General features: G+C 45.6%; 1 protein-coding gene across 3 annotated transcripts; it reads right to left on the reverse strand.

The window, feature by feature from the left end:
* Positions 1-27,050: 27,050 nt before the first annotated feature.
* Positions 27,051-120,857, reverse strand: TBX5 (T-box transcription factor 5). 3 transcript variants are annotated; one of them, XM_053368445.1, is made up of 9 exons: positions 120,623-120,857; positions 66,291-66,469; positions 61,708-61,802; positions 54,766-54,885; positions 53,125-53,272; positions 43,046-43,198; positions 41,962-42,053; positions 37,342-37,568; positions 27,051-28,125 (listed from the first exon to the last, which is right to left on the reverse strand). In XM_053368445.1, exons 2-9 carry the CDS (start codon positions 66,435-66,437, stop codon positions 27,539-27,541), a joined length of 1,569 nt encoding a protein of 522 aa, XP_053224420.1. In that variant the 5' UTR covers positions 66,438-66,469; positions 120,623-120,857; the 3' UTR covers positions 27,051-27,538. The 3 variants fall into 3 exon arrangements, with proteins under 3 accessions (XP_053224420.1, XP_053224419.1, XP_053224417.1); XM_053368444.1 differs by lacking the exon at positions 120,623-120,857 and adding an exon at positions 74,711-75,119; XM_053368442.1 differs by lacking the exon at positions 120,623-120,857 and adding an exon at positions 70,716-71,350.
* Between the last annotated feature and the right edge of the window lie 1,039 nt (positions 120,858-121,896).

Genomic DNA, 121,896 nt, shown 5'->3' on the forward strand with positions numbered 1-121,896 from the left:
ATGTGTTTTCAAAGCCATTTGTTCATTCAGAGAGTGGAGGAGAATTCTGGTTAGGAAAACACTCAAATGGTTCTCTCTGAAATGAAGGGAAACATTGGCCAGAGCTGAAGGGAATACCTTCCAATGTTTTTGGACTTCAGACGGCTTGAATCTCATCCTTCATAAATGAGAAAGAAAGGCGGAAAGTGAGGAAGCAACAAGGGAAATGAATGAAAGTTGCTCTGATATGAATGATGTCACAAACAGGAGCAACTCTCTATCCCAAGAAGAGCTTCCTGGCCAGGCTGGCTCTAGGTTTGAGGAGACTCTTGGCCCTAGACCCACCCCCCAAATGGGCCTTTTCAGTGGTGGCTCCTCACAGAATCTCATCCCCAGGAAAGATCACCAGGCACCATTGTTACATACCTGCAGGTGTCAGGCAAACACTTTCTTTTTTAATCAGACCTTAGGATTTTAACTATTGATGGCCTTTTAATAGGTTGTTGTATTTTAGTGTTCTGTTGGAAGCCGCCCAGAGTGGCTGGGGAAACCCAGCCAGATGGGCAGGGTAAAAATAATATTATATTATTATTATTATTATTATTATTATTATTATTATTATTAGGTGTGTGGGATGTTATAATGCAAGTTTTTGGCTTTGGAGAGGGGAGTTGCTGGTTTTAATGTATGTACAGTCAAACCTTGGTTCCCAAACGGCTTAGTTGCTGAACAAATCAGCTCCTGAACGCCACAAACCTGGAAGTAAGTGTTCTGGTTTGCGAACGTTGTTCAGAAGCTGAACATCCAATGCAGCTTCTGCTTGAGTGCAGGAAGCTCCGGCAGCCAATTGGAAGCTGAGCCTTGGTTTTTGAACAGTTTCGGGAGTCGAAAGGACTCCCAGAATGGATTCAGTTCGAGAACCAAAGTACCACTGTATGTGTTTGTGTTTTGCTTAAAATATGGTAAGTTGCTTTAAGTTGCCATGGCAAAACAGCGGCTACGAAATTAGAATGGTGGTGATGGTGATGGTGTCAGGGTTGGCTACAATCATCCGTTTGAGGTGAGTCTGGACATTATGACCCCAGAGTTCAGCAGCAGTCAGGACTCGGAGTGAGAAGCTAAAAAGCCAGCCCAGGTGAAGAGCAGTTGGGAGCTAGGAAACAACAGAGGCAGAACAACATGAGCCCTCAGAAGGAACTCCCATATTTGGAGGGCTTCTGCCAATCAACGTAAATACTGAGCTAGATGGAAGCAATGGCCTGATTCTGTATAAGGCAGTCTCCTGTGATTGGGGAATCTCTGTAGCTCCATAACAGAGCATCTTCTTTGCTTGAAGAAGGTCCCAAATTCAATCCCCGGCATCTCTGAGAAGGGATGGGAACATCCCCTGCCTGAAATGCTGAAGAGCTGCTGCCAGTCAGTGTAGACAGTGTTGTTGTTGTTTAGTAGTCGTTTAGTCGTGTCCGACTCTTCGTGACCCCCTGGACCAGAGCACGCCAGGCACTCCTGTCTTCCACTGCCTCCCGCAGTTTGGTCAAACTCATGCTGGTAGCTTCGAGAACACTGTCCAACCATCTCGTCCTCTGTCGTCCCCTTCTCCTCATGCCCTCCATCTTTCCCAACATCAGGGTCTTTTCCAGAGAGTCTTCTCTTCTCTATTGATAGATTTTTTATTAAATTTTTCCATAATATCTCCAATCATACAATTTTCCAAATCACATATTTTGACTTATTGAACCTCCCTCAACTCCTCTGACAATCATCCGTAGTTAAATTTCTATCTTCACATTCCTTAATTATAGTATCGCCTTTAAGTAAAATTTTTCTGTCCTCATTTACATTCTTGCCATATTCCTTATTTTTTTCACAAAGCTTCTTTAAAACACACTAGCATTGTTTGTTCCTCACATACAGTCTTCAAATATTCTCTGAATTTTCCCCAGTCCTCTAGAAACTTATAGTCTCTTTGAAGTCTGATTTTTCCTGTTAATTTGTCCAGTTCTGCATAGTCTGTTAGTTTTGTTCTCCATTCTTCCAAAGTCGGTAGTTCTTCTTGTTTCCATTTTTGGGCCATCAATATTCTCGCTGCTGTTATTGCGTACTGAAAGAGTTTACAGTCCCTCTTATTTATTTCATTTTTAGTTATTCCCAGTAAGAAGGTTTCTGGTTTCTTTACAAAGCTATATTTCAGCATTTTCTTTAACTCATTATATATCATTTCCCAGAACCCCTTCACTTTCTTACACTCCCACCACATATGAATAAATGTAACCCTCTTTCTCTTTACATTTCCAACATTTGTTACAGGTTTTGTACATTTTTGCCAATTTAACTGGTGTCATATACCATCTGTATACCATTTTCATAACATTTTCTTTTAACGTAGTACATGCTGTAAACTTCAGATTTTCATTCCATATTTTTTGCCAATCTTCCATATCTATACTATACCCTAAATCTCTGGCCCAGTGAATCATTACCGCTTTGACTTCCTCATCCATCGTGTGCCATTCCAGTAAAATTTTATACATTTTTGAGATTATCTTACAATCATTATTAACAATTTCTGTTTGAAATTTCGAATCTTTTTCTTTATACCCTTTTTCTTTCACATCCTTTTTAAACATATCACTTATCTGATAATAGTGCAGCCAGTCAAATACATGTTCTTTTACTTGCTCATATGGTTTCAATCTCCATTTCTCTCCTTCTTTCACCACCAAATCTCCGTAAGTAATCCAATTACTCCTCATGTTAATTTTCTTGACTCCAATAACCTCTAGTGGGGATAGCCAATGTGGAACCCCCATTTCTAATAAATTTTTGTATCTGTCCCATACTTCAATTAACGATTTCCGGAAGAAATCCCATGATACATTGTCAAATGCCTTTTCGGCATCTACAAACATTAACATTGCTCGTCTCTCATTCCTGGCTGTCAGATATTCCAAAATATTTATTATATTCCTCACATTATCTCTCATCTGTCTGCCAGGAAGGAAACCCGCTTGGTCCTCATGAATGATTTCTTGTAAAACCTTTTTTAATCTCTTTGCCATTATTCCTGCAAAGATTTTATAGTCCGTATTTAATAAAGAAATCGGTCTGTAGTTCTTTACTTGTGTTGGATCCGCGTCCTCTTTTGGAATAAAAGTTATAAATGCGTCTTTCCATGTCTCAGGAATCTCTCTCTCTTTTAAGATATTATTCATTACTTCTTTTAATGGTGTCGTCAGGGTTAATCTCAACTCTTTGTAGTACCTTGCTGTAAAGCCGTCTGGTCCTGGGGCTTTCCCGTTTTTCAGTTCTGTTATTACCTCCTTAATCTCCTTGATGTCAATCGGGGTGTTCAGCCTCTCTGTTGCTTCTGTCGGGATCTTTTGCACCTCTTTCTCTTTTAAATATCTTTCTATTTTCCTCATGCTGTTCTTTTCTTTGTTAAATCCAAATTTGATCAATTCTAGACATCGACTGATTTGGTTCTGAATAAAATGTAAATTGTTTTTCCAATGGGTATTGTCAGGGAACTGCCATCTGAGACTAAGGAGGTGAAAGGGCTCATGGAGGGTGAGAGAGACCATTCAGCGGAGGAGGGGACCAGCAGGGGGAGAAGTGGAGTTCCAAGGGAAAGTGAGTCGGAGGGAGGGCTCAGAGACACTTCAAGCGGGAGCAGCGGGGAGATTTCAGGACCTCCTGTAGGGACACCCACTCCTCGGCGGAAGCTGTCACGCCGAGAGTCCAGAAGACGCGTTTCCGTTAAGGAGATTTTATGCTGGAAGAAGTTCCGTAAACGCCCACTGTCCGATTCAACGAGCGATTGATGGAGTCATGTTTAAGGAGCTCCATCACAGACAGAGGTTTGGGGACTTAGCCAAACTCTGAGGGATTAGGATTTTACGCACAAGCAGCTCATCATCCCATCACAGCAATCGGACAGTCCCTGAAAGCAGCTTGTGCAGAGAGGCATCATGAGTAACCCAGCCGGAGCCGGAGGAGCAGCAGGAGCTGGAGAGGGTCCAAGCCTGGAAGAAAGGTACAGAGTGTTGGAACTCCAGCTAGCAATGCAAACGGCGAGGCTAGAAGAAAGGAGGGCGCAGGATGCAGAAAAGGCAAAAGGCGCTACACTAGCAAGAAAGATGCCAGGAATGGTGCAGAAGTTTGGGGGGGACCCCAGGAACTACCAAGCCTTTAGGACAGAGATGCAGTATGCTCTTGAACTGCAGTTTAATGACTTTCCCGACGAGGCATCGAGAGTGGCGTTTGTGATTGGCCATCTCGAAGGAGGGGCGAGAGATTGGGTCAGACCCCTGATGGCAGGGAATAGTGACATGCTGAAGGACGCGAGGAAGTTTTTTCGCGCCATGGATTTGATGTTTTCCAGCGAGATTGAACAGGGGCTGGTGCGCAGACAATTGATGGCGTGCAAACAGGGGAGCCGATCGGTTCGTGAGTACTGGACTGAGTTTACAATGTTGATACATAGATTGGGGTGGGACCTTTCGGCGGAACCCATTCAAATGCTCTTTGAAGAGGGGCTTTCTTCGGCGGTGAAAGATGAACTTTCCCGGGCGCCCAGGGCGGAGTCTATGGACCAGCTGACCAAATCAGCGCTGACCATTGGAGCACGCCAGGAGGCAAGAGCCTTGGAGAAGCGGGAGGGGAAAGGAGAGCGTTGGAGGGATTTCCGCATTCCAGAGATTCCAGAACCAAGTTTCCCGCCAGGAGAGCCGATGGAAGTTGGAACAGCGCGCGCGCGCGCAGTTTCAAATCCCAGTGAAGGGAGGAAGAAGGAGGGAAAGAGCGCCAAGAAATGTTATCTCTGCCAGCAGCCAGGTCACTTTGCCAGAGTCTGCCCGCAAAGAAAGGAATGGCAAGGGATGGCTGGAGCTGTTGGGGGGAAGGAGGAGGAAGTCCAGGAGCCAGTAAAAGCCAACGCCTGTCTGCCTCTGTCAGGGCACTGCAGACAGGCCAAGGAGCAGTAAAAGTGCCCACTCCGGAACCTCCAAGACCAGCCCTAGTAATAGAGGTGTTGCTAGAGCTGGCAAACGGATACCCACTAAAGACTAAGGCGCTGCTGGACTCAGGCAGCTCCTGTAATTTTATGAGCAAGGAGTTTGCAGCTGAACACCAGATACAGACACTCCCTTTAAGCAACCCCCTGCAGGTCACCACGATCGATGGGAGGGAGCTGCTGGGAGGAGAAGTCAGCCTACAAACCGTCCCAATGGTTATGAGGGTGGCCAGGCACACTGAGAGGATAGCGTTCAATGTAGCCACCCTGGGAGGGGCTCCAGTCATTTTGGGAATGAGCTGGCTAGCGTTGCATGACCCGCTAGTGGGCTGGCATCAGAGAGTGGTCTCCTTTGGGTCAGCACATTGTCTGGAACACTGCAGAGAGGGAAAGGTGCCAGAAGGGGCAAAAGCCTCTCTAGCAGGGACAGAAGTGGCGGACAAAGGGAAGGTGCCCAAACAATACGCTGACCTGAGCAAGGTCTTCAGTGAAAGGGAAGCAGATAAATTACCACCGCACAGAGACTTTGACTGCCAAATTAATCTGGTCCCTGGGGCCCAGCTCCCCGTGGGCAAGCTGTACGCCATGTCAGACAGGGAAATGCAGGAGTTAAGGGAGTTTATTGATAAAAACCTGAAGAGGGGCTTCATCAGAGAGTCCAGAGCGGTGGGGGGGAGCCCAGTGTTTTTTGTGGACAAAAAAAACACGGATAAACCGAGATTGGTCGTGGACTACCGGGCCCTAAATGCCGTGTCAGAACCAGTGACTTTCCCCATGCCCAGGATTGATGACATTTTGACCAGGGTGAGGAAGGGAAAGATATTCACGAAACTGGACCTGAGAGGAGCGTACAACCTGATACGAATAAAGAAGGGGGATGAATGGAAAACCACCATGTTCACCCCTTTGGGGGCGTTTGAATATCTCGTTATGCCATTCGGATTACAATCAGGCTCCGCCTGTTTTCAATCGCTCATGAACCACGTACTGGGACCTTTGCTCTACAAGAATTGCGTGGCCTTCCTCGATGACGTGCTGATATATTCAGAGAATGAGGAGCAGCATGTAAAGGATGTCAGGGAAGTGCTGAGCCAGCTGCAAGCAAACCAGTTGTGGGTGAAATTGGAGAAGTGTCAGTTCCACACCAAGGAGGTGGAATTCCTGGGGTACCGCTTATCAGACAAGGGATTAGCCATGGATCCAGGGAAGGTCCAGGCGGTGCTGGAATGGAAGACACCGAAAACGAAAAAAGATGTGCAAAGGTTCTTAGGGTTTGGGAACTTTTACCGTAAATTCATCAAGAACTTTGCCCACTTAACGGCTCCCATCACGGACTGTCTAAGCAGCAAGAAGAAATTCGTTTGGACGGCGGAGGCGGAGCATGCTTTTGAGGAATTGAAAAGGGCATTCGCTTCGGAAGAACAGCTCCTGCATGTGGATTTACAAAAACCCATGAGAGTGGAAACTGATGCCTCAGACCGGGCGGTGGGGGCGGTGCTGCTTCAGCCAGGGAGCAATAAGTCGGAATGGAGACCGTGTGCCTTCTTTTCGCGTAAGCTGAACAAATCCGAGAGGAACTACACGGTATATGACCGAGAACTACTCGCCATTCACGAAGCGTTCCGGAGATGGAGACACTTACTAATTGGCGCACAACATAAGGTGCAAGTGTGTACGGACCACAAGAATTTGGAGTATTGGAGAACGGCACGGGTGCTCAACCAACGACAAGTGAGATGGGCCCAGGAGTTCTCCAGATTCCATTTTGAAATTTGCTATGTGCCAGGTCCAGAAAACATCAGAGCGGACGCTCTCTCTCGCAAACCTGAATATTTGGAGGGGGAGGGAGCGCCGGAAGAGAGACATATTATCCCAGAGGACCACTGGGTGTGTGGTGCGGCCTGGGTGGGGCAAAGAGAACTGGTAGAGGGAACGGTAAATGATGAGTACGCCCAGGACAAGCTCAGAGGTCTAAGGAGAGAGGGAGAAGACCCCGGGGGTTTTGAAGAAAGAAACGGGGCATTGTATTACAGAGGGGCGCTATATATACCCGAAGGGGAATTGAGGGGGAGAGTACTCAAACAGCTGCACGACAATCCCACAGCGGGGCATTTTGGGCAACACAAGACCATGTGGTTGGTGACCAGGGAGTTTTGGTGGCCCAAGGTGAGGGAGGATGTACGGGAGTATGTGAGAAGGTGTGACCAATGCCAGAGAGCCAAAGGAGAAAGGCGGGCACCAGCGGGGTTATTAGAACCGTTACCCACACCAGAACGACCGTGGGAGGCGGTGTCGATAGATTTTATGACTGATCTGCCCAAATCCCAGAGGAAAACCGCCATACTAGTCGTAGTAGACCTGTTAACTAAGATGGGTCACTTTGTAGCTTGCTCACATGCAGTCACGGCGGAAGAAACAGCGAAATTGTTTGTAGAACATATTTTCAGACTGCATGGCGCCCCCTTGAGGGTGGTTTCCGACAGAGGGAAACAGTTCACGTCCAGATTCTGGAGGAAACTTATGAGCTTATTGCACGTAGAGGTCAACTTTTCGACTGCCAGGCACCCTGAGACCAATGGGCAGGCGGAGAGAGCAAACGGTATTCTCCAACAATACCTGAGGTGTTATGTCAATGACAGAGAGAACGATTGGGTCGAAAAGTTGGCACTAGCGGAATTTGCTTACAATAATGCTGAGAATGTGTCCACCGGGATGAGCCCCTTTTTGGCTAATTATGGGTGCCACCCCAGGGCGTTTCCAGGGGAAGGAGGGGAAAGATGGAGTGTTCCGGCCGCGGAACTTTTCGTAGAAGAAATGGAAGCGATCCATCGTCAACTCCAACTCAACTTAGAAAGGGCCAAGGAAGAATATAAGAGGCAGGCAGACAAGAGCAGAAGGGAAGGTGAAACAATTAGGGTGGGGAGTCGGGTCTGGCTATCAACCCAAGGGTTGCCGTTCAAGGGGGGTTGCAAGAAATTGAGACCCAAAAGATTGGGACCATTTGAGGTCATCCAACAGGTCAACCCAGTGGCGTTCAGACTCCGGTTACCGAACCACATGAAACTGCACCCAGTATTCCACAGGTCATTACTGTCACCATACAGGGGGGAAGGTGAAGGGGTATCCACACGGGGGCCAGCCATAGAAGAAAGGGAAAGCCGCAACCATGTGGCGGAAATCATCGACTCCAGGTGGAAGGGTAATCAGGTGGAGTATTTGGTCGCGTGGGAAGGGGAACCGGAGTCGGAAAACACCTGGGTGAAGGCAGAGGAGGTCCGTGACGAGATCTTGATCGAAACGTTTCACCAAAGGTTCCCCAGGAAACCTCAGCCAGTAGCGAGGTTTCGGAGGGAGTACTTTGGCACCACCGACGATGAGGAGGAACTGGAGGGATTCAGGGAATCGGAGTTGGAAGGAGGAACAGACTCCGATGAGGAGGAGTACTTGGAAACCGGAGACAGCAAAAGGTGGAGGGAAGTGTTCGAAACTTCGGAAGATGAGGGAGGTTCCTTCAGGGGTTTTGCTCCCTCGCCTCCCGCAGAGGAGGGGAGGGAAGGGGGTGAAGGGGGCCCTGGAGGGGAGGTGGATGTCAGGGAACTGCCATCTGAGACTAAGGAGGTGAAAGGGCTCATGGAGGGTGAGAGAGACCATTCAGCGGAGGAGGGGACCAGCAGGGGGAGAAGTGGAGTTCCAAGGGAAAGTGAGTCGGAGGGAGGGCTCAGAGACACTTCAAGCGGGAGCAGCGGGGAGATTTCAGGACCTCCTGTAGGGACACCCACTCCTCGGCGGAAGCTGTCACGCCGAGAGTCCAGAAGACGCGTTTCCGTTAAGGAGCTTTTATGCTGGAAGAAGTTCCGTAAACGCCCACTGTCCGATTCAACGAGCGATTGATGGAGTCATGTTTAAGGAGCTCCATCACAGACAGAGGTTTGGGGACTTAGCCAAACTCTGAGGGATTAGGATTTTACGCACAAGCAGCTCATCATCCCATCACAGGTATCTTAGCCTCCAAATGTCTATTAAATTACAATTTTTTACCATTTCAAAAAATGTTTTGGGTAGTTTACCTTCTTTCGTTCCACTGTCTCTCCGTCTATCCATTTCTGTTGAAACTACCCCATTCATATCTCCCATCACAATTATCTTTTGGTCCACATATTCCAACAATTTTTCTTCCAAACTTTTGTAAAAATCAGTTTTATTTCCATTAGGTGCGAAGATCCCGACAATTATTAATTTTTCACCTTGCCAATTAATTTGAACAGCAATAATTCTTCCTTCTTCATCCTTAAAAAATTGCTGGGCTTCAATTTTACTTTTTATATACAGAATCACTCCTCTTTTCTTTTCTTTGTCTGAAGATATAAATTCGTTTCCAAGTCTTTTGTTAATCAGAATTTTCCTGTGCCTTTTTGCCACATGTGTCTCCTGCAGACAGATTATATCTAAGTTTTTTTTCTTTAGAAATTGTTCCACCTTATTCCGTTTTTTTTTTGTCGTTCAGTCCATTAATGTTCCAATTCCATATTTTTAACACCATATTGTTTCCAATTAATAAAAATGATAATAATTTTTCCTCTAATTTATTTTATTATAATCTTTCCTCTTCTTCCTCTTCTTCTTCTTCTTCTTCTTCTTCTTCTTCTTCTTCTTCGTCAGGCTTTTCTCCAATTTTCATCTTCTCCCCCAAATCCTTCACTCCTTTAACATCCACTCCTCCTGTTGCTCCTTTGACTTCTTCTTCTTCCTCTGTTAGTAATTCTTTATATTTTCTCTGGAATTTGCCTATCTCTTCCGGGCTGGTCAGTCTGTGCCTCTTATTTTTGTAAATAAAAGAGATCCCTTCCGGGAACTCCCATTTGAATTCTATATTGTTCTTTTTGAGAATTTGCACCTGTGGCTTGTAGGGGTCTCTCCATTTTAACAATCTAATTGGAATATCTTTAAAGATGATTATGTAACTGCCATCTATAGATAATCTTTTTTCTCTATTTTTTTGAAGTACCAAATTTCTCATGTCTCTATCCTTAAAAGTTATAAGACAGTCCCCTGGAAATTTTCTTGCCTTAGTCGTTCTCACTTTCATTCTGAAAGCATTCTGTACTGTACTTGCCACCTCCTCTACTTGTAACTCCAACCATTGTGCCAATTCTGTTACTAATTTTTGTCTGATATTCTCACCTTGGCTTTCTGGTACCCCCCTCAGCCTTAAGTTGACTTCCCGTTGCCGAAGTTCATTCATGGAGATCGCATCCCACATTTCTTCTTGTGATTTATTGGTTTCCAAGAGACCTACCCTGATTTTGTCATCTTCACATTTCAATTCCTTCATTTCCAATTTCGTCCTTTTCATTCCTTCCTCTAACGCATGAGTTCTTTTGGATACCTCTTTAATTTGCCCTTTCAGTTCATTTACTGTTTCATCTATTTTCTTGTCCATTTTCCCAATCTTTGAGTCCACCTGTTCTATTTTTGTTTCCAAATTCTTCTCACTTTGTCTGATCTCTGCGAACATTTTTAATATTTCAGTTCTGAAATCTGATTCTTGCTTAGACTCCTTTCTTTCTGCCGGAGTCCCCCCATCCCCACCTTTCTTTGGTGGATGAGACATTTTGTACAAATATGTTAGTAGTGCACCAATTAAATATAAAACCTATTTCAATATTAGAATCACCAATCCCAAAAAAAGAAAATATAAATCAGTTTTGCAAATATTTTACAAAGCTCAGAGCAAATTCCAATCAATTAAGTTCACTAAAGTTCAGTATATTTGGTTCTGATGTATTTATAATAAATCGTTTTGAATAAAGTTCCAATATCTTCATCTTGTTGCCACCAATTAGGCTAATCCACCGAATAGGATAATCCGAAAGCCCCCCAAAAAAGAAACCAAAATTCAAATTGTAATCCCTCCAGGGGTATCCAAAGTTTAAGTTGAAATCAGATGCTTAGATCAATTCTTAAATCTTCATGCCTCCATTTAGGCTATTCCTTATAGGGTCGTTTGTAAAGTATTTTTTTAGAACCACTCTTAGTCTTCTTGCCCTCAATTGGGCTAAATTCCACAGAGATTCAGACCAGCAAAAGGTTCCAAAAGAAATTCAGGCAGACCAGAGTTCATCCCCCAAAAGTAAAAATCCAACCTTCAAAAATGACAGGCCGGCCCAGGGAGTCCAGCAAACACCAGAAAAACAAGTTGTAATTTCTCCCCCATCCACCAGGAGTCCACCATCCGGCAAAAAGGAAAAAAAAGAAAAAAGTCTGCCCAGCTTTTGTTTTAACTTTCCAAAAACAATGGCAATAGTGGCATGTCCATAAAAATTATTTAGAGTTATTTAAGGTTGTCTAAAGTTATTTAAGGTTACGTAAAATCAAAATCCCGAAGGAAAAAGATAGCACAAAAGACGCACCTTCTTCCCCCTTCCTCTTCCAAAGCACACAAAGACAATGAGCAATGGAGTCTAAACAATGAAACAATGGAATCTTCCGTTGCGCAGAACTTTCAAAGTGAAACTAGATTTCCCTTCTTTCCCACCGTCACAAAGAGGACTAAAAGTAACAAAATATTATCCCTTTGCTCCCCTCTACTTTCCTCTTTTGCCAGTTATTTTGTATCTTCAAGTGTAATCAGAGAAAGTTAGAGAGAAGAGAGAAACTTTAGCTGCTAGCGTCACTCACGTTTTCCTCTGCTTTGTTTAGATCTCTGTGTCCGCGATGATTTCAGATAAGAATTGAGCTCTTTTTGACTTCCTTTTGTTCGAATCTTTCCTTAAATGACATCCAGATTACTTTTGTCCTTTTTTGAGCTCGAATTTCCTTTTTTTTAGAATCCAGCGCTTCTCCTACAGGCTCGGGGCTTCGCTTTTTCGGAGATAGCTATGGCTTCCCTCAGCCCGCTTCTCCCCCCGCCATACTCTTTGCTCCAAACTGGAGTTACCTGACGGCCGGGAGGTCCGTGTTTTGGCTCCGCAGGAACCAGTGTATCTGAACACCCTCCAGATACTTTTCAGGGGACCACGGCACCCTGTGGAACCCCTATTTTCTCCGAAAAGCTCGGGATTCTCCGCTGGGAAGAAATCCCCGCCTGAGTCGGAGTCGCGCTGAACCGGAAGTCCCTGCTTGGTCAAACTCATGCTGGTAGCTTCGAGAACACTGTCCAACCATCTCATCCTCTGTCGTCCCCTTCTCCTCGTGCCCTCCATCTTTCCCAACATCAGGGTCTTTTCCAGAGAGTCTTCTCTTCTCATGATGTGACCAAAGTATTGGAGTCTCAACTTCAGGATCTGCCCTTCCAGTGAGCACTCAGGGCTGATTTCCTTCAGAATGGAAATGTTTGATCTTCTTGCAGTCCATGGGACTCTCAAGAGTCTCCTCCAGCACCAGAATTCAAAAGCATAAATTCTTCGGCGATCAGCCTTCTTTATGGTCCAGCTCTCACTTCCATACATCACTACTGGGAAAACCATAGCTTTAACTATACGGACCTTTGTTGGCAAGGTGATGTCTCTGCTTTTTAAGATGCTGTCTAGGTTTGTCATTGCTTTAGTGTAGACAGTACTGATCTACAATACAAACTTGACTCAGTGTAATGCTTCTTCCTAATCTGTTTCCACTTGTTGCAAGGACCTGCTAGAGCAAGAATCCACCTGTGAAAACCATTGATATTTTTTAAACAGCATTTGGGGACTGACAAATCCAGCTTTGGTCGGTTTCCTCTACCTGTCTCCCGCCATCCTCCCTGCCACCCACTATCTCTTCTCGCGGTAAATTAAAAAAGCGTCTGGTGCTCTCTTGGCTTATATGCGTATCTCTCCTATATCCTAATAGCGGCCTCAGTGATCTCCTTGGCAGACTCTTGCCATTATATGGCTCTTGCGGGGGCTCTTCCTTTTCAAATGCTTATGCTGTGTCCGCCTGGTTTTAGAGGCTCCCTTTGTCCTCCCTTTGCAGAGCCAGGGTGAGTCATTTATCTCATTTAAGGTTGCAGTCAATGATTTTTTTTTCTTTTAATATAGAAAACTTCTGGTTAAGTTACTTTTTGAAACTGGAATGATTCCGGATGCCTCCTCTTCTCGGACAGAATATCCTTCTTGCAACCGCAAGTGAATGCAGCTATTATTTTAATGTGGTTTAAAGTCCTGGCTCATGCAGAGAGGCAGGTAACGGTATCCCATTTCTTGGTTTCCCTCGGTAGAAGCAAACTCTGATATCCCCAGGTCTTTCTTTCTTTCAGATTCCCTTTGATTACAGGCAGAGATAAATTGGAAGGCCTTTGTGATTTATGGGATGCCCCCATCTCTCTCTCTCTCTCTCTCTCTCTCTCTCTCTCTCTCTCTCTCTCCTTTTCCTGTTGCATTTGACTTAAAGATACTGACTTGGAGCAGCCAGGAAGAATAGCTGCTCTATCGACTAAATCATATGGAACTCAGATGTAGAGGACTCACCAGCTTCTTTGCGCTTGCCTGTGATACATAAAATGTTTCTTGCCCAGACATGCATCACTTTACAGTCATACCTCGGGTTACAGATGCTTCAGGTTGCGTTTTTTGGGGTTATGGACCGCCAAAACCCGGAAGTACCAGAATGGGTTACTTCAGGTTTTGGCGGTCACGTATGTGCAGAAGTGCTAAATTGCACTTTGCGCATGCGCAGAAGCGCTGAATCACAACCCGTGTGTGCGCAGATGCACCGCTGTGGGTTGCGAATGTGCATCCTGCATCGATCACGTTCACAACCTGGGCATCTTCAAACAGAATATAAAAAAACCACAATGAAACATCAGACATTTATTTTTCTATTTTCTATCTTCTTCTTTTTTTCCCCTTACAGGAGTTATTCTAAACTGGTCAAAAAATTTAATTCTCCATAATGGTCTTTCAAATATTGTTTGAATATATTCCAATAAAGAAAAACAAAAAACAGTAAAATATAAAGGAACCAGGTTACTGAATAAATGGCCGTGTTAGGAGGGGCAGTCAATTAAATAAAACTGAGGGACCAAGTAAGAAGGGGAAGGAAATCAAATACCAATGGATTACAAATGAATCAAATAAACAAGCATGTATTTTTCTTTTCTTTTTTCTTTTATTAGGTTTTAAAAATATATGTTTAATTACAGGAAAATTAAGTTGTTACTGTGTGATATGATGAATGTATGTCTAAAGAAATCAGAAACCAATAAAAATGAACTGGGGCGGGGGGGGGCACCCGACATTAAAAACTTCCTGATACAGAGCTGCCTGCCTACAGAAAGCTATGAGTTATAATTGGTCAGTCACCACCAAATCAGACCCCATGAGTGTATACGTGAAAAGATAAATAGCTGCTGAATGAGGGAAGATTCAGGAGAGATGAAAGGAAGGCCTTCTTCACCAAGCACAGAGTTAAACTATGGAACTTGCTCCCACAGGAGGCAGAGATGGCTGCTAACCTAGATGACTTTAAAAGAGGATTAGACAAATTTATGGAGGAGAGGGCTATTGAAGGCTACTAACCATCATGGCTATGCTTTGCCTCTGCAGCTGGAGGTAGTAGTGATTCTGAATACCAATTGCTGGAAAGGACAAGAAGTCAGATGAATGTGTTGCAGGAAGACTTATATTCTTTTGTCGAATTTGAGTTTTTTGGGGAAAATTGATTTATGCAGAATAAGGATGATTGTCTTTAATGTATGGGTGCATGTATGGATAATAAAGCATAAATTAAAAATTGCTGGAAATCATGGGAAGGGAGAGGGCTCTTGTACTTGAATCTTGCTTGCTGGCTTCCCACAGGCATTTGGCTGGCCAATGGGAGAGCAAGATGATGGATGAGTTGGGCCATTGGCCGGATCCAGGGAGCTCTTCTGTTCTTATGCCTCAATGCCTCTTATGCCTCAATATGCCTTCTAATGTTCTTATGCCTCAATGATGCCTCAATGTTCTTATGCCTCAATATATATGTAGTGGTACCTCGGGTTAAGAACTTAATTCATTCCATACGCAGAAATGGACAAACTAACATGTAAAATTCGAAACCAATGCGATCAGAGATTCACCGAGGACTGGAAAAAATTTACAGAGTATATCAAAACGGTGTGTGATCAGGAAATAACGCTTGTTGGATTTCAGGAAGCTTTGTGAAAAGAATAGTTAGGAATGTCGCTTAAATGAAAAGATAAAATAAGGATTGTTAAAGTGCAACATAAATTTAAGAAATGTGGAAAGTTGTGAAAACTATGGAAATTGTCAGATAGGCTGAAGGAAGTCTACAAGATGTATAAGTTAAATTGGATGTTAAATTGTAATTGGATTGGTTATTGGAAATTTGAATAAAAATTAATTATAAAAAAAAAGAACTTAATTCATTCCAGAGGTTCGTTCTTAACCTGAAACTGTTCTTAACCTGAAGCATCACTTTAGCTAATGGGGCCTCCTGCTGCCGCCGCGCTGCCGGAGCACGATTTCTGTTCTCATCCTGAAGCAAAGTTCTTAACCCGAGGTACTATTTCTGGGTTAGCAGAGCCTGTAACCTGAAACGTCTGTAACTTGAAGTGTATGTAACCCGAGGTACCACTGTATATCTTTATTAATTTAAAATAAATACATATATGAAAAACAGACATAAACAAACATACAAACAAACAAATAAATAGCAGAAAAATCAAACAAACCACCACAGTATAATATATAAGAAGATTAATATAATAATCATCATCTATACTCCTGGTATTGAACACAAGTAAAGGAAAATATATCTCACGGGTATACGACCTCCTATTGGAATGGGAGGTAAAGGAAGAACAAGTGAAAGCTGTAATGGTGAGATGGGCGCAAGATTTGGGTTATAATATTTACATGGAACAATGGGGAAAATTATGGCGGGAAGACATAAAATTCACGGCCTGCTACAATCTCAGGGAAAACACAATGAAGATGATGTATAAGGTAAAAGGTAAAGGTACCCCTGCCCGTACGGGCCAGTCTTGACAGACTCTAGGGTTGTGCGCCCATCTCACTCAAGAGGCCGGGGGCCAGCGCTGTCCGGAGACACTTCCGGGTCACGTGGCCAGCGTGACATCGCTGCTCTGGTGAGCCAGAGCCGCACACGGAAACGCCGTTTACCTTCCCGCTAGTAAGCGGTCCCTATTTATCTACTTGCACCCGGGGGTGCTTTCGAACTGCTAGGTTGGCAGGCGCTGGGACCGAACAACGGGAGCGCACCCCGCCGCGGGGATTCGAACCGCCGACCTTTCGATTGGCGAGCCCTAGGCGCTGAGGCTTTTACGCCACCCGCGTCCCCGGAAGATGATGTATAGATGGCACCAAACTCCAGAAAAAACTTGCTAAAATGGATAAGAACAGATCACCTATATGTTGGAGATGTGCATCACTTTACTCTTGTTTACGTAGAATCACACTTGCCATTTTATAGCCCACTCATGGACAGAAGTGAGTAGGCTACGACCCATAATGTGGAAATTGGTCTGGAGTTTGTTCCAGCTGGGGTAGCTCAGTTGGTAGAGCATGCGTCTCTTAATCGCAGGGACGTGGGTCCAGGCCCACGTTGGGCAAAAGATTGCTGCCTTGCAGTGAGTTAGACTAGATGATCCTTGTGGTCCCTTCCAACTCTACGATTCTAGAACTGAATTCTAGGGAAGTGGCTTCAGGTGGCCTGCAACTCTTCACTTTGTTCAGTCATAAACGGCAACCTGAAATCTCCTGGCACCATCTCGAGTCAATCCCATTGAAGTGAGCAGGGCTTTCCCTGATGGAGAGCTTTGCGGATGGCAAATCAAGAGCAATAATTTTTTATCATGGAACCATATCAAATGATTTTTCTTGACAAACTGGTAACTCAAGAAGAACCCTGGGCTTTTCCCCCTCCAGAGTTGCCGCAGCAATATTTCCAAAGAACTCCTACTTAAGCAAAGCTTACTCCTCATAAATCATCTCCTTCCACCAATCACGTCTTGATCAATCTTTTCCAGGTGTTCCTACCAGAAACCCACTGAGGCCTTCCTTGTGGGCTGGGATTTTGATTAGTTTCTAATTATCTGATGTACTAAAAAAAAATACTCTCTGTGATTTTAACATGGTAGTAGTCCAAGCAATCCTCAGAAATGGCCCATACAACTGGAATTTGATTGGATTGCATTAATGATAGCTGGGGTGTTTTCAGAGGCACCCAGTGCATTGTGGTGCTTGTAGTTCTCGTGATTTATCTTTCCCAAGGTGCATTGCAACTACAGATGGTGGAAAAATTAGATTCATTTCACATTTAAAGAAAAATTTACCCAGTTTGCTTTTCTGGAAACAATACATGAACCAAAATGCAGCCATTCTTCGACAATCTCACCTCTCTGAATTTTGCCCTGCAGCTCACCAAGTCATGTTGTTCAAATACACATGCACTAGAGTGATGTGTGCATATAAATTGAACATATTAATGAAAATAACAAAGTGTATTATATTAGGAGAAATTGCATCTAGGAATGTGCGTATCAGGAGAACTTTGCACTCAAATGTTGTTGTTTTCAGAATTCACACAGGTAGGCTTGTCAACTTTGCAGGTTTTTACTTTTTGAAATATGGCAACCCTACACACAGGCAGCTTGGTTGACTGCTGTGAAAATAGGATGCTATTGGCTTGATCCAGCAGAGATCTTCTTGTGTTCTTGTGGTGAATTTTCATTTTCATTTCTCCCCCTTGGTGCACCCTGCCTTCTCTCTCTTGAACCATAACAGCAATACAATAATCTCTAATTCCTTCTGTGGCTCATAATTCAAATCCTGCTCACAAATCGATCCTACTATAGTATTTCTTTAAATAATTCGAAAAAGGCTTCCATTCTTCCACAAAACAATCAACATTGGGTCACCTTAGTTTAGCTGTTAACTTTGCCGATTCCACATTCTTTCTATCTATCTATATATTTATTTTTATTTATTTTTATTTTTATTTTTATTTTTATTTTTATTTTTATTTTTATTTTTATTTTTATTTTTATTTTTATTTTTATTATACCAGCAGCAACCTGCATCCCTAATTGTAAGAGACGCCCCCATAGTAAGTTACCAGCCATTGTCCGCATTCACCTTGAGCCAGGAAATAGTAGCAATCGCACAGAGAAGAGTCTGTTCTTCATGGCTTGAGCCCAAAGACGAAAAACACTCGTTTGGGGAGCTCAGATGCAAACCCACCGTGCTCTGTTATGTATGTATGCCATCGGCCAAGAAAAAGCTATAAAGCACACATTTTGTATAAGAAGAAGGGAGATTTATGGGGCTTTTGCAAATCTGAGTCATATCTTACCAAATCCCCTGGGCCGAGATATTCTAATCATTAACATACCCCATGCATGGACACACAGTGGCCACAGAATTGCTTCCTTCTGGCTCCAGCTCCTGCTAAAGACACGTTAAGGATTGCGCTACCCCTGCCTGACAGTTGGGTAAATGGATGGCCAATTCGTTTTGAGCTCGGAGGGGGGTTTCTTGAGCCATTTTTATTTATTTTGGGGGGTTTAAAAAAAAAGAAAGAAAGAAACGGGGGCTTTTTATACGCTTCTTTGATCAGCCAGAAATCTTGACAAATTATTTTCCATGGAATTTCTTGAGCCTTAATACTGTGAGGAAGAAAAATGGATTTATTCTCAAGCAGGCGCTTTTATAGGGTGGAAATTGTGGCCTTGAAAAGATCATTCCCCTCCTCATCCTGTGTAGGCCCTTTGCTCACTTTTAAGAAACAGAATAGCCTGCAGAAAGACCTTGCTGTTATATCGCTGAAAATGAAGGGGACAGGGATATGATCGTTGTTGTTGTTGCTATTACTATTATTACTATTCTTTAGCCCTTCACCCTAAGGTCCCAGGGTGGGTTCCAACAATGAAAATACACTATTAAAAACAGTTTAGATCAACTCAGAATCAAATAATAATAATAATAATAATAATAATAATAATAATAATAATAATAATTTATTATTTGTACCCCACCCATCTCCATCTGCCTGGGTTTCCCCAGCCACTCTGGGCGGCTTCCACAGAGACCAAAAATACACTAAAATGTCACGCATTAAAAACTTCCCTGAACAGGGCTGCCTTAAGATGTCTTCTGAATGTCAGGTAGTTGTTTGTCGCTTTGACATCTGATGGAAGGGCGTTCCACAGGGCGGGCGCCACTACCGAGAAGGCCCTCTGCCTGGTTCCCTGTAGCTTTGCTTCTTGCCATGAGGGAACCGCCAGAAGGCCCTCGGCACTGGACCTCAGCGTCCGGGCAGAACGATGGGGGTGGAGACGCTCATTCAGGTATACATAAGGTGGGTCCTAAAATATATACCTTAAGTGTATATTCAGCATTTCCTGGAAGTTGTACCATAAAAATGCCAGATGCATGTTTGTGGGGAGGAGTTACAGAATCATAAAACTGCAGTTGGAAGCATCCTGCAACAGCCATCTAGTTCAACCCTCTGCAATGCAGGAATCACAACTGACCAATTCCGGACATATGGCTATCCAACCTCTGTTCAAAAACCTCCAATGAAGGAGAGTCCAGGTAGTCCCTTCCACTATCTCAAACAGCTCTTACCGTCAGAAAGTTCTTCTCAATCTTTCATCAGAACTGCCTTCCTTGTCATTTGAATCCATTGGTTCGGGTCCTCTTCCCTGGAGCAGCAGAAAACAAGCTTGCTCTGTCTTCCATACAACAGCTCTTTAGATATGTGAAGATGGGTATCATGTCACTTCTCCACCTTCGCTTCTCCATGCTAAATACAGTGGTACCTCGGGTTACAGACGCTTCAGGTTACAGATGCTTCAGGTTACAGACTCCACTAACCCAGAAATAGTACCTCGGGTTAAGAACTTTGCTTCAGGATGAGAACAGAAATCGCGCAGCAGCAGTGCGGCGGCAGCGGGAGGCTCCATTAGCTAAAGTGGTGCTTCAGGTTAAGAACAGCTTCAGGTAAAGATCGGACCTCCAGAACGAATTAAGTTCTTAACCTGAGGTACCACTGTATACCCAAACTCCAGAGTTCCACAGCTTAAGGGCAGCCACAAAGAATGAACTCTCATGGGCCACCTCCCCAGGCTTCTGAGGGGGGGTGGAACAGCCAAGAGGGTCCACCTCAGCTGATCTTAATGCCCAAGAGGGTATTTAGGGATTTAAACACTAACATGAGCACCTTGAACTGGGCTGAATAATACACTTGGTTTTCAAATATACAGTATGTACTTCTACCTCCTGAAAAGCGAAGTGCTGCAAGTCCACTGCTGTGACCCACATATATATCCCCACCTCCAAAGCTGTGAGGTAAGACCCTTTTTCAAGTTGTGCATCTGCTTTAGTCCAGTGAGCTGAGGGAGTGTGTTGTGTGTAAGTGTGTGATGTTGAGAGAGAACAGCTGGTGGTAAACTATCAGAAAACGAAAGTCATGGTTTTCTCAAGGAAACATAGATCACATAGCTGGAGCATGGACAATCACCCAATTGAGCAGGTTAAAGCCTTTAAATACCTGGGCATAGTCTTCCAGTCATCGGGGTCATGGGATGTACACCAAAAATGTGTTAAAGAAAAAGCAGCCCAAAGTGCCAAGATGCTGTCCCATTTTTTCCATCCGAAGGGCGGCAAATACATCCCAGCAGCCCTAGAAGCTTTTCAAGCCAAATCTTTGGCACAGATACTTTACGGGGCCCAAATTTGGATGGGTAATCATTGTAGCATTCTTGAAACTGTCCAATCCAAATTTTTAAGGCAGATTTTTTTCTGTATCGCCCTGTATCTCAAATGCAGCATTATGACTGGAGGCAAGTCTTCCCTCTGTAGAAGCTCGGTCCTCGTGTGATGTTGCCACACGCACACCCAGTGCATAGCTAGATGAGGGAATCTGCTCCCACCAAGAGTTAGTGGTGGCCAACAACCTGGATGACATGGAATTAGACAAATTCATGGAGATAAGGACTGTTGGTGTCTACCAGCCACAATGGTTGTGTCTACTTTTGGAGACAGTATGCCTCTGAATACCTGAGAATCACAAATGAGAAGAGATTCTTGTGTTCAGATTCTAGTTGTGGGCTTCCAGTGGGTATCTGCTTCACCACTGTGAGAACAGGAGGCTGGACTAGATGGGCCTTTGAGCTGATCCGGCAGGGCTGGTCTTATGCGCTGAGGTTAACAAGCATGTTTCTGTTTCAGTTGAAATAAGTGAAAGATTCTCTCATCCCCTCTGACATTGACACTAACCAACATAGATGTAATTCTTAAAGAAATCAGATGTGGGAAGGCTTCAAAGGTCAAAGGGGAGGCAGGGTCATTCCCCTCCTGGAAACACAGTCAAACAGCTATCCACCACCTAGTGTTTGATAGGGCATCCAATTCTGCATCACGGTTCTCTAGCAATCTGGAGTCTCCTGCTTCCTCTCCCAGGCAGATGATGCTAATGTTTGAATCTAAAGACCAGCAGTTCCTGCTTTCTGCAACAACTCCATTCCTCTCCACAATCTCTTAATGTGTGTTCTTAGTGTTACAGGTAGTGGTGGTGAAATATACTCAGAGTCGCAAAGTGATTTCATGCTCTTTATTCAGCTCATAGTGGTGAGGAGGAATGAATGAAAGTCCCCTCAAAGTATCTGCTTTATATACATTATTTACACAATGGGCTGCACATGATTGGCTAATTCTGGAATTCTACTGCAAGCCAATCAGCTTGTGGATTCACTTATATCTGGAGCATGATTGGGTGGTTCCTGCCAACCAATCATACTGCTGCATTGTTCTAGGGCCAATCAGACTGCTGCATTCTGAATCCTATTGTTCTAGGACCAATCAGACTGCTGCAATTTGGATCCTATTGTTCTAGGACCAATCAGACTGCTGCAGTTTGGATCCTATTCAACTCAGTACATAACAGGTGGCATCCAGGTAGACTTTGGAGTGGCCCTTATCTGGAAACCAAGCCTTATGAGGAACGGTTGAGGGAGTTGGGTATGTTTAGCCTGGCTAGGAGGAGAATGAGAGGAGACACAACAGCCGTCTCCAAATATCTAAAGGGCTGTCGCAGGGGAAATGGAGAAGGCTTGTTTTCTCCTGCTCTAGAGGAGCAAGCTACAAGAAAGATTTCAACTAAACATCAGGAAGAACCTTCTGGCAAGAAGAGCTGTTTCACAGTGGAATGGACTCCCTCTGGAGGTTGTGAATTTTCATTCATTGGAGGTTTTAAAGCAGAGGTTGGATGGCCATCTGTCATGGATGCTTTAGTTGAAATTCCTGCATTTGCAGGAGATTGAATTAGATGAGCCTCAGGGTCCATTCCAACCCTGCAGTTCTATTATTCTATGTAGCAGGGTTGGCTTGTCGCATAGTTTTTGCTTGGGAACTATTTTCTTTGCCTGTTGATTAATTGATTAGTAAGGTAAAGGTAAAGGACCCCGGACAGTTAAGTCCAGTTGTGAATGACTCTGGGGTTGTAGCGCTCATCTCGTTTTACAGGCCAAGGGAGCCGACATATGTCCGCAGACAGTTTTTCTGGGTCATGTGGCCAGCATGACTAGCCGCTTCTGGCGCAACAGAACACCGAAACCAGAGCAGTCCATGGAAATGCCGTTTACCTTCCTGCTGGAGCAGTACCTATTTATCCACTTGCACTTTGGGGCGTGCTTTCAAACTGCTAGGTTGGCAGGAGCTGGGACCGAGCAACAGGAGCTCATCCTGTCGCGGGGATTCAAACCGCCAACCTTCTGATCGACAAGCCCTAGGCTCTGTGGTTTAGACCACAACGCCACCCGCGTCCCAGGTAGAACAACCCAAAACCCCTTTGTGCAGGGCTAGGAGGGCCTTATACCAGTTGCTATCTGTGGAATGATGCCAGCATGCAAGACGTCATGCTCGTGAGGAATGGCCAACAGTAGCCTTCAGTCTCTGGAGCAGTGTCCCATTTGCGCTAATGGACCAGCCTCAGCTGCTCACCTCTTGAATGGGAATGAAACTACTCCAGCCCTGAAACCACTGTAGTTATTTTCTATCCCATTAGCTCCAACATTTCTTTTTAAAAAGGAACCAGTGAGGAATGAGGGTGAAGGTAAAAGGTTGCCATACAACTTTCTTCCCATCAGGGTTTTCGAAGGACCCATTCCTCTACCAGAGACACAGGTATCCATCACAGACACAGGGGAAAACAGGTATTCAGGTACCTTGTACTTCAGAGCACCTGGTATTTATTAGACATAAATTGTCACACAAAAATATGGAAAGATTAGATAGGTAAAGGTTCTTCCCACCCCTTTAGAAACAGACACACAAACGTATTTGTGACCTCAGTCTCCCATGCATGTGGACAGTCATTCATTTTCTTTCCCGTGCATACATATTTATTCAATTTTCATAATTAGGGTCATTTGTATTTTTTTTTAAAGTACAGTTTGGAAAGGAAGAGAGGAAAAGGAATTCAAGCTTGCCAATGAAGTATCAACAAAATAAAATTTAAAAGTTTCTGACCAGCTGTGTGGCTGATTTTATTACCTGTTATGCCTTAGCAGAATACCTATTTATCAATAAATAGTACTAATAAAATAATTACATCCAAAGAACCCTGCAATTAGATTTTGTTTTACCTACACACAACTGCCCAACCTTTCTCAGCACTTTCTAAACACAGATTTTGTTTAACGTCCCATGTTAACATAAGCAGATATGTCAAAAAAGGGGGGGAAAGAAAAATTATACAGGAAGACAAATAGAGTGATCATTTTTTACAAATTTGGTTTTTCAGTTGTTACTAAACGCACAGAATTTTTTTTTCCCCCACATCAAACTTAGTTTCAGGTATTTTTCTGGGTGGATTCAAAATACTGGATTTCATTAAAATGGTCCTAGTGAGGGCCAACATTACTTTAGAGGGACAACTTTAAAAAAGAAGTTGTAAAAGTCATTAATGGGTTAAAAAATGGACACGTACAGAAGGAAAGAAACTAAACAGCGCACAACTGTGCATTATGGTTTTCCTCACTGCTGACAAATCCCTCAGTGGCAATGCTTCTTTCTATTGCCCTCACTAGTTTTTACTCTCTGTTGCCCTCATTTGCCCTCATTCTGAAGATGTGGTATCCAGTATGACTGGATGGGATCAACCTCATTTTTGCCTAATTTAAAAAGGAGGCGAAACCAGGAAGTAGGAGAAATTATGATACTGGACAATTCAAGGGAAAGGCGGGGCAAGACCAGACATGATCTGGTCCAAGAAGTGTATGTGGCAAGATGCTGAGGGACTGTTGAAAATGTCAGGATTAAGTGAATTCTATGCACAGCAAAGGACCCAAGAAAATAATGCTGTGAAGGGTTTTGATGGCCAAAAAAAATCAACCCTTACAAATTTGATATATTCAATGCCCCCCAAATCCAAACTGCCAGATCTTTGACACCATCATTAGTACAGACTAATTTATATTGTCCCCCTGTAGTAACTGCATCCAAATCAAGCCATATTTAACCTGGAGGAACTTGCTTTGCTGATAAGGCTCCTGTCATTAAACTGCGTGCAATTTTCATTGTATTCAGAGCAAACCCATTGCAGCTAAGGGTCATATCTAACAGGTACATTAATCTCAATGAGTTTTATTTGAGTAGAATTTGGTTGGATACAACCCCATTGTTCCACCATAGACTTACATTTCGGCAGAGTTGGTGACTGAAGGGAGGACAACCTCACGTGATGTGTCATTCCAGACAGTGCTTTGGTTCCATAGGAAACATTTTTTTAATGGACCTCTACATAACCACTTGCTCATGGGCATTAAGGAAATGGATAAGAAACAGGTGTCATATTTGCACAGCAGCCATGAGCTTCTTATACCTCTTCCCAGAATACTTTGGGGGTTGTAGCAGAGGACCAGGATGGACAAGAAGTCAAGGACCCGCCAAGTCCCATCATCCCAAGTTGGAGTCCAAGTCCCATCATCACTGATCACTTATCATCCTAGTTGGGGCTGATGGACTTGGACTCCAACAACATCTGGGGGGATTCCTAACCTGATTGTCATTCGAGAACATGGACCTCAGTTGTGCTAATTCCAAAAATAAAAATAGTTTGAGTTTCTTTCATGGTAAGCCGGTGCCCATAATCTAATGGAGGCTAGAGAAGCTACCTGTAACTTCATCAAAGCACCTAAAAATTCAATTGATGTGGTGGCCACATTTTTGTTGTTGTCCTGGGACAAAGAAGTGATGCTGACAAAAGTGCACTTGAGCTGGATTTTCTGCTCCGCAGCATCTCAGTCTCAATCTTAATTAAATGATGGGGAACGTGCCACCCTCTGGATGTTGCTGGACTGCAACTGGCAATGCTGGCTGGGCCTGGAGGGATCTGGAGTCTGACAACATCTGGAGGGCCACAACTTGACTACTCCTGCCCTAAATAGAAGGACCTCTGTCACCAGGGATGAGCAAGCTCAAAGTGCAAAGGCAATTAGTAAATCTGCTGGGGGAGGTGGAAGATGGAGAGGTCCTTTTTCAAGACAAGACATAGATTAGAGGCATGAGAACATCATGATTTGCTGGATGATGTGCTTGCTATGCAAAAACACAGCACCATCAATCTCTCCCAATAGTGGCAGGGTTGGGGGACGTGCGGTTGGACTCCAACTCCTATCAGCCTCAGCCACCATGATCAATGAACAGAGGTGACAGAAGCTGGAGTCTAGCAACATCTTGAGAGCCACAGGTTCCCCACCGCGTGCTAGAAAATGGTGTGAGTGCTGATCTTCTTTTGAATTCTACCAAAAAGGGCAACCAATATACTATTCTTCTCCCTCACTGTATATAAGACCCAGCAGTACTTCCCCATGTCCTGTTTTCATGCTTTCTCACTGCCTCTATTCATGACTGCTAATGGTGTGATGTAGAGAAAACATTATTATGTTGAATCATGGATACGTTTTAGCAGACATTGCAGTAGAGATGGGAAAACCTCAGTTGTTGTTAGACTCCATCACCCCCAGCCATTGTGGCCAATGTTCAGGGATGATGAGAGCTGGTCCAGCAACATCTGGAGGGCAATGGCCCACCATTCTTACTTTAGCAGGAGCAGAGCACCAGATGCGTGGCTGCCATTAGCATAACTTCTAATTTGGCTTGAAGAATCTGATGAAGTAGACTGTTTAGTCCAGGGATGGGGAAATGGTGGCTTTCCAGATGTTGTCAGACTGCACCTCCCATCAGCCCCACAAAGGATGGCCAATGCTCAGGGATGAGGGAACTATAGTCCAATGACATCAGGAAGGAAACAGGTTTCCTGTCTGTCTTACTGCACAAAATCTTATGCTACAACAAACCTGTTTGTGATTTAAAACAGAATATCTGTGCCATACAAAATCAACTCTCTTATAACTAGGGGTGGGTGAACCTGTCAATATTGGTTTCTCTGCATTTCTCAGTTTTCTAACTTTAAGTTCAGTTCTCCACATTTCCAGATCTGTTTAGTGTGATTTTCTAATATACACATTTTTGTATGTGATTTTGTCTAATATACTCTTCTTCTTCCTCTTTGCAAAACTGTTTTCTGTAATGCCATGCATTTCCTTAATATGTGCATTTTTATGCACACATGACCCTCCCATATGCATTTCTGTGCACATGAATTGGCTGGAGAACTGCACTGCAAAATTAGTAAACGTGAAGATTTTGAAGGATGAGGGCATTTCACTTCATATGCTATTTTCAAAAGTGTGAATGGAATGGAATTTCTCCCCCATCCCTAGTTATAACAGAGGTAGACAAAGAGAAAGCAAAACAATCAAGTTAAGTGCGGATGCTCATTTGCTGTGAGCTATCTTGGTCCATTTTTAGACGGCGGCACATTACAAAATGGACCAGGCATGAAAATGGAGCGAAATCAGGCCAGAAACCTTTCAAAGTTGAAGTGCCTGTCAGAGGTAGGTACCAAAGTGTTTTACCTGTGAATTACTTCCACCCCTTTAAAAAGAAACCTTCAATCTCGAATCCCCTCCCCACCCTTTTTAAGTCTCTGTGAAAAGGGACAGGTTCTTTTCGCGAGACTCCAAGGAATATATAGATAGATGTAGATAGATAGATATATATTATCATTTATTATATAACAATGTCAATATCAACACCAAAAAAAAAGAAAGAGAGAAAGAGAAAGAGAGAGGAGAAAAGAAAACATGACATATTCTGATCGTCTTGTATGAGCACTCTCCGCGTGTCAAGAAAGGTAGCAAAACTCCCGTGTTTCACCTGAAAACAAAACCAAACTATAATGTTGTGCAAGGGCACAAGTTGGTGTGGAAGCAATGCAAACTCAGTGTGGCTATGTCTGGGCATGGGGGGGCTGTATGGCGTGGGGCAGGGTGGAACAGCATGGATCAGTTTGTCATTGGTCGCAAGAAAGGAAAGCCAGGAGATACAATACCATGGTCTGCCCAGAGGATAGGACGCTGTCCATCTCTCGAGTGCTTAGATATTAACATTCAGTTAAAACGAGTCTTGAAAACAAACAAACAAACACCACTCTTAGTTTGCAGTGAAATCTCTCCAGCAATCCTCTCCCTTGATTGCCTTGTTAGCTGTTCTCGCTCCATTCTGGCACCATGCCCACCCCATGCACAGAATGGTACTGGTGGGGGGAGAGGGTTCGGGGTACCCCATGAGAATAAAGGAACTCTGCTGGCTGTAGGCTGCTGGGAGGCGACTGTATGCTTGTCTGAGGTCCACATTGCCGGACAATTGGCTGGTGAGGGACGGAGGTCTGGTGCTGGAACATGGCATGCGTCTCCCCGATCTGCGATGAGGTATGGTTGGCGACTGTGGCAAGCCGGGGCATGAGGGGGCCAGAAGTGAAATGGGCAGAGAAGTGCTGGTAAGGCAGCCTGTCCATAGGCTGCATGGCAGTCACTGTGCAGCTGCTGTAGGACGGCACAGCAGACCACGTGTTGCAGCTGATGTCTTCTAGGCTGGGCACCGGTTCCGTAGGGGGCGCAGAGCTGGCGTACATGCAGGCTTGGCGCTGAGCAGACTCAGTCCTGTATGCACTGGTATTGAGTCCCTGCTGCTGGGAGTAGGTGGAGCGATAGAAAGGGTCTTCTTCTGGAGGAGACGTCTCCATGTAGGGCTTTTTGTAAGGATGTTCTGTGGTGGAACATTCTTCATCTGATGAAGAGACCAAAAAAAAAAAAAATACACAATGAATGAGGAACACGGTGAGACATCTATGATGTCCTGCTAGATCAGACCAAAGGCCCATATCAGGAACTGAATCTATGCTGGATCCTTATCTCTTCCCCACCCCGACCAATGTTCAAAAATAACCAGGCACCAGGTGCATTTTGCACCTGGCTTTCGGCCACTTGCAACCAAGTGAAGATACCTGGGCATCAGGTATCTCAACCATCTGAAGGCGCATGCCTGGGCATCATTGGATCTGGGCTATTTTCACACACTAATACCCCACCCTGTAGAATTCTATCAGTTCTATTTTTTCTGCACAATCGAAATGAATTTCTGGAAGCAAAACGCTTTTTCTGTGGAGCCTGAGCAAAAGCAGTCACCATTTAGAAAAAGAGGTCGGAATAGGCTAATAAGTATGTGGACTGTCCCTGGGTCAAGTGACTTTTCTTCTTTAAGTTCTTAAAATTCTTAACCTAGCTCAAGGTTGTCATCTGAACTAGCCAGATGTTTAAATGAGAATCTAACACAATCAGTCCATCCTTTGGAAAATAAGGCTTCAGAGCTGTTTTGACCCCAAAATGGCAACTAGATATTCCGTTTGGGCGACTGTAACCTTGATTTTAGGAGCTATTTGGTCCTGTATACCTGAAGGAGCATCTCCACCCCCGTCATTCAGCCCGGACACTGAGATCCAGCGCCGAGGGCCTTCTGGCGGTTCCCTCATTGCAAGAAGTGAGGTTACAGGGAACCTGACAGAGGGCTTTCTCGCTAGTGGCGCCCACCCTGTGGAACACCCTCCCATCAGATTTCAAGGAAATAAACAACTATTTGATTTTTAGAAGACATCTGAAGGCAGCCCTGTTAAGGGAAGTTTTTAATATTTAATTCTGTATTGTTTTTAACACTCGATTGGGAACCGCCCAGAGTGGCTGGGGAAACTCAGCCAGATGGGCGGGGTATAAATAATAAATTTGTTGTTGTTGTTGTTGTTGTTGTTGTTGTTGTTGTTGTTGTTGTTGAGTTTCTAACACTGCCCCCAACATACACACAGGCCAAGTTGGCAGGTGGGTGGAGCCACCCACCTGTCAGTCACCTGATCTCACAATGACAAGTGCAGAAATCCCTGCAGTTATACTCAAGTCCTGCTTCTGGACTTTCCATTTTGGTGTCTGGTTAGCCAATCTAAGAGCAGGATGTTGGGCTTTGTGGTTCTTTACCCTAATCCAGCAGCCAAGCTCTTCTTACATTCAGTGATGGGGAATTGAGGATGATCAAGGAATTCTTTCAGTCCCTATTTTGTAGGGAATGAAGCCAGAGCTGGACCTTCTGGTGGGGTGGGGGAGATGGCTGCCCACATGGGGGGCACACATGGAAACTGCTCATGAAGGAGAAACAACCAGCACCACACAGGATTGAAATCCTTCTGCTTACCAGCTGGGAATCACAAATGAGAAGAGCACTGCCGTTGTGCTCAGATTCTCCTTTCTGCCTTCCCGTCGGGAGGTCTGCTTGCCCACTCTGAGAACAGCATGCTGGGCTATATGGGACCCCTTTGGCCTGATCCTGCAAAACGCCTCTTAGATGCAGAAGATGTGAGCTGAGCAGAAATGTAAATGCTCCGCAGGAATAGCAACATATTGTCTGACGCACGGTATGTGTGTGAGAGAGTGTACGATCCAGTTTTTTAATGCCCTCCATTAAATTGCACCCCTGCTGAGACCTCGACGCAAAATAAGTGTCTGACTGCTGGAAGGGGCAGTGGAAACAACAGCAGCAAGATTAGAGAGAGGAGCGTATCTCCTTTCACCCAGCTCTTTGGATGGAAGTCAGGCAGGCTCCCGCATCGGAGACGCCCCAGTCTAGCTTGCGGTCTATAATGGTGATGATAATAGATGCTGTCATAATACACAAATAACAACACAGTATAGGGCAGGCATTGTCTGCAGAGCAAAAGGGAAGCCTGTGAAGGAACTGTGTGCATGTGGGAGGGGATGCACATTGGGAACTGTGCAGAACAGACAAAGGAGAAGAAGGAACTGGAGGAGGAGGATGGATTTCTCTTTTGTTGGGCAAGAGGATAAAGCTGTAGCTCAGCAGCAGAGAATCTGCTTTGCACGCGGAAGGTCCCCAGCACCTGCAGGTTCAAGCCTTAAGAGCTGCTGCCAGTCAGTGCAGATAATACTGAGCTCAATGGACCGAAGGGTTTAACTCAGTATAAGGCAGCATCCCATGTTAATATATAACATAAGACAAGCCTCTTGGAACAGGCCAATGGCACATCTATTCCAGCATCCTGTCCTCAACAGTGACCAACCAGATGCCTCAATGGGAAGCCTGCAAGCTGGACCTGAGCACAAGAGCCCTCTCCCCTCCTGTTGTTACCAGCAACTGGTATCCAGAAACAGGACTGCGTCAGAGAGTGAAGTCAGAGCACAGCTATCATGGCTAGTTGCTCTCAAAAGCCATCCACTATGGTGGCTATCAGGGATGCGGGTGGCACTGTGGGTTAAACCACAGAGCCTAGGACTTGCTGATCAGAAGGTCAGTGGTTTGAATCCCTACGACGGGGTGAGCTCCCATTGCTCAGTCCCAGCTCCTGCCAACCAAGCAGTTCGAAAGCACGTCAAAGTGCAAGTAGATAAATAGATTCCGCTCCGGCGGGAAGGTAAATGGCGTTTCCGTGCGCTGCTCTGGTTTGCCAGAAGTGATTTAGTCATGCTGGCCACATGACCCAGAAGCTGTACGCCGGCTCCCTCGGCCAATAAAGCAAGATGAGCGCCACAACCCCAGAGTCGGCCACGACTGGACCTAATGGTTAGGGGTCCCTTTACCTTTACCTTTATGGTGGCTATCACTGCTTCCTTTGGCAGTGAGTTCCATAGTTTAACTATTCACTGCATGGAAACCATGTTACGGTCACAAGACGGCACTAACTGGATCCATGTTGAATTGGGGATACCTTGCTGCAGATTTTTTTTTCCTGGATACTGGCTACAGTGGTACCTCGGGTTACAGATGCTTCAGGTTACCGACTCCACTAACCCAGAAATAGTACCTCGGGTTATGAACTTTGCTTCAGGATGAGAACAGAAATCGTGCGGTGGTGGCGTGGCGGAAGCGGGAGGGCCATTAGCTAAAGTGATACCTCAGGTTAAGAACAGTTTCAGGTTAAGAATGGACCTCCGGAACAAATTAAGTACTTAACCCGAGGTACCACTGTACTGCTTTCTTTGACTTATAGCACGCCTTTCCCAATGTGGCTACCTGAGATCCTTTAACTTTAAAAAAAGGAACTGAGCCTCCAGACCTTGCTATGCAAAGGCGCAAGCCCTTTTTACATAGGGCTGGTTATGATATGCTGCAGTGTTGTTCAGTGGTTAGAGCAACTGCTCTGTACACATAAGGTCTTCCAGATTCAATCTCCAAGTAGGGATGGGAGAGATCCCCTGCTTAAAATCCTGGAGGGCTGCTGCTAGTCTGTGTAGAACCTCAGTGGCAGAGCAAGCTGATCGGGCACTTGGGGCAGCATGCGTGCCCTGTGCCCGGGGGCGGGGCCAGCCACCCAAGGGGTCACTGAGGGGCCTCTGAGGAGTCTGCCTGCCTCCTCCCACTCAGCCGCCCTACAGCTGAGGGGGAGGCAATGGGCAGACTGTTTGGGGCAGCACGGAGCCTCTGGGTGCTCAAGCCACTGCGTCACTCCTAGGAGAGACGCGTGGCTTGGGCGTGCTGCAGACTCTGCGGTGAGTGCCGCCCAACATTCTGTCACCCCCCTCAGTGGGGACACCTGGGTCAGGCCGCACCTATTGCACCTCTCTTGCTACGCCCCTGAATGTAGCCCCTCCAGGTCTTTGCCTGGCCCTTGGGGGGTCTCCATAGGCCACACACCCCTCACCACCTTTCCTTCATACACTCCCTGAGCGCTTTCCCCCTGGCTGGAATACATCCTTGAACTCTGATAATGCATCTTCCTTCCCTAGATAGGGTGTTTATCCCAGACTGGCCAAAGGTAAATTTGGCCTGCATTGCTCCACTTACTTTTGCCTCTGGCCCCACCCACTCTGCACATGTGGCCCCCAGAAGGTTGCCCAGAAGGGGATGCGGCCCTTGGGCCAAAAAAGGTTCCCTGCCCTTCGTACAGACAATACTGAGCTGCACAGACCAGTGGCCTGATTCAGTAAAATTTCCTTGGTGTGGGTATGAAAGAACATGTTCTATTTCAAGCAATGTATTTTGCACCCTGCATTTAATTTTTGTGATTGTAAGTTTAAATTGTTTTCAGCACTGGGTTTTAAATGTGGCAACTCATCCTGGGGCTTTACAGTGGAGGGCAGGTAGTAAATAGCAGCAACAGCAGCAACAACAAGAATAATAAATAAATATAAATATCCTCATCGGCTTCCTATGTGCCTATGTCCCGCTTGCCAATGTAGTGGATTCCTTTTGATCTATCAAAGTCAAAAATTTCAGCCAGGAGAAGCCAGCTCACGCCCTGGAGATGCCCCATCCCGATTTACAGACTGTGCTGGAAGGTCTCTTGTCAGCGATCAAAGCATGTGGCAGCTTTGATAAATGAGAACTCCTCTGCCCATCAAGCTTGAGCTATTGGGGAGATAGGAAGGAGACAAGGCTCTCCCCTGCACGCACACACCCCTCTCTCCGTCATCTCACTGAGCTGGGCATGCTGAAAGAGGCTTTGGAGTGGGGGGGGAGAGAGAACACCATGGGAGAGATAGTCCTCCTGCCTGTGACAATATGAGGAAATTAGATAAAGCGGGAGAAGGGAGAGGAAGGGAGCCACAAAGAGCCACCCACTCAGTGGGAATCCCAACCCTGGAAGGAAAACTTTGTTGATTCTTTATCACGCTGCCATGTTGGGAGACAGATGATGGATTGCCTCCCTGTGACCAGGGCCGTAATCAGAGTTTGGGCCATCCTCTTTGCTGTTACGGCTCGGTTTGGGATGCTTTTTTGGGGAAGGGCAGCAGACAGTGGATAAGGCAGGGTTGCATTGCATATCTATATGGAGACAGTCAAGTGGGACTGTTTAAGTGGAATAGGTTTGCCACAGCATGATATTCTGTAGACGATGGCTGGGTGGGTGCACACACCACACAGTTAAAGCACATGGCTTCTCCCCAGGAATCCCGGGAACTGTAGTTTGATGAGGGAGCACAATTCAAAGTCCTAAACAGCCTCGGCCCTGTATAGTTGAAGGAGTGTTTCCACCCCATCGTTCAGTCCAGACACCAAGATCCAGCTCAGAGGGCTTTCTGGCATGGGAAGTGAAGTTACAGGGAACCAGGCAGAGGGCCTTCTTGGTAGTGGCACCCACCCTGTGGAACCCCCTCCCATCAGATGTCAAGGAGATGAGTAACTATATAACCTTTAGAAGACATCTGAAGGCAGCCCTGTATAGGGAAGTTTTTTTAATGTGTAGTGTTGAATGTTTTTATATATGTTGGAAGCTGCCAAGAGTGGCTGGGGCAATACAGTCACATGGGTGGGGTAGTAGTAGTAGTAGTAATAATAATAATAATAATAATAATAATAATAATAATAATAATAATGTAGTTCAGGAAAGAGCCAGCTACAGTTCGTTGGGAGAAGCCACAACCACCACAGAGATAGTGTGTATGCAGGCCCATGCTTCCTTGGGTGTGGAGCACTCAATGAAAGGGCAGGCCTCAACTGCCCCAAACTGTCCTTTGCCAACCTGTCACCCTCCATTTGTTTCTGACTCCAATGTCCATCCATCCCAGCACCCCATTCATACTTATAAGAACATGAGAAGAGCCTGCTGGATCAGCCCAATGGCCCATCTCGCCCAGCATTCAATTCTCACAGTGGACAACCAGATGTCTGTGGGATGCCTGCAAGCAGAATCTGAATTCACCCCCCTCCCTGCATGGTTTCCAGAAACTGGTATTCAGAAGCATCCTGTGGAAGCAAAGCAGAGTCATCATGCCTAGGAGCCATGGATAGCCTTCTCATGGAACTGCCTTCCCCAGGAGGCAGCAATGGCCGCCAACTTGGATGCCTTGAAAAGAGGATTGAAGAAATTCATGGAAGATATAAATTGCTGGTAGCCATGATGGCTCTGTTCTGCCTTCACAGCTGGAGGCAGCAATGCTTCTGAATGCCCGTTGCTGGAAACCACGGGGGGAATGCTCTTGTGCTTGGGTCCTGCTTGTAGGTCTCCTATAGTCATCTGGTTGTCTACAGGAAGCTGGGCTGGATGGGCCATTGGCCTGATCCAGCAGGGTCTTCTTCTGTTCTTATGCTGTTGCTGCAAAATTTGTGGGTTTTCGAAAACAGCAATTGACATTAGGCAGGTGCCCTCACTGTTTCAGATGCCTGCTGAAAACCTTTTTTTATTTCAGCAAGCCTACCCAGACTTGCCATCAATATTGTCATTTTAAAAGGTTCACTGATTTAAATCCTGTTTTTTCATGATAATTATTTTATGCCAATTTTCTTTCGAATAGCGATGTGGATTTTAGCTGTGTTTAATTACTGTGTACAATGCTTAGAAAGTTTTTTGGTCAACTAACGTATAAATCTATTTTAAAATACAAATGTATAAAAAGAAACAGTTAAATTGAATATATGCTTATGTTGTAATTGTACCTATATTATCTGCTCAGAAGGAGGTCTAGATCTATTCCTAGCTTATTAAGGGTGTATGGGATTGCTGGAGCTTTGTTTCTTTGAACTGATTGTCTGTAACACTGGATATTAATGTTTTTATTATTTTAATAATAATAAATCTACTTCATAAAAACACACACGAATACTGGGAACTTTCAAGATGTTAAAGAAAATAAATGAATGGCCCAATGTCAAAACATTGCTCTCGAATCCCATGTGAGCTAGTGGTCAAAAGAGCCTGTGTAGTCTCTTGAAATAGCAGTAAATTTCACCCCTCGGAATAACCTTGCATCAGCTATTTAAGCGTTTGTATTAATCCCGAATCCTTTTCAGAGGCCTCCTGGCCTGATAAGCTATCTTTATCCCAGGCACCAGCTATCTCCCTGGATGTGGATTCAGCTTCTATAGAACTATGCGGCCATCTCTCTGGGTTTCATCTATGCTGCTCTTCAATAATGCAGACTGAAATTGCCGGAATAGCAGCCAATGGGAAAAGCAGCCCGAGAAATGGAAAGAGTGGGGGAGAAGGGGAAAGTGGAGGCCAGTAGCTCCACGGTTAAGCATCTGCTTGCAGGCAGAAGGTCCTGGGTCCAGTCTCCGACATCGCCAGATAGGGTGGGGAGAGGCTCCCTTGCCTGAAACTCTGCAGAGCCGCTGCCAGTCAGTGTCAACCGCACTGAGCTAGATGGACCAGTGGTCTGACTCAGGCAGCTTCCTGTGCTTGCTATCTCTGGTTGGATAAATTACTGGTGTTCTGCATTTCCCCCCACAACTGGGTCATGGCTGTTGCTTCTTGGTAGACGGTGCTAGATGGACTCAGTAATAAGGCAGCTTCCTATGGAGATGGACTAAAGTTCAAATTGGAGAAATGAAGCACTGGTTGGTGGGAGGATGAGGGAGTCGGAATGAAGTCTTGTCTCTGTTGCAAATACATGTATACTAGTGCATGCTACAGAGGGCGGAGGGTGCGGGAGGCAGTCATCACTGTGAATGGACAAGCCTGTCCATTTTGATTTCTTTCCATTTCTCTTCTTTTTTTCCCCAGTCTGAAATTATGTTTGCCGCATTTCTGCATCCGTGTTTTTTTAAGGTCTCACAATAATCCACCAGCATTTCAGAGCGCATCTCTCCTAATACAGGTTTTTGTACACAATTTGCCTACCCATCAGAAGGGTAGGCTTTTGTATGCAAAGGCACTTCCAAAGAACTGTCTGCAACTGCGTGGAATTTTAGAATGACATGCAATGGGAAATTTTGGGATGGGTCGGAATTGTATGGAGTTTGGGAATTGTATGGAATTTTGTACGCAATTATTGTTTTGCCAAGCAATTCACCTGCAATTTTCCCTAACGAAAATTTTTTGACAGGCGATATAGCCTCTAACAAAATGCATTTTTGTACATTATCTTCCCTGATACGTGTGCACTTGTACGCACACTTTTCCCAAAAACACACATTTTTTGCACACAATACAGTGGTACCTCGGTTTACGAACTTAATCTGTTCTGGAAGTCCATTCTTAAACCAGAACTGTTCTTAAACCAAGGTCTGCTTTCCCTAATGAGGCCTCCCACCGCCAGTGCCCTCCCACCGTTCAGATTCCATTCTTAGACCGAGGTAAAGTTCACAAACTGGTACACTACTTCCAGTTTTGCGGAGTTCGTAAACCGAATCGTTCTTAAACAGGACTGTTCTTAAACTGAGGTACCACTGCTTGGGAAACAGCACTGCAAAATTCAGAGAAGTGTGAATTTTCAGTTTGCATACTGTTCCAAGAAGCACAAATTAGATAGGTTCACTTCAAAGGGCAAACCAAACCAAATTTCTCCTCCTGTTCTTAGCCATCACGAGCCATCCCTGTAGTCATTAAACAGGCAGAAGAGATCCGTAATATGGACTCAATAAATAAATAAATGCCAAGGACTCTCTGCCACCCAAAGAAGAGGGATCTGCCCATTTCAGTCTTCATTGGTTTCTCATTTTTTTTCTAATATTGGATTTTCTCTACATTCCTGCATCAATTTGCAACTTGTTTACTATATTTAAGAAATCCTCATGGAAATTCACCGTTTTAGTGAGAAGGTCTCCTAACAAACACATTTTTGTGTTTTTTCTCTGTATTTCTTCATGCTGGTTTTGATGTCGGTATGTTGCGTATTTCTTGTTGTAAGTCACTTTGAATTACTTTTGTAAAAAAAAAAAAAGAGCTACTAATAAGATTAACAAATAATAAAATAATACAGTAGATAATTTAATTTTGGCATGCATCTTTGCGTAAGGTACACATTTTCGCAAGCAGTTTCCCCTAATGTAATGCCTTTTTGTATGTTATTTTCCGTAAAATATTCCTTGTTTTGAGTACTTTCCCCTAACCCATGCATCTTTGTAAACACCATTTGCTTGGGGAATCTGTGTTGCAAAATTCGGAGAAGTACGGCTCTGAAAGGGCAGCTTCGATTTGGTTCCTGTATTGTTTGTGGGAGTGCCAATTGGATAGATTTGCCTCTAAAGGGAAAGTGAACCTAATTTCTCTTGCTCAAAGGGCCTGACCTTTTCTCTTGGTGCAGTGGTAAATCTGGCCGTGGTCCTGCGACACGGGGTATGAGTTGGCAGCTGGTAGCAGGTCCTGGGAAGTGCTGGAAACGCCGTTCTCACACTGGAACTGAGACCCGAGGTTGGAAGAGGCAGGCAGCGCCCGGTTCTCACCGCTGAAAGGGCTGTGGTTGGAAGCCACCTTCTGCCGGACGGTGCTTCTGGGAACCACTGGGTACTCCTTGCTGAAAACACAGGCAATGTTTTCATCAGTTACTTATGCTCTATCTGCACTCAGTATACCCTGCTACTTCTGGGTTGGCTTACAGTAAGCTTACAGTGCCGGATTTACGTATAAGCTAAACAAGCTATAGCTTGGGGCCCCACTCTCTTGGGGACCCCCCAAAAATTTAAAGGATAAAACAACTGGATGTACATTTCCAAAATAGATAAAAAACAAATGAAATAAAAACTACACACAACAACAGTGTTTTGTGTTGTGTAGGCTCCTATGATGTAAGTAATGGGCCCCGCCTGCTAGCCTGCTCCCTAAAATATCACTGGTTTGCTCATTCCTATATAAAGTGGTACCTTGGTTCTCAAACTTAATCTGTTCCGGAAGTCTGTTCCAAACCAAAGCCTTCCAAAATCAAGGCGTGCTTTTCCAAAGAAAGTAATACAAAATGGATTCCATAGAAAGTAATGCAAAATCCGTTCCAGACTTTTAAAAACAACCCCTAAAACAGCATTAGGTCCGTAAATTACCATATAGCATATATTCAACACAAAAAAGCAGCAACAATTTGTTGTTGACAAGGGACAGCTGGACATATAAAGGTCCCCTTTACCTTTAGTAGCTTAGGGCCTCATCAAACCTAAATCTGGCCCTGTCTGCACTATACCTTTAAAGCACTATGATTCCACTTTAAATGGTCATGGCTTCCTTCAAAGGATCCTGGGAACAATATAGCTTGTTAAGGGTGCTGAGAGTTATCATTTCAATTCATTTATAGATGGCATTTAACTCCGAGTAGATTTGCTAAAATGTATAAGTCCGAATCAGGTAAGTGCTGGAGATGTAATGAGGTTGAGGGTACGTTTTACCGTATGTGGTATTGGGAAATGATATTTAATGAATTGGGGGGGTGTTTAAAAGTACCTTTCCAAAAAAAAAAAAAAAAACCCAGAGTCTTTTTTTGTTGGGGATAATTCAGAGCGAAATTCCCAGGTATCAAAAAAGATTATTTATGTATGCTACTACTGCGGCCGGTGTTCTGCTAGCCAAAAAATTGAAAACGAGCAAGGTCCCAATCAAAGAAGAATGGCAACATAAACAGATGGAATACTCATTGCTTGCAGATTTAACATACAGAATAAGAGAACAAGAAGAACATACGTTTAAAGAAGACTGGAAAATGTTTATTGAATATATGGGTGAAAATTATGATTATTTAAAAACGCTAGTACCATTAAGATAAACTCAACAGTGTAAATAAATTTTGATGGATGCTGAGAGTTATTTGGGGTACGCCCATTTCCCTCCCAGAGCTATAATTCGCAGAGCTCCCTGGGAAAAGGGATTGAATATTAAACCACTATAAACGTAATTTAGGAAAAGCCAAGGCTGTTTAAAGTGGCTTGATACACATTGGGCAAAAGATTCCTCGTAGTCCCTTCCAACTCAATGTTTCTATGATATAGTAATAATAATAATAATAATAATAATAATAATAATAATAATAATAGCTACAGCTCAGTGACAGAGCATCTGCTTTGCATGCAGAAGGTTGAAGCTTCAATCTCCATCAGCTGAAGGCAGGTCTGGGAATGAAACTCTTCCTGAAATCCCAGATAGTTGCTGCCAGTCAGTGTCAAGAATACTGAGCTAAAGGTACTAATGGGACTGAGTCAGTAATATGCAAGGGCACCATCTAGGGTGGGACCAAGGACCCCCAATTTTTTCCCAGGAGGGGGCCAGGGCCCTCAATAATCTGCAGTGATATGTACACATGTCACTCACGCAAGCAGCACGGCATGTGTGTGACCCGTCGCACATCGTGTGGTGCCAGCCCCCTCAACTGCTGGGGCAAGAGGGCATGCCTGGTAATATGGCAGCTTTCTAGAAGCAAAGGCCATGCCCTAGTTGTGGGAGAAGCTGCCAGAGTCAGGCTTTCTAGCTCAGGATTGTCGACAATGAATGGCAGCAGCTCTCCAGAGAATGCACATGGTCGTGCCTGGAGATTCTGTAGCTTGAACCGGGGACCTGCTGAATGCAAAGCAGGTGTTCTACTCATTACAGTGGTACCTCGGGTTACAGATGCTTCAGGTTACAGACGCTTCAGGTTACAGACTCTGCTGACCCAGAAATAGTACCTCGGGTTAAGAACTTTGCTTCAGGATGAGAACAGAAATTGTGTGGCAGCGGCGCAGCGGCAGCGGGAGGCCCCCATTAGGTAAACTGGTACCTCAGGTTAAGAACAGTTTCAGGTTAAGAATGGACCTCCGGAACGAATTAAGTTCTTAACCCAAGGTACCACTGTACACTATCACCTCCTTCCCCAAAAATGAATGTCAGATTCTAGTACACATTGTTTTGAGTAAAGGACTGAAATAAATAGGCAGCTGCCCTGTGCTGAGTCAGACTATTGGCCTATCTAGCTGCATACTGTCCACACCAGGGTTTCCCAAACTTGGGTCTCCAGCTGCTTTTGGACTGCTGCCCCCATCATCCCTGACCACTGGTCCTGCTAGCTAGTGATGCTGAGAGTTGTATGAAACCCTGGTCTACAATGACAGGCCGAGGCTTCCCAGAATTTCAGACAGGAAGACTTTCCGAGCCCTACCCGGAAATGCCAAGGATTGAACCTGCAACCTTCTGCATGCAAGGCAGATTCTCTACTGCTGAGCTATGGCCCTTCCCCATGACTGAGCTCATGGCATATTTAGCAGAATTAGTCGGTGAGGGGAAAAGAGGTTCTTCTCATACGTTTCCCAGCTGTGCTGACAAAGTCCTGAGCATGGCTATCATCTCACAAAAACATCCCTCTCAGAAAAGGGAAATGATCAGGACCTATAAATATATATACAAGGGAAGACAGAGCATTTACGCCGATTAGAAACATGTGCTCTTCTCTGTCTGAGAAAAAGAGGCACAGTCTGAGAGCCAAGGCTCCTGGCTGCCTTTGCATGTCGCATCCAGAATCTCATTGTTACATTTATGTCGGCAGCAAGTTGAAGTTGGAGATGACCACCTGTTCATAATTTTTTTTTTAACTGTTCATATTTTAGGAGCCTTATCCATTACATACAGAGAGAGAGAGAGAGAGAGAGAGAGAGAGAGAGAGAGAGAGAGAGAGAGATTTGTAAAGACAGAATTGTGTGTCTAATTAAGTCACAATGAATTCTGTCTCCAATTTATGAAGAAAATTAAACTTAGTTGACTATCGAAGGGATATTCTTCCAAATGATCAAGGGGATCTAGTGGCACCCTTTGAAGCAATGGGGACTTTTCAGTTTAGAGAGAAGGCGAGAAAGAGGTGACATGATAGAATTGGGCTTGGCATGGAGAAAGCAGATAGAGAAAAGTTTTTTTCCTCCCTCTCTCATACCATGAGAACACAGACATTCAAATGAAGCTGAATGTTGAAAGATTCAGGACAGATACAGTGGTACCCCAGGTTACAGATGCTTCAGGTTACAGACACTTCAGGTTACAGACTTCGCTAACCCAAAAATAGTACCTCGGGTTAAGAACGTTGCTTCAGGATGAGAACAGAAATTGTGTGGCGGCAGTGGGAGGCCCCATTAGCTAAAGTGGTGCTTCAGGTTAAGAACAGTTTCAGGTTAAGAAAGGACCTCCAGAACGAATTAAGTTCTTAACCCAAGGTACCACTGTACAACAGAGGACTTCTCCATTGCAGTGCATAGTCGAACTATGGAACTCACTTCCGCAAGAGGTAGCAATGATGACTGCCACCTTGGATGTCATTGAAAGAGAAAGAAACAACCTCATGGAAGATCAGACTGTCTGTGAGAACAGGATGCTAGACCAGGTGGGCCACTGATCTGATCCAGCAGGCTCTTTTCAGCAAATGTGTTTGTCTGGCTGGGATGCATCCTTCCAATCCAACAATGCCTCTTGCTTGCCTAGATGCAGGATATAGCATCTTTAGAAGCTAAGGGCTTGTCCAGACTTCCTTTTGTCCCTCTGCTTTCACCCAGTGGAAACAGCTCTTTAGCGGTCAATCAGAGCAAAGGGAAACTTGGGTTCGCACCAATTTAGCACTAAAGAGGGGTTTTCCAGACCAGTGCTTTCTAGGCATGGGGCAAGCGGAAGTGAGGGTGGACCCTAACCCAGTGCTTTTTTCTGGGGGGACACAGCGGTACGCATACCCCTAAACATTTTGTGAATCTAAGTTTGGCCTCATCGAGGGGCAGCATTTCAATATGAGTAGGAAAATGAGAGTACCCTTAAACATTTTTTTTTTTTTTAGAAAAGAAGCACCTATTGGCTCTGCCCCCTTTTCCCTCTGGCCCAACCCACCACAGACATGTGACCCTCAGAAGCTGGCTCAGGGAGCAATGTGACCTCAGGCTGAAGAGGGATCCCAGCTCATTATACACTGTGAAAATGTTTACCTTTGCATCCTCGACATTCTATGAAGCTCCATATCGTCGCTGCCTCGAAATCCTTTCGCAAAGGGGTTGTTTTCAATCTTGAGCTGGGTGATCTGAAAAGAGAAAGCAGAAGGAAGATAGTCAGGGAGGCTTTGTTCATTTTTGGACTACTGCAATTCGCTCTACGTGAGGCTACCTTTGAAGGTGACCCAGAAACTTCAACTAAGCCACAATGCGGCAGCTAGACTGGTGACTGGGACTGGCCACCGAGACCATATAACACCGGTCCTGAAAGACCTACATTGGCTCCCAGTACGTTTCGGAGCACAATTCAAAGTGTTGGTGCTGACCTTTAAAGCCCTAAACAGCCTTGGCCCAGTATACCTGAAGGAGCATCTCCATCCCCATCATTCTGCCCAGACACTGAGGTCCAGCACCGAGAAGCAAAGCTACAGGGAACCAGGCAGAGGGCCTTCTCATTAGTGGTGCCCACCATGTGGAACACCCTCCCTTCAGATGTCAAAGAGATAAACAACTACTTGACATTTAGAAGACATCTGAAGGCAGCCCTGTTTAGGGAAGTTTTTAATGTGTGACATTTTAATGTATTTTTAATGTTTGTTGGAAACTACCCACAGTGGCTGGGGAGGTCCGGCCAGATGGGCGGGGTACAAATAATAAAAAATTATGTTGATGATGATGATGACAATCCATCACCTGAGCCAAAGAGATTGGCCTAAAAACAAAAAGGAAGCCTTCTTTAAACAAAAACAATCATGCATTGCAGCATCACATATCGCGAGAATGCTAGCAATCATGGGCATTCACTGAAGCTGAATGCTGGAACATTCAAGGTAGAAAAAATTATGAAGGGCAAGGATACTGATGGCCATGATGGTTATGCTGTGCTCCACAGATGGAGGGAGTAATGCTTCTGAATAGCAGTTGCTGGTAACCACAGCAAGGAAGCATGCTCTTGGGCTTGGGTCCTCCTTGGGCTTCCCATTGGCGTATCTGGTTGGCCATCATGAGAAGAGGATGCTGGACTCAGCCTCAGCCGTGTTCCAATTTCCAAAAAGATATTTCCAAAGGCTCTATCATTTACCTTGTGATTCTGGTAGGACGTCACAGCGATAAAGGCCGTCTCTGGAAAGACGTGGGTGCAGAAGGCTGTGTTTTTTGAGCCAAACCCATTGTTCTCATCTGCCTTGACGATATGGAGTCTGGGCTGGTATTTGTGCATGGAGTTGAGGATGATCTAGAAGGGAAGGAGGAGACATTGTAAGAACATAAGAAAAACTGCTGGGTGAGGCCAATGGCCCATATAGCCCAGCATCCTGTTGTCATAGAGGCCAACCACATGCCTGTGGGAAACCAGTAAGCAAGATAGCTCAGTTGGTTAGAGAATGGTGCTGATAACGCAAGGGTTGGCGGTTCAATCCCCATACAGGACAGCTGCATATTCCTGCATTGCAGGGGGTTGGACTAGATGATCCTCAGGGTCCCTTCTAACTCTACAATTCTATTATTTCCCCCCTTCCGCAGTTTCCAGTAACTGGTAGTATGGAGGCAGAGCATAGCCATGCCTAGTAATAATAATAATAATAAATTTTTACTTATACCCTGCCCTTCCTGGTTCAAAAACCGGGCTCAGGGCGGCTAACAACAAATTTAAAACACTTAATTGTAAAAGCAGCATAAAATACAGTATAAAAACACGAATAACAATAAAATTCAAAGTTCAGAAATCATTTTAGGGAAAATCCATCTAATAAGCATTAGATAATCACCAGAGCTAGCTGGCTGAATTAGTAGCCATCAATAGTCTTCTGGCATCAGACAGAGCACAACAAATACCCTAATCGGGGATACATTGGGGAATTGGAAATGCAGCAAATTCTGGGGCAGGGGTGGGTTGCAAAACAAGTTGCCCTGTGAAGAAACTCCATGCAGAAAGCCACCATTAATGGCATTATTGGATAAACCAGGGGTTTCCAAACTGTGGTCCACAGACCACCCGCTATCATTCAGAGGGTCTGCTTGGATTCATAGCAGAAAATGGGAGACAGCATGTCTTCCCAGTTTTAAAAAAAAATCACAGTGATTTTTAATTGCATTTTGATCGGCTCTTTTCTTTCCTGTATTGTGTTACAGCTGCAGTTCTGTGGGGTTCCAAGTGTAGTAAAATCAAAATATAATTTATAAGAAACCATTAAGATGAAATTAAAAGCCATGCAGCATCTAGCACAATTGCTAGAACAGGCAGAAAAATCATCAAGCAGTCTGCTAAGACCCTAGGAAATCTTCAAGTCGTTTGTGGGAAGGGGGGGTGAGATTTGGGAACCACTGTTTTGGTGTTCGTGAGTTGCTCTGGGCCATTTGTATGAGTAAAGAAACAAATAAATAATAGGCACGTTTTTACTAAGTAGTAACTAGTTAGTAACTCCCATTGACATCATCAGGTAATGGAGTCTGACATCACGCCTGTTTACCCAGGATTGTATTCAACTAAGTCCTATTCAGAGTACATCCATCGAAATTAATGAGCCTAAACCAGCCATGTCCACTAACCTGAATGAGTCTACTCTGAGTAAGATTGGCACTGAATACCACCTACAGGCATTTAGTTTAAGGGGATTCCTAAAGCCTTGCTTTCATTTCTTTCTTGGTACATTGTTGCATCAGAGTGTTTGCTTGTGAATATGTCTGAGTAATACATAAATATATGTCCTAAAGGCTTCTGTTTCCCTTTGTCTCCTGGTATGTAACTGCATCAGAATATATGCTTGTGGTTGCTTGTATTACTCTTCTACACTGTGTTGTATTCAATTTAAGCTCTACTCAGCTGGAGCCACTGGAATTAATAAACCTAAGTTAGTCATTCATTCCATTAATTTCAGAGCAGGACTAACATTAGATACAACCTATTATTGTTATTATTATTTAAAAAATGTATCCCGCCCTTCATCCTCAGATCTCAGGGTAGTTCACAGCAGAAAAATACAATATAAAAACACAAAATATATAATAAAAACAAGAACAAAAGTATTATTATCATCATAATCAGTATTACAATTTATTGTCTTCTTTCACCCTAAGGTCCCAGGGTGGGTTGCAACAATTAAAATGCAGCATTAATATTGAAACACAATATTATTAATTTTTTAAAAAAACAACAACAATTTGCTAAAGGCTTCTGTTTTCATTTCTTCCTTCCTAGGTAGTTGCTTTAGAACTTTTTGCTTCCGTGTTAAAATAATAGTAACTGCAATAACTGTCTCTCACACACATACAAAACAGAACAGGAGGAATTGACCAAAGGAGAGCGAAGACCAGAACGCAGGATGGGCATTTGGCATGGGGTTAACGAATGCGCCAGGGCGCCTGACCCCATCTCTTCCTCCCATCCTTCCCCTCCATCTCCCCATTGTCCTTTGAAAGGAATGCCGAAGGAGGGGGGGTGCCCGTCGGAAGGACCTCCCGAGCGCCTCTCCCCACCCGGCCCCAGCCTTCCAAGCCGACCCAAGTCCCGCAGATCTCCGGCGCTCCCCAAAGCCTAATCTCCAGGGGCTAGGAGGAGGAGACGGGGAGCGTATCAAACGGGGTCCCGCCCGCCCGCCCGCCCGTCCCTTCTCCTCCTCCCTCCTGACAATGATTGCCGTCGATTCTGGCGACAGGGAGACGCAGGCTGCCCCGCGGGGCCTGCGCCAGCCAGGGGCCTCGGGACGTCAGGGCTGCTCGCAAAGCCCCTCTCATCCGGGGGGTTTAGCCAAATCGGTTCTGACATCCGGGAGAGCCGCAGACATCAACGGTGAACGATCTAATGGTTTTTAATTTCATTAGGGCTCTCCTAATTGAGGGGGCCGCCCGCGCGCCTCCCCGCTTCCCATTGTTGTGGAGCGCGGGCTCCGCTTGGCAGGGAGGGAGACGGTTGGGCCCAGTGGGAAGGGGCGTCCCAGTCGGAGCGCCCATTGCCCTTTGCGCGTCCCCCACCCCGAGCCAGGAGTCTCTCTCTCTCTCTCTCTCTCTCTCTCTCTCTCTCTCTCTCTCTCTCTCTCGTGTGTGTGTGTGTGTGTGTGAGAGAGAAAGAGAGAGAGAGAGCGAGCGCAGAGTTGGGGGGGGGAGAAAGAAAGAATAATAGATTCGTAGAGTTGGAAGGGACCCTGAGGATCATCTAGTCCAACCCCCTGCCATGCAGGAATATGCTGCTGTCCCGTATGGGGATCGAACCTGCAACTTTGGCATTATCAACACCATGCTTTAACAAGCTGAGCTATCCATGCATAATAATAATAATAATAAATTTTATTTATATCCCACCCTCCCCAGGCAAGACCGGGCTCAGGGCAGCTAACAACCAATAAAAAACAAGTTGATTGAAATGCAACTTTAAAAACAAGATTAAAATACAGTGGTACCTCGGGTTAAGTACTTAATTCATTCCGGAGGTCCATTCTTAACCTGAAACTGTTCTTAACCTGAAGCACCACTTTAGCTAATGGGGCCTCCTGCTGCCGCCGCGCCTCCAGAGCACGATTTCTGTTCTCATCCTGAAGCAAAGCTCTTAACCCGAGGTACTATTTCTGGGTTAGTGAAGTCTGTAACCTGAAGCGTATGTAACCCGAGGTACCACTGTACAACATTAAAACATTAAAATGCAGCCTTGTCACAGGAGGAGAAAGGAAAAAGAAAGAGGGGGAGGGAATCAAATTGACTCTAAGCCAAAGGCCAGGTGGAACAATTCTGTCTTACAGGCCCTGCGTAAAGAAATCAGATCCTGCAAGGCCCTGGTCTCATGAGACAGAGCGTTCCACCAGGCCGGAGCCAGTGTTGAAAAGGCCCTGGCTCTGGTTGAGGCTAATCTAACTTCCTTAGGGCCCAGGACCTCTAGGGTGTTGCCATTTATGGACCTTAAGGTCCTCTGCGGGGCATACCGGGAGAGGCGGTCCCATAGGTACGAGGGTCCTAGGCCGTGAAGAGCCTAGATGAAAGCCCATATAAAATTCTTCAAGAAACAGCCTTTTGCACATCCCCCACCCCAGCCTAAGCTAGGAGTTGGGGGGAGAGACACACACAGAGGAGAGGGGGAGAGAGAGAGAAATGATCATAGAGTTGGAAGGGACCCCAAGGTCATGTAGTCCAACCCCCTGCAATGCAGGAATCACGGCTAATGTGATTCCAGAAAGGGCAACCAAAGATTATCAAAGTCTTCAACCTTTTCAAACCCAGGATCTACTTTTAACCCAAATGGGGTACCAACAGTGGAAGAGCTGCATGCTCCGGCACCGGGGGGGGGGTGGAGAGCAGGCGGGGGCGGGGCTGGCGTGCATCCTGGCGTGTGCCGCCCGTAGGGGTGTGGCACCCAGCAAAGGCAGAGGGGGCAGCTGTGATGGCACCCCACCGGGATCGCGCTGCCAGGGGCGGTGCGCTCACCCTGCACGCCTCTTCCTCCGCCGGTGGGTACCAATTTCTTAATCTTTCGCACTCCTGCTGTGACCCACCTTGAATCAGGCCACAACCCACCAGTTGAAGAGACTGCATGCAAAGGAATTGCTAGACATGTGAGCTATGGCCCTTCTTCAAATATGCTTCAAATCCTAGTGAAGAACATATGAAGTTGCCTTATACAGGGGTACCTCAGGTTACATACACTTCAGGTTACATACGCTTCAGGTTACAGCCTCCGCTAACCCAGAAATAGTGCTTCAGGTTAAGAGCTTTGCTTCAGGATGAGAACAGAAATTGTGCTCTGGCAGCACAGCAGCAGCAGGAGGCCCCATTAGCTAAAGTGGTGCTTCAGGTTAAGAACAGTTTCAGGTTATGTACAGACCTCCGGAACGAATTAAGTACTTAACCCGAGGTACCACTGTACTGAGTCAGACGATTGGTCCATCTAGCTTAGTATTAACTACATCAGTGATCTTCAGCTGATGGACTCCCGGCATCCCTTAGCCAACTTAGCCAACTACCAGTCTCATTGCACAAAGAAAACTGCCCCATCAGGGAAGAATGTCCCTCACCAGGACATGCTAGCTTTCTATGTGCAGGGAAGGTTGTTTTGTTCTTGTCTCCAGGAGATGAAAGCACTGGAACATGTCAAACCTCTCTCCTACAACATGAAGTGGTGTCCTCAGGAAGAGTTGGAGAATATAGGTGTTGTCGGGCTACAACTCTATGGTGCCTGGGGCTGGTGGGATTTGTTCTCCAATGGCATCCAGAACACCACAGGCGGTGATGGCTGGTGCTCATTGGGACTGGTAGGGCAGAAGACAAGGAGCCCACCTGTAGGTGGCACCACAGCCAGTAACAGGCAGAGCCAACTAAGTCCATTTTTGACCCCGTCCTGTTCCCTGCTCAGTTCTGCAAAAGCAACACTGAGACTTAAGGTAGAGGAGGAAGGTGGAGGCACGCCCTGGGCCTGATCTGGTTATAACCAGCAAGGAAAGCAGGTGGAGACTGGCTGAGGGCAGAATGGGGCTGGGGGGGCAGTTCTTCATGTGTCCTAATGGGCTGGCTTCCACTGGTCACAGGTTCCCCACACCTGGTATAGAGAGATATATTTGCAGCGGCTACCAAGTCAAACCTCAAGCAATTTAAGTATTTCTGTTCTTTCTATCATGAATCTACAGCTTGTTTCTAGTTTGTGTTTTTGTCTGGTTGATATAGTTGTAAAGGTTTGCAGTCTGCCCTGGAATCTATTCTGACTGACAGTGATATCTAAATATTTTAAAAGAAGGATCACGCTTCCTTAACTGTAGTCTTTCACACACAAACATGCCGTTTAGCTATTAAATGTTTAAGGCTAAGGATGTAACTGTTTCCAGAGGGCTAGCTGCCTTAGGACTCAGCTATACAGCTGCAAATAAAACATTTTAAGTGTGTTGTAAAGTGCAATATGCAAATGTGACACTAGATGGCGACAGTGAGCTATGGGAAATTCAATATATTTTTCAATTATTTTTTTTTTAAAAAAAGCATTTTCACAACATTTTTTATATGTGTGTAGATTTCACCCTTGTCTATTTCAGCAAAGCGAATGAAAGGTTTTGTCGCATGTTTACAGCTAACAAATTTATTATTATTATTATTATTATTATTATTATTATTATTATTATTATACTATAATACATTTGTCTTAAAGGTGCCACAAGATTCTTCAATGTTTCGGGTTTGTTTCTTTATTTCATAAGATTTATACATTGCTTGATTGTTAGGCGAAAACTTCAAAAACCTCAAAGCGTTTTACAAAAAGGTTGCAATCCTATACACATTAGCTTGCTTGCACGTAAGTCCCTGGGTCAGGCAGTAGGTCAGACTTCTGAAAGGACAATATAGGATTGCACTGCTCAAGGTTATAACAAGAGAAGGCACGGCATGCCACTAACTAGTCCCTTAGTCAAAGATAATTTAGAAGCAAGTTATAATTAATCACAACACATTCCCATGCATGTTTGCTCAGAAACAATTCCCATTGTGTACAATAGACCTGAATCCCTTAATAAATAAGTTTAGGATTGCAACCCTCAAAAAAGAAGAGGAGGAGGAGGAGCAGAGGAGGCAATCTGTACATGCTCTGATTCCTCCTTAAGGTCTAAGGTCTAACACCAAAAATAGGTTCTGAAGCTAAATCCAAGACATGCACAGCTAAAATTAATCCTGGACTAGAATACTGGGGATGTGTTAGAGTGTGTGTGTGTGTGTGTGTATTTGTGTGTGTGATGTCAGTCCAGCGAGGCATGAGGATTAATTCAAACTGTAACCTGGGCTGGGCGGCTGCACTTCAATCTAGGTTACTAGATCAGTTAGCACATTGTACAGATCCTTGTTTACAAGGCGCTGCTGTCTCCCATTTCATCTCACATCTCCCCTCCACGTGTCTGCAGGCACCACTTGGGCAGCCGGAGCTCAATTAGAGCCAACTGTTGACAGGGCGCGGCTGCCACCAAGATGCATCAAGCACACTTCCATCAAATTAAGACCAACTTTATTCACTGTTAAACACCTTCCTAGCTCAGGCTTCCCAGCCGCCCATCCCTCAGCATTTCAGCTGTCAACCTCAGCTTAGTGGAAAGAATTTGAGCATTAATGCTCTTTCTCTGCTTCTGCTGCTGCTCTGGCAGTCAGTCTACAGTAGGCAGCAAAAGCACGTAGACCTCAATTGAAAAATGCCCTCCGTTACTCTAGAGCAGGCTTCCTCAACCTCGGCCCTCCAGATGCTTTGGGACTACAACTCCCATGATCCGTAGCTAGCAGGACCAGTGGTCAGGGGTGATGGGAATTGTAGTCTCAAAACATCTGGAGGGCCAAGGTTGAGGAAGCCTGCTCTAGAGGGAGAGACTAGAACTGCAGGGGATTTTAGCTAAGCATCAACAGAAGCCTCCTAGCAGGGAGAGTGGTTCCACAGCAGAACAGATCTCCTCAGGAGACAGTTGGCTCTCCTTTGCTGGGGATATTTCAGAAGATGCTGGACCACCAGTGGTCAGAACTGCTGCAGCTGTATCTTGAATAGCAGGTCCTGTACTTAAGCAGGGCACCGGACAGTGGTACCTCGGGTTAAGAACTTAATTCGTTCTGGAGGTCCATTCTTAACCTGAAACTGTTCTTAACCTGAGGTACCACTTTAGCTAATGGGGCCTCCCACTGCTGCCATGCCGCCACCATGTGATTTCTGTTCTCATCCTGAATTGAAGTTCTTAACACGAGGTACTATTTCTGGGTTAGCGGAGTCTGTAACCTGAAGTGTCTGTAACCCGAAGTACCACTGTACTAGTTCAGAGGCCCTCTTCCAATTCTGTTCTTATGTGATTCCACAGGCCAGGGGCATCACAAGAGGGGTGCAGGGGGTGCGGTCTGACCCAGGTGTCATGCCTGGGGGGGGTGACAAAATCCCCACACCCAGCGGGCGGATTTTCGCAATTGGCGCAACCGTCATGAAAATATGGCCTCTGATTACGCAAATATGGCCAGCAATCAGCCTCCCCCTCCCCCGGCAAGTGGCGTTCACACCCCCCCAGTGGTCAGCACTCACATCCCCGGCGGGCAATTTTATGCGATAGGCGGTCGGATTTTCACAATCTGTGGGCGGCGCTGGCACCCACACTGTATCTGTTTCGCAGCCAACCCTCCCTAAGAAAACTCTGGGCAACGTTCCCAAAAATTGCAACGGGGGCGGTTGTAACCAAAAAAACAATCGCACCAGGTACCACCTGAACTTGCTACGCCTCTGATCCACAGCAACCTGTTTTCAGTGCTGGGAAAGGACAGTAATCATTATGTGGTTGGATGAAAAGAATGCAGTGCAGGCTGTCTCTGATCATACACAGAGGAGCTTTCTCTCATTGTTGAAAAATATCACAGTCTCCCTCTGCCTCCACCCATCTGAGATTAGAAGAGACATATGTTTTAGGTAGGGGGTGGGTGAATCTGTCAATTTCAGTTTCTCTCTGTTTGTCTCTCTCCTTTTTTAATTTAAATTCAGTTCTCCACATCACTTTGAGATTTTTTTTTAATGTCAGAAAATGTACCACTAATTTTGTGTGAATTTATCCTAATGTACAACATGTTTGTATGCAATTTTGGTTAAAAGACACACTTTTGCAAAGCAGCATTCCCAAATATAATGCATTGCTGCATGTTATTTTTCACTAACATAATGCATTCTTCCATATATCTTACCCAAATATATGCATTTTTGTACACATTACTTGGCTAGAACATCTCAACGTTCAGAAAAGTGCAAATTTTGGAGGATGGCTGTGTCTCATGTCAGAAGGGGTGAATTAAGTCAGTTCCCTTTTAAATGAGAGTGCAGTTCAATTTCTCTTTCTTCCCCACCCCCCACCCCCATCCCTAGGTTGAGGCTTGAGCCTAAGAATAATTCCCAGGGCATTTGAACATGCTTCTGGGATAGCTCAGTTGGTAAAGCATGAGACTCTTAAACTCATGGTTGTGGGTTTGAACCCCACATTGGGCAAAAGATTCAGACATTGCAGGGGGTTGGACAAGATGACCCTCGTGCTCCCTTCCAACTCTACAATTCTATTATTCCCCTTTGAGAAATCAGACTTCGAGCAATATATGTAGAGGTGTACATGAAAGAAAATAACAGAGCAGTGGAAGCACAGATAAATCAAGAGACTTTCTTCCCAAGTGAACATATAAAACAGTAATTTCCTACATTGTTTCTACTTCATTATTTTATAAACGCCAAATCCAATAAATAATACAATATGCATAATGTCAGCTTTATTAGATACGACATCTTGTTAGCATATGTTGTCTTATGCTTCCCTTTTTTGCAAACAGAGCACTCCTTGACCCATATCTCCCTCACCAGTTGCAATTCTGAAATAAAGGTAGTTTTTTTAAAAAAAACAACTCTTTCCTCATTTTCCTTCACAAGCGCTGCATATACACTCTAGCTTCAAAGAATGTTTTACCCCTCAAAGAATTCTGGGCACCGTAGTTTATGAAGGGTTGCTAGGAATTGTAACTCTGCAAGGAGTAAACTATAGAGCCCAGAATTGTTTAAGAATGAGACTGTGCTTCAAATGTGCTTTAAAAATACAGGATGTACACAGTCTAAGCCACAACATGCACATGCCTTTACACAGCACCCAAGCTATTCAACTGAGAATTCATTGGGGTTTGCTCTCCATCAATTTATCTATCTTGGCAAGGAGTGGAATGCCTGTGGACCTCCAGATGTTGTCAGACTTTAAATCCCATCAGTCCCTGCCAGGATGGCGAGAGTTTTAGACCATCAGCATCTGGAAGGTCACAGGTTATCCACCTGTAATCTAGGTTGCAATCTGGCACAAAGTGAAATCAACGTTGTGAAAGTTTATATCCACCTTCTCTGTTGTTGCCATTGGATCATGGCCCAAAATGTCTACTTTCTAAAATGAGAAGAGTTGTTGGGTATCCCTAAACCAGGGATGGGGAAAACCTGTGACCCTCTGGGTGTCATTGGACTACAACTCCCATGGTCCCTGACCTTTCATCTTGCTGCCTTGGCCTGATGGGAGTTGTAGTCTTAACAACAGCTAGGTCTCAGCTATTGTGGTGCATATTTATGGATCCAATTAAGCTCTGATTGAAAAGCTGGAGTTTGTCTTGTTTTGACGAGAGCTCCAATGTCAGTCTGTATCAGCCAATATGAAATTAAATCTGCCAGGTACTTACATGGCCAAATGGGTCAAGATGGTTGTTGGTCAGCTTGAGTTTTTGGAAGGAGACCAGCTGCCTCATCCAATGGGCCCCAGTGGCTGGCGAGTCCGGGTGCACATATAATCTTCCTGGCATGGCAGGCTCAGCTTTCCCAGTCACTGACCTAACCAAAATCAACACAGTGGGTTTGGTGTTTTGTTTTATTCTCTCAACTATGTTAGAAAATCAGAAAAGGCTGCAAATCAGAGGAGGGAAGAACAGCTTATCCTCCACTCTTTCCATGCATGGCCCATGCTTTAAAGTTATGTGTCCAAGTGCCCTTTTTTTTTGCTCCAGAGATTTCCCCATGAAACCCCACTTTTTAAAGCTTTTGCAGGGAAAGCTCCAGGGCAAAAACCAACAGCAACTGCTTGGACACGGAGCTTTTAAGCACAAATCTGTGCCAGGAAAGAGTGGGGCAAAATGTAATTGTGAATAAGCCCAGAGAAAGAGAAGAATTGTCAAATGGTTTTTCCCTCCCAGTCCTATTCCTCAGACATGCCCCATCCCTTCACTAATTTTGCAGTAGCTAAAGTGGTAGAGTCTGGAGGTGGTACAATAGACTGTACCACATTGCCAATGACAATAATGATAATGTGCAGCAGAGAGGGATGATAGAGTCCTGAAGTCATGGAATGCAGTAGAGACTGCTGTTGATTGGGACTAGTAGGATAGAAGGCATGGAGGCCAACAGTAGAGGGTGCCAGAGAAAATGCCTGGTGGAGTTACTGATTGGTCTATGACAGGCCTAGGCAGACTTGGCCCTCCAGATATCTTGGGACTACAACTCCCATCATCCCTAGCTAACAGGACCAGTGGTCATGGATGATGGGAATTGTAGTCCCAAAACATCTGGAGTGCCAAGTTTGCCTATGCCTGGTCTATGATAGGTAGAGCCAGTTCATTCTGGTTTTGTTCCCACCATACTCCCTGCTCAATTTTATGAGACTAAGGAGGAGGATGCTGACAGCCAGCACTACCCCTCCTACTTGTAAGGAAGTGGTCAGGCGGAGGCTGGAAGAGGACAGACTTAGCTTGATGGGGCATTGCCCCCACTTGCCCTAATGGACTCACCTCCACTAACAGAACAGACTGCCTATTACATGCTGCAGCTGAAGCAATCACATTCTTGAATGTGCAAAGTCTGGTAGATTTACCTGAAGTCTGGAGTGGTACAGACCTACCCTACAGTGTCATTCAGCTGTGTGCCGCCCAGTATTTAGAGCTGTCCCTACACACAATGCAAAATGGCTGAATTCTGGACTGTTTCGCTTTGTACTTCTCTATGCTCCAGCCAGGCAAATGAGAGGCATGATGAGGGCACATCTTCCAGCCAAGGAAAACCACTCAAGGTGCAAAGCGGAGCCAGTAATGGGTGGGGTCTGTGAGGAGTTCCAAGGGCCAGATAGAGAGGCCTAAAGGGCCACCCTCAGCCTGTGGTTTCCTCAACTCTACTGTAATATATAGACAAATGTTCTTAATCCAAGGAGCTGGGTATCCCACGCCACACCAAAGAGCAATTGCCCCTTTTGGCTTTGCTCTGTATAGATTTTGTTTTTAACCCTTTAATCCTGCATGGTTTTTGCCCTATCTCCAAAAGAGAATTAGGCTGCATACCATTTATTATCTGCAAATTTGTATCTGTGGTCATCAGAGGGGACAATATCCATTAACAGGATGTACTTTGTTTTGGGGTTGAGTCCCGTCACTTTCACCTTGTAGCTGGGGAACATGCGCCTAGAAGGGAAAGAAAAAGACATGTAAATATTAGCAGAGAGATGCATTGATCTGAAAACGTTTGTTCTGGAACAAATTGCAATTACAGTCTTTCGTAGTATAACCAAGATTGAGAATCAGAAAGTAAACATTTCATATGCGGTCCTGTTATCATTAAGGGGTGTGATCCACCAGTAAGTTCTCTTACAGCTGCAATCTTAAGCATTTACTCAGAAGTATTCCCTGCTACTTCCAGGTTGGCTTACTTCAAATAAATTTGCTTAAGATCCCTATCTCTCCTTTCTGCTTCCTCCCTCTCTTTTTCCAAAAGAAGTCATCCAATATCTGATGCCTTTAAATAATTTCTCACCCTTGAATCTGTGTAATCTATAGCACTCTCCAACCAGAATGCGGCACTTCTAAATCCCGAGTAAAAGTCACAAAGTAATTTAAACAGCCCAAAGCAAAACCAAGTGAAAACAAAATGCTGTCATACAGTTTCCAAAATAGAACAAAGAGCTATCAGAAGTGGGGTGCTTCTGGCCTCCAAGATGTTAAGGTAAAGGTAAAGGGACCCCTGACCATTAGGTCCAGTCATGGCCCACTCTGGGGTTGCAGCGCTCATCTCACTTTATTGGCCGAGGGAGCCGGCATACAGCTTCCAGGTCATGTGGCCAGCATGACTAAGCCGCCTCTGGTGAACCAGAGCAGCGCACGGAAATGCCGTTTACCTTCTCACCGGAGTGGTACCTATTTATCTACTTGCACTTTGACGTGCTTTCGAACTGCTAGGTTGGCAGGAGCAGGGACCGAGCAATGAGAGCTCACCCCGTTGCGGGGATCCAAACCGCTGACCTTCTGATCGGCAAGTCCTAGGCTCTGTGGTTTAACCCATAGCGCCACCCGCTGAGCTATAAAATGACCACTGGCCATGCTGGATGGGAATTGGAGCCCTAGCTTCCCAATCCCTGGTTCAGAGTGTTCAACATAGCCATGAAGGTCTCTGGGTGGTCCCTACAAGGCAAATGCAACTCACAAGGAAGGCTAGGAGGATAGGAAACTGCTTTTTACCAAGTTGGGTTGTTGGTCATCTAGCTCAGCATTATCTACACCCACTGACTGGCAGCAACTCTCAAGGGTTTCAGGCAGGTGTCCTTAAACCTACTGGAGGTACCTGGGATCGAACCTGGGACCTTCTGCACATAAAGCAGATGCTCTACCACTGAGCTACGGCCATGTCCCTAAGACATAGGAAGCTGCCTTATTATGAGTAAGTCCACTGGCCCATCTAGCTCATTATTGTCAACACACTAACTGGAAGCAATTCTCAGGGGTTTAGACAGTTGTCCTTCTTAGCAGTTGGGGAGCAAGAGAAGGAGGACTGGAATTTTAAGAGCTACTGGTGGAGCTTGTTTTTTTTTTTCTTCCTACGTCTCTCTCCATTTTTCCTTGCATGTTGTGTCTTTCAGATTGCACACCTGTCTTGCTACTGATTTCTTTTTTTAAAAAATTATTCATTTTACAATACAAAAATATAAAAACACATAACAAAACTTATCACATATACATTTTTTTGTGCTTCCCTCAGCTCTTCTGCAAATCCTCCATTTTAAGTGCTACTGATTTCTGTAAGCTGTTCTGCAATTGTATTTGCAGTTGTGTTTTGTAAGTGTAAAGGTAAAGGTAAAGGTACCCCTGCCCAACAGGGCCAGTCGTGACCGACTCTAGGGTTGCGCGCTCATCTCGCTCAAGAGGCCGGGAGCCGGCACTGTCCAAAGACACTTCCGGGTCACATGGCCAGCGTGACGAAGCTGCATCTGGCGAGCCAGCACCCGGAAACGCCGTTTACCTTCCCGCTATAAAGCGGTCCCTATTTATCTACTTGCACTTAGGGGTGCTTTCGAACTGCTAGGTTGGCAGGAGCTGGGACCGAACGGTGGGAGCTCACCCTGCCATGGGGATTCGAACCGCCGACCTTACGGTCAGCAAGTCCTAGGCACTGAGGTTTTACCCACAGCGCCACCCGCGTCCCAGTTTTGTAAGTGTACTGCTGTAAAAATAACTTTTTAAAAACTACCGGGTATGTGGAAAGCAACATTAAGTCTTGTTAAGCATTAAAGACTAAGAGATTCACAGAAACATAGATTTGTAGAGTTGGAAGGGACCACAGGGGTCATCTAGTCCAACCCCCTACAATGCAGGAATCTTTCACCCAATGTAGGACTCAAACCCATGACCCCGAGATTAACAGTTATGTTTATATTGTTTACAAAAGTTGGGTGCCTGCCCCTCTCTCTGCCAAACAGAGGCAAGAGCCCATGGGGCTCCTTTGGAGAATTGAAGACATGACAAGAGACCGTCACAGCTTTAAGAAATACTATATATTCACATATTTACTCCTTCAGTCTGCACGGAGGGAGTCCAGATCTTACAGCATGGTCATCTCAAGAGCGGTTTGCTCCCCACCGCAGTGCAGCACTCCAGTCTAAGGCATATCTCTTCATTCTGCTGCTCCTAAACGCTAAGCCTCCTTTATTCCTTTATTATTATTGCATTCTAATGGTGCTTTTGATGCTTTGAAATACTAATGATTAACCCCCTCAGGTGTCACCTAACAAAGGAGTTCTCCTGACCATCAACACTTGTTGATTGACTACGGGTTAAAGACTGGTACACACTTTGGACATTTACATAGGTTAATTAACTCTTCACACGCTAATTGCTGGTGCTCAGAAGTAGGAACACACATTCCAATGCACATGGATCTTGATTACATTCTCAAAGTCCAAGCACAGTCTTTACACATAAGCACGATTTAGACACCTCAACCCCCTTCCGTAACTTCCTTTCTAATACACATTGAGACTTTCTTATAACATATCCCAGTTATAGCATACAAGTTCTAATTACCGGTAAATCCTAACATTTACTATACTTAAACATCTTAGCATTACAGATCTATTACAATATCAATGCACACAAGCAAGAGACTTTAAAACACTTCTGTGGCATCCAAAATTTTACTGAATAAAATCACACTTCTAAAACATACTTTATAAACGCTCTTCCTTTTTAAATTTGAAAGTCTTTAAGACTCTTGCTGCAACAGACCTATGGATATAATTATATGTTTGCATGTGTGCATGTACATTTACATATATAAACTATTTCTATAAAATATACTTCACTGCATAACAATTATATGCATTATACATACATAACATTGAGTATATATGAGTACATATTATTATTATTATTATTATTATTATTATTATTATTTGAATTTATATACTGCCCTATACTTGGAGGTCTCAGGGCTGTTCACAGAACAAAATCAAAATGCAAAACCACAAATTATATAATCAAAATAAAAACAACAACCCAATAACCCCCCATATATACACACAACACAATACAACACAACTTGTCTATAAGGTTCCTCCAAAAGAACCACAGGAATAAACTTGTTTGAAACTGTATAATGGTCTCTTTTTTTCTATTTCAATTCTAGGCCAGAATCCAATTAACAATAAACCTAGAAATGGAAGGAACCAAAGGCTGCAATCCTGTACCTGGAAGTGAGTCCAACTGAACCAAATCAGATTTACTTCCAGGTAGACAGGTATAAGATTTCCTCGGACTCTGCTTCTCCTCCACAAAGGCATATACACTGCGCCACATGGTAAACATGAATAAGGGCTGTAGCTTAGTGGTACAGCATTTGTCTTGCATCCAAAAGGTCCCAGGTTCAATCCCCAGCATCTCCAGGTAGGATCTGGAATGTCCCCCACCTGACATCTTGAATTGAATCATTTCCTGCCCATGTAGAAAATACAGAGCTAGATGGACCAAGGGTTTGATTCAATGGATGACCACTTCCTATGTTCCTGAACTGCTTTTGAGATGGAAATTTAAATGGACATGCTAAGACAGTGGGAAACCAATGGTAGTCACTGTATATAAAAAGCAGGGAGGGGTGCCTAAAAATCCTGTTTGCTAAGATAAACTGTGCCACTAAGCAGTTCTTTGCATCCTCAGAACTTAGAAGTGAGTGGCAGCAGGGTCACCAAAACTGCAGTAGAACTTTGCTCTCTTCTTCCCCCTGCGGCTGATGCAATGGATGTGAACTAATCAATGCTCCATTCGCTAATGAATGCTTATACGTAAGAATGTATGAAGAATCCTAGTGGATCAGGCAACGGCCCATCTATTATTTTATTTATTTATTAAAATTGCATACTGCCCTTCATCCGAAGATCACAGGGCAGTTAAAAAATACAACCACCAGCAGCCAGAATTCTCTATGCACAAATTTGGAAGGAAAAAGTTCCTGCCCAAGAAGAATGGATAAGTAAAGTGATGGACAACATGGAATTGGCAAAGTTAACAGCTAAAATAAGTGAACCTAATGATGACTGTTTTGTGGAAGGATTGAAGCCTTTTTTGGACTATTTAAAGAAATATTATAGTATGATGAGTTTGCAAGCAGGATTTGAACAAGAGCAACAGAAGGAATTAAAGATTATTGCATTGTTGTTATGGTATAAGAGAGAGATGATAGGTTACAGCAAGAGGAAGCAATAAAAAAATGGAAAATGGGGTGGGAAGTCGACAAAACAGAAAAAATATTATGTATTGGAATGTATATATGATTTTTTTGAAAATGTAATAAATTATAACTGGGGGGGGGCAAGACGCCCATGAGGAGCTTACAGGCAGGATCTGAGCGCAACAGTACTCTCCCCGCCTATCCTTTCCAGAAACTAGTACCTGGAGCATACTGCCTCTAGCGGTGGAGGTACAACATAGCCAGGGTGGCTAGTAACCAGTAGTGATTATAGTTATCCATCTTAATTCTAAAGCATTCTTATAGCAGGCTTAGATTATAATTATATAATATTATAATATAATATAATATAATATAATATAATATAATATAATATAATATAATATACAAGGGGGAGGGGAGAAACAACATTGTGTTCCGAAACGGAAACACAGAATAAACTGCAGCAAATCCTAAACTCCTCAAACGCAGAATCATCCAGTCAGACCCTGCCATTCATTTCAACAGGACTAATTTCAAAGCTGGAGTAGAAACTGAACCTTAAAGCATAACCTCCGGCGCTTGTGGTGGAGCGTGTTTATGGAAAACCATAATTGGAGGCGGGATCAGAACAGTTTTTTCCTCAACACTGAGAGGTAGAGATAGCGCCCCTGCAAGTTATACTATGATAAATATAGAGGTGAGGAGGTCAAATAGTTTATGAAGGACCCTGTTCAGATCTGATTGTTTTGATGTCATTCGGTCTAGATTTGCGCATATATATATATATATATATATATATATATATATATCAAAATGAAAACATGCCAAATCTCTTTCTGTGCCTATAACGCGCGCGCAAAACTGAGAGGCGCAATGGAACCCCGTAGTACGATCCTATGCATGTTTACTCGGAAGTTCTGTGGAACTTACTCGCAAGTAATTGCGCGCAGAATCTCAGTCTAATGGTATACATAGTATTCACTGTGCTAATTTCAAGCATTCATCTGTCCCTAAACTTGACACAACATAAATAACTAATTAACAAAACCAGAGCAAGCTTGAGTGAAGTGTTGTTTGTGCTTTTATGACACACACACAAACAAGCAAACACATTAAGAAAAGGGGAAACACTTTGGGTTGATACACTAAGCCCTATTCAGAGGGAAATAACTAACCTACGTTCATTCATTTCTGTGGATCTACTCTGAGTAGGACTTACTTCTGAATTGACATGGTCAGGATTGTGCCACCGAAACTGGCGGGCCTTTAGATGGTTTCATTTTGTCTCGATTATTGCAATGGTTACCCTGCGAAAATACCTGGAAGAGTTGCTGCAGCACCTGAACTTGTTTTAAAAGGGTGGGGGGAGAATCTCAAGAGAAGCAAAACTTCTCATTTTTTCCCCCACCACCCGTGGATCAAAGCCAAACACTTTTCAGAACAGAACTCTCCAGCCCCAGTCTGTTCTATGCACGCCCGTCTACTCAGAAGTCAACCTCACTACGTTCATTAGGACTTACTCCCAAGTAAACGCGCCAGGCATTGCAACCCAAGATGTGCTTGACGTTGGCCAAACTCGCCTGCCTTCTATATAGTGCACGCATCGCCCTAATTATAGCATCCACAAACCTTAAGATCAATTCTTCGAAATATTCCTGCAAGGAAATCTATTCCGAGAGCTCCGCTGTCACTCCTGATATTGCATTTTATGCGACATCAGATCCTGCGTATTTTTCACTGGGCAGAAATCTTCAAGGCACGTCCGGGCTGCTATAACGCACCCGGAAATGCTTCTTTTCATTTCAATGGGGTTCGCAAAGGAACTCCCCCTCCCTCCGAGGACACACACAGCCCTGGAAATGAATCGTGTTCCTTCGTCTTTTAGGGAAGCAGGCCGAAATTTCATTTATTTATTTCTCCACAAAGCCATTAACTTACCTAAAAAATATCCATACCCCGCCTTTTGACCAAAAGAAAAACCCTCGAGACGGCTTACAACATTGTGGTAAGACTACAATACGCAACCTCGGTGGAAAACCACAAAGGCAAGAGGATATAGAGAATAAATTTAAAATGGGCGTCAAGTTAATAAATAAAAATATTTAACTAACTGACCAACTGCATCGCAGATAACTCGCTTCTACCACCACCCCCAATATAAAGTCTGCCCCCCAAAAATATAAATATTGGCTACGCCCATGACACACGCACACATTTAGTGATAATGAGTCTTTCTCCACCAGCTCCATCACCTACATTCTGATCCCCAAAAAGAGAAATATCTGGATTCTTACCTTCCAGCTTTGGTTATAATCATTTCGGTCCCCACGTCATGAAATTTGAGCCATAATTCTCGCTCGTGTAAGAACACTTTGATTCCCTCCATACCCTGGAAAGGAGAGCAAATGGCAACAGGCAAATCATTATACAGCAAGGGCAGGTGAGAACACGGGAAGGCGCCTTAGACTGAATCAGACCAGCAGTCCATCTATCTCAGTGTTGTCTACACTGACAAGAAGCAGATATCTAGGTTTCCAGGCAGGAGACATCCCAGTCCCTACCTGGAGAGGCAGAGGATCGAACCCGATCTTCAGCATGCAATGTGACGCACCCGTTCCCCAAATCACGGGGATATCAAGGGTGTTTATTCCCCGCGCCCATCAATAGCTGATGGCATGTCTTTTTCACGCCACACCTTTTCAAGTGTATATCCCCACCGCTTTACTGATGATGATGATGATGATGATAAACTTCGATTGATTTGGGAGCAAATCCCACTGGTTTCAAGGTGGCTTGTTCCCTAGTATACACGCATAGGCTCGGGTTACACGGGTGTTCCTAAAATGCCAACAGTGAACGTGGAAACGGGGGAGAGACGCGTGCTTCTTCCAGGCACACGCGGCCAGGAGACGGGATTGGCTGTGGCTCCTGCTGAGAGTACCTTCTCGGTGGCAAACCCGAGTTTCTGACTGTGTAACGTGTGAAACGACCTCCGGAGCGAGAGAGAGACTGCTAGCGGACTTGGCTGCACTCCACGACTGCTGTTATCCTTTCTCAGTGAATAGAGGCTTGCCTAAACTAGGCTTGTGGTTTTTATCTCCCGAAATGGCGAGGCGGGAGGGGAGGGAGGGAGGGACGGAGTGGGCGAGAGACGGGACAGTCCGGCTCATGTTCAAAGACGCTTCGCCGCTCCAGGCCGGAGATCTGCCCAGCGCCAGCGGCCATGAGAGCCGCTTGGAACTTGTCTGATAGGAGCCGGCCTGATAGGCTCCGAGCCAAGAGCATCAAAATAGCAGGCGCTATAATAGGATCGGAGGCAAGGAAGGTTTTCCTGAGAAAAAAGGCAGCGGGGTGAGATGGGGGAAGAGAGAGCAGAGAAAAAGGAGGAGGGAGGAGGAGGAGGAGGATGAAAAGCTGACCCCTGCGAAGGAGGTTATCTGTGCCTTGCAGTCACTTACGGGCCCATCCCTACGTCCTTCCAGAGTTTCCTTTATTGGTTGCATTTATATTCCGCCTCTCCCCACCCCCAAGCTCAGTGCGGCCTCCGTGATTTCCGCCCCCCTCCACATTTTATCCCCACAGCAACCCTGTGAGGTACGTCGGGCTGCTGTGCCCAAGGTCACCCAAGTAAGCATCACAGGGCTGAACGGGGGATTTGAACTCGGGTCTCCCAGGTCCTGAACCGCTTCCCCACACTGGCTCTGAGATTACATGGCACAAAGGCGCGGTTCCTATCCTACTGCGTTTCTGGTTCAGGTTCTGGGAAACGAGGCCAACTCGGTGGAGGTCAAGTTGAAAGTGCATTGGGTTGAGACGTCCAAATGCACAAATACGAACTCGCCTCCGCGGCTTTCTTATGTACGTACACGCCTGTTGTCATAATCATCCACGCTATTTTATTATTTCCATTAGCCAGATACAGCTTCATCTACATATCTGCATCTCTACCCAAAAAATAAGGATAATTATAATAATATATCCGTGTCATTAAGGGCAGTGTTCAACCAGTTTGTCTGTTTTTCCTTACCCGCCCTTCACCAGACGGTTCCAAGGCAGTTTAACTGAAAACACCATTCAACTACAATCCTATGCACATATCCGTGGGAATAAGTCCCATTAAATTCAATGGGGTTTTCCTTCTGAGTAGTCACATTTAGGATTGCCTTGCTGAAGAATTGTGATCCTGTTGAAAGCTGAGCACGCCTAAGGCCGCGGAAAGCAACAGAGAGGAGAATCCCACCCAGTGCCTAGGACGGCAGCCCTGTTTACTCGGGAGAAACTTCCTTTGTTCAACTGGACTTACTCCCTAGTAAGTGTGCAAAAGGACTGCGCCGCTCCTGGGTTCCTCATTTCCGATGGGTACAGTGGAAATGCATTTGGGGATTACCGAAGGTGGGCGTTAAATGTAACATTTAGAAAGCAAAAGTTCAACTCGAAAACTGCAATCCTATGAGGCCCATTGTAATCAATGGGATTTACTTCTGAGCGTGCCTGCAGGCATTGCCCCCCCCCGCCCATCAGCCTTGCTTCCCTGACACGCTGGACCTCCCAAAAAAAGAGAGAAGGGGATAGGGTTCCCCTTAGCTCTCAAGCCCACGGTTCAAAATTTGACCCGGCCGATTAATAGCAGATTAATCAACCTACACTTTAGTTGATTAATCGACTGGACCGTTGCAGCCGTGCTGCGCATCAGCTTCATGCTGATGGATCGTTTCGACAAATGGAACGTTGGCATATTCCCTATCACAAGCCGGGAGAGCTCGACAATGCGATCCTACGCATATTTATTCAGAAGTAAGTCCGAACTAGTTCGTGGAGGCGAACGCTTGAGAAAGGCTGCAATCCTACACCCACTTGATCTCGAGTAAGCCCCACCGAACTCCTGAATAGATAGCGATAGGATCGCGCCTTAAAAGTGCCTAGAACCTCGACCTGGGCCATTTTTATATATATATTTTTTGGAATACTGTATGTTTATACTAACTTTTCCAACAGCAAAAGTTCTCGATACCGTTTACACAGTGAAAGGTGGCTTAGAAATCTTTCCTGTCTCCTTCCCTCCCAGAATTTTTGTCTTTAAAAACTGGCCAGTAACTTGTAAACACGGGGACTCCGCATACGCGCATTTACCTACGAGTAAGCCCTACTGAACACGGTAGGAATGGGGAGAGCGCCATCCATGGTACTTAACAAGGCTTGCTTTGGCCTAAGAGATTAGGCCAGCGTACATTTAAAGCACACTCCTCTCCAAAGAATCCTGGGAGCTCTAGTTTGTTATGGGTGCTGGGACCTGTAGGTCTGCGAGTGAGTGAACTACAATTCCCGGTGGGAGCGGAGGGACATGCTTTAAAATGTATAACGTGGAAGGGAGGGAGAGAAGGAGAATGAGGCAGCCATGCTGATTTCCCAGTTCTGTGATGCCTAAAAGAGAAATCGTTTTTTAAAAAACAAAATAACCTAAATATAAATAAAAGAGCACACCCCATTTCGCGGGGCTCGCTTCTGCATAGTGATCCGAATGCATGTTGTGTTTTTTTTTAAGATCCTGAACCAAAGACTCACTCCCATCACAAACGGCAGCGAAGCAACTCGCTAGAAGCAGCCGAAGCAAGGGTAGATTTCAAGTCCTCCCGGCCAAGCCAAGAGCATACTGCATATATATTTGCAGTAATGGGGTGGAGGGAGAGGGAGGATCGGTTTCGAGAAACCAGATGTTGGGACGACGAGAGAAAGACCCAGCCCGAAGGATCAAGGCTGGAAACCTCGCGGTCATAAATGTATTGCACGCTCAGGCACTACCTACACACGCGAACTTTTAATTTTTTTATTTTCTAAACATCTCTCCTTCCAACCTCTGATGTTTGGGTGCAAATAAATGTACTTAATTCTTTATTCGCGTGCGGCTCTCGCCGGTGCGAGCGCCACACACGTAAATCTCGGGGAGCGTCCTCACGATCATTTAAGCCGGGTTCGTTCCCAGTTCCCTTTCGACTTCCTTTTCTGCGACCTTTACGCCGCCCTCGCAGCGAGGAGAGAGTGGGACGCGGCGCGCCTGCGTATGTATTTGCATTTTACTGCCGGCGCAATCTATCCAAAGCGACCTTAGTTATTGTGGTTGTGAGCAAGAATCTGGCGATGGCAGTTTATTCCGAGATCGATTGACGCGGACTGCGCGGCTGGCTTACATAACCAGGTCTACTACAAACTGTATTTGAGGCGGGAGCCAGGAAATGAATCCGAATGGGTATTACAAATACGAATATTTTCCCTGTCCTTTAACGGTACCCCCAAATTTTCCTGCTTGCGAAGGACGGTCTCCCTCAGTCAATAGCCGTGCTCGCCTTTCTGCATAGCAGAATCAACGCATTCCAGACTCCATCTCTCCATATATATATATATATTTCATTGTACGTGATTTTTGGGGTGGAGATTTTTATATTTGTCTTATTCCATTGTATTATCTTTCTCCAATTGTACCCTTACAGGTGGGATTTACAGTGAATAATAAATAAATGAAATGAAACTACCTTTCAGCGCAGTTTTAACCACGTCTACTCAGAAGTAACTCAATTGAATTAAATGGAGCCTACTCCCAGGTAAGTGGGGTTGTTACGACTGCAACCTAACTAACCTATTATTATCATTCATCAAACGTTAGCCCTACTCAGAAAAGACCTAATGAGGTGACCCCCCGTCATATTTATTGATTTTAATGGGCCTACTCTGAGTAGGACTGTCCTTGGATACGCAACCCGTAATTATTATGAATTAAAAGAACAGAGGAGGAGTAATGGGGTTGTCTCTCATTAGTTCCCACTTTCCCAAAGCATTCCCACCCCCCTGCCTCCCCCCATTCCTGCCCAGTGCGGCGGCTTACCTGTTGGGTGAAGGCGGCCTGGGGCGAGGAAGGTTGTTTGCTGCTGGCGCCCAGCTGACTCTCCGGCTTTCCGTCGCTGGCTACCTCCTTCGTGTCTGAGTCGACCGGCGTGGCTGGGAGCCCGAAGCCTTCTTCGGCATCCGCCATGTTCTAGACTGCTGAGCCCCCCCGCCCCACTCCTGTACAACGGCGAGAGAGAGAGAGAGAGAGAGAGAGAGAGAGAGAGAGAGAGAGAGAGAGAGGAGTGGTGAGTCTTGGCGATGGTGGAGACCCACGGTCGTGTCCCCTCTTTGCCACTGCAACAGTGCTGGATTTATAAGCTAAACTCTCTTGGGGGACCCCAAAAATTTAAAGGGCAAAAACCTGGATGCACTTCGATAAAATATATATTTTGTTATAAATTACCATATAGCATATATTCAACACAAAAAATAGCGACAATTTGTTGTTGACAAAGGACAGCTGGACATATAAAGGGCCCCATTGCCTTCAGTAGCTTAGGGCCTCATCAAACTTAAACCCGGCCCTGGACTGGAGCGAGGGAGACCGAATGATGGGCGGATAGGCAGAGAGAAAGGGTTGCCAATTCAAGGCCAGTTATACCCGCGTTCCTCAAAGGCCTATGCCTGCACCCGCTTCAAAGACCAGGCCCCAGAAGAGAGGCTTGTTTGGGGATCCCTGCTGTCTCCCTTCTTTTCACATCGACAGGTTCCCAATCTTACAGATATACAGAAATGTGTCTGTGCTGTGCCTAAATCTCCCGTGCATAGGCCATCCCAACACACAAACACTTTTAAAACTTATATGATACGAGGTAAAATGCCACATTCGCTAATGGTAGGAAAATGCAACCTGTGCCGTTAATGTTCAGAAATAATTTTGCACCATTTATCAAATATGTGAGAAAGAGACAATTACTTACAAAGTGCCGTGAAAACTTACAAACTACCTGAAATAAAGTGAACTTGCAATATCATATTTAACTAGGTTCTTACAAATTCTTGACTCAGTTTTTCGTTTTTTAAATAAGTTCCAGAATATTCAAGAAAAGGGTAAGTTCAACGTTGTTCCCCGTAGCTGTGAGGTGCCGGGAACCACGTTGTACACGCTAATGGAGCTATGAATCATCACAACCGCAATCGCATTCTGTACCTATATGTACAAGCCCTTGTGTATATTGGGTGTGCATATTGGATTAATGAAGCTTTCTTACAGCGGTCTCCGTGGTTGCAATAACCCCATGGATACTTACTGGGGAGTGAGACCCCTTCCAGTGAATGTGATTTATTTTTGAATAAATTTGCACATGTTCAGGCTGCTTGGGCTGCTAGACCCGAGAAATCTGTGGGGCTTAAGACATGTAAGGATGTCCAAGACTGAAACACATTATTGCGCTACTTGTTTTGTTGGGTCAGTGCATCTGCTAACCTCCTTTTCACACATGTGTCATATGTGCAGAAGCACAATGTGTGCACGTGTGTTGATTAGCACACAAATACATATTCTTTACGTACACAAAATATACATGCACACACGCAAGCATGAGTGTATTGACACGTACACATATTCTATATGTACACAAATATATGCACACAGAGAGGCATACATATACATACATCTGGGTACACACACAGATTCTACAGTAACCAAAATATTACACATGTACACGTGCAAGCATGGATATGCACGCATATGCATTTTCCGTGTGTACACATGTATATTCTGCATGTACTCATAAAACAAGCATGTGTATATATACCCGTGCGTAAAACAAAGAGAAAGATTCGTGCGCACACTTCTATGTACACACAGAGACAGCGAGGTCAACAGAGAAAGTGGTATTGACCTTAGACGTCGAGTCGCGGAGGAAGCGTAGCAATGGACTTCCGTTGGAAGGCGTTTGTCAATTTCATATAGAAAAGGCCCAGAAATATTTCATGTCGAAAAGGCCCAGGCAAGATTTCCTTGATAAAATACCACACACACCCCTCCCACCAGCACCGCCAAAGTGGGAAGCACTTTTCCAGCAGAGGCCAATTACCGATCCATGCCCCCCCCCCAAGATTTTTCATTTCTGCGCCCAAACAAAACAGTATGTATCTACAACTGAATATGCTGGTATATTGTGGGAGCGGGAGAGATCCCTCATGAAAACCCTACATACTTCGCAGGTTTAAAAGAGCCAACGACTGGACCCATGTGAACTGAATAATGTGGAATTTCTTTTTTGCCCCCAAAGAAAAGGGGGTGGGGAAGAGAGATTTCCTCTCGTAAAATGAGAAAATTTGAAGCTGTACAATTTGCTCTATAGCAAACCACGTAGAAAATGGCCATTACTTGATGCTGACGACGACAAGGCCTTGTCTTTACTTTTAGGGGAAATTATATAATTTTAATAATGTTAAAATTATATAATGCTATAATAATGTTCTCGTTTATTAAATGCACCTCCGGCTTTGGTCTTTGTTCGTGTTTTTGTTTTTGTTTAAAAAAGGCTATCTCCTAAAGATCAGTATGAAATAACGAAGGAAGGAAATCCCAGCAAATCAAAAATCAATTTCTCATACCAATACCCTAATATATGTATTTTACTTGGAAGATATTTCCTTGGTGCTTGCTTCCAGGTAACCGGGAATGAAATGGAAGACTCGGTGCAAGTTAGCCTCTACAAAAATCTCTACTCCAAAGCAAGCCCCACTAAATTCAATACTCCCAGCTATGCAATGTATCTAGAATTGCAGTCCGGATCCCACTTACTTACTTAGAAGTAAACCTAACTGAAACACAAAGCGACTTGTCTTCTAATGAATCAGTGATTAGAACCTATAGGCCCCTAACTTTTCATTGCTGCTTTTCCCTCCTCAGTTAAATCTTTAGTACATTTTCTAAGAAATGCCCACCGAAATCAAAAGGGTTTGCAGCTGCCTTTTAAAAATACAGCCGCTTGAAGAAGAAAAATAATTGAAATGTACGGAAAATATTTCCTATTAATTCAAGTTGGGATGCTAGTACAACTCCGGGGAACAGAGCATTCTAGTTTTAAAGAAATAAAGGGGAAAATATCATATGTTGAATCTAGTTTCCAGAATATTACAGCATAGACTGGATATTTAAAATAATTCAACTGCCCTGTTTCCCCGCGCCTACATCTTTAACAAAACAAAGCCCGCGAATTGTAGAGAAACCAGAAGGAGCGTTTTGTGTTTGTTTTTAATTAATAAAAATAATTAATATATCAGCTCCTTTCATCAGCATTTAAGAAAATTTCTTTAAAGGAGAATTTACTCTCAGTGTGAAAATAGCTTTAAATTAGCGGGGGGTTTATAGGAAAAACAACACCACCATCCTGTTTCAAACCGCTGAACCTAGGAAGGGAGTTAAAGTCATGGAAGTCTATGGGGTTTACTTCCGAATAAACAACGGTAAAATGGGACTGTAGGAATCATTACAAGGGATGTGCTCGCGCCCCAGCTATAGACATACAGAGGCGCTGCTCTACCTCACCTCGGAAACGCTAGAGTTCCAAGTGGGGTTAGCGGGAGGCAAGTGATTCAGAGGTAGAAAGCAAGGTGGTGATCGGGCTGAAATCACTGAACTGCTGGCCTGAGGCTAGATTAGAGGAAGGGTCCTCAGAGATTTCTAGACTCAGAGAGGAGGGTGCCAAATGACTCAAGATCACTGCCTGTTCATTTTCTGTAATTTCCCCTAAAATCCCCCCTCCAGCTCCGGGCATTGGGAGAGACGAACGTGGCAACGTATCAGGCGTGTGTGAACAAAACAAGCGCCAGAGGAACGCCTCTCCTAACCTTAAATCGCTCTCGGAATCGGCACAGAAGGTTTTCTCGCGGAAGAGTTGGGCCAAGAAGGCTGGCGGTGCGGGGGGGGGCGCGGGTAGAGAGAGACTGGGGGGGGGGAATATGAATGAGACCCTCTTGCTTCTCCCTCCGAGAGTTGCAGAGAGGCAATCCGCCTTGACAGAACCAGGCCGCGGCTGGATGAAAAATGCAGCCAGCCAGCTCGAGCCGAGCAGGGAACCGTAACTGCTCCGCCAGGCGCTTCGGGGAAGGAATGAAATGGAAAGGGGGGGGCACCGCTCCACACACAGACAGACACACACACACACAAAGGTGCCTGTAAACTGGATCGCCACCCCCTCTGCAAGATCGAGGGACTAACTGGAAGATCTCTCCCCCTCAAAACAAAACACCATCTCCAGCTGTCTTGCTGGGGCCTTGTTTTCTGGCTCGCTTCTCTCTCTCTCCCTCCTTCCTTCCCTCCCTCCCTCCCTCCCTCTCTCTCTCTCTCTCTCTCAGTGTGTGCGTGTGTGTATGTCACCCACACACCGAGAGGTCCGAATCTCCCCTCTGAGCCTCGGGCGCCCCCCCCATGATCGCGCATCCGGAGCGCGAGAACAGCCCTCGTTACCTTCTAGCTTTGCCCGGATTCGGGCAGTCACCGCATCTCACTCACAAAGCCCTCAGCCTGGACGCAGCATTGCCGCCGCCGCCGCCGCCGCCACCACCATCAGCCATCTCCTTGCTGTATTCTCGCCGCTCCAAATGCAATAAAAACCGAGCTTTTCCTCAAGACAGCATCAATAAAATGATGTGAAGGGCGAGAGAGGACGAGGGGGGGAGAGGAAATGCCCTTCCCCTACTTCTCCCCCTCCCCTCAAAGAAAGAAAACCCGTCCAGTCCCTTCTCTGCCTCCCGGACAGAACTCCTGGTAGCGCGCAGAGGAGCGAGTCCCTCCAGGCGATGCCTTCAAGAATGAGAAGGGTCCTCGCCTTTTCCACGCAGCCGAGAACCGCGTCCTCTCCCTGGACGCTTACAGATTCCCGGAAAGAGAGCTGCGAGGGAAAACTTCGGGGTAGGAGCAATGGCGGAGGAAGCCCCTAAAGAGCAGGTTCGCTTCTTTAAGGCCGGGAAGCTCGGCTGAGGAAGACGGAGCCCTGCGCGTCTCCAACCAAGTGCGTTGAGGCGAAGGGAGCGCAGCGTCTCGAGCGAGCGCCCAGCTCGCTCTGGCCAACCAGCTGCGCTGGTGCAACGGGAGGCTGGCGCTCTCTCGCTCTCCCCCCCCCCTTCTCCTATCCTATCCTACCCTCTCCCTTCTTCCTCTCCTTTTTTCCCAGCCTGATTTTCCCTCCCAAGCCACAGGAAAAAAAAAATCTCACAAAGACAGTCGGAGGGATCTCTCTGGATTCCCTCCCCACTTTGCCTCCTCCTCCCTCCTTCCTCTCCCCTCCCTCCTTTCTATCCATCTTTCTTAAGCAGAAAGAAAAATTCAAAGCTTCAGAAATCCCCTTTCTCTCTTTCCTCCCCCTTTTTTTTCCTCGAAAAGAAAAGAAAAGCCGTTGGCTTTTTTTTAAAAAAAGAAACAAAAACCCACACCTAATACAAACCATTCCCCTTCGGCTTCCAGTCTCCAAACCAGCCTGACTTCTCTCCTGCATTATATCTAAGGAAATCATTTCTTAAAATAAAAACAAAAACGCATCTGTTCAAAGGGAAGCGGTGCTGTCTTTGTAAACCAAATCACACGACGGTAGTTTTCGGGTTGTTCTTATGGGGAGAGAAATAAGACCACTGTCATGTTGTACTGTATGAGCGATCTCCCAGGTTATTTGAGGATCTGCTCCTCCATATGTATTTTGCGATGGGTCCTGCCACCGTGTAAATAAATACATCTGATCTGATTGTCACCTCCTTGTTACTAACAATGATTATTTTTACTGCATAGGTGTGTTTTTTAAGGACCTCCACCTCCCTACGAATAATCTCACCCTATTTTTCTAAAGAAATAAAGAATGTATAGGACACGCGCGCACACACACACACACACACACACACACACACGACACACACACAGAGAGAGACTATATACATATACAAGCTCCAAGAACCGGCTTTACTAAAAATAATCAACACGTCAAGAGAGCTGAGGATGCGGTTTTTTGTAATCTGTCTTTCTCTTCTCTGTATCTTAACTTTCTTTTCTTTTTCTTTCAAATGTATTATTTTTGAGGGTAAAGTTGAATAGGTCAAAGCGAGGATAAACAGCCTCCCTGACTCTTTCTGGAATCTGAAGAGTACCAGGTTGATAATAGCCACGTGTGGTCATTTTTTATTACTATTTTTTTAAGAGAGTTTGGTATAAAGGATCATTATTTAGCACTCTTTGAGCTCTGCCTCCGCTTTCTTGCATGATTCCATGTCGTTCTCTAAAATGGAATTTGGAGGATACCGAGAGCTTCAGCGCCTCTCCAACTCAAAGAGTGCCCCATTTGCAGACCGTTGGACTTTCTCTCCCCCGATAAATTGGGGATTAGGTTGCCACGCACCTAGGAAGAAGTCAACTTCATGGAACAAAGTGGAGCTTCCTGCCGAGTAAACATTACAGGGTTGCACGATTAGGCAAGGCGAGCGAAAGGCCCGTTGGAGTCAGTGGGGTTTACTTCTGAGGAGGCAGGCATAGGATTGCGCTGTAAGCCTCGTTGCAATTCAAACACTGATCCCCCAACATTCGCGCGGGGAAGTTCATCTCGTCCAATAAGGCGCGATCTGCTTGGATCGCTTTTCGAGCTGGAGGTAAAAGCTGGGGCTGGGGGGGCTGAAAGTGGAGATCAGTCAAGCCTCGAGGGGCGAGGAATTCTGTGGAATTTGCTAGAACCGATTGCAAATCTTTCCCATTCGTAATCCCTTGGAAAAGCAACGTGGGCTGCAGGATACTGCACCCACATAATGCCTTGCAAAATAAAAACCCTGAGCATGAGAGTAAGGCATGTAATATACACACTTCTTGTTTTTATTCTGCGGGCACATAAACAGAGACTTTGCCATGCGTTTCTCAGCTCACCTTCTAATATGTTATACGTGAACCACATGGATTAACATTCATTATGTTGCAAAGTGTGCGTATACGTTCGTGTATCGTGCATTATAGATTGGTATCGTTATAGACGAGTACCCTTGATAATAGAGTTTGTGCTTTTAATACTCACGTTTTGCGTATATATGTATACAAAAATGATTGTATATTGATTGTATGTGTGTGTATACAATCCACAACTCCACCTTAATATTGTGTTGGTTTGTATAACACACAAGAACAGCAACAACAACTTAGAAAGATAATCCTAAACTGGTATATGTATTGCACATTTTAAAAACCGCCCGAACATTTGTCCCAACCCCAGGCAACGTTTCTTCCGGGATAAATTCCATGGATTCTATGTAGACTATATTTTAATTACATCCGGGTGAAAATCAGTGGGATTTTATTTCTCCGCTCGCTGCAGAATTACTCTGGAGGAATGCATTTTCGCCTATCGAGTTAGAGCTTGATGCAGAAACTAAATCAGCCTCCAACTTTCTTTCCTCTCTGTTCATGAAAAATATCCGGAGAGATATATGAATAGATGATAGATAGATAGATGATAGATAGATAGATAGATAGATAGATAGATAGATGATAGATAGATAGATAGATAGATAGATAGATAGATAGATATTACCGATTACTGTATTGTTTCCACAGCACATTTTCAATATACAAAATGCCTTGGATTTTTATTATGTCGGTGTGCGGGTGTGCGTTTGTATGCGCGCTTGTGTTTCAAACCTCCTTCAGTTTTGAAAGAGGAGGCTCTTTCTGAGATTTGCTTATATCTTCCAAACTTTCACCAAACCCTACAAATCTTGCAGGTAGCCCCGCAGCTGGAAAAATAACTTAAACCACGAGCGATTGTGTGCACGAAGTTCCACAAACAACAGAGGCCAGCAGCAACAAGGACAACCCAAATCACAGCCCAAACAGAGAACGTGTATTATGGGTATAGAGGTGCACACGCACGCACACTGAGTAAAATACCACGAGTTGAAGCGCGTAGGCACACGGCCTGCCTTCCTGAGCTCTGTTCGGCCCGGTTGAAACCTAATTCAAGTCCAAAGGCTGCTTCCAGAGACTCCAGCTATGAGCTCCTTTCTCAAAACTAGACTCTATGCAACACATCTATAAGCACGACCATCTTTAAAACCAATAAACAATATCTATATATGTATATATTTAAAATCGATAGGCACGATCGAGGCGCTGAGAAGGATGTTTCGGGGCATCTATACCGACAGGGAGGAAAAACCACGTGCTTAAATCTCGCCCCCACTGCAATCCATGGGAATCCAGGGAGTCACAATTCGGACCGGATTCGGACCGTTCATTTGGCACGGGTCAGTCCCATCATCAACCACGGGACATTCTGAAAATAGTAACAATCCGACATTCTCATTCTCTCTCTCTCTCTCTCTCTCTCTCTCTCTCTCACACACACACACACACACGCACACACACACACACCAAAATTCACCATTGCTGCATAGAAGAGACCGATCCCCCCAAACTCTGCTAAAAGGACCAACTCTCACCTTATGAAACCCAAACCAGCTATGCAAGGGCTCCGAAGCAGCGCTGAAGACGCCGCAGACGACCACGACGATTTCTGTCCCTGCTGCTCCAGGTTCAAACAAGACCAAAAAGATTCGTGGGGAATCTCCTGCGGAGGTAGCGCCCTTCCAGGATCTTGTCAAGGCGAGAGACAGGCTTGCCCAGCCTCGCGAGCGATTTGTGGCCTCTGACAAATTAAATATTACTGTTTATTACCAGCCATACTCCAATAAAATAAAGCGGGTTCGAGGCGATCGCTCCTATCTCACCAGCGCCTGCACCTATAGGACACGGAGACGTCACCGCGCACGCAACCGGCCCCTTTGTCATGCTTGAGCGCAGCAGTAATGGAAGGTTAATTTGTGTTCTTCTGCTTTAAATCCCCATCAGTCAGTTTCCCCCTCTTCTTCTTCTTCGTCTTCTGGAATTTTTTTTCCTGGGGGGGCTGCTAGTTGCAATTGGGAGGAATGTAGCCCTTTTCGAAGGAGGAGGGGGCGTCCTAAGCGGGCAGAAAAGGTGGGGGGAGATACGGAGGTCTGAAAACCCAGATTCTCGTGGACTAGATGGAGGGCCAACTGGCCGTATCGCTAGACCGCACTTGTGGTGGAATTAAACCGCATGTGTGTCTGCATGGCTTGCCCTGTTTCTATATATTACAGGGAGCGTAAAGAGCTGCATCTTGCAAAGGCGATCCTGGCAGATCCGATCGCAGGAGCCCATCTCTCTCTCTCTCTCTCTCTCTCTCTCTCTCTCTCTCACACACACACACACACACACACACACACACACAGCGATATTTGGATAGATCTGACATCGCAGGCACGCTGATCTCTCCGGGGGTGGGGAGCAAGAATACTGACCTTATAGCCTCCTTTCTTTCCTGGTCCCCAGTCCCCAAATTTACTGTCAATGGAGATCGGGGGATATTTTTGTTTCGTTTTGCTTTTTTTATCATCTACATTTTTGTAACCCCTCTCTTCCAGATATTTCGCAAGCTGGCCGTGGCAATCGTTCGCCCTTTGCGAGCACAGCTTGCTAGAAATGCGATGCCTTCCCCAGCAGGAATTAAGACTGGGGGCGGGGGCGCTGGGGAGAGGCAAGAAATGGTTGCTACAATAAAATACGAGATGAACCCTGGTCCACCGGGAAGACTGGAAGATTCCGCTTCATGATCTAGCTAGGAGGTAAGAGCGGGGTAGGGTGGGAAGAAGTCTCTCCCTTAGTCCCGGACCCAGGTCGGACCCTTGAGGGATCCCCATTTCCAGACCGGCTTTGAGGTGCTGATGTCCTCTGTTGGCCGGCTGGATTCAGTCAGAGGCTTCCGGCTGAGGATTTGAGACAAGGCCCATCAGAGGGGCCTGAGTACCAGTCTGCTAGGGGTGGGGAGTTGGGGGGAAGCGGCAGGCGGAGGGAGTGAAGCACCTCAGAGTTGCAGATGGGCATCAGGTGAAGACCACCCCCCCCCGAAACAAAACGGCCGCAAGGAGCGACTGAGAGCAATCCGTCTCCTCTCTCCGTGTCCTCGCTTCATTGTCTTCCTATTCCATCCCGTTGATAATTGACTCATAAGGATGTGGGGTGGGTGTGTGTTTTAAAAAAGAAATATTCCTGCGGGCCCTTTAAAAATTGAAGGCCTGGGTAACTCTCAGAACAAAGTCATCCCAGTAATTAGGGACCCGTCCCCTCCTCTTGCATATTTGATAGGCCAACCTTTATATTCTAGGCTGACGATTTGTGTGTGTTTGTGTGTTTCTTTGCTCCTTTTAATGGACCTAGATCGTGTCCAACGTTTCGCCCTCCTGATTCCAAAGAGAACCGCCCCAGTTTCTTATGGTTGAAAATAAAGAAAATGTTTTACTGCTTTCCATGTTGCAAAGCATTGAACCGAGAGGGTCCTCTGCGTCCATTTGGTAAAGTAGGCAGAACATCACGCCGAGGGGTGCTTTAATAGAAATCTAATATAAGTGAGTTTTGATTAAATTGCCATATTTCCCCAGGCAAATATCCGTAGAACTGTGGCCGGGACACAAACAGAACTAAGCCTCGATGAGCTCTGTGGGGCTTGCTTCTGAGGAATTCTCCCGAAACAAGGGAATTTCTTATTGCAACCCTCGAAAGCATTTAAAGCAAACCTACACTAGATAATATATGTGGATGACTGGTCTCCTAGCTAAACAGCTCAAGAAGCACTCAGCTCGATCCTAAACATACTGGCTCAGAAGTCCCTTTGAGTTCAACGGGACATGAACTATAGGATGCGCACAGCCCGAAGGGATTTAGTAAAAAAGCAATCAAAAAAAAACCCTGGACTTCTCATCACCTTGCGACTGGTTGTTCCTAATCAAGGCAATAATTATCTTTTAAAAAATTTAAACCTAAGCACACACCTGGAAGAAAGCCCTATAGGACACAACAGAACTAACTTCTGCGAAAATGTGTGTAACTTATTGCGCTGTAAGTTCGGGCTTCTCTCCTACACAATGGACCAACATAGCTTCCTGCAGTAATTGTACGTCTGTATTGTCCCCCCCCCCCCAATCGATATCTATTTGGGGCGAAGGGAGCGGGGAATTACATTTAAGAAATGCTTTTACGGTGGCGCGCGCGTGTGTGAAAGAGAAATAAAACTGTATTTAAAAGGTGAACTTTTGTCCTGATAAATGAGTTTTCATTTGGAGTGCAGGTTATTTAATTATTTCAGATAAATATATACTGGGGTTGTGGGGGGGAGACAAAAATAGACAGCCCGAATCAGTTTACAGCAATGTTAAAACAAAACACTGCTTTTTAAAAAAGAAGTTACCCACAGGGCAGAGGTTAGACTTAAAACTAAAGAACTGAAAGTATTGATAATAACATAAATTGCGAGGAAAGCATGCAGAATTTCTCCCCCTTGCCTCACCAGAGGACAAATTCTGTGGCAGAAGCCGCTGTCCCAGGAAACACCGAAGGAGGAACAAGCAGATGGTTCGTTTCCTCTTCCTAGTAATTTTCTGGTTTCTTTCAGTGCCCCCCGCCCGCTCTAATTTCCCTCTGCTCTCCGCCGCTGCAGCAGTTGACGATCTTGCAAAGTTGCAGTCCGAAGCATATCCTCTCTCCTCGAAATCGGTTGGGCTTACTTCTTCCGAGGTGTGTGGGGGGGGGCACAAGGCGACAGATTCGACAGCTGGAATTGCTCTCGTGGAGGGGGGAGTCCTTCGCCAGGCGCGCTGGCTCTTAAGGGGTTGCAGGATTGCTCCCGATCCTTGACACCAGGCGACTTGGATGGATTCCTTCCTATTTCGGTGGATGAATGGGCAAAAGGGCAGCGCAGCCCGACCTCAGTTCTTCGGTGCAGTCCGCATGACGACTCCAGCATCAGGCTTGCAGACCCCTCTCTCCGCCTGCCCAGTGGCCTGATTGCTGGGGAACGAAATCGGCGGAACTGAACATCTGAGAAATTGCCATGAGAACCGTATCTGTGCAACTGGGTTGAGGATCCCACCCATACAGTTTTGACTACATAAAAATGGGGGGGAGTGACATCAAGAGGAAGAGAGCCACATCTGTTAAAATGGGGCCATTTAACCGCAGAACCCTAGTAGTTATTTCTCAAAAGTCAGGCCCACTGGGGATTGTTCCCTAGCCAGCGTGCCCTCAGTATATCGCCGGTTTTCTTCCTTCACTTTGCATCCTAGAGCTTTGTCGCTGAACCTGAAAGATTCAGAATCTTCCAAATAATTTTTTTAAAGGGGAAAAAAAGAAAACACCTTATGTTTTGGCAATGAATCGTCTTTTACTGTACAGGAGGCTTGGATCCAGGATCCTCATTGCTGCGAACAGTTCCATTAATTTTCACCGCAGCTGACAAATGTGGCCTTATTGTTCTCCACCCCTTCCTGCAGATTCAGGTACCTGCCCAGACTGAGAAACCCTCATCACATCGTACTATAGTAAATAGGAAAGCGGCGAAGGCTTCATTAATTCTACCGAACAGCTAGAGAAAACTCAGTTGGTAGCACAGGTTTATCTCTCTTTTGGGGGTGTGTGAATAAATCTGCATTTGTTAAAAGTACAAAGCTGTTAAAAGGAAAGTGAATATATGGCGGCGGAGAGAGAGAAAATCCCTCTCAGCGGTTCACTTCCTCTTACTCTGCCTGGAAACCACAAAAAAAGTCTGCAGAAGCGCTAATTTTCAATGGGCAGCATTTACAAAAACGCTTAATACATACACACATCACACACAGGGAAATAATGTACTCGAAATTTAAGGGGAAATAATTATCATGGATTGCAATATGCCCCCAAAGCTCAGAAAGAATATTATCAATTAATTATTATGGACTAACCATATTTATTATTAAGAATGTAATAATAATATTTGCCCTTCTAGGATTCCCTGAGCTGAATGAGACTTTTAACACTGCTCAGAAACTATTGCGGACTGCACCTAATAGCGTTCCTGCAGCTTGAGTTAAGTAGCACCCAGTTAGTTCAATGGGGCTTTGCTTTCAGATGAAAAGGGCGTTGCCGTCTTGATTGGAAATCAGTTCCATTCAAACCAGCGGGATTTACTTCTTGGTCACGGAATCAAAGGGGGGAGCCCTTCTCTTTCGTTCTGCATTTCGATTTATATTTATCCCCGTATCGCCGTGAAGTTTTCTGTATACGCTATGCAAGCCGGAGGCGACATCTGAGAACCCGAAGGAGTTTCAGCAGGCGAGTGGTGGACCCGATCCAGCTGAAAGCAGGCCCGCTTAGAAGCGAGACCCAACACTCACTCAACATGGAGCAAAACTCACCCAACTGCCCTGAGATATCCGCGCAAAGTAAGACTCTTCAGGGTATCCCTCCGCCGTTCTGGTGAAGCCAACGGGGCCGGACTAAGTCCTCTGGTTCCATTGATATCGATGGGACGTCCGGCCTGATCCCACAGGGTCTCTTCGAGTCGAAAGCTCCGTTATTAAAGGGGCTTTTACTTCCCAATGAAATGATTTAGACACAGGCCTGATTTTAGCTGCGTCAGGGCCATCGCTTTCCCCAGGAGTCGGTGCTGTTGGTAGGTCGGCCCTGGGTTCACATTAAAAACTGGGGACTGGGGTTTGACTGCAGTCGCTATTTTATTCCCCACCCCCCACCACACAAATAAATAAACACCGAAACTGTTTGACGTCAGACGCTGCTTTGAAGGAAATGAGAATTTCTTCTCCTCACCTCCCTCACCTCTAACCCTAACACCCCCAAAAAAATACCCCACCCCACTGGTTTTGAACTGGATTGCTGTGGGACTCAAGAACCGGGCGGTAGGTGTACCCGGCCTCTAATTTCTAAAGTCACAAACAGGTGGACACATTTTTTTTAAAAAAAGTTATTTATTTTTAAACAGCTAGTTCAGGTGCTTTTTTATTTTTCTTAGATGAAAACCCCATTTAATATCCACACACACCCTTTCTCTTGCAGTCCATTAATCTCCCCCTCCACCTCAGGGTTGCACGAAATTGAAAGGCAAACAGCGCGGCCTTAATAGCGCCTGCGTTTAGAAAGAGCATATTGTATTTAGGCGGAGTAGAAACAACTTAGTTCTCTTTCTCTTGAAGAAGTTGCTGAGCGCCCTCTCCCCCAGGCATAAAGGCAAAAGGACGATTGCTATTTTCTGTTGTCTCTTCCCCAGCTCCTCTGCGGCGCTCGTCTAGGACGAACTGAAAAGAAGCTCCCTCGCTCTGCAGGTCTCCAGTGTTGCACAGCCCCTGCAAAGTTCCCCTTGGGCCGTAGTGGCAGAGCATCTAGAAGGTCGTTGGTTCGATCCCCGCCATGTCTAGACGAGGGTGGGAATATCCCTTGCCTTGAAAGCCCTGCAGAGCCGCTGCCGGTCAGGGCCAACCATAGTGAACTAGATGAGCCATGGGTGAAGAGAGGTAGCTAGTTAACTAGGGCGTCCGCTTGGCATGCTGAAGGTTCAATCCTCTGAAGAACCACTTCCAGTCCGTGAAGATGGAGCAAGGGTCTAAGTCCGCCCAAGCCAGTTTCCTATGTTCTGCTGTTTAAAGAACAGAGCAAACTCTAATACTTTCATACTAGGAAAACAGAACAAAGAGGTTTTTTAAAAACCAAAACCCACCCTGCAGGGGTGAGGGGTTTTTTTGCGGGGGGAGAAGCAACTTCTACTTGTAGGTAGACAGCTAGCACCTCAGGGTTCAACCTAGGCCGAATACTAATCTTCCATTTTCATGGAGTGTTTTTGGTTTGGTTTTTGACCACGACCACACAACCTCCAGTGACTCAATCCGGAGAAAAGTTGTGTCCTTAAAATGTGGGATTTTGGTCAGTTTTACCCTTTCCCAAGGGAAGAAGCAAAGCAAGCGGACGTTCCAATGGCCGTGTCAGATGATGAACTTTCTCGAGTGTCACCGAGCTCTTCCTCGCTACCCCTTCTTGGCCTCCAAAACCTGCTCTCTTCCCACACGGCGAGAAAATCTGCATCGTTACAGTGGTACCTCGGGTTAAGTACTTAATTCGTTCTGGAGGTCTCTTCTTAACCTGAAACTGTTCTTAACCTGAAGCACCACTTTAGCTAATGGGGCCTCCCGCTGCCGCTGCGCTGCCTGCACGATTTCTGTTCTCATCCTGAAGCAAAGTTCTTAACCCGAGGTAATATTTCTGGGTTAGCGGAGTCTGTAACCTGAAGCGTATGTAACCCGAGGTACCACTGTATTATTTATGCTTGCAATTGATGCCCCAACCTTTCCTCCAAGCCAAGGGGCTCGAGGTGGTGTACAAAGTTTCTCCCCCCACACTTTATCTTCACCACACCCCTGCGATGCAGGCAAGGCTAAGAGGCAGCGTCCGTGGCCCAAGGTCACCCGGTGAGCTTCGTGGCTGAGTGGGGATTCGAACTCCGCTCTCCGCCACCTAGGTCAGTACACCACATCGGCATCCTTTCTTCAGATTCAACCGGACGCCAACTGGTCTCTCATGGAGCTCAGTTGGCAAAAGCATAAATGAATGAGCGAACAAATAAGCAAACAAATTTCCCACGCTAACGTCACCCTCACTTCGCGCACCTTCCTTAATCAATTACTTAATGGGCGAGAGAGCTCTCATTGACGCCAGAAGGGCCATGCTAATCTGCAATTGCCAAACATCGCGTCAATCAACGCCCGATCGCCACCTAGAGAGGGTGGTGGGGTAGAACCCCCCACCCAAGCCGAGATAAGCCCCTTCTTCGCGGACTCTGAAGAAAGGGGTGCAGGCCGGGGCTTGCCTTCCCTTTCCCTTTCAAACAAGCAATCGCTCTTCATTCATAGAGTTTCATTCACAGAGTTGGAAGGGACCCTGAGGATCATGTAGACTAGCCCAACCCCCTGCAATCTAGGAATATAGAGCTGTCCCATACGGGGATCGAACCTGCAACCTTGGCCTTATTACCACCACTCTCTAACCAACTGAGCTGTCCTCTTGTAATGACATTGGGTAGAGGGGTAGGTAGGGTACCTGGGTGTGAGGCAAAAGCTCCCCCGTCGCGATTATTTCGTTCAAAAGAGAGAAGGAGGGAGGGAGGCAGTGTAGTGTAGTGGTTAGAGTGCTAGACCACGACCTGAGATACCGGGGTCCTAGTCCTCACACAGCCAAGAAGTTCCTTGGGTGACCTTGGCCCACAGTCACTTTCTGTCAGCCTACCCTATCTCACAAGGTTGTTGTGAGGATAAGATGGGGAGGAGGGAATGTATGTATACCGCCTCCAGCTCCTTGGAAGAAAGGCGGAATATAATTCTCATAAGTAAACAAACTAAACTGAGCCCCGGGATGTTAGACCCATTCCACTACCCTTCACCAATAGATGGGATGGTTCTTGCTGGGGCAAAGGAAGAAGACGGCTGTCCTAAGCACATGTCACTGAACGGCTCCTTTGTGAGATTCGCTTGTTCTCGCCACCCCTCTGTGGCCTTCTCCTAGGGCGAGTTTAAGACTGTAACCTCCTGGGGACTGAGGCTTCTCTCTTTTAAAGCAGCGGGGTGGGCGTAACTGGCCCTCCAGATGTTTGCTGGACTCTAACTTGTCCATCAGCCCCAGGTCAGTGATCAGGGAGAATGGGAGTCAGAATCCAACCACATCCGGAGGACCACAAGATCCCCAACACGGATGGCGAAATATTCGTCGAAACTGATAATATTTAGGAGGAAATAGATTCGAGGAGTGGGGGGAGGGAAAGACCAGAAATAACTTTGCCTGTCTTTCAGCCATCCAGGGCTTAGTTCACCCACGGGCACGTCCATCCCCACCTCGCCACGACCGCAAGATCGGGTGATGGCTTCCACGTGTGAACGGGCCACCACGGATCTAACTTCACAGAGAACATGCGTGGCCTCCCCAACCTCACACGCGCTTTCTAAGAGCGTTTGGGACACGCGTTAAATTGCCCAGACTTCAGGCGTCCTGTGTTGAACATGGCTGCGGAGCGGGAACTGGAGTTATGAACTGATAGGCCAAACTCGTGTGTGTGTGTGTGTGTGTGTGTGTGTGTGTGTGTGAACAGCGACTGAAAACAATTCATAAATATTATAACGGATTTCTCTTAAGAGTTCTGGTGGACAAGCAAAAAAGCGGACAATTTATTTGTTCGTTTTATAGCTAGCTACTCGGCGAAATCCTGTGCAAGTTTATTAGGAAGTCAGTACCGCTTTATTCAATGAGGTTCTCTCCTTCAAAGGATGGAGTAGTGGAAAACAGCTCTCGCCATTCTGTCCCCCTGGCGTCCCGATCCTAAAAAGTTTTCCAGTCCGCAAAAGAGAGATTTAGAAGTAAGGTGTGTCCCCTGGTGAAATAAACCTCATACAATTGTGTCCATCAACTGATCTGTCGATTGTGCACGTGCATCGTGGAAGTTTTGGAAGATGCTTTCTTTCCGACGTAGGAGAAAGGGCCGGTGTCTCCTTTAAATATGGTGATCGCTGCCAGAAGTTTTGCAAGTACTTAAGATTTTGTTGTTGCTGCTGCTGTCCCAACTCCACCCCGCATCTCTGGTCCGATTTCTAGGAGCACCCCATTAGTCGGTTCGCTTTAAAACCAATTAACCCAGCCGATTAATCGGCTGGGCTTTGCGGCTCTGATATTTAGAAGCAAATGCCTCGACCTTCAGTGAAATATACAAGCGTATAAGGTTGTTAATGTTACAGTGCTAAGACCCTCCCGAGTTTCTTTCCAGTGAGATCCTAAACAAAGTAGGGCTTGATCCCTCTTGAGGGAATTTAGGCTGCGATCGTAACTCAGATTATCTGGGTGAAAGCCCCGTTTAATTCAGTAAGAGTCCTTTCTGAACAGGCATAGCTAGGATACCCTATATACACTGAAATCTCAAGCATACCTGGAAATAAATAAACAAGAGAGCGAAAAATTGCAAATATGTGGATTGCAAAGATCTGGTCCTAGGGGTCGCTCCCAGACGGTCGCTTATTTCGGGGTGAGAAGTGAGTCCATAGCTAATGTCCTTCTTTGCGAACGTCGCTTGGGTTATCGCTTTCAAAAGTAGAAAAGGGACTTTTCCAGCTTTAAATTATGTCTTTATTAACGGGGGGGGGGGGGAACGTTGCGGCAACGGCGACCGCTTCTCTCCCTTAGATATTTCAAAAATATCATCTGCTTCGTGGAGTAGGCGGTTAAATTGATTCTTCTATTTTATCTTCACTGGGCAGTTAAAAGCAAGGAGAGTAAACAGAGGCTTGGAGATAAGATAAAGAAAAATGTGTGTGCCCGCAATTTTGCTCCCGAAGTCTTAATAAACGAAAGCGGCCCTGGAACCTTAAATGTGGACGGGGTGGGGGCGGGATCTTCAGATCAGAAGATGAAAGAATCAGAAAAACAAAAAAGAACAACTAGTCTCAAAATTAGGGACAGGGTGGAATTCTGAGCAAATTTTCGTGGAAGTAAACAGGCGCGGGGCTGCGCTTGGAGATCCACAGGGCAGAATCTGCCCTGCTCGCTTTCCCTTAAATCTTCAAGATATAAAAGTACAAGAGCCTATCCGCTCCCTCAAATGAAACTCCAGAACTCAAGCCGCGGTGGTTTTTGGGGACCCCTGACACCCGGAGTCAAGTCGCCCTGAAATAAGGACTCGAGGTTGATCTATTTATTTGACCTAGTCAGGAATCTTTACTCCCCCATCTAGCCAAGATTTACATCTTTTAAAATCCTATAGAGTTAAAATGAGCGAATTAAACAGGCGCTTGAATCATCAGTTGAGACTTAAAAGCGTTGAACTTTGCTGGATCCGACCGAATCGCTCCCTCTACCGCTGCTTAAACGCCACCCCATCCGAGAAGAGCGTTTTCCAAAATAGGATTATTCTTCCCAGGAGGCTGGTTTCGAGACTACGGAGGGATTTAGCTAGCCAGCTCTCTACCAACCCCGAATCAAAGTTACCCAAACGGATCCTCTGCCCACATGAATACTTGATCTCCCTGCGCTGGACAGAGGGATCGCTCCCTAGTTTAGAATTGGGTTCAAGGTGGACACTTTTACTAGATTTCCTTCGAAAGTTCAAAGAAAGAAAGAAAGAAAGAAAGAAAGAAAGAAAGAAAGAAAGAAAGTAAGTTTATTTCCCATTCGATTGTTGTAAACCGTCTAGGGCACGTTATCCCGCCAAGGCCGCATATATGAATTTCAAATAAAAGCACTCTTAAGGTCAATCATCATTTCTCAGAATTTCCATTATTATCGTTACGGATATTTCATAATTCATTTATTTGTGAGAAGTCAATCTCCAGAATTTTCAGTGAAAAAGAATTAATAAAGAAAAACCAAGCAAAACAAAATAAAATAAACGGGGCGGCGGCCAATGATTTCAGTTGCACGTTCCCATTATGGAATTCCGGAGAAGAGACCCGATTTTAGGTTTGTGTATTCGAAAGTAAGTCCTTTTCGGTGTAATAGGACTTAATCCCAAGTGAGGATTGAATAGGATTGTGTCCTAGACACTTCCCTTTTTCTAAAAGGGTAAAAAGAAATGGACAAATTTGTATGTGTGACGTAGAAAGCGAGGGCAAGAGAATGAGATTCTCTTCCCCCACCACGACCAACATGTGGAATTATTCTTATTTTGGGATTGGGAATATACCCGGTTACAATGAGTTATTATTACTGCACCATGAGTGCACATAGCGCCTCATATTTTTTATTATTTCATTCATTAAATTTGTTAGTCTTTATCTTGCCCGAGGCAACCCAAAGCGACAATAATAACCATCATGTTATTACTTATACCTCTCTCCCTCCTACGGGGGAAGGGCCGTAGCTCTGCGGTAGAGGATCTGCTTAGCATGCAGAAGGTCCTGGGTTCAGTTCCCAATGGTAGGGCTGGGAACAGCCCCTCTGCCTGAAGCTCTCTGGAAAACCACTGTAGAACATACCGGGTTGCAAGGACCAATGGGCTGACTCAGTGCACGTTCATAGAACTGTAGCGTTGGAAGGAACCACCAACGCCAGCCCTTTGCAATCTTCTCCAACCCACAGCCCTGAGATTAAGAGTCTCACGCTCTACCAACTGGAGCTGACTAATTTAAAAGAGTCCATGTGTCCATAGGAACCACCACAGAATATATTAAGCTGTATTCCTTGGAAGACAAAAGTTAGGTTTTTAATATATTCAAGATCGGGCCTTCGAACCTGGCTATGAATTTCGGCTATAAATCTCGCCCAATTCCTCTCTTCTGGAACTTGTAATGGCGCCCCTAGTGTCCGCGAGCGAGAGGTGCGGGAACTTCAGGAGCACGACCGTGGCTCTTTTTCCCCACCAGCCTGAGTTTTGTCAACATTTCCCACTGAGTAATCGCTGCTACCCAAAGCCAAACAAGCTAACAAGCCAAACACCAAAACACTCTTTGATCCCAGTGTTTGCTTGTTTATTTTTTAATATCTCTGCCGCAGGCCAGCCAGGTTACTAGTCCTCTCGACAATATTGAGTTGCTGTTGGCTTTATTTTTTGCTTTTTCTTCTTCTCCTCTCTCTCCATCTTATTAAAAGCGCACTCAACAAGGGATTGTTTGGGGTCCCCCCGAGTCGCTGGTGGTTTGGGGAGGGTTTGTTTTTAATAGGCCGGGGGAACAAGACGGAACACATGTTAAGTTTAAGCAGGTTCATTGAATCACGGTAAATCAAATAAAGTTTACGACTTCAGCAGGAAATGCGGGGCAAATGAGGAGGGGGAGGAGAGAGCGTGGGGGCGGGGAGAATCCCCCCCTTCGCAAAGTCAGAGCAAGCTGAGGGGAGGGGAGGCTGCTGAGGGGGGGGGGGTGCCAGGGGTTCTCTGTGTCCCCCGCCTCTTCTTCTCCCTGAAGCATTCTAGAGGATAAAAGACCCCGGACCCTCACTGGCGGCTTTCGCTTGGCGCCCGGAGGAGTGTTCTCAATCATTTGTCCATAAGTCCAGTCCACATCAGGAAAAATTTAATCACTAGAAAGCCAGACCCAGCAGCTTAAAAGGGAAATCGCCATTTCCCCCTCCCCCTCCTCTTCTGCTCTTCCCCTCCCTCCCTCCCCCACCCCACCCCTCCGGTCCTGGAGTGGCCAACACTTTTGCTAGACAGGCCAAGATTTTTGGTGGGCTGAAATCTGAGGAAGAGAGCCCCCCTGCCTCGGCGCACTTTACAAATAATATACACAAGAAATTGCAAAAAGCTTTAGTCTGCATATTGGAACAACGCTGGCCTCGATCTGCCTATATAATAAGAAGCTAATAACGTCGGCCTTTGCAGATAATCGTCGTCATAAAGCTGCTCCCCCACGAACATTTAAAACAAAAAGAGTTCCCAAAAATCTCGTCCAAACTTCGAGAACTGCCTCCCCACTTCCATCGACTCGGCCTTTGCGCTCCCCCAAGTCGTGGTTCAAAGACATAACCGAGGTCCTGTTTGTGCACCAAAAACACACACACGCCCCCTGCGCTCCCGGTCAGTCGCGGAGAAAATTTGCTGCCTGGAGTAAACTTTCTCTGTAAATGTGGGAAATCCGTAAAAATGTTCTTCCTTATGGTCAAAAAGCAAATGTAGTAGCCCTAGTACACGGGAATCCAAATTAGGACTATGGGTGAGTTTTCTTGTTCAAGAGTTGATGCATTGGAATTAATCAGTTTCAGCGGTTCTGCTTTGATATGACGGTTGAGCTATCACGCGAGCAAAATGACTGAGTAAGCTTTCAGGTTGTCCAGAATCTTCACCATCCCAAACTATGGCTTTTGGAACACAAAATGCATCTCTCTCTCTCGCACAAAAACACACAGTTACTATACATCCAAATATCCACCATTGTGAATAAAGTTGGTTTGAGCCCCTTGTTTTTGTTTGTTTGTTTCAGAGTTTTTATAGGACGCCTTTCCTCCGGATTGGAGCACGAGGCGGCTTTCCAGACCCAGCGCAAGATCTGCATAGCAATCAAACCAAAGAAAAATGGTGCACGTATTATACAAATCAGCAACCGTTAGTAACAGCGAGATCCTAACCATGTCTACTCGGAAGTTAAGTCCTCTTCAATTCAGTGGGGCACCCCCCCGTAAAGTGGGGTGAAGATCGCAGCCTAAACCTCAGTTCCAACTATTGCATCAGCATCATCGGGTTCCAGAAGCCCAGATAAATATATATTCCTCCACCTGTCCTGAAAATGTGATAATTGGGGGGGGGGGCATTGTCCTATTTTAATCTCGAGGGAGTTTGAGCGATTTCTTTGACTCACAAATCTGTCTTCCTTTTGGAAAACGTGCAAGCGAAATCCTGCGCGCGTTTTCACAGAAGCAAATTTCACTCTGTTGGTTGAGGAACAAATTTATACTGAGTCAGAACTTCGGTGCATCTAGTTCTGACTGGCAGCAGCTCTTCGGGGTTTCAGATAGGGGGCCTCTCCCAGCCCTACCTGGAGATGCCATCGGGGGTTGAACTTGGGACCTTCTGCATGCAAAAGAGATGCTCTTCCATCCACCTGGAAGCAACCTCCCAAGTCCTTGTACTGCGACGTCAGGACGCGTTTCTGAGGAAAGGCTCCTGGACCGTCTCTCTGGTCAAGGCTGACAAGTTTTTGGCACCCATACTTACTAGCTCGCGGGAGAAACACGTGGCTCCCTCTCTCCCTAACCCTTGAACTGGAGTTTCTGCCTTCCGATTCTTAACATAAGGTCGAGCAGGCCAAAGTGAGCACTTTTATTTACGGGAAATTAGTAGGATTCGACTGAGCGGCGGGGACAGGGGGCTGTAGCGGCGAGAGGTCAATTAACTGAATCGAAGGGGTGCGCTTTCATATAGTGTCTAGGACCCAAGGGCACGATGACGGGGTGGTGAAAAAATTCTGGATCGTTCCCTAAAAACTACACAAAGTGGGAATAGCCAGCCTGCAAAAATCTTGCAAATTTTCATTGTGCATAAAATGATACTTTTATTCATGAAGCTATTGGGCACGGGGGGGCTGGCGTTTTCAGGCAGTATTCTTCGTTATTGCTCAGTAAGCTGCGCATTAGAGACTTTTAAACATATATCACATTGCATTTATGGTTTAGTCCGTTAAAACATTTTCGGGTATAGGGTCTCCCCCCGCGTTTTCCATGGGTTTAAGATGATATCACTGGGGTACACACACACACACACACACCCCGCATTTGTGAATTGAGAGACTGGCATTCCCTTCTTAGTCACACAAAATAAATTGGATTTTTGTCTGCTGGGGGCATATCGTGGGTGGTAAATTGGAATGTATCGCTGGAAATAAAACTGGATCTAGAATCCCTGGGAGCGATCTAAGGCGAACAAGCCAGCGGGGAGTTCTCCTGCGCAAGCTTTACTGAAGTGAACTGGCAGCTCCTCTCCCTTTTCCAAATAGGACTTGCGCAGCAGAACGTCTCGGGCAGATTGGGCCCAACTTATTTAGGACGGGCTTTTTATATGTCTTTCATTTGCAAAGGGGAATCAGCAGCCTCTCATGTTGTCCTGAACAGAAATCCTGAACCCACCGACATTTCGTGCTAATTTGCATTTCCCTCGTGGTGCTGCTGTTGTTCTTGCTGGTATAATTTGTGTTTCTTTTATATATTGCAAGTCCCCAGTCCGACCCAGAACTAATTTAAATAGGGAAATTGTTTCTAAGCAACGAATAAAATAATATTGCCCCCAATGCAATAAATAACGCTTGGCACTGGTGCAGGTAACATCCCCAAAGCGCTCCTTAAAAAACCCCGGTATGGTAGGCAATATTAGCACCGCGCACACACAAATATACCCCCCTAATGCAGACAGCGAGCAGAACCTGCCTAAGGACATCTGCCAATATGTGTGTGTAATATGCAATATTACATATGTAATAATAGTACATATGCAACAATGTGTGTAATATACAATGTTATACTGAGGAGTTCAAGGCAGCGTCCATGAGTCGCTCTCTCTTTTTGTCCTCATAACAGTCCTGTGAGGTTGGGTGGAGGAAAGAGAGAGAGAAGGAGGGGAAGAGATCGGTCCAAGATCCCCTCACTGAGCTAAGTCATAGCCCACAGGAAGACTCGAACCCCTCTCTCCACTTTTCCACTGCCTCTTAGCGGGACTCCAACCGCGTTCAAGAGGTATTGTAGTTTAAGCGCAACTGAAGTCAAGGCAAATAAATGCAGAACTTAGTGGGACTTGTAAGCATGGCTAGGGGCTCTGCAGTTCACAAAGCTCTGCCGCTCTAAGTGTTTCCAACACTGACTGCCAACGCCTGTCCAGGGTTTCAGGCAGGTGTCGTTTTCCGGGCCTACCGAGGATTGAACCCAGAACCTCCTGCATGAAAAACCTCCGAGCCCTTCCCCACAACTTGCGTCTTCTGCGACCCAAGAATTCGATGCAGTGGGGAGATGGGAGAAAAGAACAGAACCTACGGCGCTTTACACAAACCTGTGCCTTATGGGGGTAATCTGCCTCGCTGATCACAGCATTAGGATCGGGCGCAAAAGTGGCGTAGATGACTCTCAAACGGGAGAATGGGAACTCTGGCTACTACAAATCTCTCTCTCTCACACACACCGTCTGTTAAAAAAACAAACCCGAGGGCGTCGCTCACACCCAAAATATAGTGCAATTCTGTCAAATCTCAAACGCTGATGTTCTCTTATTCTGCCCGCTACACACACACACACGCGTACAATGTTTCATCGATGGGACGGGAGCCTTCTGGAAAGTTTCCCCTCTCCATTCCGTCCAGGGGACAAAAATTCAAATCACAACCCAAAATTCAAGAGCAAGCCACGTCTCTCTTCCTTGTCCCCTCCTCACATCGCCCCATGCCGCCTGCCCCATTTCCCTGCTTCCAGTTAAACCGGCTCCCGGCCGCCCCGACGGGGATGCTGCGGCCTCTCCGGGTCGGTTTGCAATCATATTCCTGAAGGGAAACGCGAGTCTGGTTCTAAATGAGTTCTACATACCTATCAACAGCTGGCTTTGCCCGAGCACCGCATAAAGGCGTGTGTGTGTCTTGGGAGGGTGGAAAGATCTCGCAAAGGTCATAAACCTGACTGACACGTAGCAATATTTAAGGGCCTAATTTGAACGAGCCTAATGTGGCCCGTTGATCCCAATGACGACAGTCGGGGTTCCTATTAGTTTCATAATTGCTGATCGCCGAATGTTGCTTATTTATATGTGAAATAAGCAGGGAGGGGGGGCAGGTCGCTGCCTGGGGTTGCTAATTTTGGAAAAGAATTTTCTGAGGCCTTCCAGGAAAGCTGAAAGGGGGTGGGGAGGACCCAGAGAGCAGGCTAGTCTAGCGGGCGAGCTCGCAGAGGCGTTTTTAAAGCGTCTCCCTTCTCACAGAGCAAGAAAGAGGCTAGGTCTCCGGGTGCATAAAAGTTGCTAAGACACCCCGGAAGTCAAAAACTTCAGACCCTCATAGTTAGCCTGTCTGTCTCTTTCTTCACCCCCACCCTGAAGCCCTGGTTGGGCGAGGCTTTGCTTTATTCCATTCCTTGTTTGCAGATTTTATGGGTTGAACGCGTTTCCACCCGGAGTAAAGTGGCCGAGCGCAGTTGCCACTGAAAAACGACGCGGGCTTAGACGAAGTCACAGCGAAACTCGTCGCCTCATCATGGGTTTTTATTAGGACCAAGGCTCAATTCACATCGCCTGAACCCAGCCCAGGGGTCCTTATTTATATAGCGTCCTCGCTGCGCCTGGAGCTTGATGAACAGGACGAGGAGGAGGAAAGACAAGCGTTCAGGAAGGCAGGTCTTTGCCCGGAGGCGTTTACAAACTGAAACTGGCAGGGACATCGGGTTCTGGAGCTAAACTCTGGAGAGATCCAGCTCCCACCATACCAACATGGAGTCTAATCCACAAGATCCCCAAACCCACAAGGTGAAGGGGAAACCCACCTCCCCGCAGAGATCTACTGGCATGTGCCAAAATACGCTATACTGGTATCCATCCACCCATCCATCTGTCCTCTTTAAACAGGATACAACATAAAAGCAGTCACCTATGGAAAGTGCTCACGTTTTTGGTTTTTTGTTTAAAATACCCCCCCCCCCCAGTTCAAAGTCACAAGCTGCCCATATTTGGCGCGGGGGAGAGGGGAGCCGATTTCACCCCTGTCAAATAAATAACATACCCGGAAATCTAAGGTTTCCGGTCAACTGCCCCCGTCCCCCCCAAAAAAAAATCTTCACTATCACCCAAATTATTAGGGAACTCAGCGGTCTACAGCAGACATAGGCAAACTCGGCCCTCCAGACGCTTTGGGACTACAACTCCCATCATCCCTAGCTAACAGGACCAGCGGTCAGGGATGATGGGAATTGTAGTCCCAAAACATCTGGCGGGCCGAGTTTGCCTCTGCCTGGTCTACAGGGATAAAATGGCAGCGGCGATCGAAGGACTGGTAAAATAATTATCTAGCTCTCCAGGGTTGAACAGTAGCCCCCGATGGAAGAGTTTCTCTCGCCATGAGAGTCGTCCAAAAGCAAAGTTTAAGGAAGCTTGTCGACATTTTCCCCTTCTTTCGTAAATCGATATGAGTCGTGCTTGAGGGGAAAGGGGCCACGTTAGCTGAGCCAGAGATCGTAAGAAGAGTAGCTCGATTTTAGTTTCCTGTCCTCAACGTGCTGTGGTTTGCACGACGGATGTCCTCAACAGCATCCAAGACCACTCTGAAATGAAACGGGTGCGGGGATTAATTCTCTCATGCTTCCAGCAACTAAGAGGAAGGTCCGAGAGAGGATCGGGGGTGTTAGCAGTTTGATTGCTTTTTTAAAATAGTTTCTGGTTGTGGAAGTGGAAGGAAAGGGCATTCCAAGACTTACTGGAATAGATATTTAGAAAGGGTGAAAAACGGGTTGCCCGTCTACTGAAAATAAAAGGGAGATGAGAATAACTGCTTGCTCAAGATTTGCATTCTAACGAATCACTAATACAACAACAATATACTCTAAATGACTTTTTAAAAAACCATTTCAAGCTCCCAAACGCTTTTGCTGAGCCACAAGGGGTGTGAAAACAGGGAGACACAAGACTGCGAACTGTTGTGCTCCAGTGGTCTGCATTCATACTGGTCGAGGACTCCAAGGGGGTCTGAGGGCAATTTGTTTAAACTTGGATTTTGCGGGGATTGAAATTACAGCAATTTCTAAGTGCCAAGCAGGCCAGCCAAAGTGCCTGACCAATCAGGCATTGTATACTGATTTATTTATATACACACACTGCTTTCACACACAATATTTTATAGACACACAGTTCCCCCTCTCCTTCTCCCCCTGAAAACTGGGCCATCCCCCCCTTTGCTGGTTTTAATGCTGCTCTGTTGTTTCAAGCCATTTGATTTAAACCTGTGGGTACCTGTGCGTGGTTGGTGCAGCTTTACGTGTCGATAAAGCTTCACAACTGGATAATGGGCATAAAGGAATGATATTCTCCATGCATAAATAGCCATTCATTCATTCATTCATTCATTCATTCATTCATTCATCTGGTGAGAATCTACCTTTCCCAAAAAGACTTTGAAACCAGTTTCTGAAAAGTTTCCAACAATCACTTAAGGGGCCTAGCTGGGTTCTTGTCAACCCAACCTATATGTGTCTTACTTGGAGTAGAAAGTTCAACTCTTCTCTTTTTAGGTCACATCAGGGTTTCCTTCTGAGTAAGCATGCCCAGGATGGGGCTGCTGCAGATATGAATTATTTCCTCCACCACATACTCCCAAGGCCTTGGGATGATATTGCTATCAACCGCATGGAGGCCGTAGGAAAAGGTGCAGGATAAACAAGTTTGAGACAGACAGAGATGATCTGGTTGGCTTCCTGGGCCTGGACTTTCTAAAAGCTTTTGACAAAAGACCTCAGGAAGGATTCCTGAGTAGGCTTAGCAGTCATAGGATAAGAAGAGAAGTCAGGAATTTGGTTAGGTAATGGGAAGCCGAGAGTAGGAATAAATGGAGTTCTCCTGTGCTTTTCAACTTGATCACAAACAATTTAAGAGTTAGGTGTAACCAGTACACCACACTTCCTCTCTCTTTAAATCCATGGTGTAAATGTGGCCTCAGCACCTGAAAAAGCAGAGACATCACCTTGCCAGCAAAGGTCCTTATAGTTAAAGCTATGGTTTTCCCAGTAGTGATGTATGGAAGTGAGAGCTGGACCATAAAGAAGCCTGATCGCCAAAGAATTAATGCTTTTGAATTATGGTGCTGGAGGAGACTCTTGAGAGTCCCATGGACTGCAAGAAGATCAAACCTACCCATTCTTAGGGAAATCAGCCCTGAGTGCTCACTGGAAGGACAGATCCTGAAGCTGAGGCTCCAATACTTTGGCCACCTCATGAGAAGAGAAGACTCCCTGGAAAAGACCCTGATGTTGGGAAAGATGGAGGGCACAAGGAGAAGGGGACGACAGAGGACGAGATGGTTGGACAGTGTTCTCAAAGCTACCAGCATGAGTTTGACCAAACTGCGGGAGGCAGTGGAAGACAGGAGTGCCTGGCACTCTTTGGTCCATGGGGTCACGAAGAGCCGGACGCAACTAAACGACTAAACAACAACAAAAAATGTGGCCTGAGAAGGTGCATTGGCCATACTATATAGTAGCCTTAGTTAGATCCCCTGACTTAAAAACTACTCCTGAACTTCCAGCCTGGCTGATGTTGAGAGGGACCTTCATCTGCTGGTCAGGTCAGACTCACCCACCAGCTTTCCTCTTTCCCTCCTGCAGTCTAAGCCCCAGCTTGTTGCAGCTGCGAAGGGAAAAAGCAAGAGAGAAAAGCACTCTGCAGATAAGTGAAAGTGGTATTTTTATAGGCTGATAAAGCCAAGCTTATCTGGGTTTCTCTTCTCTCCCCCTCCTCCTTCTTCCCAAGGGTCCCTAATTGGACATCCCTATCCCCCACCCACCCCACAGTCTCTGAGAGGCTCAGGCTTTTTTGCACAATATTTCCAGACACCAAAACGCCTGCTTTGTTTTGCCCTAGCCCAGGTGGGGGAAAGTTGTATGGATGTGTATAGAAACTAGGAAAGGATATATTTCTTAGACGTTATCCTTCCTTACTCGCGCTTGTGAGTTCAGCACAGCACATCCCTTTGTCAGCAAAAAATAAGGATGTTGCTGATAAGCTACCTTTAGCATTTTAATTTAAGTAACCCAGGATGCTTTACTGCAGACTGCATTTCCTGGTATTTCCCCCCATTTCTCCCCCTTAAAACAATAAACATGCAAAACAGTCTTCTTATAAGTAAATATGGATTTACTCACTCAGTTTCAGAGTAGGAGTCTTGAGGCAGGCTTAAAAAGTAGTTACAGACATATATTATAGATTAGATTAGAATTGGAGTCTGAGATGTGACTCAGCCTCAGCAAATCCCTAGTCATTGATGAAGCATTGAAGAGATTGGATAGCAGGGATATGAGAGAGAGAGAGAGAGAGAGAGAGAGAGAGAGAGAGAGAGAGAGAGAGAGAGAGAGCTGGCCGGGCAACTGACCAGCTTATAAAGGTTGTGCCCCTTTACCTGGCTGGACACAGTAGGAGTGGCTCTCACAGGGAGGACTTCCTGGAGACCCTGTGAGATCCAACTTCCTCTCTCTATGTGTCCTCTCTAGCAATCAGTAGTTGGTTTTGACTACCTTATTTTAGATATTCCACATCTGAGATGTTCAGGCTTTTAAGCACACTACTTCCAGATGCCAAACCAACCTGCTTTGTTTAATCCTAGCCCAGGTGGGGGAATGTTTCTGCACCTTTGGGGTGTGCTCCACAGCGCCCTGCCAGATAATATTACTAAAAATTGTGTCATTTCTATGGACTCTCAGAATGTCATTTTTAAAAAAATGAATAGATGATTTTGACAATCATTACAAGGCATCTACATCTGGATTTACTAGCCACCGAGGAGGGATAATATTCTAGCTTGGCTCCCAACTCAGATCATTTCATTGGAATCACAAAAGCAGCCCAGTTCCCTTCTCTTAATGATCTCTGTACCTGCTTTTCTGAAGTGTTATTTGCTACTTTTCTATTTAAGGAGTTTACATCCTCCCTTTCCTCCTAGGAATTCAAAATAGCTTATTACCAGTGTTGTCGTTGTAACAATTTGTAGGCCACTTCCCCACAGAAATGTACCCAGGGTAGTCCACAACAACAACAACACAACAGCAAAAGTCAGTAACAATATATCATTACAAGTCACAGTCTGATACTAATCTATTCCACAACATAATGGGACAACTTAAATAAATGATTCATTTTAATAATGTCATCATCATATTTTACATTCATTATAAAACTACTTTCACTTGCAAGGTTGTTTACGAGTAGGATAGAGGGGTTTTTTTGGGGGGGGGAATGATTTTTTAAAAATGTAATTTATCTAATTTTATAGTAAGATAACGTATAGGAAGATAACAATGCTACAGGCTTATATCAGTCTCATATAAGAAAATATGTGAGTGAGGACACTGTCCAATTAGTGAATCATCGAATACATTGCCAAAGCTTCAACTACCCATGACACAGCCTCTCCATAAGTAAGCATGAGTGGCTGGAGGTCTTACATTAATGTCATATCTATTTACATAGTTGATACATGGGGACCATACCTTATCAAAATGGTTGTGTTTTGTTTGGCCTTTAACAACTCTTGCATTAGCTGTCTGAAAAAAAGATCCCATGTGGCTTTCAGTTCTGGCAGGAGTTATTGCAGATTACTGGATACAAAGCAGGAGATGCACTCTTGTGTACAGGACAGTGTGGGGGACGTGTGACCCGCCTGATGTTGTCGGATTACAACTTCGAAGGAGCGTCTCTGTGGGAATGTTCAGGGTGGCAGGAGAGGATATATTGTTTATTAATATCCTTCCCAACTTGCCTTAGCAAGTTCCTTCACGTAGCAGAGTTTACATTACCCTTTTACATGCACAGGGATGCGGGTGGCGCTGTAGGTAAAACCTCAGTGCCTAGGACTTGCTGATCGCATGGTCAGCGGTTCGAATCCCTGTGGTGGGGTGAGCTCCCGTCGTTCAGTCCCAGCTCCTGCCCACCTAGCAGTTCGAAAGCACCTTTAAGTGCAAGTAGATAAATAGGTACCGCTTTATAGCGGGAAGGTAAACGGCGTTTCCGTGTGCTGCGCTGGCGCTGGCTCACCAGCTGCAGCTTCGTCACGCTGGCCACGTGACCCGGAAGTGTCTTTGGACAGCGCCGGCTCACGGCCTCTTGAGCGAGATGAGCACGCAACCCTAGAGTCGGACACGACTGGCCTGTACGGGCAGGGGTACCTTTACCTTTTACATGCACAACAGATAGCTGGTTGCAGGCTTGTGTAAGCCTCTCACTATTCTACAATTCAGTCTGTCTCAGATTGAATTGTACAGTTCCTGGTAAATTCCCTTTAATCCCTCTTAAAAGAATAAAGACACAACAATCTCATTTAAAGACAGTAAAACAAGTTTCCTCACATCAGTACACAGCAGTTGGATTTCTGAAGGCAGACTTAGTTACAAATATGTACATGTGGATCTACCCCACATGGGGGAATAATCCAGTGCTTATGCTAGCTGGAAGCTAAAAAACTAGCTAAACAAAGACCTCTAGTCACATGCAAGGAAGGATGCTCCAGCCCAGGAAAAAACAGGAAGTTTTGACTGGCTGGACCAAACATCCCCTTGCATGACCACTTTAGGAAAACAAGGAATGTTGTATTTGACTGCTCCCAGTGGATTACATCCTACAATCTCCACCCCCACTCAGGTCCAGCTCTGAGGGCCTTCTGGAGGTTCCCTCACTGTGAGAAGCGAAGCTACAGGGAACCAGGCAGAGGGCCTTCTCAGTAGTGGCACTCGCCCTGTGGAACTCACTTCCATCAGATGTCATGGAAATAAACAACTGACTTTTAGAAGACATCTGAAGGCAACCTTGTACTGGGAAGTTTTTAATGTCTGATGTTTTATCATTTAAATATTCTGTTTGGAGCCACCCAGACTAGCAGGGAAACCCAGTCAGATGGGTGGGGTATAAACAAATAATAATAATAATAATAATAATAATAATAATAATAATAATAATTAGATGGGAGATGGAATCCAACATCTGGAGATGTGCATATTCCCCACTTGGGTCACTCATTTAAACACGACTTGTTGATTTTAGGGTGAGCAACCCATTCCACAGGCCACTTTAAAAAACAACAACAATCCACAACACATCACTTGAGTTAGTGTTACTGTAAATGTTCCAGCTAATAGCCTCCCACCTCCTATGTATCTATACTGGGAAATATCCCATTTGATTAAATAGGGTTGTTTGTTTATTTAGAGTTAGTATGGTATAATAGTGAGAGGGTCAGACCAGGACCTGGGAGAGGTTCAAACCCTCACTGGGCCATGAAGCTTTTACTGGGTGATTTTGGGCCAGTCACTACCCACCTCACATGGTGTTGTGGGGATTAAATGAAAAGGGGGAGATGGTTTTATGCTGCCTTGGAACTCCTTGGAGAAAAAGTGAGCTATAAATGCAAGAAATCAATGTTTGTTTGTTTGTTTGTTACATGTATATACCACTTTTCCTCAAATAAGTTAAGGTGGTGAATGGTATTATTTAGAAAATGTATAGATTACTTGGTAAAAACAATTGTTTAAAACAATCTCCAGAAAGATAAAGTTTATCTATATGGAAGATAAAGTTGTAGAAATACACTCCTGCCCCCTGCAAGAGGTCTGTCTGGTATCATCACCTTCATTGCACAATTTTCATCAAATGTTGTAGGCTCAACTCTTTCCCCTGATCTTTGACGCTCTGTGTGTGCATGCGTGTATGATTTTATTTATTTATATATAAAACGCCAGTTTACAGCAACATAAAAAAACCAAACCAAACAATGACATCATAAAAAGTTAAAAGCAAAATTAAAAGCAAAATGGAATTAAATACATCAACATGCCTTTGTGGGGTATGTATTTGCAATTGCCTGCACAGGCCTGGGAGAACAAAAAAGTTTTTAGCAGGCATTCAAAACTTGGCACAGAAGGTGCTCAATGAATCTCTGTTGGCAGGAGATTCCACAGAACTGGGCCGATGACACTAAAGGCCGATGATACTCAAGTATCCAGAGAACGGATACTGCCTAAGGTTCTCCCCCTCCTAATTTTTCTCTCCCAACAACTCTGTAAGAGCCACACAGACTCTCTCACTGCACAACAGTGGCTCTCTGATAAGCATGCCTGGAATTGAACTTACAGTGGTACCTCGGTTTAAGAACAGTCCAGTTTAAGAACGATTCGGTTTACGAACTCCGCAAAACCGGAAATAGTGTCCTGGTTTGAGAACTTTTCCTCAGTCTAAGAATGGAATCCAAATGGTGGAAGGGCACCGGTGGCGGGCGGCTTCATTAGGGAAAGTGCACCTCAGTTTAAGAACGGTTTTGGTTTAAGAACGAACTTCCAGAATGGATTAAGTTCGTAAACTGAGGTACCACTGTACTTCCAAGTAAGCATTTAGAAGACAGTCATGCAGACCTGAACATAGGAGTCTGGATTCAACAGTGTTCTTCCACCTTGGCGTCCCAGAGGTTATTGGACCACAACTCCCATAATCCTCAGCCAGCTTAGCCAGTGGTCAAGGACGATGGGAGCTGTAGTCCAACAGCAACACTGGATAGCTCAGTTGGTTAGAGTGTGGTCTGATAATACCAAGTTTGCAGGTTCGATCGCGGTATGAGATGGCTGCATATTCTTGCATCACAGGCAGCTGGAGTAGACGATCTTCAGAGTCCCTTCTACCTCTACAATTCTATAATTCTATGACACCTGGGGACCCAATACTGAAGAATACTTATTTGAAAGGTCTATTGCACTCTCTTGGTCTCCCTTCAAAATAAACATGCTTGTGATTTGGTTTCCATCATGGAAGAAATGTGGGACATGAATGAATTAAAACAAGCCCAACATATATATATATATATATATAAAAAAAACAACAGAAGCAGAAAAGTGGTTTGTTGACTATAAATGTAAGTATTATTAGGCCTTTGAAACACATTCAATTGATTTGTAGGCAGGATTTGCTCTCAAACTCCTCTTTAGGAGAATAATGCTCAGTGAACACCCTATTATTTCAATACTGAAGATGCAATTCACGCTTCAGTGGCAAGACTTGGACGATCCTGTATTGTAACCCTTGGAGAACCTTCAAAATATCCATGTTTTCAAGTACTGATGACCTAGCACAGACAGCCATCTTGAATCAATTGGTGTACACAGATAGCTGGAAGGACTTGAGTTGACATCTGATTAAATCCACATTTTAATGTGGGATGTAGGAATTAATTGTGCCCTCTGCCCAGTCCATCAGTTTGATCTTTCTGGCTCCATTTAAAACTGAAACAAAGCTTTCAGGAGCACTCATTCAGCAATTGCTGGCTAATCGTGGTGTTTGGCTTCTGAACAGAAACAAATGGCCTTTTGAGATGGTTTGATTTCCCAAGCCATCATGTAGGAAGCAGGAAAAAGCAAGGAGACTTCTCTGCACTCTGTTCCAATAGAAGTCGTCTTGCTTTTCCTGACTGCTTAGAAAGCTCTCTGGGAGACTTGCATAATTTTGGCCAACGGCGGAGGCCTATTTCCATAGAATGAAATGGTCCAAACTCCCATTGATTTGAAAGGGAGTGGGATCGCATCAGTCCAGTGGGGGGGGGGCATGGGGAGGGGGCTGATACAGTTTGATTTGACTTCCAGCAGCTTCATTTGCGTAAACAATTTCTCCTGCCTGCAACCTCCTCTGTTAAAGGCACAAGCGGCATAATGAACAAGATGCATTTGAGGCCACTCATCAAATGCCCAGTGCTGGATTGTAAAGAAATCCAGTGATATACATGCAGGTGCACAGGACCGGCCCTATCACTGAGTACAGGGAGAAAGCTGCCTCAGGTAGCAGATGCTAGGTACATGTGTTGAACTTCCTTAAGGCAATGGAGTGGCCCTGCTTCCCTTTTCTTCCACACATCTGAAGGCAGCCCTGTTTAGGGAAGCTTTTAATGTTGTTTTTGGGTTTTTTTTGCCAGCATTTTTTTTTATTACGGATTTTCTTGTTTTACAGAAGTGTAGTGCCTCGTATTTTTTTTTCTTCTTCCATGTAACATTTTTACAAATCCGTTTCATTTGTTGAGGCATTAGGGGGAGAAGAAAAAAGAAAGAAAAAAGAAAGGGGGGGGTGGAGAGAGGGAAGATGGATGGGGGTGGGGTCGGGTGGCGGTGTTTCTATTATGTTTAATGTATGTAGAGTTTGGTGTCAGCGTTGCTTGTGTTGTTCACTTGTGTTCCTTTGGTGGTGAGAGAGGTTGGGGTTGGTCTAGGGTGTGATTGTTTGCTTGTGATTGGCTGTGGTGATCTTTGTTTTCGTGTGTGAGTGAGGTGGGTGTGTGTTTTGGATCAGGTTAGCCATATTGATTTGTATGCTGTTGGTGGATTATTGTCATTGTCCTGTTGGGCTGTGTATGTGATAAAGGGGAGCCATACCGGGGTGAAGGCGTCTTCTTCTGTTTGTCCCCGTGTCAGTTTCAGTTTATTAGTTAATTTTTCTAGTAGGGCTGTTTCCCATACTATTTGGTACCATTGGTCCATGCTTACTCCTGACAGGTCTCTCCAGTGTCTGGTTATGGTGTTTCTGGCTGCTGAGAGCAGGTGGGTTATGAGTTCTTTGTGGTGTAAATGGGCATTGTTGTCTTGGAAGATGTTTAGTAGGGCCAATTCTGGGGTGATGTCTATTACTTGCTTAGTTATTTTACATATTTCTTGTATGGCTGTTGTCCAGAATAGTTGAATTTTGGGACACTCCCACCACATGTGGAGGTATGTGCCTGTGGAGGTGCACCCTCTCCAGCATTTTGGTGAGGTTTCTGGGTGTATTAGCGCTAGTTTCCTTGGTGTTAGGTACCACCTGTAGGTGAGTTTCAGTGTGAGTTCTTTTCTTTTCATTGATATGGATTTAAAGGGGGGTTTAGACCACATTCTGGTCCATTGAGTGGAGTTAATCTCATAGCCTATGTCATTCTCCCATTGTTTTTTGATTGCGTCTAGGGGATTTGCGGGGTTTTGGAGTAGTATTTTGTATATTGCGGATACCGTCCCTTTACCGTTTCCCTTTGTTGTTAGGAGGAGGTTTTCGAAGGTTGTCAGGGGCCTAGTTGCTGCTGATTTTACTGTTGGGTTGTTTAAGAGGGCATGTAGTTGGTGTTGTGTTAACCAGGTCATTTGGGTGTCTTCTAGTTTGTCTTGTATTTCTTGTGTTGACAAGGGTTTGTTATTTTTATAAAAGTCTATTAGGCGATATAAGCCTTTGGTTCGCCAGGTTTTTATCTGGAGGTTTTGTGCTGCATGGTGGAATAATGGGTGGTACGCCAGGGGGATTAGTGGGGATAGGGTTGGGGATAGTTTGCCTATTTGTGTTTTCCATGCTTTGAGCATGGTCTGTGTGTACCTGTTAAGTGTTGTGGGAATTTTCTTTAGTTTGTTTGGGAGGAGTGGGTATGTTGTGGTGCTCTCTAGGTGTACCCATTGTTTTGTCTCATCTTCTAGTATATATGGGATTATATGGCGTATTTGGTTGGCATTGTAATATGCTTCTATGTTGGGGATTCCCCATCCTCGGGAAGCTTTTAATGTTGATGCATTACCATATGTTAATACAGTGGTACCTCTGGTTATGAACTTGATTCGTTCTGGAGGTCTGTTCTTAACCTGAAACAGTTCTTAACCTGAGGTACCACTTTAGCTAAAGGGGCCTCCCACTGCCACCGTGCCGCTGGTGCACGATTTCTGTTCTCATCCTGAGGTAAAGTTCTTAAAGCGACATACTGCTTCCAGGTTAGTGGAGTTTGTAACCTGAAGTGTTTGTAACCCGAGGTGTTTGTAACCCGAGGCACCACTGTATTTTGTTGGAAGCTGCCCAGAGTAGGTGGGGAAGCACAGCCAGATGGGTGGGGTATAAATAATAAATTATTATATTATTATTAATATTCCTGTTGCTAGGTCAAAGTTGAGAGAGGAACAGCCTGAAGGATCTGTTCTTTCAGCAGATGATGTCCCTGCTCTTCTTCACTCTCCTCCCTGCAGCCTCATGGAACTGGGAATAGTGGAAAGAGGGGACTGCAAGACCAAGATCCTCCTTGAACAGATTCCATTACAAAAACTCCAAAACAATGAACTAGTACCCCACTCCTCCTAATCCCTTTTAATTCCATATAGTGTCTTTTAGATGGCAAGCCTATGGTCAAGGACTGTCTTATTGTAAGATGCTCTGTAAGATGCACACTTAACAATCTACAGCATGGGTAGGCAACCTAAGGCCCGGGGGCCGGATCCGGCCCAATCACCTTCTCAATCCAGCCCGCGGACGGTCCGGGAATCAGCGTGTTTTTACATGAGTAGAATGTGTGCTTTTATTTAAAATGCATCTCTGGGATATTTGTGGGGCCTGCCTGGTGTTTTTACAGGAGTAGAATGTGTGCTTTTAATTTAAAATACATCTCTGGATTATTTGTGGGGCATAGGAATTTGTTCATTTTTTAATTTTATTTTTTGAAAATATAGTCCGGCCCCCCCACAAGGTCTGAGGGACAGTGGACTGGCCCTCTGCTGAAAAAGTTTGCTGACCCCTGATCTACAGCTCCCAGGGTTCTTTGCAGGAAGGAAGCCGTGCTATAAGAGAACTCTTAAGAGAACTCTTAAGTGGCTTAAGAGTTCTCTGCAGTGTTAGTCTCAAAAGGGACGTTGCTACGGAGGTTTCCATGAAGTTCTCCTGCCCTCTAGAATACAAGTTGCCACTTTACCCGCTTAGGACACGCTTCTGAGGAAACAGGCTTTGAGACAGGTTGAGAGGCCTCCCCTTCTCCAGGACGACCCCAACTTCAACCACACACGAAGCCCATGAAGCCCTGCGCCCCCCATCCCATCAGCGAGGGAAACCGACGCGAGGTGTGACGTTATACCAAACAGATCAAGCTTCTAGTCCGGCTTCATTAGAAGCCCATTACAAGGCTGAGGGTTTGCAGGGGCAAAGCAGAGAAGAGGAAGGGGAGGAGGGCGCCCTGCCGGGTAGGAAGGGTCAGGCTAACCTTTCCACCCGCTCTTTGAGACCTTTTTGATTCATGCCTGCGGGCCGCGGCAGGTCAGGGGATCCATCAAACCCTCCTCTTTTCTCCAGAGGGGGAAAACGAGGAAAGAGGAAGACCGGAGTGAGGTGGGACGGAATGAAGGTCCGGCCCTCGTCTAGCCAGATCGGATGTGTTAGAGGAAGTCTGGGCTCTGCCCGCAAGGCAGGTCTGCTGCTTTGTATTCCACAGCCAAAGGAGACAGAGAATGTCAAAGCTATACTTTCACAATAGAAGTAACAAAATAAAAAATTGTGTGTGTTGTGCTCTTACAACAAAGGGAAGCGAATAAACAACAGTTTCTTATTTGGGAGTACTTACAATAAGGCAGAGTGTACAATAATGCAAACCTTTTACAGTGGTACCTCGGGTTAAGAACTTAATTCGTTCCAGAGGTCTGTTCTTCACCTGAAACTGTTCTTAACCTGAAGCACCACTTTAGCTAATGGGGTCTCCCGCTGCCACAGCACCGCTGCTGCGTGATTTCTGTTCTCATCCTGAAGCAAAGTTTTTAACCCAAGGTACTATTTCTGGGTTAGCGGAGTCTGTAACCTGAAGCATATGTAACCTGAAGCGTATGTAACCCGAGGTACCTCTGTATAAGATTTAACATTATCCTGAAAGTCTCTAGGTTCTATGAATTTCTCTATGCTCCATTACTAAAAGAAACAGGGGATAGCTGAGCCCATTATGACCGCAGTTATTTAAATTGCATTGGGCGTTATATGCATCAACAAAAGCTGAGCTTACCTATGAATCCCTGCTTAGTGCCCCATGCCTTTCCCTGAATGCAACCACACTAAGACATTGAGGATGAAATTAAGAGAGGTAGGGAGGGGGAAATCCCCAGCCCTATCCAGAGATGCTGGGGCTTGAGCCTGGGACCCTCTGCATGCAAAGCAGATGCTCTACCCACTGAATTACAAACATGAGAAGCAGCTGTCTCATACTGAAACAGACCAGGCGTACCAACTTGAATAAAATATTGGTGGTGGTGGGGAGGGCAGGTAAGCCTCGCCCTGCATAATCGATCACGAGATCGGTTTGAATAGCAATGCCCATCAACTTTGGGGGTCCCTGCCCCCTCAAATATTTTATTGAGTGTGCCAAAGGGACCTCAGTTCTTAGGAGTTGGCTCCTATGAATCAGACCATTTGTGGGAATGTTGAGGGAAGTAGGAGAGGATACATTGATCAAATATTATCCTTTGTCACTCACGCTAGTGAGCAAGTAGCAGAGCACATTCCCTTGTCTGGAAGCAAGTTGATGGATTCGCTATAATCATATAAGTTGAACAAACCAGTCTGGCTGGTCCAGAGTGGATTGTTCCTGGTAAATTTCTCCTTTATTTCCCTCTTAAAAATAATAAGAACATGACAGCCTTCTTTGAAAGTAGTGGTAAAGTTTACTTACATTCGGTTCACAGTAGTGGCGCCCGCCCTGTGGAACGCCCTCCCACCAGATGTCAAAGAGAACAACTACCAGACTTTTAGAAGACATCTGAAGGCAGCCCTGTTTAGGGAAGCTTTTAATGTTTGGTGCATTACAGTATTTTAATATTTTGTTGGAAGCTGCCCAGAGTGGCTAGGGAGGCCCAGCCAGATGGGCAAGGATTAAATAATATATTATTATTATTATTATTATTATTATTATTATTATTATCTCGAAGGAAGGCTTTATCTTGTGGATTACAGTTACATTTGCAGAGAAAAGAAGTCTGAGCTAGGCCTCAGACTTTCTACCTTGTGGCTTCCATCCTCTGTAAGGATGAGCCATGTGATGCTGGCTAAGAGCCAGCAGAGAGGAATCCGAAAGGTGAAAATGAAAAAAGGCAAAAAGAGGAAAAGAGCGAAAGATGGCTGCATGACTTACCCTTTTATAGGGTCTGCTATGGTCACACCCATCTACCTGGTCACACACAGGAGGAGGATGTTCCAGAACAGGTAGGACAGGAAGTCCTCCCTCTCTGGAGCAACATTCCCCTGTGCGTCCACTCTAGGCAACAGGAAATGTTGTCTTTGGCTGCTACAGTGATAATACATCCCACACCATTGGCCCTCCTAGCTCCATATTGTCTACACTGGCTGGCAACGACTCTGCAGGGTTTCAGACATCCAACTCTCAGCTTTGACATTGGTTTATCTTGGTTTACATCAGGCATGTCCAAAATCCATTCTGGGGGAAGCTCAACAACTTCAACCCTAAAAAAAGTCAACAATTTTGGGGGAAATCCTAAAAAAAGCTCAGTAACAACTTTGGTTGGCCCTTACGCATGTTCACTTCATGAAATCTGGCCCTTTTTTTAAAAAAAAGTTTGAGCACCCCTGGTTTACATGAACAGCCTTCAAAAGGGAGGATTGTGTTTCACGAATCAGGTGACGTTGACTGTGGTCCATGCAAGCTTAAGCCAGTCTTCCCCAGCAAGTGGCCCTCAATATGTTTTGAACTGCAAATCCAATCATATACCTGACCATTGGCCACATTGACTGGGGCTGATGGGAGTGGGGAGCCCAACTGCACCCCCAGAATGAGGCGAACAAAGGGTGGGTATTGCAGAGTTTGAAAAGGTTCAGGAAAGGGCCGCCAAAATGGTAACATGGATGGCACAATGCCCCTATGAGCCAAGGTTGCAGCGTTCGCAACATTTCAGTTTAGAGAACAGGCGAACGAGAGGTGACATGATAGATATATAAAATGAAGCCCGTCACGGAGAAAGCGGACAGAGAAAAGTTTTTCTCCCTCTTGACACTAGAAATCATGGAAATTCAAGTGCCACCAACATGGAGGGCTGGACAAATGCATGGAGGAAAAGGCTAGCCACGGCTGCAAGCCGCAACATTCTGCCTCCCTGGTTTATCCTTGCAACAACCTTGCGAGGTGGGTTGGTCTAAGAGACAGTAGCTTGTCCAAGCTCCCTCCCCAGTGAATGGGGATTTGAACCCTGGTCTCCCAGGTCATAGGACACGGGTGGCGCTGTGGGTTAAACCACAGAGCCTAGGGTTTGCTGATCAGAAGGTTGGTGGTTCAATTCCCCGGGGTGAGCTCCCGTTGCTCGGTCCCAGCTCCTGCCAACCAAGCAGTTTGAAAGCACATCAAAGTGCAAGTAGATAAATAGATACCGCTCCAGTGGGAAGGTAATTGGCGTTTCTGTGCACTGCTCTGGTTTGCCAGAAGCGGTTTAGTCATGCTGGCCACATGACCCGGAAGCTGTACGCCGGCTCCCTTGGCCAATAAAGCGAGATGAGCGCCACAACCCCAGAGTCGGCCACGACTGGACCTAATGGTCAGGGGTCCCTTTATCTTTACCTCCCAGGTCCTAGGACTGTTTCTCATGTTTTTATGCATGTGTGTAGGGTTGTTGTTTTTTTTGTTTGACCAAGAACACAGAAAAGGTAAGATCTTGGCAGAGATAGAGAACCCAAATGGTGCAGGAGCAGAAACCAAAGGCCCAAGCTTAAGAGGAGGCCGCCCACATTAGAGAACAGATATAAACATTTCTCCAGACTCCAGCCACACTCCTCCCTCCTCTCCCCTTTTTCCAAGGCAAGTGTACAAGATGTGGTTAGAAAAGACACAGCAAGAGTTTCTTGGATTTGAAGCCAAGAAACTGACACAAGGCCTATTATTTTAGGTTTCCCCCCCTTCAAATTGCAAAAGTGCTCCTTGCAACGGAGGTGAAGTTTATATGTGTGTTCAATAAAGTGGCTGTTTTTGTTTTGTTTTGTTTTTAAAGTGCCCAGGAACAGCTGGCACATTCTCTGCAATGGGGGGGGGGGGAATGGAGGGAGTCCTGCATGCATTTATTTTTACTTCTTTTCTCTTTTGATGCTTTTGTTCCCCGGTACAAAGGAAGGCATCCATTTAGGATTCTGTTATCTGAAAGGTGATCAAAGGGACCGGAATGTGCCAGAGCCCTTCCAAACACGTGCCAAGACACTGTCATTAATAGGAGTCATTGGCTCAGACAATTGTTCTTTTCCCCCACTGTGTGGGTGGACTAATTTTGCTTAAGGAGCGGGTGACATCAGTTCTGCCATTAAGGAACCTCGTTCCACTGTGCGGTGGTGGTTTAGAGCAGGATTGAGAAAGCCACTTACAGCTTGAGGGCCATAGTTGTGGGATGTGATCCATGAGAGGCAGTCAAGTACAACATTCCTGGTAATGCTAGAGAAGACATGTGAGGGAATGTTTGGTCCAGCTAGTCGAAACTTCCTGTTCCTCCTGGCTGGAGCATCCTTCCTGTTGCATGTGGTAGAAGGTGGGTGTGACCTAACCTGTCCAGGTAACAAAAGGACGAGTCACGGAGTACACCTCTCTCTTTTTGACTTCCTTGTGTGACCAGCTTCTAGCTAGGACTGCTCTGCTAGCTCTCAGCTAGCAGAAGCACTGGGATTATCCCCCCCCCCCATATGGGGTAGATCCACATGTACAAATTTGTAACTTAGTCTGCCTTCAGGGATCCAACTGTGAACTGATGTGAGTAAACTTCTTTTATTGACTTTGAATAAGATTGTGGCATCTTTATTCTTTTAAGAGGGATTCAAGGGAATTTACCAGGAACATACAATTCATTCTGAGACAGATTGAATGTATAATAGTGAGAGGCTTACACAAGCCTGCAACCAGCTGTCTGCTGTGCATGTAAAAAGGGGAATGTAAGCTCAGCTAAGTAAAGGAACTTGCTAGTACAAGTTGGGAAGGATATTAATGAACAATATATCCTCTCCTGCTACTCTGAACATTCCCACAACAGTTCCTTCTATGCAACTTCATGGGGGCCACATGGGATTCGTGGGCGGGGCCAGAACAAAAGTGGATGGAGATCTTATGCATGTAGATCTAACCTTGTTATAAGTAGGTTAATTGCAACATACCCTCAGACAACCCTCTCTATCCTCCATCTATCCAGGCAATCTAGAAGCATCATCAGGGTTCAAGGATGAATTCCAGCCAAGCAAAAAGCATTCAAGAGTGTGGGGTTTGCAGCCAAATCACAAATGCATGCTTTGCTAGTACAGTATAAGGGGAGTTCTTCAACTTCCTAGAAAGGACTCTCTCTGTGCGGCCACTTCCTTTGCCTCCTCTGGGCAGGAATGATAGTGCTTTAAACAGCCATGGCTTCCCCAAAGAATCCTGGGAGTTGTAGTTTGCTAAGGCTGCTGAGCATGGACGTAACCAGGATTTATGTGTGTGGGAAGAAGAAGAAGAAGAAGAAGAAGAAGAAGAAGAAGAAGAAGAGGAGTTTGGATTTGATATCCCGCTTTATCACTACCCGAAGGAGTCTCAAAGTGGCTAACATTCTCCTTTCCCTTCCTCCCCCACAACAAACACTCTGTGAGGTGAGTGGGGCTGAGAGACTTCAGAGAAATGTGACTAGCCCAAGGTCACCCAGCAGCTGCATGTGGAGGAGCGGGGAATCGAACCCAGTTCACCAGATTATGAGTCTACCACTCTTAACCACAACACCACACTACACCACACTGGGGGGGGAGGCTTTATATTAGGGGGGGGCAAAACCTCAGTTAGTTAAGAATTTTTGTTGATTTACTTGATTTAGGGGGACAACTGCCCCTCTACCCCACCCCCTTGGCTACGCCCATGGTGCTGAGAGACTCCTATTCCCCCTCACAGAGTTATAATTCTCAGAGTGGTTTAATAATCTATCCCTCTTCCCAGAAGTGCCAACCTGAATAAAATATGGGGGGGGGGGAGATAAGCCCTGCCCTGCATAGTCGATCACATGACATGATGCACGCACACCATTTGAATGGCAATGCCCATTAACTTTGGAGGGGCCCGGCCCCCTCAAGTATTTTAAGGGAGGGCGAATAATTTTCGGCCCCTAGGAGTAGACTCCTGTGCCTCTTACCACGGGATTCTGGGAACTGTCGTTCTGTGAGGGGGATTAAGGGCCTCCAGGCAACTCCCAGCACCCTTAATAAACTACAGCTCCCAGAATTCTTTGAGGGGGAGGCATGACTGTTTAAAGTGCTATCATAGGGCTAACATGAATATGGCCTTCGGGGTCTTGGAGCATTCAGTAATAAAATTTTATTTCTCCTTGCGGGGGGGGGAGGTAGCGCCCCGCCCCCCCCCACAGCACACACACGCTGCGTACTGCTTTCAGATAACGCCCCAGCTGGTGAGGAAGGCGGGTTGGAAGGGAATAATTAATCTCCAGCGAAATCCATCGCGAGGAAAAACATTACCTAAGTGATAGTGACAGGCTGGGGGGGGGGAGAGAAAGAACACCCCCCCGCCGCCGCCTCCATCCAAACGAGCAGCTTTGGATGATGTCAAACACAAGCGGGGCATTCTTTCATCGCGGGATGCAAAGAGAGAATTTCACAAGAGAATTAAGAAGGGGGCACCACTAAACTCCCACCCCCCACCCTCCGCTGCCGCTCTTTGAAGCCTATCCAAAGAGAATATTAATAGCGATATGAAGGTGGAAGAGTAAAGATAATACACCGAGGGGTATTTTTGTGGGGGGGGGGCGGGGGGAGATTACTCTCACAAAAGAGGCCCACCATCTCGGTTATGATTTTCCCACCGTAGTACTCACCACCACCTAAAATAATGCTACTAATACCACTATTATTATTACACGTAAAATACTGCTACAGTGGTACCTCAGGTTACATACGCTTCAGGTTACGGACTCCGCTAACCCAGAAATATTGTCTCGGGTTAAGAACTTTGCTTCAGGATGAGAACAGAAATCGTGGCACGGCGGCAGCAGGAGGCTCCATTAACTAAAGTGGTGCTTCAGGTTAAGAACAGTTTCAGGCTAAGAACGGACCTCCGGAACGAATACTTAACCCGAGGTACTACGGTACTAATAAGAAGAAAAGAAGAGGCTGCTGGATCAGGCCGATGGCCCATTTCGTCCAGCATCCTGTTCTCACAGTGGCCAACCAGATGACCTCAGGCAAGACCCAAGCACAAAAGCACTCTTCCCCTCCTGTGGTTTCCAACAACTGGTTTTCAGAAGCATTACTTCCTCTGGCTCCGAAAGCAGATCATAGCCATTGTGGCTAGCCATCACCATGAATTTGCCCAATCCTCTTTTAAATCCATCCAAGTTGGTAGCCACCACTGCCTCCTGTGGCAGAGAGTTCCATAGGCTGTACGAAGAAGTCGTTTCTTTTATCTGTCCTGAATCTACCTTACACTGTATAAATACTACCTTGTTTTTGTACCTTTGAATTGTTTTAAGCTGTTATCCATATCGCGGAAACACACTGGGTTTAAATATTCACGTTGTGTTTTTAATTGTTGTAACCCACCGTAGGGGACCCGATTGTGAAGGGCTGGTAATAAATTGGGGGGGGGGAGAGAATACGAAGAAGCAGAACAACAGGGGGCATTATTCTATGGCATGAATGAATGGACTTGCATAGGTTTGGTTTGGGAGTCGATGCGCGCCCCTGCAAGCAGCAACGCGAGGCGGAAAGCGGAATCCATTCATTAAAAGAGCCGGGACTCTCCCCCGAGCCTTCATTTAAATAGGGCGTGCGGAGGAGAACTTCTTGGAGAACTGAGCAGGGTCAGGGAGGTGGGGGGCGGGTTGGGGAGGGGGAAGAGGACGCTTGGCTGGATCAAGTTGCAATTTAATAGCCTACACAGGATAACCTTTTTTTACGCCAGCCCCCCTTTCCCACTACAAAACCAGCCACTGCCCCACATTTCCCTCCACACACGTAATCCCGAAGTTCTGGTCGTGTACGAGGGCATTCAAGTATTTATGGCTTCATAAAATCATACAACAATCCCCCCAGGCCGTATTATTTTCCTTTCAAAAAAAAATATATATCCATAGAACAAGTTCTGCTTTCAATCTGGGTACAAAAAAAAGAGAAGGGTTTTGTCCGTCTAATATTTTGTGCGCTCGCGCTCAAGAATGCAGGGGTCAGGGAGGAGGTTATAGGGAATTTGGGGGATACTTTCCCCTCCATACATGCGCTGGGAATTTTTGACATAAATAATGTAGCTATTCTTCCTCGCCAGCGGCCCCCTTCTAAGGGAAAAGAAAAGAAAAATCTTACACGGGTGAATGTCCTTCTGCTAGACTTGGGCTGTGCGTATTATGCATTAATTAATCAATCAATTAATAGAACCCGTTACCCTATATAGGTTCTATAGGGTAGGGTAGCCGTTTTGGAGGATGTTCCGCAAAATATGCTGTCTAAAGATGTCCTGCATATCCTTCGGCTCTTCGGCACTGTCCTCCGACAACAAAAGAAAGTAACAATCCACGCTCACTTATGCACTTTTAAATCTGTGGCTTAAATGTCCCCTTACCCAGGCCGGAGCACCACTGAAGGACTTGCTATTTTCCAGGAGAAAGACGGTCATTCCAGTCTGAGGCGGTCACATTCATGCTTGCTTGACATTTCCACTAGATTGCCTCTTAAGAATGTTTCACTTTAGCTATGGGCAGATCCACACCCATCATTTAAAGCATGTCCAATGCACTTTTAAAACGCATGGCTTCTCTTCCCAAAAAAACCATTCTGGGAACTGTAGTTCCCCCACAGAGCTACAATTCCCAAAGTCCCAGGATTCTTGGGCGGAAGCTACTTCTGAGCCTTAACTGTGTGCCTGATCGATAATGGTTGGAAGCTTCTCGCGACCAGGAGGAGCTATAGACGCCGACGGTGTTGAATGATAATATGAATACAGTAGTAATAACGGGTGACGCTGTGGGTTAAACCACAGAGCCTAGGACTTGCCGATCAGAAGGTCTGCGGTTCGAATCCCGCGACGGGGTGAGCTCCCGTTGCTCGGTCCCTGCTCCTGCCAACCTCGCAGTTCGAAAGCACGTCAGAGTGCAAGTAGATAAATAGGTACCGCTCCGGCGGGAAGGTAAATGGCGTTTCGTGAGCTGCTCTGGTTTGCCAGAAGCGGCTTATCATGCTGGCCACATGACCCTGAAGCTGTAGGCCGGCTCCCTCGGCCAATAAAGCGAGATGAGCGCCGCAACCCCAGAGTTGGTTCCGACTGGACCTAATGGTCAGGGGTCCCTTTACCTTTACCTAATAACGGGCAATGATAAAAAGAGCCGCTGAAATAAAGCTGGATGAATCGAGCCCGCATAATGAGCGAGATGAACATTTATTGGAGGAAATCCCTGGGCCAGATATGGTCGTGGTTTTCCCCCATGTGCCTTTCTCAGCTCCCTGAAAAGGAGTTTAATTTCTAGGGACTCAAAAACCCGTTCGCCTTAACGGACAAAAGTGGTCATTTCAAACAGAAAATTAAGATTTTATCACTACAGATGATACATACGAGATACACACACACGTACGCGCAGGAGGTTGCTACAGGGGTGATTTACGTGCAAGAGGTGCTTACGTGAAAGGACAGGGAGAATTGGGGTGCAGGTGAAAACAGGGGAGCAAAACAGGGTTGCAGACCACAAGAGAGAAGTAGTTTCAGAAACAGTGTTGTGAAGGTGAAAAGCGAGCTTCGTAGTTGCATGGGGTGGGAGGGGGGAACTCTAGGGGGTTAATGTGGGGGAGTGGCAGGGGGTTGGGGAGCAGAATAGCAGGGGTGCAACCGCTACTAGTGCGCGCGCGCGCGCATATACACACAGACACACGGAAACTTGCAGAATTTGCAAAGGTCAAACCGAAGCAATGGTAAATAGAATATCTTTCTGCCCTGCACATTAATGGCACGCAGAACATCTTGGCACACACAGTTCGATTGTCAGAGTTCTTCAGCTCAGCTGGGTTTACTGAACAGTATCACCCAACTAATTCAGAGCTCTCTACCCACCACCCTTTGCAAATTTAGTCTTGCATCTGAGTCATACGCATAAAGCTAACAGGACCATTAAAAAAAGAAAAGAAAGACTCGACATAATTCTGATGACAATTCCCCCACCTCCCAAAAACACAGCCCTCAACTACGTAAGCTACTATAATGGGCATTCCCTCCCTAATACCTATCGCAGATAATATGGGGGGGCTTAAAGAACAACTAAATCAATAAATCTACTAAATCAACACGCGCTACAAAAGTTGGCCTCCACATCTGGAAACTCGGGACGATTTATATGATCTCTGTCTTTTAATATCAGCTACAGGAATTGTTCCAAATGCGCTTAAGCAAATCGAAGAGAGGATGGAAAAATGAATTACACGATTCTGTCGTCTTCATTTTGCACAGCGCCTAAAACTCAGGGTGGATAGAACGTTCCTACTTTCGGGACGCAAAATCCTGCGCACGTTTACTCGGAAGTAAAGCCCATTGCGCCCGTTGGAGCGCACTCTCATAGGATCACAGGCTCAGCAATGTTTGGACGCTGCCTACCTGGTCTACGTGCCTGGGTTGTTATAGAATGGGTAATTAGGAATTTTTAGCTCTCCCTAGCCTTTTAGGACGCCCCCCAGATTTCAGGAAAGGGGTGCTAAGAAGGCAGCCTTTGAAATGAACCGCAGGGAAACGAAATATGAAAATATGAAATAAGTAATGAATAACAAAATAGAGGGGAGGTGAAACAGCAACGCAATTCTACGCACTTCTACTCGGGAGTAAGTTCCTCTGAGTTCAGTGGGCTTCCCCGCTATCCAGAAACACAAGTTTGTAAGCTGGTGGCTTCCTTTCCTTCTAGGTACAGGGAAAAGAATTATTATTATCATTATCTACTACTATTTTAATTATTACCCGCCGTTCACCAGCAGGTCCCAAGAGAGGATACGACAATTTAAAAAAATCAATTAAAAACGGTTAAAAGATGACATCCACAAGAATAGGAGTAGGTCCTGAAAACGCATATCTCAGGTACCAAAGACCAGGGTAAAAATGCCAGTCTCATCTGAGCAGTTCCACTGGGTTCCATGTGGGACTCATATTCAAGTAATGGTGCTTAGAAGGGTCGAAACCCTGGATTGCCCCAGCCCCCAAATTATGCTTTAACCAGACGAATTATCTGTATAACCCGGTGACATTCTTTGCTGACCCGACGTTCAACGTCCAGAAAAATCCTTTCCGGCGAGCAGCTCTTGGGCATAGCTGTCAACTTTTCCCTTTTTCCCTTAAAAAAAGGGAAACGTTGACAGCTATGCGCCTTGGGAGAATGTCTTTGGAGAGGTTTCAGCCGGGCGGTCTTGTTCTTCTGTTTCCCAAATTTGCAAAATTAACGCAGATGGGGGCTGTTGAGTGAAAACGGAAGAACGAAGCCGACTCTTCTCTCGGATCTCACCCGTTGCAAATTGCTAAGCAAACAAGCCCCCATCCTAAAGTTTTTTTTAAAAAAGCCGCCATCCTAAGCACGCTTGGAAATAAGCCTGGCTGCATTCAGCGACGCTTCCTCCCAAGTAAGCCTCTATAATATTGTAGAGTTGGAACTTGGGGAAATTTCAGAGAAGGGCAACCAACATGGTCAAGGGAATGGAGCGACTTCCCTATGGGGAAAGGTTGCAGCGTTTTGGGACTTGTTAGTTTAGAGCAGTGTTTTCCAAACTTGGGGCTCCAGCTGTTTGTTTTTTTGGACTACAACTCCCATCATCCCTAGCCAGCAGGAGCAGTGGTGAGGGATGATGGGAATTGTAGTTGGAGACCCAAGTTTGGGAAACACTGGCTTAGAGCAAAGGCAAGTAAGAGGCTACATGATAGAAGTTTATATGGTGATGCACGGCATGGAGAAAGTGGATAGAGAAAAAGTTCTTCTCCCTCTGTCATAACACTAGAACTCCTGGACATCCGCTGCAGCTGAATCTTGGAAGATTCAAGACAGAGGAAAGAAAGGACTTCTTCAGGCAGTGAAACAATGGGACTCGTTCCTGATGGCCACCAACTTGGATGTCCTTAAAAGATGATTAGACAAATCCATGGAGGAGAGGGCTTCCCATGGCTATGAGCCACAATGGCTATGCTCTGTCTCCAACCAATTGCTTCTGAGTGCCAATTGCTGATATTTCCTGCCACCTTGAACATTCCCACAGGTTTGGTGGAAAAACACACAATTATCATCTCATGCTTCCTGGTGTATCTTCCCATCACTGTCCTTCTCACGAAAAGTCCATGTGGGGGGCAGGAAGAGTGAGTTTGTTGTACTCGACTCCAGAGCACCAAATCCACTTTGATTGTACAACCTGATCACTGTTCTTATTTTGTGTGCACAGAAACATCAAACAGATCTCTGACTCTTTGTGGCCTTTTGTTCTCAATGTTTACAATCCTGGTCCATATTCCAACCTGTACTTGTGTGTCTCTGTGTGGTATTAGCCAACTGAAGGTAACATTTCATTTGACAACACACGCACACCATTTGAATGGTGGCACATTACCATTTGAATGGCAATGCCCAACAACCTTTGGGCATACAGCCCCCTCAAATATTTTATTGGGGGAGGGGGGAGAAACAAAGGGACCCTGGCCCCTAGGAGTTGGCTCCTATGGGAAGCTGCCTTATACTAAGCCAGACCACCAGTCCATCTAACTCAGTACAGTGGTACCTTGGTTTACAACCACAATCCATTCCAGAGATCCGGTTGTAAACAAAAACAGGTTGTAACCCAAGGCGCACTTTCACCAATGGGGCCTCCAAAAAAAGAGAAAAGGGTTGTAATCTCCCCCAAATGGGTTGTAATCCAAAAAAGGGACACGCACTTCCGGTTTGACGTGGTTGTAATCCAAAACAGTTGTAATCCAAAATGGTTGCAAACCAAGGTACCACTGTATTGCCTACACTGACTGGCAGCTGCTCTCCAGGGTCTCATGCAGGGCACCTTTCCCAGCCCTACCTGGAGACGCCAGGGGTTTAATCTGGGGCCTTCTGCAAGCAAAGCAGATGCTCTACCCCTGAGCAATGGCCCTTTCCCAGAAGCTCCTTCATCAGGGCACACTGCCGCACACTGAGCCCTCCTTCTCGCACCGCTGGAATCTGAGACAGCTACCCTTCTGGATCTTGATAGAAAAACCACATTGCTCTGCATACGTCTTGCACACACACCATTCATGCCTTAGAATCACAAGCCTCCCATTAATATCCTGGCGCTTCTGGAATTCCAATTGAAGATATTTTATACGCCGCAGGTTTCAGGGGAGGCTTTTATCTCTTCTCATTGTTGGGGTGGGAGGAGGAATGAAAGGAAAATGAAAATGAAATAAGAAACAGCCCTCTTCTCAGAATGCCCCTGGACACCGTCATGGGCTCCCTACCAACAAGGCCCACTTGTGTGGAAAAAAATCTGACTGTGTTTCCCAACCTGTTTCCCCCACCCAGCCCCAGCCTACAAAACTCAGGATGACTTATTGGGTAGGAAGGGGAAGCTGAGCTGTCCTCAATGAAAGGGTTGCACAGGCAAGGCCATTCATAATATCCTTGCTCTCCATTTGGGGAGGGTGTGGAAGGGGGAAGTCTCCAAATGAGACATTTGCCTCTCTCCAAATAGGAACACCTGCTATAGATTACCCGCCCCACCACATCACAACGAAAGCATTTTTTAATGCAAATATGAGAAAATATATACTTCTTTCCCCCTTTCGGAAGGGCATATTGATGATGATGGTGGTGGTGATGATGATGATGAAGGGACTCGGGTGGTGCTGTGGTCTAAACCACTGAGCCTCTTGGGCTTGCCGATCAGAAGGTCGGCAGTTCAAATCCCTGCAATGGAGTGAGCTCCCATTGCTCTGTCCCAGCTCCTGCCAACCTAGCAGTTCGAAAGCACGCCAGTGCAAGTAGATAAATAGGTACTGCTGTGGCAGGAAGGTAAACGGTGTTTCTGTGCACTCTGGTTTCTGTCACAGTGTCCTGTTGTGCCAGAAGCAGTTTAGTCATGCTGGCCACATGACCTCAAAAGCTGTCTGTGGACAAATGCCGGCTCCATCAGCCTGAAAGCAAGATGAGTGCCACATAGTCGCCTTTGACTGGACGTAACCGTACAGGGATTCTTTACCTTTACCTTTTTACCTATTATTATTATTGGCCTGTCATTCACCCTAAGGTCCCAGAACACTTCACAGCACATTAAAACACAATATTAAAAGCATGTTAAAGCAACTTGGAAACATAAAAATAAGGTTGGTCCCAAAACCATGCACCTCAAGTGTCAAAAGCCAAGGTAAAGAGGTGTGTCTTCAGCCTCCTCCAGAAGCTCTATAATGAAAGTACCAGATGCACCTCTGTAGGGAAGTAGTTCCACAGCTTAGGGGCCACCACAGAGAAGGCCCTTTCCTGGGCTGCACCCCCCTCCCCTGAGGAACTACCAAGGGGGACTGGTGTTGCATTTATATCTCACCTTTTTCCCCAGGTGCACAAGGGACATGGTTCTCCATCTCCCCATTTTATCCTCAAGACAACTGTGTGAGGTACGGTAAGATGAGAGGTGGAACGCACAATGAAAGCCAGTGTGGTACAATGGTTAGAGTGTTGGACAAGGACATGGGAGACCAGGGTTCAAATCCCCATTCCGTGATGAAGCTCATTTGGTGACCTCAGGCCAGTCACACACTCTCAGCCTAAGTTGCCTTGCAGGGTTGTTGTGAGGGTAAAATGGACTGGAATGGACTCCCTCAGGGGGTTGTGGACTCTCCTTCATTGGATGTTTTTAGGCAGAGGCTGGATAGCCATCTGTCATGGATGCTTTAGCTGAGATGTCTGCATTGCAGGGGGCTGGACTAGATGACCCTCGGTGTCCCTTCCAACTCTACAACTCTACTATTCTGGGAGGGGAACTATGTTCACCACCTTGAGCTCCTGGGAGGAAAGGTGGGATATAAATGTGATAAATAATAAGTATTTATTCAAGGTGTCGAAAGCCTCTTTCATTGCTTTATAATTATGTATGATATGTATGATATACAAATACATTTTTATATGAAGCAGGCTATTGTGGTTGATCATCGTCATAGCATGATTCTGTAGATAACCAAATGAACCCAGCAGGTTGGTTGGATGCCCCGAGGAGGCTACAGATCTACAGAATATTTAAAAATACAGAAGGCTACTGAATATTTAAAAATATTTTTAAAATACCCAGTGCGATGCTCTTGAAAGAAGAGAGAGATCTCTCACAGAAAAATACAGATTGAGAGGCGATGGGGAATAAAATAAGGCAGCAAGTTTAGGATCACAGTAGGGCAAAAAAAAACAAAAACAAACCACTTCTCTCCCGCTCACCCCCAAACATCGGGATTTCTCGCATTACCTAAGTTAATATTTGCTGGATGGTGAGCATGGAGCCTTGCTGAGTTTCTACGCCAACACAAGCAGCAATCTGAGCATCAACAAAATAGCAAATGGGAACACACGCATCTTATTCTTGTAGAAGATCAGCCCTGGAACAATTTTACTGGCAAAGTCTCGCCAGCCTTCCTTCCAGCTGCCCTCGGGATAGGCGTGTGTGTTTGTGTGTCTGCGGGCGCACATCTCAGCTGGTGGGCGGTGCACTCTTTTCAATGTAGCGAGCCTGTTATATACATTCATTTTGTATTTCAATGTACATCCCGCCTCTCAGCAAATTCATTTGACTGATCTCCGGCCGGGTAAGCAAACAGAAGTTGACTGAAGCAACAGGATCACGAATTAACACCACGGATTTAAATGCAACAACAATGCAAACGAAGCGCTTATGTTTACTGTCATAGACACCGCCACACCCTCACGACTCCAGCTCAGCAAAATGGACTGGAATGGACTTCCTCAGGGGGTTGTGGACTCCCTTTCATTGGATGTTTTTAGGCAGAGGCTGGGTGGCCATCTGTCATGGATGCTTTAGCAACAAGCAAACTGCACCAGTGCCATGGGCGTACAGGAGGACATCTGCTCCCCTAAACCAAGTAAATAAATAAAAATACTTAACTAACTGACCAATTGTGTCGCAGTCTCGCAGGTTACTCGGTTCTGCCTCCCCCCCCCCCCGCCCCATAAAGCCTGCCGCTCCAATAAATCCTGGCTATGCCCGTGACCAGCACCTTTAGCGCGTGCCGAATCCGACCACAGGACCAAAGGAAGCTGCCTTCTCCCGACTCAGATCACAGGTCCATCTAGCGCAGTTTTGCCTACACTGACTGGCAGCAGCTCGCCAGGGTTTCAGGTAGGAGACAGCCCAGATGGCAGCGGCGCATAGACCCCCAGAGGACATGGGGCTTGCAAGGAATGCTCCCCCTTCCTCCGCCCCTCCACTGCCCTCCCCACCAAGCACGCTGCCTGTCTAAGCCTAGACTGGAACCGTCTCCAGGGTCTTCTTTCTGCCAACAAGCCATCACTCCTCAGCCGCGACTCGGGTGTCCAGACCCGCCTCGCCTGCGACCCAACGCCCCCTTCCAAGACGGAGAGAGCTTTACCTCCGGGACAGGAAAGCACCGCGGACCCGCGACGCCGAGGTGAAGGAGGACCCACCGCTTCCCCTCCTGACAGCCGCTCCGGCTCGCTCCTTCCTTCGGCCCCTCTTCCGGCTGTAACGACCAGGGACCCTGCCCGAGGAGGTCTTGGCTGATAAGGGGGTCTCCCAGCCCCTCTCTCAGCCTAGCGACCTGCAGCGACCGCGCAGCTCCACCACGGGACCACTGAGCCGCCGCTCCAGGACAGCGGGACGGAGACGTCGAGGCGCTTCTGGCAACAATCACTTCACACGAGCGCCCGCATTCCAGCTTCGTTGCGCTGGACGCCCCACTGCCCAGCTCCAAGTCACACCTTCTGAGGGGTTGCTGAGCTCTGGGCGGCGGGGAGGGGCTGCTGGTTGGGAACCGATTTCTGCCAACCAGGCCAATAATTCTATGTGAACAGAAATCCCTTCTTTCTTTCTTTCTTTCTTTCTTTCTTTCTTTCTTTCCTTCCTTCTTTCCTTCCTTCTTTCTTTCTTTCCTTCCTTCCTTCCTCTTCTCCTTCCTCCTCTTCTTCCTCCACTCCTTCCCCTCCTCATACTCCTTCCGCTTCTTCTTCCCCTTCTCTCTCTCCTTCCCTCCCTCCTCTCCCTCCCTCATTCCTCCCCTTCCTTCCTTCCCTCCTTCCTTCCTTCCTTCTCCCCTATCACTTGAAGATCTATAGTGACAATACAGACGAGAGGCTTGTAAGTTTTCTATTTTTCTCCTGAGAACTTTGGTTGGACCAGCATCATACAGATGAATCTGGGAATCGCTTTTTTTTGCTGGGGGACGACGACTTTAATAAGTGGTATTATAAAATAGATCAATAGATGTCAAAAGAGGCTGAAGTTTCTAGATGTCTCTCTGTCTCACCACCTCACAAGGTTGTTGTGGGCATTAAGTAGGGATGGGCAGAACCATTCACACACCCCTGAGCTCATTGGAGAAACAGATTGCATGCAAATGCAACAGATAGATAAAAGGTAAAGGGACCCCTGACCATTTGGTCCAGTCATGGCTGACTCTAGGGTTGCGGCACTCATCTCGCTTTACTATCCGAGGGAGCCGGTGTACAGCTTCCGGGTCATGTGGCCAGCATGACTAAGCCGCTTCTGGCAAACCAGAGCAGCGCACGGAAACACCGTTTACCTTCCCGCTGGAGCGGTACCTATTTATCTACTTGCACTTTGAGGTGCTTTCGAACTGCAAGGTTGGTAGGAGCAGGGACCGAGCAACGGGAGCTCACCCCATCG

The sequence above is a fragment of the Podarcis raffonei genome, chromosome 16 (assembly GCF_027172205.1).
Source record: "Podarcis raffonei isolate rPodRaf1 chromosome 16, rPodRaf1.pri, whole genome shotgun sequence".
NCBI lineage: Eukaryota > Metazoa > Chordata > Lepidosauria > Squamata > Lacertidae > Podarcis > Podarcis raffonei.

Excerpts from the sequence above, each read along its gene's own strand:
- TBX5 (XM_053368445.1), bottom strand. The coding sequence starts at position 66,437 with ATGGCGGATGCCGAAGAAGGCTTCGGGCTCCCAGCCACGCCGGTCGAC. Across the intron at positions 61,803-66,290 it reads AGGCCGCCTTCACCCAACAG|GGTATGGAGGGAATCAAAGT; the intron begins GTAAGCCGCCGC and ends TCTCCTTTCCAG. Across the intron at positions 54,886-61,707 it reads ATTATAACCAAAGCTGGAAG|GCGCATGTTCCCCAGCTACA; the intron begins GTAAGAATCCAG and ends TTTCCCTTCTAG.